Source organism: Emys orbicularis, chromosome 15 (assembly GCF_028017835.1).
Source record: "Emys orbicularis isolate rEmyOrb1 chromosome 15, rEmyOrb1.hap1, whole genome shotgun sequence".
In the NCBI taxonomy this organism is placed as follows: domain Eukaryota; kingdom Metazoa; phylum Chordata; order Testudines; family Emydidae; genus Emys; species Emys orbicularis.
The window spans coordinates 9209111-9351470 of NC_088697.1; the positions used below are offsets into that span (position 1 = coordinate 9209111).

General features: G+C 48.4%; 2 protein-coding genes and 10 non-coding genes across 12 annotated transcripts; 8 read left to right on the top strand and 4 right to left on the bottom strand.

Moving 5' to 3' along the window:
- Positions 1-6865: 6865 nt before the first annotated feature.
- Positions 6866-6937, bottom strand: TRNAW-CCA (transfer RNA tryptophan (anticodon CCA)). The gene has a single exon. It is a non-coding gene; the product is annotated as a tRNA-Trp (tRNA).
- A 15727-nt stretch (positions 6938-22664) lies between these two features.
- TRNAF-GAA (transfer RNA phenylalanine (anticodon GAA)) lies at positions 22665-22737 on the top strand. Its single transcript has one exon. It is a non-coding gene; the product is annotated as a tRNA-Phe (tRNA).
- A 381-nt stretch (positions 22738-23118) lies between these two features.
- Positions 23119-23189, top strand: TRNAV-AAC (transfer RNA valine (anticodon AAC)). The gene has a single exon. It is a non-coding gene; the product is annotated as a tRNA-Val (tRNA).
- Positions 23190-35072: 11883 nt separating this feature from the next.
- On the top strand, positions 35073-35145 carry TRNAM-CAU (transfer RNA methionine (anticodon CAU)). Its single transcript has one exon. It is a non-coding gene; the product is annotated as a tRNA-Met (tRNA).
- Positions 35146-38278: 3133 nt separating this feature from the next.
- On the top strand, positions 38279-38351 carry TRNAF-GAA (transfer RNA phenylalanine (anticodon GAA)). The gene has a single exon. It is a non-coding gene; the product is annotated as a tRNA-Phe (tRNA).
- A 9561-nt stretch (positions 38352-47912) lies between these two features.
- Positions 47913-87323, bottom strand: LOC135889542 (zinc finger protein 34-like). The gene is made up of 4 exons (XM_065417404.1): positions 87290-87323; positions 78938-79051; positions 75586-76602; positions 47913-47971 (listed from the first exon to the last, which is right to left on the bottom strand). The coding sequence occupies exons 1-4, from the start codon at positions 87321-87323 to the stop codon at positions 47913-47915; spliced, it is 1224 nt and encodes a 407-aa protein (XP_065273476.1).
- On the top strand, positions 52248-52319 carry TRNAE-CUC (transfer RNA glutamic acid (anticodon CUC)). The gene has a single exon. It is a non-coding gene; the product is annotated as a tRNA-Glu (tRNA).
- Positions 59950-60022, top strand: TRNAK-UUU (transfer RNA lysine (anticodon UUU)). The gene has a single exon. It is a non-coding gene; the product is annotated as a tRNA-Lys (tRNA).
- Positions 70720-70792, bottom strand: TRNAK-UUU (transfer RNA lysine (anticodon UUU)). Its single transcript has one exon. It is a non-coding gene; the product is annotated as a tRNA-Lys (tRNA).
- An 11178-nt stretch (positions 87324-98501) lies between the features above and the next one.
- LOC135889382 (zinc finger protein 3-like) lies at positions 98502-109965 on the top strand. The gene is made up of 5 exons (XM_065417251.1): positions 98502-98598; positions 101007-101095; positions 101815-101941; positions 108920-109405; positions 109742-109965. The coding sequence occupies exons 1-5, from the start codon at positions 98502-98504 to the stop codon at positions 109963-109965; spliced, it is 1023 nt and encodes a 340-aa protein (XP_065273323.1).
- A 19595-nt stretch (positions 109966-129560) lies between these two features.
- Positions 129561-129633, bottom strand: TRNAI-AAU (transfer RNA isoleucine (anticodon AAU)). Its single transcript has one exon. It is a non-coding gene; the product is annotated as a tRNA-Ile (tRNA).
- A 4947-nt stretch (positions 129634-134580) lies between these two features.
- On the top strand, positions 134581-134653 carry TRNAK-UUU (transfer RNA lysine (anticodon UUU)). The gene has a single exon. It is a non-coding gene; the product is annotated as a tRNA-Lys (tRNA).
- Positions 134654-142360: the final 7707 nt, after the last annotated feature.

Consider the following 142360-nt stretch of genomic DNA (forward strand, 5'->3'; position numbering starts at 1 on the left):
CTATTCTGGTCTAGCCCCATTTGACTCCTTCTGCCCGTCTTCTTCCTCCCCCACCCCCGCAGTCTCTTTCCTTCCCCATTGGGGCCATGCAGAGAGGAGCCCCAGTCAGTCTCTGTCACAGAGAGTCTGTATCCCATAAAAGGAGGGAGGGGTCACTCTAAAACATTGATAATGCGGGGGAGAGTGGTGTGCGTGGTTAGGGGGAGAAAGGATGGAGAACTAACAGTGGGGCCCAAAAAGATTCCCCCTGATTGGGGAGATCCTCTGCTGCCCACCATCAGCCAGTTGTGGGAAGAACAACTTGTGATTGCTTGGGGAAGCCACCTTTACAAATACAAGTGTAACATGCTAATTATATTTTAATAAGACCAAAGCCTCCTCAAACCCAGTGTCACAATCACTGGAATGACTTTGTCCTGATATTTTACTGGTCGCAGCCATAAAGCGAGTCAAATTACAATTTCCGTTCAGAGTCAGGGCACACACAAGAACCCGGAGACTTTTAATTCCTTAGGTTCTGCTGCCATTTCATTTCTATCCTGTTCCAAGATTTATTATTGTGCAAAGAAAAGTTAGGCCCTTGGAGTGTCCCGCCTGGTCCCACCTGCCGCCCCTGGGCAATTTAAAAGAGCTTGGGGACCCCCGCCACCACCAGCAGCAGCACAAGGCGGCTAAGGCAGTTTCCTGCCCGCCCTCACTCCGTGTGGCACACCACTCCCAGAAGTGGTTGCCACCTCCCTGCGTCCCCTGGGGTGGGGGGGGGTCTCCACGCACTGCCCCCGCCCTGAGTGCCAACTCAGCCAAGTGTGGCAATGGGAGCTGCAGGGGTGGAGTCTACGGGCAGCGGTGCACAGAGACGCCCCTTGCCCGCCCGCTTAGGGGCTGCTGCCAGAGGGGGGTGTGGGTCGCTTTCAGGAGATGCCCGAGATAAATGCTGCACCCCTCACCCTCTCCTGCACCTCCGACCCACTGCCCCAACCCAGTCCCCACACCGGCACCCAAACACCCTCCAAGAGCCTGCCCCCCGCACGTCCTCCTGCAACCCTAACCCCTGACTGAGCCCAGACCGTGCACCCATACTCTCTCCCAGAGCCCAATCCCTCTCCCTCCCACACCCAAACTCCCTCCCAGAGCCTTAGGCAGGTGTATGTGGGGGGTGGGGCAGGACTTGGTCCCATTCTGGGCACCACCAAAAATTATACAAACCTGCCACCCCTGTCCAGCCCAATCTTCTGCTGATGCACCTCAGCCCACACCTGTGCAGGGTCTGAAGCTTGCATTACTTAAATTCCAGGACACTGAGGGATTTCAGCTCCCCTTTGCCCAGAGGGAACCTTCACCCCACTCCCAACCAGATTCTTGTCCATGGGATCACTGTAGGGGGGCTGGGTCCCTCTGTGTCTTTTTTCTCTCTATGACAGGCCAGGCTGCAATAACTGGGGCATCTGAGCACCCAGGACCTTCTGTGGGGCTGCCATTCCCCTTCCCCTTCTATGGTCTCATCTGTCATTGACTCCAGCCTTTTTTCTATCCATCATCAGCATCATCCCAAGCAAGCTGCACTCACCTCAAAAAGACAGTGTCCCCTGTTGGGCGAAAATCACTGACCTCTCTCCTCTCTGAGCACTGACTGACCCTCTGTTTCCTTGCCTCTCAGTCAGTGCAGATAGAACCTGTCCCTCCAGTGCTGGAGGATTCGCCCTTCTTATCTACCATTGTCCTAAGCAGCAGAGCGGGTAGGAATCTTAAATGTACTGAGCTGACTTAGGAGCAGAAACCCCCACAGACCTTCCATGCAATTGCCACTTGTCCCTCACTGAGCAGGATTGAACTCGTGCAGGGAGACTGCTGGGCCACATCCCAGCTGGGCATGAGCAAAGCAGCAGGGTAAAAGGAAAACCTGGAGATTGAACCCAGGGCCTCATACATGCAAAGCATGTTCTCTACTACTGCGCTACATCCCCAGCTGTAGTGTGTTTGTTATGGGTTACATTCAGAGCCCTCCTATTTCCAGAGCATCCAGTGGCTTAAAAGCAGCATGGGGGACACATTCCCTGCTCTCAGGGCCAAACCTGAAGTCCTGGAGGTTGCTGGTTCTTAGGGGTCACTTTGCAGCAGGACCAGATTCTATGTGTGGGGCAGAGAGAGTATGTGCCCTGGACTCAGGGTGCAGAGATACACTTAGCCCTCTCCCCTGCATTGGGTGGGTGGTGCTGCAATCCCCTGCTGCAAGGTGCCACAAGTACTCCTGTTATTTTTATAGTGGTGGGGGACGCTGTGAGTAGCTCCACAGCTCACCCTGGTGGCAGAAGTGGTGTGGGAAGCTCCAGGTGTTTCTAGGATCTGTTATTTCCACCTGCCTGTAAAGTCCAGCTTTCCCCAGCACATTCACTGCAGTGCAGTTGGGTCACTGTTTCCATGGCTGAACAGCAAAGAATTACTCCCAGTTTCCCTTCTATCTGCAGCACGATTAGCCTGTGTCAGTGATTAATTAGGTGGATCTAGTTGTAGATTGTTATTCATTCCCCACCTTGAGAATTCAGACAATCCCTTTCCTACTCAAATCCTCAGCATCTCAGTGACCACGGTAGCAGAGGTTGGGTTTTCCTTGAGGCCCTGAGATTTTCAGGGTTCTTTTCCCCTCCACCTGGAGTGAACTCAGCTTTTTCCCCATCCCAGAAATTCCATGAAATAACAACAGGAGCATAAAGAAAGAGGGGAGGGAACATCTCATGGCCAGGGCTGGATGTCCCCAGGGCCCGCTGCTTGTCCATTGTTTCTATGGAATTTGGCACCCTGCTTTGCACAAGGGACAGAGAAAGACCTTGCTGTTCCTGGGTCTGTGCAAAGAAAATTATGCTTCTGTATGAAAGAGAGGCAGGAAATGGCCCCATGATGGGACAATATCCTCAGGATTAAGACCTAAGGACTCAGGCTGAGAACTGATTTAACTCCACTCATCTGGGATTTAACAAATTGTTATCCATGGAGACACTGGGAACTTGTGACATTGATCCAGAATCTGGGGGTTTGGGCTGCTTTAACTCTTGGTAAAAACATGATCTTGATTCCAAGAAGGGAGAGAGGAGAAGCCTGAAGCTGACTTTACACCCAGGCTGGGGTCTCCTGAGCAGTGGGAAACATCTTTTGCTGCTACCCAGGGACAGCAGGCTACTGGAGACATACCAGGGCTGGGATGAGAGGGGAATGTTGCATGGACTTTATCATACAGGGCCCATCCTGCTTCTCAGAGCCCACAGGTGATAATCTAGAGAAGGGAGAATCATTTCTCAGCTGCATTCTCAGGAGAAGCTGGTAGCCGTCCTTGACCAGACACCTAGGAGAGGAACCATGGCAGTTCTGCAGAGAGCTCTGGTTACCAGGGGATCCAGCTACGAGAGGGAGTGCTGGGGGATCTGCAGTTTTGCAGTGGTGAGAAGGGCCAGGCCAGTGGGGCTGTCTCAGGAGTCACAGGTGGCTTTGCCAGTGGGGAGGCTCTAAGTCACATGTTGGGGGGGTGGGGAAGTAGGGACTACAGGATGTGAGGCTGGTTAAAATGAAACTGCACAGAAAACCTCCCCCTTTGCTCCAGCTAAAGGCCCTACTTTGGCCTCTCCCCCTTTCATAAAAATCTCCATATCTACCCCGGCTCTCAGAAACCCCCTTTCTCCCATGGGTATTTTCACAGTTTCTTCCTTTTTTCATGGTCTTGTACAAATATTTTTGCCATCAAAATGAACAAGTACATTTAAAATGAGAAAAACAATTGAACAACACATCTGTATCTCCTTCACCAGGCATGGTGTTGTGTCTGAATTTTTCTACTGAAAAGTCTAGGCAGGCAGAGTCACCCCTACATTTACTTCACACCAGGGCCAGGACTTGGACCCAGCAGTTCTTGGGGCTGTGGGACAGAACTGAGCTTCACTGGCAGCAGCAAGGGAGGATGGTTGGGACTGAGCTGTCTGGGGAATATTTTAATCCTTATTTCTTTTTCAGAGGATTAAATCAATGCAGCTTCGACTTCTCTGTCTCTCCCAAGGAAATACCATTTCTGTGCAAAGTACCCAAACCTTTTAACAATAAGAAGTGAAATGAAATGGCCACACGATGGGCATCAGAACCTGAGAAATGAGAAGCTATGTTATTGTTTAATGTGCATTGAAGCTGAAAAGGGAGATGTTTTCTCTTTGACACCTAGGCTCCCAACTCTAATCCACTAGACACCCCTTTCCTCCCACAGCCAGGAATAGAACCCAGGAGTCATGACTACTAGTCCCCCTGACCTTTTTCCCTGGGACAAAGGAGAAGCTCTGAGACCCCTGTGCTGTCCCCTTGCTACCCTGCCTAGGCTAGACTTGAAACCCAATGGGGTTTCCTTGGGCAGTTCTGAATCTTCCTCCCAGGAAGGGTGTAATTTTAGGTGCAGGTTCCAAATAGTGCAATGAACCAGCCAGAAGGGGCAGCAGATATTGGTGTAGGAGCTATTGAAATAATCATAGCAAAGTACTTCAGGGAAACAGTTATTAATGAAGTGTCAATAGAAGGTCAGCATCTGATAGTGTCAGTGTCACAGTAGAGGACACTGTGATGGTTTTAAATTTGTCATCCAAACCTAGTCACCATCTAGCACATGTTTTAACCTCTTCTTCTCTTACCGTTGCTCATTATCAGAGAAGGAGAGAGAGAATGAGCAATAGAAACAGAGACCTGGTGACTGAAGCAAACATTTCTTTGCTTGGCTCTGTCAGTTATTTGGCTACAAACTCAACCACCACCCACTGTCTCTGCTGGGATCAATGGGCAGGAAGAGCTCAGCTGTCAGTGGGACTTGGGGAGCTTGGGACATTACTGTGAGCTGCTTGAACGTTTACGTGAAAATCACCTAAATATGGAAACAACGTCTAGACTGCTGTAACGCATCTTGCATCTGCGGCTGTTGAAGCTACAAGGCAGAGTACTAAGTACAACATTTAAACTTATGTTTGACCTCAGAGAATTAAAAAACTGTGTCTGTGAAAAGAGGGGAGTCGAGTTCAATCCCTTGTCACCATCAATGTGCAAACAAGGAACTTCTTGCTTTGCATTCCTGATGTTGCGTTGCCATCATGTGGCCATTCTGTCTCAGTCCCTTTAATTTAAAATTTTTTTTCATATAAACAATATTTTCCTCAGAGAGACACAGGAGCAGATTAATCTACAAAGGGAAGGTGATTCCAAGGCAGTTCTGGAGGAGAAGGGAATATTTTCAGCATCACTAAATTATTTTGTTGTGCCTCACAGAGAGAGAGAATAAACCTATTAATGTGAGCTACCAACACACTTCACAGCATGAAATACACAATTTCATGTTCAATGAGTTGTGTTCATTTACATAATATGAAAAATACGTTTTGGGCAATGCATGAAAACCTCACTGCATTGAACAACCCACTTGATATAGTTAATGTACTACAGAATATTTAAAAAAGTTAAGAAAGATGTGCTTATAAATTAATGTGTTGTGCCATTTACACACACACAAGACACAGAAGAAACTGAATTATTTGAGTTACTAAAATTTCCACTTTCTCACAGCATTTTAGTTCTGAAGGTTGTTTTAATATGCTTATTTTTGGGGGAACTATAAATGGGGAAAGGGTACATTGAAGTCAGTGGAATTACCGCAGTGAGGGATTAGTCTAATTATTTGTCACTAACCACAGCCTTTGTTAACATAGAGTTAACTTTGACTGTGAATATTTCTTACCTTCCAGAACATCGAGTTCAGTAAAACTCAAACTCTGGAAAAACAGGGAATACAGACTGATGGTACATGCCCAGATAACCTTAACTCTGCCCTCTAAAAGAGAATCCCTGATAGCATAGGAGAACAAAGAAAGGTTTGGGGACAAATTACATCTACTTCCCAAGAGTTTGTTTCTTCTGTAATTAATTGATCCTGGCCCCATCAATTGATCCTGGCCTGATGTCTGGCTGTGGAATTTACTATTTTTATCCCAGCATATTTAAAGATGAAAGTGCTTTACAAAAGCTCCTTTATTTTAGGTTATACAAACAGGTCACTTCCCCACCTATTTCAAGGAGATGGAATTTTCCTGACCCACAGGGAACTTAAAATAACATGCTCAAGATCACACATTCCTTAGGAGAAAATGAAGGGGGAAAAAACAAAAACCACCAAACCATTGCTGTTTCTACCCAAATGATCAATGAGACCAGAAAGTGAGACTGTGCAATTAACTACCTGGTACTACACTAACTCTGCAGTTACTTAGATGCAGACACAACCAGCTCTATGGTTGGTAAACTTACAGAGACTCTGCTCCTGATCATGAACTAGGAGCACATGACTTTTAAACAGCTGCCATTTGAATGCGTCTGAAAGTTATAAGGAACAACAATCTGTGTTAGAGGAAGGTTGACATTGATTAGAGCCCCAATTTATATTGTGTACACAAACAGAGGATTTAATGTGTAACAGGTAGTTTGGTAATTCTTGGTTCCTGTCCACCTCCAGTAGAATTTTCAGTCCCAATGGCAACTTACTTACCAAATGTAATACAAAGTAGTCCATTCCTCCCAAGTGGATGTGGTTCTTGTTCTTCTGCACATTGTAGCCCATGGAGGCCAAGGACCTGCAAATGTGTCTTCATGTGCCTTTGTTTAATTGATGAAAACATAAACGAGACAGTTAGAGGATTGGAACTGATTTCAGCTGAGGGACATGTTTGCTAGGTTTTTATGCTTATGCACAGGAAAACATTGAGTGTTTCCATTCATTTCAGGCAACCCTATTCAGTGGAACTCTTAAACATAATGGAAATGGATATGCAATTATTTTTGTTAAAGGAACAGGCTTGTAAGGGGGCACTCGGATTTAAACCAAAGCACACTTAATCTGGAGTCAAATACTCTACCACTGAGCTATACCCCCATGACATTTGTGCAGGTAAGTGAGTGATCTTAAGGATTTTGAAGGACTCAGAGAGCTCCTTTTCTATTCCCAGAACACAGTGGTTTTGAAAATGGGGTTTGATTAAACTTTATATATACATGTAGACACCACACCTTGCACACCCACCGACATAGCTTCCCCCAGTGCCATAGCTACCACCTCTTGGGGAGATGGATTAACTACACGGGTGGGACAGCTCTCTCCCATCCGCTTAGAGCATCTTCATTATTTATGAATAAGTAGGAAATAACCTACTGAATGGACAGTAATCAGTTTATCAAATATTGCTGTGTCTGCATTCAATATGGGTAACTGGTAATATGGGCTGGATTAGTAGGAGCATTGCAAGCAGATAAAGGGAAGTGATTATTCCCCTCTATTCGGCACTGGTGAGGCCACATCTGGAGCATTGTGTCCAGTTCCCCCCCCCCACAGAAACAATTTGGAGAGAGTCCAGGGGAGGGCAACAAAAATGATTAGGGGAAAGGGGACTTACAAGGAGAGGCTGAGGGAACTGGGATTATTTAGTCTGCAGAAGAGAAGAATGAGGGGGGATTTGATAGCTGCTTTCAACTACCTGAAAGGGGGTTCCAAAAGGATGGATCTAGACTGTTCTCAGTGGTACCAGCTGACAGAATAAGGAGTAATGGTCTCAAGTTGCAGTGGAGGAGGTCTGGGTTGGATACTAGAAAACACTATTTCTCTAGGAGGGTGGTGAAGAACTGGAATGGGTTACCTAGGGAGGTGGTGGAATCTCCATCCTTAGAGGTTTATAAGGCCCAGTTTGACAAAGCCCTGGCTGGGATGATTTAGTTGGTGTTGGTCCTGCTTTGAGCAGGGGGTAGGACTAGATGACATCCTGAGGTCTCTTCCAACCCTGATTGAGGGTTAGAATAACATTTCCCAAAAAGGGTTGGTTGAGCTAAGTGCAAATCCCTGTTAGAAAACCCCCCATCCAGTAGCCCTAGGGCATGTTCCAAGTGTTGGATTCGAGCTGCTGAGTCAGCTTCCTGCAACGAGTTTCAGCCTTCCCAGAGATAATTTGAGAGGGCTCACCATTTTCAGAGGTTCTTGTGTAATTCCCATCCATCCAATTCAAATGAGTTTGAAATTACTCATAGCAACATTCTTTCACCTACTTTGGTAAACTGAGAATAGTTAGCAAATGTTGTACTGAGATACCAGTCAGTGGGGAACAGAGTGATAGTCATTTGTAAACCAGTTGCATTAAGAACCACAGGTCTCTGGATGTGGGTAGACCACCATGGGGATGGGTGTGTCACAGACAATTTGTAAGGAGGTGGCGGAGTAGGGGGTGGAAGAGGTTTAATTAGGGTATATTTCCCCTTGGTCCCAAAAGAGGCAGCACAACATGTCCAATGAAAAGGGGGTGTCATGCCTGAAGAATTTACAATATCCACTAAAATAACAGTAATAACAAGACAAACAACACAGAACACAATTTTTTGTTGCGACAATGGACCCATGGTGTTCTGGGTTGTTCTTCCACTGGCGCCAGCTTCCCATAAAGTGTCTGAAAAACAAAATAAACATTTCCAGGTATTGAGTTGTGGGGAAAGAGGCCAAATCATGATGTCTCTTCCCCTCTTTCATAGTTTCTTCCAACTTGCTAGGAAGTTCCTTTGCTATGATGTGAGTGAAGCAGTGTCCATTGTCTTCATGCTATCTTGGAGAAGTCTGCATTATACACGGCTCCTGGGATAGTCTTTGGGAGTGTGGATACCTTTAATGGGCCAGCAGCGAGTCTGGCTTCTCCATTGTCACACCTGAAAGGCTGGTGGTGAGCATTTCCCAACCTCATAACATATTTCAGTAACGCACACAGAGCAAAACTTCATAACTTCCCAACCAATGCTAGCACACACAATCCAACAAGATATTAATGTTCAAGAGCTCAAGACTTTTGAAATGATACCTCACAAGGCAGACTTTGTACAAACCATATCATCATTATATGGCAGTGGTGAATATGGGGCTTCCAGGTGCTGCTTTGAGCACAGCATGCCACACACACATGCTTACATTGCAATGGAGACATACCATTAGAGTACATATCTCCTGGGATAAAGATTGCAGCATGGCTGGCCTGGGTCATCTGACTTGGGCTCATGGAGCTAAAGCTGTGGGGTTAAAAACTGGTGCAGATATTTGTGTTCGCGCTGAAGCCTGGGTTCAGAAACCCTCACCCCTCATGGGGGTCTCAGAGGCTGGGCTCAAGTCCATATGTCTGAACTGTAATTTTATAGTCTTGCAGCCCAAGCCCCATAAGCCTGAGTCAGCTGACCTAGGCTTTGAGACAGGTGCTGTGGGTGTTTTAATTGCAGCATAGACATAATGTTAGGATACGTCTACAGTGCAATGAAAAACCCATGGCTGGCCCATGTCAGATTAATCAGGGTCATGTGGCTTAGGCTGTAAAGTTGCAGTCTATGTGTCTTGGCTCAGGCTCAGTATCCTGCTCCTGGAGCCCAGAAGGTTGGGAAGGAGTTTAGCAAGTGGAAATGGTAAATCCTGGACTCAATGGCATTTCTCCATTGTTCTGTCTGCTTTGGGGCAGTGACAAAAACATGGCCTGCTGCTTTCGTTATTTCAAAGGGTGGTTTAGGATTTTCATTCTCAGACATGGTGCACAAAGCAGGACTCAACCCTCGGCATAAACTAAATGAGCCACCCACAGATTTTGGCAGCCACAATGAAGCATTTGGTGTGAGAGCTCAGACCTGCCCTTGTCCCAGAGGGAGGGGGTTGTCTGCAAGGGGACTGAACCACTGACCTATCAGCTCTTGCCACCTAAACTTTCAGTAACTCTATTATCAGTGCCTGTAAGGTTATTTAAACCATAAGAAAAGTCACACTGGGCTAGACCAAAGGTCCATCTAGCTCTGAATCTTGTTTTCTGAGAGTAGCCAATGCCAGGTGCCCCAAAAGCATCTCAACAAGGCACCACTGGGAGTTGAACCCAGGACCTTCTGTTTATGAAACAAGGGCTCTAAGCCATGGTGCCTACAGCTACTAAAGGGATTGTTTCTGCCCACATCTGACTCTCTGCCAACCTCCATCTGGGCCTGACATGCATTGCTTGTGTTTGGATTCTGTAAAGCAGAGGAGCAAGTGAAGTTTTGCTCCCAAGGTGTGTGACTGATTCTTTGGACAGGTCTACGCTACAAAATTACATTACTCAGGGGTATAAAAAAATTACCTCCCTAAGCAATGCAGATATATCAACCTAATCCTGGTGTAGATAGCACTGTGTCAACAGGAGGGCTTCTCCCATCAACGTCGCTTGGGGAGGTGCTGGGTTAGTGAAGACACAGAGAATAGGTGGCCCGTGACTCTTGCATTTGGGGAGGCTGGGTGTGAGCGCTGGAAGCTCCCTAGAAGTGTGTGTGGGGGGCATTGGTGCCCAGACGGTGGTGCTGCCCCCCCACTCCACCCCCTTCACTCATTCTTCTCCTTCTGAGGTCCCACCTCTGCTCCCCCCTCGCTCCTGTTTAGCCACTTCCCACCCCCCCTCTTCTTCTTTGGCTGAGGCCTGCTGGTCTACCTTTTGCTCGCTCCTCTCCTCCCCCACGGCCTCCTTGCCTGCTGCTCTTGCCTCTCCACCCCTTACCCCAAGGTCTGCCCGCCACCCACACCTCTCTGACCCGTCCCTGTGACCCACCCTACCCACTGCTCACACCTCTCTGCCCCCTCCCCTGAGACCCACCCTGCCCACTGCTCGCACCTCTCTGCCCCCTCCACTGAGACCCTCCCTGCCCACCACTCACACCTCTCTGCCCCTCCCCTGAGACCCGCCCTGCCCACTGCTCACACCTCTCTGCCCCCTCCCCCGAGACCCACCCTGCCCACTTCTCGCACCTCTCTGGCCCTTCCCTGAAACCCACCCTGCCCACCGCTCACACTTCTCTGCCCCCTCCCCAGAGACCCACACTACCCACTGCTCATGCCTCTCTGCCCCCTCCCCTGCCCTGCCCTGCCCACCACCCACACCTCTCTGACCTCTCCCCTGAGAACCGCCCTGCTCACCACCTCTACCTCTCTGCGCCCCCCCTGAGACCCACCCTGTCCACCTCTTTCTTCGGTCGTCTGTTGTTATTCCGTGAAACATCAAGGATGATATAAAAAGCTGAGTTTACTTCAGGGAGAGGAAAGAAAGGAGCCACCAACCACCTGGCAAAGCTCAGTGACCCAGAGAAAACCTGGCCCCTGCTATTGCAATCACTGATGTACTGAGGATATGACAGGAAATGGACTGTCTGAATTAACAAGGCAGGAAATGGACAATGATCTACAGATACATCATTGACCACAAACACACTCTCGTCATGCTCCAGCCAGAAGGGAAATGAGCAGGAATTCTTGCTGTTCAGCCATGGACACACTTACACAACGGCACAGCAGTAAGTGTGCTGTGGAAGCTGGTCTGAGGAAACAATTGGAATTGATCACTCTGACCTGGTCTACACTACGAGTTTAGGTCGACTTTAGACGCGTTAAATCGAATTAAGCCTGGACATGTTCAGGCTATGTCTACACTACAAAATTAGGTCGGATTTATAGAAGCCGGTTTTATAGAAACCGGTTGTATGCAGCCGATTGTGTGTGTCCCCACATAAAATGCTCTAAGTGCATGAAGTCGGCGGAACGCATCCACAGTACCGAGGCTAGCGTCGACTTCCGGCGCATTGCACTATGGGTACCTATCCCACAGTTCCCGCAGTCTCCGGCAGTCTCCGGCGCCCACTGGAATTATGGGTTGAGATCGCATTGCCCAAATGATGCAAAACAGTGCCGCGGGGGGTTCTGGGTACTTGCGTCACGCCCCTCCCCTGCCGTCACAGCAACGGCAGACAATAGATTCACGCCTTTTTACCTGGGTTACCTGTGCAGACAACATACCATGCCAAGCATGGAGCCCGCTCAGCTCAGCTCACCGTCACCATATGTCTTCCGGGTGCCGGCAAACGTGGGACTGCATTGCTAAACAGCAGCAGCAGCTTACTGCCTTTTGGCAGTAGATGGTGCAGCATGAGTGGTAGCCTTCATCGGCGATCGGGATGCTGGTAGCTGTGGGGCTGGCAGCCGTAGGGCTGCATTGCACCAGCCCCTTGCCTTTTGGCAGTAGATGGTTTATTACAACTGGTAACCGTCCTCGTCGGACAATCATGGATATCAGTCATAGTATATTATTTTCTACCAAGTATTGTCTGCTGAGCAGCCAGAAGGGGCCGAGGGCGATCTGGGTGCTCAGCAGATCTGAAAGAAGAGCTTTCCTCAGGTCTGAAAGCAAGTAAATTTACAGGTTGCCTGAAATGCTCATAGATTATTGTAGCCTGAGCGCCTTTACCGATCCTTCTGGCTACTGTACAGCAGATATTACTTGTGGGGCTACATTGCTACACAGCAGCAACCCCTTGCCTTTAACCGTCCTCGTTGGACAATAATGGCTACCAGTCATAGTATACTATTTTCTGCCAAGTATTGTCTGCTAAGCACCCAGAAAAAGCCGAGGGCGATCTGGGTGCTGGCAGAGATGTGGCTGGCACACGTAGGGTTACATTGCTACACAGCAGCAACCCCTTGCCTTTTGGCAATAAATAGTATATTATGATTGGTATCCATCATCGTCATACTGGTACGCGCCCAGTATTTGCTGCCAAGCACCCAGAAAATGCCGAGGGCTATCAGTCATGCTGCACTGTCGTCTTAAGATGTAAAAAATAGATTTGTTCTGTATTCAATTCCTTCCCCCCTCCCTCCGTCAAATCAACGGCCCGCTAAACCCAGGCTTAGGAGTTCAATCTCTGGGGGGGGGGGGCATTCTGTGTGACAGTTGTTTGTATTTCTCCCTGATGCACAGCCACCTTTCTTGATTTTAATTCCCTGTACCTGTACGCCATGTCGTCACTCGCCCCTCCCTCCCTCCCTTCTTCCCCTGGTCTTTAGATACTAGTTTTGTGCCTTTTTTCAGACCAGACGCCATAGCTATCACTGGGATCATGGATCCCGCTCAGATCACCGCGGCAATTATGAGCACTATGAACACCACGCACATTGTCCTGGAGTATATGCAGAGCCTGGACATGACAAAGCAAAACCAGGACCAGCTGAGGAGGAGGCGATTGCAGCGCGGCGACGATAGTGATGAGGAAATTGACATGGCCCTCTCACAAGGCACAGGCCCCAGCAATGTGGAAATCATGGTGTTACTGGGGCAGGTTCATGCCGTGGAACGCTGATTCTGGGCCCGGGAAACAAGCACAGACTAGTGGGACCGCATTGTGTTGCAGGTCTGGGACGATGCCCAGTGGCTGCGAAACTTTCGCATGCATAAGGGCACTTTCATGGAACTTTGTGACTTGCTTTCCCCTGCCCTGAAGCGATAGAATACCAGGATGAGAGCAGCCCTCACAGTTGAGAAGCGAGTGGCGATAGCCCTGTGGAAGCTTGCAACGCCAGACAGCTACCGGTCAGTCGGGAATCAATTTGGAGTGGGCAAATCTACTGTGGGGGCTGCTGTGATCCAAGTTGCCAGGGCAATGAGAGACCTGGTGATATCAAGGGTAGTGACTCTGGGAAACGTGCAGGACATAGTGGATGGCTTTGCTGCAATGGGATTCCCAAACTGTGGTGGAGCGATAGACGGAACCCATATCCCTATCTTGGCACCGGCGCACCAAGCCACCGAGTACATAAAACGCAAGGGGTACTTTTCAATGCTGCTGCAAGCCCTGGTGGATCACAAGGGACGTTTCACCGACATCAACGTGGGCTGGCCGGGAAGGGTACATGATGCTCGCGTCTTCAGGCACTCTGTTCTGTTTCGAAAGCTGGAGGAAGGGACTTTCTTCCAGGACCAGAAAATAACCATTGGGGATGTTGAAATGCCTATCGTTATCCTTGGGGACCCAGCCTACCCCTTAATGCCATGGCTCATGAAGCCGTACACAGGCAGCCTGGACAGGAGTTAGGACCTGTTCAACTACAGGCTGAGCAAGTGCCGAATGGTGGTGGAATGTGCATTTGGGCGTTTAAAAGCACGAGTTTTGTGAAAAAAGAAAGGGCTTCGTCGTGTAAACGTGTCCAGGCTTAATTCGGTTTAACGCGGCTAAAGTCGACCTAACCTCGTAGTGTAGACCAGGCCTCACATGACGAAGCCCTTTCTTTTGACTTAAAGGGCCCTTTAAACCGGTTTCTTTACTCCACCTCCGATGAGGGGATTAGCGATAAAATTGGCCTTAGTGGGTCGGAATTGGGTTAGTGTGGACGGAATTCGACGTTATTGGCCTCCCGGAGCTATCCCACAGTGCTTCATTGTGACCGCTCTGGACAGCACTCTCAACTCAGATGCACTGGCCAGGTAGACAGGAAAAGCCCCGTGAATGTTTGAATTTCATTTCCTGTTTGCTGAGCGTGGAAAGCACAGGTGACCACGCAGAGCTCATCAGCACAGGTAACCATGATGGAGTCCCAGGATCGCAAAAGAGCTCCAGCATGGACAGAACGGGAGGTACGGGATCTGCTCGCCATATGGGGAGATGAATCAGTGCTGGCTGAACTCCGAAGCAGTAAACGAAATGGCAAAATATTAGAAAAGGTCTCCAAGGCCATGAAGGACAGAGGCCATAACAGGGACGCACAGCAGTGCCGCGTGAAAATTAAGGAGCTAAGGCAAGCCTACCACAAAGCCAGAGAAGCAAACGGAAGGTCCAGGGCTGAGCCGCAAACATGCCGCTTCTACGCGGAGCTGCATGCCATTCTAGGGGGTGCAGCCACCACTACCCCAACCGTGTGCTATGAGTCCCTCACTGGAGAAACACACAGGGAAGCGGGTTCGGGGTACAAGGAAGATGAGGATGAAGATAATGTAAATAGCTCACAGCAGCAAGGAAGCGAAGAAACTGGTTTCCCCAACAGCCAGGATCTGTTTATCATCTTGGACGTGGAACCAGTAACCCCCGAACTCACCCAAGACCCTGTGGGCACACAGGGGACCTCTGGTGAGTGTACCTTTGTAAATATTACACATGGTTTAAAAGCAAGCGTGTTTAATGATTAATGATTAATTTGCCCTGGCAATCGCGGCCAGTACAGCTACTGGAAAAGTCTGTTAACGTGTATGGGGATGTAGCGGAAATCCTCCAGGGACATCTCCAGAAAGCTCTCCTTCATGTACTCCCAAAGCCTTTGCAAAAGGTTTCTGGGGAGGGCTGCCTTATCCCGTCCACCATGGTAGGACACTTTACCACGCCAGGCCAGTAGCACGTAGTCTGGAATCATTGCATAACAAAGCATGGCAGCGTATGGTCCCGGTGTTTGCTGGCATGCAGACAACATCCATTCCTTATCGCTCTTTGTTATCCTCAGGAGAGTGATATCATTCACGGTCACCTGGTTGAAATGGGGCAATTTTATTAAGGGGACATTCAGAGGTGCCCCTTCCTGCACTGTTGAACAGAAATATTCCCCGCTGTTAGCCACGCGGTGGGGGGGAGGGGTGAAGTGATCATCCCAGAGAATTGGGTGTGTGGGAGAGGGGAATTAGTTGGGTTTGTGCTGCATGTTAACCCTGAAACCGCAGCCCCTCCTTTTACATTGCAAACCAATTTTAAATGGCCAACCCAACGGGTGCTTGGTATGGTTAATGAGAGCAGTACTGTTTTAAACCATCCCCACATGTTAAGAAGGTTAAAAAAGCCAAAAGACTGTGTCTTACCATGGCTGCCTGCAAGCTGAAATCTGTGGCCTGGCACTGCGTGAGTTATCTCTCACACCAAACCGGCAGGCCCTCAATATAAGAGGAAAAATGCGACCTTGTAATGAAAGCACATGTGCTGTATAATGTGAACAGCAAAATTTAACGTGAAAGAGTGTACCCATTGTTCTCTAAAATGTGTCTTTTTTAACCACCTCTCCCTTCTCCTCCACCAGCTGCAAGTCTTTCTCCTTCACAGAGGCTAGTGAAGATTCGAAAGCGAAAGCGAAGGACGCGTGATGAAATGTTTACAGAACTACAGACTGCCTCCCACGCTGACAGAGCACAGCAGAATGCGTGGAGGCAGTCAATGACTGATTATAGAAAAGCCCAATATGAGCGAGAGGAGAGGTGGCGTGCTGAATCGCGGGCTGAAGGCCCATAGAAGGCAAGAGTCGATGCTCCGGCTGCTGGAGCATCAAACTGATATGCTCCAGCGTATGGTTGAGCTGCAGGAAAGGCAGCAGGAGCAGAGACCGCTGCTACAGCCCCTCTGTAACCAACAGCCCTCCTCCCCAAGTCCCATTGCCTCCTCACCCAGATGCCCAAGAACACGGTGGGGGGGCCTCCGGCCACCCAGTCACTCCACCCCCAGATGATTTCCCGAGCAATAAGTGTTAAAGTTTTAAAGTTTTAAACTGCAGTGTGTCCTTTTCCTTCCCTCCTCCCCCACCCATCCCGGGCTACCTTTGCAATTATCCCCCTAGTTGTGTGATGAATTAATAAAGAATGCATGAATGTGAAGTAACAATGACTTTATTGCCTCTGCAAGTGGTGCTTGAAGGGTGGAGGGTAGGGGAGGGTGGGGTGGTTGGTTTACAGGGAAGTAGAGTTAACCGGGTGGGTGGGGGGCAGAGATTTCATCAAGGAGAAACAAACAGAAGTTTCACACCGTAGCCTGGCCAGTCACAAAACTCGTTTTCAAAGCTTCTCTGATGCGCACCACGCCATGCTGTGCTCCTCTAACCGCCCTGGTGTCTGGTTGCGCGTAATCATTGGCCAGGCGATTTGCCTCAACCTCCCACCCCGCCATAAATGTCTCCCCCTTACTCTCACAGATATTGTGGAGCGCACAGCAAGCAGCAATAACAATGGGGATATTCTTTTCGCTAAGGTCTGAGCGAGTCAGTAAGCTGCGCCAGCGCGCTTTTAAACGTCCAAATGCACATTCTACCACCATTTGGCACTTGCTCAACCTGTAGTTGAACAGGTCCTGACTCCTGTCCAGGCTGCCTGTGTACGGCTTCATGAGCCATGGCATTAAGGGGTAGGCTGGGTCCCTAAGGATAACGATAGGCATTTCAACATCCCCAACGGTTATTTTCTGGTCCGGGAAGAAAGTCCCTTCCTCCAGCTTTCGAAACAGAACAGAGTGCCTGAAGACGTGAGCATCATGTACCCTTCCCGGCCAGCCCACGTTGATGTCGGTGAAACGTGCCTTGTGATCCACCAGGGCTTGCAGCAGCATTGAAAATTACCCCTTGCGGTTTATGTACTCAGTGGCTTGGTGCTCCGGTGCCAAGATAGGGATATGGGTTCCGTCTATCGCCCCACCACAGTTTGGGAATCCCATTGCAGCAAATCCATCCACTATGGCCTGCACGTTTCCCAGAGTCACTACCCTTGATATCACCAGGTCTCTCATTGCCCTGGCAACTTGGATCACAGCAGCCTCCACAGTAGATTTGCCCACTCCAAATTGATTCCCGACTGACCGGTAGCTGTCTGGCGTTGCAAGCTTCCACAGGGCTATCGCCACTCGCTTCTCAACTGTGAGGGCTGCTCTCATCCTGGTATTCTGGCGCTTCAGGGCAGGGGAAAGCAAGTCACAAAGTTCCATGAAAGTGCCCTTACGCATGTGAAAGTTTCGCAGCCACTGGGAATCGTCCCAGACCTGCAACACGATGCGGTCCCACCAGTCTGTGCTTGTTTCCCGGGCCCAGAATCGGCGTTCCACGGCATCAACCTGCCCCAGGAACACCATGATTTCCACATTGCTGGGGCCTGTGCCTTGTGAGAGGTCTAGGTCCATGTCAATTTCCTCATCACTCTCGTCGCCGCGCTGCAATCGCCTCCTCCTCGGCTGGTCCTGGTTTTGCTTTGGCATGTTCTGGCTCTGCATATACTCCAGGACAATGCGCGTGGTGTTCATAGTACTCATAATTGCCGCGGTGATCTGAGCGGGCTCCATGATCCCAGTGCTAGCTATGGCATCTGGTCTGAAAAAAGGCGCGAAACTAGTATCTGACGGACCAGGGGAAGGAGGGAGGGAGGGAGGGAGGGGCGAGTGACGACATGGCGTACAGGTACAGGGAATTAAAATCAAGAAAGGTGGCTGTGCATCAGGGAGAAACACAAACAACTGTCACACAGAATGCCCCCCCCTGAGATTTAACTCAAAAGCCTGGGTTTAGCAGGCCGTTGATTTGACGGAGGGAGGGGGGAAGGAAATGAATACAGAACAAATCTATTTTTTATATCTTAAGATGACGGTGCAGCATGACTGATAGCCTTTGGCATTTTCTGGGTGCTTGGCAGCAAATACTGGGCGCTTGGCAGTTAGCCTTCAGGCCTATTGCACGATCTGCTGCTCAGGGAAGACTCTGCTAACGTACGATGAGCCAGCAGGGCGCTTGGCAGAAAATGGCATACTACGACTGATAACCATCATCATCAAGACAGTTCCATAGGACTGAGCATGTCTGCCCAGGTGCCCATGATCGACAGCCACTGCTGTACGACGAGGACGGTTACCAGTCGTAATAAACCATCTACTGCCAAAAGGCTGGTGCAATGCAGCCCCACGGCTGCCGGCACCCAGATTGCCAATGAAGGCTACCAGTCATGCTGCACCGTCTACCACCAAAAGGCAGTTAGCTGCTGCTGCTGTGTAGCAATGCAGTCCCACGTCTGCCGGCACCCAGATGACATATGGTGATGGTGAGCTGAGATGAGCGGGCTCCATGCTTGCCGTGGTATGTTGTCTGCACAGGTAACCCAGGTAGAAAGGCGCAAATCTATTGTCTGCCGTTGCTCTGACAGAGGGGGAGGGGCCTGACGACATGTACCCAGAACCCCCCACGACACTGTTTTGCATCATTCGGGCACTGGGATCTCAACCCAGAATTCCAATGGGCGGCAGAGACTGCGGGAAAGCTACCCATAGTGCAATGCTCCGGAAGTCGACGCTAGCCTCGGTACTGTGGACGCGGTCCGCCGACTAGAGCACTTAGAGCATTTTATGTGGGGACACACAAAATCGGCTGTATACAACCGATTTCTATAAAACCGGCTTCTATAAATTCGATCTAATTTCGTAGTGTAGACATACCCTCAGTGAGAACAGAACTACAATGTAGTGAGAAAACTGTATAAAACAAGTAGTTGTGGCTGAGTGGTTAAGGTGATTGGACTAGAAATCTGGGGGGTTCTCACTGTGATGGTTCAAAGCCTGCCAACTACACAGGAAATTGTTGCTCTTTAGTTTCAAGAGAGCTGGGTCTTGTCTGACTCTCAGGCTATGTCTACACCACAGAGTTATGCCACTTTAGTTAAAGTGTTTTAATTAAACAGCGGTTGCAGGTCCACACTATCCCCCTTGTGTCACCAGAGCCCATCCACGCTAGCAGCTCTTGCATTACCACAGAGAGCAGTGCACTGTGGGTAGCTATCCCACTGTGCAACTGGCCAGAGGGTGCTTTGGGAAGGGTTTGCAATGCCTCATGGGCTGGTACAACATCACATGATGCAGGTTTCTCTATTCCATTGTTCTATGGGCATCCTACTAGATTGCCAGCTGCTTTTCAACTGCAATGTGTGTGGAGGGGTAGAGACTGTTGGTGTGTGGGGAGAGACAGTGTGTGTGTTGGGGGAGTGAGAGTGTTGGCACACTGTCTCTAAGTTCAGACAGCTGCTGGAATCAACCAGTCCTGAGGCAGGGGGAGGGGGACAGCTCCAACATCAGCCCCCCCTTCTCTCACTGGCTCAGCTCAGCACAGCAGTCTCTGTCACAAACACACAGACACACACTGCTGCCTGCTTAGCTCTGTGTCAGGGGTGCTGGAACAGGGGGTTTAGAGGGCCATGGGCCCACCACGCTTTACCGGCTGTTAGGACAAATGATGGAAGGGGGAGTCTTGGGGGTAAGAGACGTTCTGTGGGTGTTGCCTCAGGGGGAGAGGTGGTGTGAGTGTGGGTCCTTGGGGAAAGCGGCATCATATGGATTCCACAGTTTGGACAATGGTGGCCCCTCACTGTTAGGAATCTTCCGCTGCCCCTGCTCTGTGTTCGTAGTGTGGGAGAGAGCAGCATTCCACCATAGTGATTTGCGCTGTGGGGCTCGGGAGGCGATTTAAAGGGCCCCGGGCTCCAGCCAGTGCGTGGAGCCCTGGGCTCTTTAAATCACCAGCCTGGGGAAGCTGGTCTGGTCCGGCACGGCGTACCGGCTCCTGCTGGGAACACCGGACCGGACCAGCTTACTTTCACCTCTGGAAGGTCCTCATGTGGATCAATAACTGGTTAGAAGAGAGGAAACAAAGGGTAGGAATAAATGGTCAGTTTTCAGGATGCAAACAGGTAAATAGTGCTGTCTGTACTGGGACCAGTACTATTCAACATATTCACAAACAATCTGCTAAAAAGTGAGGTGACAAAATTTGCAGATGGTCCAAAACTACTGAGGATAGTTAAGTCCAAAGCAGACTGTGAGGAGTTAAAAAGAGACTTCACAAAACTGGGTGACTGGGCAACAAAATAGCAGATGAAATTCAATGTTGATAAATGCAAAGTGAGGCACATTGGAAAACATAATCCCAACTATACATATAAAATGATGGGATGTAAAATAGCTGTTGCAACTCAAGTGAGAGATCTTGGAATCATTATGGAAAGTTCTCTGAAAACATGCACTCAATGTGCACTGGCAGTCAAAAAAGTGAACAGAATGTTGGGAATCATTAGGAAAGGGATAGATAATAAGAGAGAAAATCTTATTGCCACTATATAAATCCATGGCACGCCCACATCTTGAATGCTGCATGCAACTATGGTCACCCCATCTTAAAAAAGATGTATTGGAATTGGAAAAGTTTCAGAAAAGGGGTATGGAGTGTCTACCATATGAGGAGAGAATAATAAGACTGGGACTTTTCAGCTTGGAAAAAAGATGACTAAGTGGGTATATGATAGCGGTCTAGAAAATCATGACTGGTGTGGAGAAAGTAAATAAGGAAGTGTTACTTATTCCTTCTCATAACACAAGGACCAGGAATCACCAAATGAAATTAATAGGCAGCACGTTTAAAACAAACAAAAGGAAGTATATTTTCACACAACGCACAGTCAACCTGTGGAACTCCTTGCCAGAGGAAGTTGTGAAGGCCAAGACTATAACAGGGTTCAAAAAAATGAGCTAAATCAATTCATGGATGATAGGCTCTGAACCAGGATGGATAGGGACAATGTCCCTAGCCTCTCTTTGCCAGGAGGTAGGAATGGGTGACAGGGGATAGATCACTTGATGATTACTTGTTCTGTTCATTCCTTCTGAAGCACCTGGCTTTGGCCACTATGGGAAGACAGGATACTGGGCTAGATGGACCCAGTCTGACCCAGTATGGCCGTTCTTATATCCTTATGCTCCTTTCATATAGATGCCTGGAATTCTGCCTCACAATGTGTCCCTGAGGTCTCAGCCAGAATGTCCCAGGCAGGCAAACACTCTGGGCTCCTGAAGCCTCTGCCACCCATGTAGTGCCCTATGGCTCATCCCGAACCCTTGATGCTGCTCCTTTCCATAGAATGTGAAAGGAGAGGAGGCAGTGCAGGAGCATTATGGGGATGCAGATCTGAGGCTTTGAGAGATACAGATTGTTTGAGAAATCAGATTGTTGTAAACCATGCAGCCACCCCCTAAATCAGGGACCTGTTCCAGCCCTAAGTCTGGGCTACCAATATCCCTTCCACAGAGCAGATTGCCACAGATTACAGCCTGAAAATAGGCTTGTGAAACTAACTCCTGTTCTCCCGGACAGGGTCTGCCTTAAACCAAATGGTACCCTAGGCAAGATGCGTCCTCGGTGCCTGCCCCCGATATGTTAAACTTTTGAATATCTTATTTTTCATTGCATTTGTAGCTCATTTCATGATTTTCATGCACAATTTGGATGTATGATTTTCTCTGTCATATAAAATGATACATTTGCATGCTAGGATCTGTAAACCTGTATTTATTCATGCCATATATAAGCAGATAAAACACATTCATTTCCTCTAAGCATATAGAAACTTTTTAATTTTAACAGTAACTGAAATGTACTAATATCTAGAAATCAAACTGTCACCAACACAGGGTGGACCAGTATTAAATAGTGTTACAGTAAGAGACAGCGTTAGAATGTTAACCATAGTCCTTTAGTTTTAAAGGTCGCTTTTCTCGCCTTTGCTCTCATGAACTGAAGCGCAGCATTAGAGAGATCCAAAGATTGGCCAATGGCATTTTCAAGTGCTAAAATAGCAAGCGATGTTGGTCTCTCATTGGCCATCATCAATTGAAGATATGGTTTAATGAGCCGGAGCTTCAAGGTGAGGGTGGCTCTGGCCACCGCCTTCCATTGTGCTGCTGGGCACCCAGTCCCTGGTGGCCAATATGTGAAGCTGGGAGAAGAAAGTGAGGTGGCAAGTGGCGGCAGGACTTTTGCCACCAGGGTCTAGCTGCCCAACTTCCTCCTCATACCACTGGGCCCCAGTCGCCTTCAGATAACCCAGGAACTAAGGCAGGAATAGGGCGAGGAAGCAAGTAAAGCTGAGCAGGGAAGGCAAAAGTTAATCTTGCCTTCATGGGCCGCTCGCAATGATGTCCTTTTTCTGTGCTACAGCTGACAAAAACATTCCAGACAGAAAAACAGTAGGCCAAAAAGCAGCCTAGCAGCTGCTGAAGTAGTTCAGTTGGGTGAGTGCTAGACTGAAAATCTACAGGTCCCTGGTTCAATCCCAGGCTTTGGCATGCTCTTTTATCCCCCTTTGTGCAGGGGTGGGATGTTTTCTGACAGTGCAGCAGTGCCTTTAACTGCCACGAGTCCCTCATTTTGGGCTATGCAGCTGGAAAAGACAGCATGGGCTTCTGCACCAAGTTGGCTCACCTGACTTTTCATTCTTCTCTTGCTCTTTGTCAGCAAGGGGAAGAAAAACAAGCTCTCCTTCAAGCAAGAACCACAAGGGCGATGTAAGGGTAACTTCCTGAACACTGGTTCCAGCCCTCTGGTCTACCAGCTGACCTATCGAAGAGCTGCCACCACTTTCTCTAGGTTTGCCCATTGGTGTGTGCCAGGGCGAGTGCCAGCGAAGTGGATGGAATTTGAAGGGAGGGGCAGAACACTATAAGAGGGTTTCTGTAGTGTAGTGGTTATCACGTTTGCCTAACATGCAAAAGGCCCCTGGTTCAACCAGGCAGAAACATGCGGGCTTCCTTTTCCCAGATCCCCTTGCTGTCCAGGAAGACGCTCTTCCTTCTGCTATTGGCCCATCCCTGGGATAACTCCAACCCCCGCATGACAGAAGGCGGTGACATCAGCGGAGAAAGCGCTTTGGCATCAGTCTGGAGAACCTAAAGCAGTTAGAAGTAACAGAGGGTCCTGTGGCACCTTTAAGACTAACAGAAGTATTGGAGCATAAGCTTTCGTGGGTGAATGCCCACTTCACTTCACTTGACGAAGTAGGCATTCACCCACGAAAGCTTATGCTCCAATACTTCTGTTAGTCTTAAAGGTGCCACAGGACCCTCTGTTGCTTTTTACAGATTCAGACTAACACGGCTACCCCTCTGATACTTAAAGCAGTTAGGCGTGTCACCTTTTAGGGTATGTCTACACTACAGGATTAATTTGAATTTATATAATTCGAATTTAGGAAACCGATTTTATAAATTCGAATGTATTCGGCCACACTAGGCACCATTAATTCGGTGGTTTGCGTCCAAGCTACCATAGTAGCATCGATTTCCAGAGCGTTGCATTGTGGGTAGCTTTTACATAGCTATCCCATAGTTCCCGCAGTCTCCACCCCCCTTGGAATTCTGGGTTGAGACCCCAGTGCATGATGGGGCAAAAAACATTGTCGCAGGTAGTTCTGGGTACAGCCTCCCCCTCCCTCCCTGAAAGCAACGGCAGACAACCATTTCGCGCCTTTTTTCCTGAGTGAACTCTGCAGACTCCATTCTGCATCAAGCATGGATCCCGTTGTGCTCCAGAACGCAGTCTTGAACATTATAAACACCTCGCGCTTTCTCGTGGAGTTTATGCTTACACAGGACCAGAAAAAAGAGGCGAGGAGGAGGAGGCGGCGATTGCAGCGCAGCGACCAGCGTGATGAGGACGTGGACACGGACACAGAATTCTCTGAGACCGCGGGCCCCGGTGCTTTGGAGATTATGATGTTAATGGGCCAGGTTATAGGCTTGGAACGCCGATTCTGGGCCCGGGAAACAAGCACAGACTGGTGGGACCGCATAGTGTTGCAGGTGTGGGACGATTCCCAGTGGCTGAGAAACTTTCGCATGCGTAAGGGCACTTTCATGGAACTTTGTGACTTGCTTTCCCCTGCCCTGAAGCGCCAGAATACCAAGATGAGAGCAGCCCTCACAGTTGAGAAGCGAGTGGCGATAGCCCTGTGGAAGCTTGCAACGCCAGACAGCTACCGGTCAGTCGGGAATCAATTTGGAGTGGGCAAATCTACTGTGGGGGCTGCTGTGATGCAAGTAGCCAAAGCAATCACGGAGGTGCTGCTACGAAAGGTAGTGACTCTGGGAAATGTGCAGGTCATAGTGGATGGCTTTGCTGCAATGGGATTCCCTAACTGTGGTGGGGCAATAGATGGAACCCATATTCCTATCTTGGCACCGGAGCACCAGGGTACCCAGTACATAAACCGCAAGGGGTACTTCTCAATGGTGCTGCAAGCACTTGTGGATCACAAGGGACGTTTCACCAACATCCATGTGGGCTGGCCGGGAAGGGTTCATGACGCTCGCGTCTTCAGGAACACCAATCTGTTTAAACGGCTGCAGCAAGGGACTTACTTTCCGGACCAGAAAATAACCGTGGGGGATGTTGAAATGCCAATTGTTATTCTTGGGGACCCAGCCTACCCCTTAATGCCATGGCTCATGAAGCCATACACAGGCAGCCTGGACAGGAGTCAGGAGTTGTTCAACTACAGGCTGAGCAAGTGCAGAATGGTGGTAGAATGTGCATTTGGCCGTTTAAAAGGTCGCTGGCGATCCTTATTGACTCGCTCAGACCTCAGCCAAACCAATATCCCCATTGTTATTACTGCTTGCTGTGTGCTTCACAATCTCTGTGAGAGCAAGGGGGAGACCTTTATGGCAGGGTGGGAGGCTGAGGCAAATTGCCTGGCTGCTGATTACTCGCAGCCAGACACCAGGGCGATTAGAAGAGCACACGATGAAGCGCTGCGCATTAGGGAAGCTTTGAAAACCAGTTTCATGACTGGCCAGGCTACAGTGTGAAATTTATGTTTGTTTATCCTTCCTGAAAACCCGCTCCCTTTATTGACTCATTCTCTGTAAGGAACCCACCCTCCCCCTTCCCCCAGCTTGCTTTCAAAGGAAATAAAGTCACCATTGTTTAAAAATCATTTATTCTTTATTAATTGATTATAAAAAGAGGGAGAGAACCTGAGTGGGGTTTGGGAGGAGGATCAGCGGGAAGGAAAAGCCCAGTAAAAAAAGGTTAAGAAAATGGCAGCCTTTTGCTTGGGCTGTCCACTGGGGTGGAATGGGAGGGTGTACGGAGCCTCCCCCCCGTGTTCTTACACATCTGGGTGTGGAGGCTATGGAACATGGTGAGGAGGTAGGGGGGTTATACAGGGGCTGTAGCGGCACAGAACCTGAGTGGGGTTTGGGAGGAGGATCTGCGGGAAGGAAAAGCCCAGTAAAAAAAGGTTAAAAAAATGGCAGCCTTTTGCTTGGGCTGTCCACTGGGGTGGAATGGGAGGGTGTACGGAGCCTCCCCCCCCGTGTTCTTACACGTCTGGGTGTGGAGGCTATGGGACATGGTGAGGAGGTAGGGGGGTTATACAGGGGCTGTAGCGGCACTCTGTTCTCCAGCAGCCGTTCCTGAAGCTCCACCAGACGCCGGAGCATGTCTGTTTGCTCACGCAGCAGCCCCAGCGTTGCTTCCCGACTCCTCTGATCTTCCTGCCGCCACCTCTCATCTCGAGCGTCTCTCCTCTCCTCACGTTGGTCCCTTCTGTCCTCACGTTGGTCCCTCATGTCCTCACGTTGGTCCCTCCTGTCCTCACGGTCACTGGCTTCTTTCCTATACTTGCAAACCGTCTCCTTCCACTCATTCAGATGAGCTCTTTCATTCCTGGTGGATTGCATGATTTCGGAAAACATCTCTTCTCTCGTCTTTTTTTTACGACGCCTTATCTGGGATAGCCTTCGGGAAGGAGGAGGGAGGCTTGAAACATTTGCACCTGCTGGAGGGAGTGAAAAAAGGAGAGAATTTTTTTAAAAGATACATTTTTCAGAACAATGCTTATACTCTTTCACGGTGTATACTATTCACATTACATAGCACATGTGATTTCTGTGCAAGGTCGCATTTTGCCTCTTAATATTGAGTGCCTGTGGCTTTGCTGCTAGAGATCACAGACGCAGGTCGGGGCAACAGAATTCACCTTGCATGCTGCCATGGTAAGCCACTGTCTTTAGGCTTCTGCGCCCTGCTTTCCCACATACCAAGCAAAGCCCGTTGTGCTGCAGTTTTCCTGTTAGCTTGTTTTCTGCTGCTGAAGGTTAACACCCCCCCCCCATCCAATTCTCTGGGATGAGTGCTTTCTCCCTCCCCCCACCGCGTGGCTGGTATCAGGGAAGATCCCTGCAGGAACCAAACTAACACCCCCCCCCCCACCCGCCATGAATTCTCTGGGATGAGTGCTTTCTCCCTCCCCCCACCGCGTGGCTGGTATCAGGGAAGATCCCTGCAGGAACCAAACTAACACCCCCCCCCCACCCGCCATGAATTCTCTGGGATGAGTGCTTTCTCCCTCCCCCCACCGCGTGGCTGGTATCAGGGAAGATCCCTGCAGGAACCAAACTAACACCCCCCCCCCACCCGCCATGAATTCTCTGGGATGAGTGCTTTCTCCCTCCCCCCACCGCGTGGCTGGTATCAGGGAAGATCCCTGCAGGAACCAAACTAACACCCCCCCCCCACCCGCCATGAATTCTCTGGGATGAGTGCTTTCTCCCTCCCCCCACCGCGTGGCTGGTATCAGGGAAGATCCCTGCTAGCAAAACGCGAAAAGCTCTGGGCCAATCCCCCCCCCCCTTTGCACTTGGCTAAATGCAGGGAAGGATTTCTTTTCAGCCACAGGCAAACAGCCCAGTAGGAACGGCCACCTCAGTCCCCTTAATTAAATTCCCTTATTTCAACCAGGTTACCCTAAGCGATATCACTCTCCTGAGGATTACACAGCAAGATAAAGAACGGATGTTGCTTGAATGCCAGCAAACACCGGGACCATACGCTGCCAGGCTCTGTCAGGCAATGATACCAGATTACTTGCTACTAGCATGGCGTGGTCAAGTGTCCTACCATGGAGGACGGAATAAGGCTGCACTGCCCAGAAACCTTGTGGCAAGGCTTTTGGAGTACCTCCAGGAGAGCTTCATGGAGATGTCCCTGGAGGATTTCCGCTCCATCCCCAGACATGTTAACAGAATTTTCCAGTAGCTGTACTGGCTGCGAATGCATCCCAAGTGCTCAGGGCAAATTAATCATTAAAAATGCTTGCTTTTAAACCATGTTTTCTATTTTAAAAGGTAAACTCACCTGAGGTCCCTTCCATGGGGTCATGGTCTTGGGTGCTGGCTTGGGAGGCTTGGGAGGGTACTTCAGTCAGGGTGAGAAACAGTTCCTGGCTGTTGGGGAGAACGGAGAGCTGGGTGCTCTCTGCCAGCTCGTCCTCCTCCTCCTCCTCCTCTTCCCCTTCCACGGAATCATCAGGTGTACCTGATGAGATTATCCCCAGCTCGGAATCCACAGTCAGAGGTGGGGTAGTGGTGGCGGCCCCCCCTAGAAATGCATTTAGCTCAGCGTAGAAGCGGCATGTCCGCGGCTCTGACCCGGAGCGACCGTTTGCCTCCTTTGCTTTTTGATAGGCTTGTCTGAGCTCCTTGACTTTCACGCGGCACTGATCTGTGTCCCTATTGTGGCCTCTCTCCATCATGCCCTTGGAAATTTTTTCATAAGTTTTGGCATTTCGTCTTTTCGAACGCAGTTCAGCTAGCACTGAATCCTCTCCCCATATAGAGATCAAATCCAGTACCTCCTGTACGGTCCATGCTGGTGCTCTTTTTCGATTATCAGCCTGCATGGTTACCTGTGCTGATGAGCTCTCTGTGGTCACCTGTGCTCTCCACGCTGTGCAAACAGGAAATGAAATTCAAATGTTCCCGGGGCTTTTCCTGTCCACCTGGCCAGTGCATGCGAGTTCAGATTGCTGGCCAGAGCGGTCACAATGGTGCACTGTGGGATAGCTCCTGGAGGCCAATAACATCGAATTGCGGCCACACTAACGCTAATTCGAATTGACAAATTCGATTTTGGCGCTACTCCGCTCGTCGGGGTGGAGTACAGAAATCGAATTAAAGGGCCCTTTAATTCGAATTAAATGGCTTCGTTGTGTGGACGGGTCAAGCGTTAATTCGAATTAAGGCAGCTAAATCCGAATTAAAGTCATAGTGTAGACCAGGCCTTGGAGGTTTGTGGCTTGGCCTCCTCTGCCCTTGGAAGTTGGCCTATAGAGGCCGTCACTTCCTGCTGGCTTCCTTTGCATGACTTGCAAAAGGAGGAAGTAAGACAGGAATGGGGCAATAGAGGAAAGTCAAGCTGAGGAAGTCAGGGAAGAATCTGTGCAACAAAATGGGGATAGTAGAGCATGACCATTCGTTCTGCCAAAGCCTGGGGAGGTGTGTTTGGCTTCTGGGAGGTAGAATCCTGTGCCTGCCTCTTGGCATCCTAGGGATGGCTATTTGCAGCCCAGGAGAAGAAGAGGGGTTCTGGGTGGAAGGAAGACAAGCAAAGCTGAGTCCTAGTGTGTGTAAGCGGGGGAATGGTCCTGCTATTGTGGGGAACTTTCCTGGCTTCTGCACTGCCCCGGTGAAGTGGGCTAGCAAAAGGATCTGAGTCCTCACTCCCACTCCCTTTACCCAGAGGCCTCCCTGCCCTCAGGGACTCCCCTTGCTCTCTCCTGTCTGGCAGAGTCCTTGTAACCCCAACAAGGCTGGGCCCAGGATTCCTGGGGGGCTCGACCCCCAACCCTGCTGTGGTCACCCAGGACAGGGGCTAGGGTGTCCCCACTCCGGGGTGCTCTCTCTGCACTGGGCACCTCCCTGACCCACTGATCATTTCATACAATTTAAAGCAAATACAAGTTGTTTAATTAACAATTAATTTAAAAAAAGAATAAGGAAAAATGGGAAGGGTTAAAGGAAAACACATCACCCCACTCTGTGGCAGGGAACATCACAAACAGTGTCTCTGGAATGTCAGAGCAGTTCACAGTCTGTTCCTTGTAGGTCCCAGGCTCCTTCTCAGGCCCTGCGGTGCAGAGACGCTGCAGGTTGGACACTTGCTCTGGCGTTGGCCACACGCTATCAGGCTCTAGGGGGCAGGTTATGATCCCCCCCAAGTCTGGCCTGCAGAGCCTCTTGGTTGAGGCATCTCCCTGTGCTGGGCCCACTGCCCAGAGTCCCCCTCACTCTCCCCAGCTTCTCACCGCACCCAGCTCCAGACTGCTCCAGCCCCAGCACGGCTGCTGCTGCTCTGCCTTCAGCTCCCTGGGCTGCTTCTCTGGCCTCTCTGGCTCTGGCTACTACAGCTCTGCTCCCAGGCCAGGTCTGCTCTGCAGGCTGCTTCTGTGACTCTGCTCCCAGCTCTGACCTGCTTCCTGGGCTGCTTGTCTGGCCCCTCTGGCTCTGGTTGCTGCAGCTCTCCTCCCAGGGCAGGTCTGCTCTCTCTGGGCTGTGCTCTGGCTTTTGGGCTGCAGCTCTGCTCCCAGCAACTTAGCTCGGGCCCCTGCTCTCTCCTTAGCTCGGCCCCACTCTGTCTGACTCAGGCAATTCCAGCTCACACACGGAGGACAGGACCCGCCTGGCCTCCTGACTCTCTGATTAGCCTGCCCGCCCTGTCAATCAGGCTGATCTGGAGCATTGGCCTCTCCCCATTGTTCCTGGGGACTGTCAGTTGCAGGCTCCTGATTTCCCATCGACCCTTCCCCTTTTAGTGCTGGGAGCTAGCCAACCAAAACACCCCCACTGAATGTTAGTAAGGGGGCAACAGTCCCCTTACATGTGCATGTGCCAGCGCTCTTTTCTGGCCAAGCTGGGTGTGCAATAATGGGCTTGAGAGGCTCCCTGCCACTCGTGGGGCAGCGAGAGCCACTTCTTCTTTGTGGCCAACCTGGGGACATGATTGATGGCTTTGGAGGCGGGGGTTGGGCTGGGTGTGAGCAATTGGGATCCAGGAAGCCCACACCTGCCCTTCCAAGGGATGAACACATGGAGGTGCGGTTGGCTGCTGGGAGGTAGAATCCTGTGCCTGCCTCTTGGCATCCCAGGGATGGCTACTGGAAGCTCAGAAGAAGAAGCGGGGTTCTGTGTGGAAGGAAAAGTAGCAATTGTGAGTCCTAGTGGGCTCCTTTCTGGCAAGATGGTTTTCCATTTTAGGCTTGGGAGGAGCCTGCGAGCTGTGGGTGGACTTGTTCCAGTGAGAACCGCTGCTCTTGTCCTGCAGACCTGGGGGCACCAGTGACAGCTTGTGAGGGGGCAGGTGCTGGCTTGAGTGAATGGGATATAGGAAACCCCAGCCTGCCCCTCCAGGACCAAGTCCACTGCTTGTCTTCTGCATTGTAACATCCAGATTTAAATCTTCCTAGCATGTGCTGCGGTTCGTGTATTAAGCCTTCCTGGTTTGGCCTGGTTGTTGCCAAAGTAGCTCAGTTGGGAGTGCATTAGATTAAAGATCTGAAAGTTTCTGGTTTGATGCTAGGCTTTAGCACACCCCTTCACCCTGGGCATGTCGTGCTGGGCTTTCTTCTGGGTGTGCAGCTGTGCCTTGAACTCACAGGTTTTCCTAATTTCAGAGGTAACACTTGCAGAAGGCGGTGTGTGGGGTCATGTGCCCCACCTGGGTTAGTTGTCCCTGCTACATCATGTGGTGCTACCAGGCTCCATCCCTGCACAGCAGCTGCTGGAGGGGTAAGTAGAGAGGGGCTGCCTTTGCTGCTTCCTCTCCCTGCATTGTTCACACCTGGGAGGGGCTGTTGATCATAAGGGGGTGGGGCTGAACCTTGAAATTGTGCCCCCCCTGTTTCAGGAGACACCAGTCATCTGTGTCTGGTTTCCAGCTCCTCAGCCAGAGGAAAGAGTGGTATTCTGCACCTGAGTGGCCAGTCCTTACTTTCTTTCTCATGAAGGGGAGGAAAAAAGAATCTCTTTTTCAAATCCCAGTCCTACCGTTGACCAAGGTGTGACTTTTTAAGTTCCTGCTACAGTGGAGGATTTAGAGTTAGTGGGGCACTCGACTCATAAAGTCCATGCAACAATCGCCTTTCATCCCAGCCCTGGTATGTCTCCAGTAGTTGCTGTCCCCTGCTAGCAGGGAAGGAAGTTTCCACCCATCTAGGAGACCCCAACCTGAGACTAAAGTCAGCTTCAGGCTTCTCCTCTCTCCCTTCTTAGAATCAAATTCATGTTTTCACCAAGAGTTAAAGCAGCCCGAACCCCCAGATTCTGGATCAATGTCACAAGTTCCCAGTGTCTCCATGGAAGACAATTGGTTAAATCCCAGATGAGTGGAGTTATATCAGTTCTCAGCCTGAATCCTTAGGTCTGAATCCTGAGAATATTGTCCCATCATGGGGCCATTTCCCGCCTCTCTTTCATACAGAAGCACAATTTTCTTTGCACAGACCCAGGAACAGCAAGATCTTTCTCTGTCCCTTGTGCAAAGCAGGGTGCCAAATTCCATGGAAACAATGGACAAGGAGGGGGCCCTGGGCACATCCAGCCCTGGCCATGAGATGTTCCCTCCCCTCTTTCTTTATGCTCCTGTTGTTATTTCATGGAATTTCTGGGATGGGGAAAAAGCTGAGTTCACTCCAGGTGGAGAGGAAAAGAACCCTGAAAATCTCAGAGCCTCAGGGAAAACCCAACCCCTGCTACCGGGTTCACTGAGATGCTGGGGATTTGAGTAGGAAAGGGACTGTCTGAATTCTCAAGGTGGGGAATGAATCTACAACTAGATCCACCTAATTAATCACTGACACAGGCTAATCATGCTGCAGATAGAAGGGAAACTGGGAGTAATTCTTTGCTGTTCAGCCATGGAAACAGTGACCCAACTGCACTGCAGTGAATGTGCTGGGGAAAGCTGGACTTTACAGGCAGGTGGAAATAACAGATCCTAGAAACACCTGGAGCTCCCCACACCACTTCTGCCACCAGGGTGAGCTGTGGAGCTACTCACAGCATCCCCCACCACTATGACCTTGCAGCAGGGGATTGCAGCACCACCCACCCAATGCAGGGGAGAGGGCTAAGTGTATCTCTGTACCCTGAGTCCAGGGCACACACTCTCTCTGCCCCACACATAGAATCTGGCCCTGCTGCAAAGTGACCCCTAAGAACCAGCAACCTCCAGGACTTCAGGTTTGCCCCTGAGAGCAGGGAATGTGTCCCCCATGCTGCTTTTAGGCCACTGGATGCTCTGGAAATAGGAGGGCTCTGAATGTAACCCATAGCAAACACAATGCAGCTGGAGATATAGCTCAGTGGTAGCGCCCATGCTTTGTATGTATGGGGCCCTGGGTTCAATCCTTTGCATCTCCAGGTTTTCCTTTTACCCTGCTGCTTTGCTCATGCCCAGCTGGGATGTGGCCCAACAGTCTCCCTGCACGATTGTCAATTCAGCTCAGTGAGGGACAAGTGGCAATTGCATGGAAGGTCTGGGGGGTTCTGCTCCTAAGTCATCTCAGTACATTTAAGATTCCTACCCGCTCTGCTGCTTAGGACAATGGTAGATGAGAAGGGCGAATCCTCCAGCACTGGAGGGACAGGTTCCATCTGCACTGACTGAGAGGCAAGGAAACAGAGGGTCAGTCAGTGCTCAGAGAGGAGAGAGGTCAGTGATTTTCGCCCAACAGGGGACACTGTCTTTTTGAGGTGAGTGCAGCTTGCTTGAGATGGTGCTGATGATGGATAGAAAAAAGGCTGGAGTCAATGACAGATGAGACCATAGAAGGGGAAGGGGAATGGCAGCCCCACAGAAGGTCCTGGGTGCTCAGATGCCCCAGTTATTGCAGCCTGGCCTGTCGTAGAGAGAGAAAAGACACAGTGGGACCCAGCCCTCCTACAGTGATCCCATGGACAAGAATCTGGTTGGGAGTGGGGTGAAGGTTCCCTCTGGGCAAAGGGGAGCTGAAACCCCTCAGTGTCCTGGAATTTAAGTGATGCAAGCTTCAAACCCTGCACGGGTGTGGGCTGAGGTGCATCAGCAGAAGATTGGGCTGGACAGGGGTGGCAGGTTTGTATAATTTTTGGTGGTGCCCAGAATGGGACCAAGTCCTGCCCCACTCCCCACATACACCTGCCTAAGGCTCTGGGAGGGAGTTTGGGTGTGGGCTCTGGGAGAGAGTTTGGGTGCACGGTCTGGGCTCAGTCAGGGGTTAGGGTTGCAGGAGGAGATGCGGGGGCAGGCTCTTGGAGGGTGTTTGGGTGCCGGTGTGGAGTCTGGGTTGGGGCAGTGGGTCGGAGGTGCAGGAGAGGGTGAGGGGTGCAGCATTTACCTCAGGCATCTCCTGAAAGCGACTCATACCCCCCTCTGGCAGCAGCCCCTAAGCGGGCAGGCCGGGGGCGTCTCTGTGCACTGCTGCCCACAGACTCCACCCCTGCAGTTCCCATTGCCACAGTTGGCAGAGTTGGCACTCAGGGCAGGGGCAGTGCGTGGAGACCCCCCCACCCCAGGGGCCGCAGGGAGGTGGCAACCACTTCTGGGAGTGGTGTGCCACCCGGAGTGAGGGCGGGCAGGAAACTGCCTTAGCCCCCTTGTGCTGCTGGTGGTGGTGGCGGGGGTCCCCAAGCTCTTTTAAATTGCCCAGGGGCGGCAGGTGGGAACAGGCGGGACACTCCCAAGGGCCTAACATTCCTTTGAACAACAATAAATCTTGGAACAGGCTAGAAGTGAAATGGCAGCAGAACCTAAGGAATTAAAAGCCTCCGGGTTCTTGTGTATGCCCTGACTCCTAACGGAAACTGTAATTTGACTCGCTTTATGGCTGCGACCAGTAAAATATCAGGACAAAGTCATTCCAGTGATTGTGACACTGGGTTTGAGGAGGCTTTGGTCTTATTAAAATATAATTAGCATGTTACACTTGTATTTTTAAAGGTGGCTTCCCCAAGCAATCCCAAGTTGTTCTTCCCACAGCTGGCTGATGGTGGGCAGCAGGGGATCTCCCCAATCAGGGGGAATCTTTTTGGGCCCCACTGTTAGTTCTCCATCCTTTCTCCCCCTAACCATGCACACCACTCCCCCCCGCATTATCAATGTTTTAGGGTGACCCCTCCCTCCTTTTATGGGATACAGACTCTCTGTGACAGAGACTGACTGGGGCTCCTCTCTGCATGGCCCCAATGGGGAAGGAAAGAGACTGCGGGGGTGGGGGAGGAAGAAGACGGGCAGAAGGAGTCAAATGGGGCTAGACCAGAATAGAGGAGATTTTCTTCCTGTTAAAATGTACTGGAGTCTCATTGCTGAAAAGCCGCATCTTGAGTTAGGTTTGATGCATCAGCCTTTCAATTACCAGGCAAAGGTGTGACCCACAGAGACTAATAACTGCCTGCTTCCCAATTTTGTCTAAGAAGAACCTGCAGTGGTGCAACTGGTTAGTGCAAATGGGAATACTGCTGGGGTTATAAATTCAATCCTTACCTGGAACACTGGTTTCTATTCTCCATGCAGCTTTCTGGATTTGCTTTGCCCAATTCATGTGGAAAGTGCCATACTAGGGAAAGAAGAGTAAAATGTGTAAGTGGGTACCTATCTTGGAAACATCAACCTTGTTTTGTTCTGCCATTAGTTCCAGTAGATTGTTCACTGGCAGGGTAAATTGATTTATTTGCTGCTGAGAAAGCTGCCAGGACAAGTCTCTTGGCACCAGATCTCCCTGCTTCTTCCAGCACACCCCTGGCTCCTTCCCTGCCCCAGTCACTGTTGTAGGAGGGTCCTGCACTGAGCTTAAATCTTTTTCCAAGCCTTCTTAGTGCAGTTGGCAGCGCGTCAGTCTCATAATCTGAAGGTCCTGAGTTCAAGCTTCAGAAAAGGCAATGGTTTTTGCTCCCTGCTTCAGATTTTCTAAAGGAAATCAGAGAAAAGAAACTATAGGAGAGTGGTTTCTCAACACCCTCCCACACATCTAACACACACACACACACTTTTCTAAGGCATTAACTTTTCCTTCTCTATGGAGTTTGTATTCTCCACAGAGCAAAATAAAACAAAAACATGCAAGTCTAAGCCTAATATAGTATGAAACTCAATGCAGATAAAATCTCACCCTCAGAGATCTTCCAATACGCTTCTTTTGCAGATGAGACTTATTTCTTGTCTGGGCCCAATCTTTTTGCCAGGTATAGTCCTTGTTCCAGCTCAGGTGGTAGCTGATGGATTTCTCATGACTGCAGCTACTTTTCTTCTGTTCCACCCCCTTATATAGCTTTGGTACAAGGCAAGAATCTTTTGTCTCTCTCCTGGGGAAAAGTCCCAGGTTTAAGATGGATTTCTGTACCAAGTGACATGGTCACATGTCCTGTGAGACCCCAACCCTTTATTCTTCCTTGCCTGACACAGATGGTGGAGAACAGAGCCATCTACAGTCAATTGTCCTGGTTAATGGGAGCCATCAAGATTCCAAACCACTATTAATGGCCCACACCTTGCATAATTACAACAGGACCTCAGAGTTATATTTCATATTTCTAGTTTCAGATACAAGAATGATAGGTTCATACAAATAGGATGAACACACACAGTAGATTATAAACTTTGTAATGATACCTTACAAGAGACCTTTTTCATGAAGCATATTCCAGTTACATTATATTCACTCTCATTAGCATATTTTCATAAAATCACATGGAGTGCAACGTCACAGCAGGGAAAGAGTTTTACTGCGGCACCTGGGAGCGGTGCAGTTTCATGTTCAGGCTGTGGTATGGGTTCCTCCAGGTTTCTCGTAAGCACACAAGGACCTTAGCGGTTGATCTCGATTCAGGAATGGCACAGATAGGATAAAGTGATGGGAATTGGATTTTCCTTTTTTATTTTTGTATTTCCAATGACATTTCTGTTTGTGATTTCATTTTGCTTTGTATAACTGTGTTTTGTCCTGGATTTGATATTTAACTAAAAAAAGAATAAGGCCTCAGGGCTCCAGATGGAGGAGCAGGTTGGGGCTAGGACTGCTAAGAGAGTGAGAGTAGGAGGTTTTCTGTATGGTTTCCTGCCCTCTTTTTCTTGACTAGTTTTTCTTCTGCATGAAATTTGCCCTTTTTATATGTGATCCTGGCTAGCTCAGTTGGTAGAGCATCAGCTTTTTTAATCTGAGGGTCCAGGGCTCAAGTCCCTGGTCAGGCAGACTGTCTCTCTGTGATATCCCCCAAGAACTTCAGTAGGACTCTCCTTGACTCCAGGTTTTTCCTTTTCAGGACTTGGCCTTTCCTAAGAAAGGCCCTTTACTGCCTGGGAATGAAGGTACTACTTCCTCACCTGTCCACTGGCCTCGCAGTCCAGAGGAAGAAAGGCTTCTGGGCGTGCAGCAAGCGCTGTGTGCTGACTTTTTGAGCAAATTCATTGCTAGTCAGAGAAGCATGTTCCCACTGGGTCCTCCCTGCCAGAAAAAATTGTTCCCATGTCAGAAGTCAACAGAGGTCATGGGCTCCCTTGCTGGTCCCATGGTGTAAGGGCCAGCAGTCTGGGCTTTGAATCCTGCAATCAAAGTTTAAGTTTCAGTGGGACCTTGGGGTCCTTTGGTTGCCAGCTAACCATCCTGGGATTTCCAAAGCTTCATCTTGCTCTCTCAAATGACTTGGTAGCCTGTCTTTTGCATGCTAGCTGTTGTGACTTGAGCGCAAGAGAGGACTTTTGATCCAGAAGGCTGGCCATGCCTGGAGTCCTGTAGGTAGGGATGCGAGCTCCATTTCCTCTGAATCCTGAAGCTGGGCTGCAGCCTGGCCTAGGAGGCAGCCCTATTGGTTGACCTACTGGTCCAAAGTCACTTGGGTGGTGTTGGTGTTCCCCAGGAATGCTGAAGAGCGGGCCTAAGGGAAGGAGGCTTAATATTCCTCCCTATCAGTCAGGGCAGAAGAGGAGGGCTGCAAGAATGGGCAGGTTGATGAGCTGGGCCTTCTAGCACTCGGTTGGGGATGAGGTGGGAAAAACGAAGTGGGAGAAGCAGTTTCTGGCCTGTAAGGAATGGCTGGGCAGGTGGCATGAGTGGACCTTGTCATTAGCCTACAAAGTTGTGATGCTCAAGACCTATCTTTTGGCTGTGGGGAATTTCCTCAGCCAAGTATTTCCCCCTGCTCCACGACTGCTGCTGAGACCGAACATGATGGCCTTCCACTTCTTGTGGGGCAATAGGATGTCCCTACAAAGTCAGGAGAATTGCGGCTTTTCTGCCATATTAGAAGGGGGATTGGGCCTGGTAGGCTTTGAAGCCTTTTATGGCACTACTTTTTTGTTTTTCAATTTTCAGTGGGTGGCTGAGCTGGAGCTCAGGTCAGGCCCGAGGGGAATGGCGGGACAACCACAAAGAACTTAACTGAGTCTTTGGATATGGCCGTATTCTTTTAGACCCCACTGGGTGCAGCACCAGGTATGGGATGGCCGATAGTGGTGGAAGGGGGAGGAGATGAGGAAGCCCCCTCCTTTAGTGTTCTTCTACTCCCACCTTACATCCTACAGGATTTTCAGTGGGTGGCTAGGTGGAAGGTGCTTGCAGGATGGCTTCATTCGTAACAGTGGCCGCCCTCACAGCAGGGGCGGCCACAGCAGTGAGGCCACCCCTTCGGCTCAGTCTGAACAGAGGTCAATGTACCACTGGGTGAGACAGGCCAATTTTTGGGAGCTTCCTCTGAAGATGAGCCACTGTCCCCAGAACTTACTGACAGGAGCTTTAAATAATTTGCAAATGTGCACGGCCGGCATGTGCAGAGCACAGGCTGCCCAGGGGCACTGTGTCAGGCTCTGGCACCACTTCAGACAATGGACCACCTTCAGCCACCAGGTAACCCAGGATCTAAGGCAGGAATGGGGTGAGGAAGCAAGTCAAGCTGAGCAAGGCAGGCAAAAATTCATTTTGCCTTCGTGGGTGCTCGCAATGTTGCCCTTTCTGTGTGCCATGGCTCACAAAAACATCCCGGAGAGAGAAGCAACAGGCCAAAAAAATGCCCTTCAGATGCTGGAGTAGCTCAGTTGGGTGAGCGTTAGACTGAAAATTTAGAGGTCCCTGTTTCAATCCCAGGCTTTGGCATACTCTTTGGTCCCTTTGTGTTCAGTGGTGGGCTGTTTTCTGGACGCGCAGCAGTGCCTTTACCTGCCACGAGTCCCTCATTTCGGGCTCCAAGCAAGAAAAGACAGCATGGACTTCTGCACTGAGTTGGCCCACCTGACCTTTCTTTCTTCTCTTGCTCTTTCAAGGGGAACAAAAAGAAGCTCTCCTTCAAGCTGGATTCAGAAGGGCGACGTAAGGATGACTTCCTGAGTGCCAGCTCCAGTCCTTTGTTCTACCAGCTGACCTATCGAAGGGCTGCCACCACTTTCTCCAGGTTTGCCCATCGATGTGTTCAGAATGGCGAGGGGTAACTAGTGGTGTTCCCCAATGGTCAGTCCTAGGACCAATCCTATTCAACTTATTCATAAATGATCTGGAGAACGGGGTAAACAGTGAGGTGGCAAAGTTTGCAGACGATACTAAACTGCTCAAGATAGTTAAGACCAATGCAGACTGTAAAGAACTTCAAAGAGATCTCACAAAACTAAGTGATTGGGCAACAAAATGGCAAATGAAATTTAATGTGGATAAATGTCAAGTAATGCAAATTGGAAAAAATAACCCCAACTATACATACAATATGATGGGGGCTAATTTAGCTACAACTAATCAGGAAAGAGATCTTGGAGTCATCATGGATAGTTTTCTGAAGATGTCTATGCAGTGTACAGTGCAGTCAAAAAAGCAAACGGAATGTTAGGAATCATTAAAAGAAGGATAGAGAATAAGATGGAGAATATCTTATTGCCCTTATATAAATCCATGATACACCCACATCTTGAATACTGCGTACAGATGTGGTCTCCTCATCTCAAAAAAGATATACTGGCATTAGAAAAGGTTCAGAGAAGGGCAACTAAAATGATTAGGGTTTGAACGGGTCCCATATGAGGAGAGATTAAAGAGATGAGGACTTTTCAGCTTGGAAAAGAGGAGACTAAGGGGGGATATGATAAAGGTCTATAAAATCATGAGTGGTGTGGAGAAAGTGAATAAGGAAAAGTTATTTACTTGTTCCCATAATATAAGAACTAGGGGCCACCAAATGAAATTAATGGGCAGCAGGTTTAAAACAAATAAAAGGAGGTTCTTCTTTACACAGCACACATTCAACATGTCGAACTCCTTGCCTGAGGAGGTTGTGAAGGCTAGGACTATAACAGGGTTTAAAAGAGAACTAGATAAATTAATAGGTTTCAGAGTGGTAGCTGTGTTAGTCTGTATCAGCAAAAAGAATGAGGAGTACTTGTGGCACCTTAGAGACTAACAAATATATTTGAGAAACAACTCTGACATCATAGTCAAAAAGGCTGACAAATGAGTTGCTGTCATCATCATGAATAGGTCGGAATATGAATGAGAGGCTGCTAGGCAGCTCTCTAACACCACATTCTACAAGCCATTACCCTCTGATTCCACTGAGGGTTACCAAAAGAAACTACACCATCTGCTCAAGAAACTCCCTGAAAAAGCACAAGAACAAATCTGCACAGAAACTCCTCTAGAATCTGACCAGGTGTATTCTATCTGCTACCCAAGATCCATAAACCTAGAAATCCTGGATGCCCCATTATCTCAGGCATTGGCACCCTGACAGCAGGATTGTCTGGCTATGTAGACTCCCTCCTCAGGCCCTACACTACCAGCACTCCTAGCTATCTTTGAGACACCACTGACTTCCTGAGGAAACTACAATCCATTGGTAATCTTCCAGAAAACACCATCCTGGCCACTATGGAGGTAGAAGCCTCTACACCAACATTCCACACAAAGATGGACTACAAGCCATCAGGAACAATATCCCCGATAATGTCACGGCAAACCTGGTGGCTGAAGTTTGTGACTTTGTCCTCACCCGCAACTATTTCAGATTTGGGGACAATGTATACCTTCAAGTCAGTGGCACTGCTATGGGTACTCGCATGGCCCCACAGTATGCCAACATTTTTATGGCTGACTTAGAACAACGCTTCCTCGGCTCTTGTCCCCTAACGCCCCATCTCTACTTGTGCTACACTGATGACATCTTCATCATCTGGACCCATGGAAAAGAAGCCCTTGAGGAATTCCACCATGATTTCAACAATTTCCATCCCACCATCAACCTCAGCCTGGACCAGTCCACACAAGAGATCCATTTCCTGGACACTACAGTGCTAATAAGCAATGGTCACATAAACACCACCCTATACTGGAAACCTACTGACCGCTATACTTACCTACATGCCTCCAGCTTTCACCAAGACCACACCACACATTCCATTGTCTACAGCCAAGCTCTACGATAGAATCGCATTTGCTCCAACCCCTCAGACAGAGACAAACACCGACAAGATCTCTATCAAGCATTCTTACAACTACAATACACACCTGCTGAAGTGAAGAAACAGATTGACAGAGCCAGAAGAGTACCCTGAAGTCACCTACTACAGGACAGGCCCAACAAAGAAAGTAACAGAACGCCACTAGCCATCACCTTCAGCCTCCAACTAAAACCTCTCCAGCGCATCGTCAAGGATCTACACCCTTTCCTGAAGGACAATCCCTCACTCTCACAGAGCTTGGGAGACAGGCCAGTCCTTGCTTACAGACAGCCCCCCAACCTGAAGCAAATACTTACCAGTAACCACACACCACATAACAAAAACACTAACCCAGGTACCTATCCTTGCAGAAAAGCCCATTGCCAACTCTGTCCACATATCTATTCAGGGGACACCATCATAGGATGTAATCACATCAGCCACACTATCAGAGGCTCGTTCACCTGCACATCTACTAATGTTATATATGCCATCATGTGCCAGCAATGCCCCTCTGCCACGTACATTGGCCAAACTGGACAGTCTCTATGTAAAAGAATAAATGGACACAAATCAGATGTCAAGAATTATAACATTCAAAAACCAGTCAGAGAACACTTCAATCTCCCTGGTCACTCGATTACAGACCTAAGAGTTGCAATATTACAACAAAAAAACTTCAAAACCAGACTCCAACAAGAGACTGCTGAATTGGAATTAATTTGCAAACTGGACACCATTAAATTAGGCCTGAGTAAAGACTGGGAGTGGATGGGTCATTACACAAAGTAAAACTATTTCCCCATGTTTATTTTCCCCCTACTGTTACTCACACCTTTTTGTCCACTGTTGGAAATGGGCCATCCTGATTATCACTACAAAAGGTTTTTTTTCTCCTGCTGATAATAGCTCACCTTAACTGATTGCTGTCATTATAGTTTGAGAATCCCTGTTATAGTGTGTATGGCAACACACATTTTTTCATGTTCTCTGTGTATATATATAGCTTCCTACTGTATTTTCCACTGCATGCATCTGATGAAGTGGGTTTTAGACCACGAAAGCTTATGCTCAAATAAATTTGTTAGTTTCTAAGGTTCCACAAGTACTCCTCGTTATTTTTGCAGATAAATTATTGGAGGTTAAGTCCATTAATGGCTATTAGCCAGGATGGGTAAGGAACGGTGTCCCTAACCTCTGTTTGTCAGAGGGTGGAGATGGATGGCAGGAGAGAGATCACTTGGTCATTACCTGTTAGGTTCACTCCCTCTGGGGCACCTGGCATTGGCCACTGTTGACAGACAGGATACTGGGCTGGATGGACCTTTGGTCTGACCCAGTAGGGCCGTTCTTATGAAGGGAGGGGCAGAACACTATGACAGAGTTTCTGAAGTGTAGTGGTTATCACATTTCCCTAACATGCAAAAGGTCCCTGGTTTGAAACCAGCCAGAAACATGATGGATTACTTTTCCCAGCTCCTACTGGCCTGTTCCTGCTGTTGTAGGAGCAGCAGTGATCTCTATGATCTGTTTGGCTATGCTATGTATAATCTGTATGCTCAAAAGGTCTGTTATACTTCCCCCCTCCCTCCTGCTTTTGTCTCCTCTCCCTCTCTGAATACCTGTGAAGTGGCTTTCCTCCTCCCCCTCCCTCCTGGAATGCTTGTGGGATGAATGGGCTGGTTGAACAGCTGGAAGATCAGAAGAGCTCCCAGGTAGACAAGGGGTCTGGGACTCTAATTAGGCAACACTCACACACCCAGAGCATGGACACTGCCCAAGGTGGAGTGTGACCAACCAGATGCAGCCAAGTCATCTCTAGTCGCAGGCCATGAGGTGCAGGTCCTTAAAAGGGGAAGGGCCCATGTGCTCAGGAGTGCACTCACAAACTTGTACCTCCAGTGAATGCCCTTCGCCCGGACCACCTGGCCAGTGGTTCGCTGCACTGCATTTCATTATGCCTCAGGAAGACTTACCTTCATCGCACCATCCATCGCTGCAATGTGGGACACTTACCTTGAAGAATCCTGACATCTCCAGTGCCGTGCCTGTCCTGGGAGCGTGGGTATGTGAGTGTGAGTGTGACCTCCCCCTTCTTTTGAGCTTAGCTATCAATATAATAAACGTGCTGCTTTCTGCCAAACTCTGGTGGGTCATTAGTCCTCCCTAAGCTTACTAGCTGGCCCAATTTCGGGTAACACCTGCGATAACCCCAACCCCTGCATGACAGAGGGTGGTGAAATGAGCTGAGAAAAAGCCTTGGCATCAGCGGGGGAAAGCTAGAGGATCTTGGCCAGTCAACTTTTGGAGCCTTGTGGCTTCGCCTCCTCTGCTCTGGGAGTTTGGCCTATGGAGGCCAGCTCTTCCTGCTGGCCTCCTTTGCGTGACTTGCCAAAGGAGGAAGTGAGGCAGGAATGGGGCAAAAGAGGAAAGTCATGCTGAGGAAGGCAGGGCAGAAGCTAAGCGCCTCAGTGTGGCTAAGTGGGGATAGTAGAGCACCACCATTTGTTCTGCAAAGCCTGGGGAGGTGCGATTGGCTGCTGGGAGGTAGAATCCTGTGCCTGCCTCTTGGCTTCCCAGGGATGGCTACTTGCAGCCCAGGAGAAGAAGGATGGTTCTGGGTGAAAGGAAGACAAGCAAAGCTATGGGAGGAAATTTGGGTGCGTGGTGCAGGTTCTGTGCTAGGGGAGGGAGTTGGGGTGCAGGAGGGGTGGCGCTCACCCCGGTCAGTGCAGCTCCCAAAGTGACCGGTACACACAACCCTTCGGCAGCAGCTCCTAGGTGGGCGGGGCCAGGAGGTCTCTGTGTGCTGCTGCCTGCAGGCGTTGCTCCCAGAGCTCCCATTGGCTGCAGCTCCTGGCCAATGGGAGTTGCAGAGTTGGTACGTGGGGCAGGGGCAGCGCATGGAGACACTCCCCCTGCCCCAGGGGATGCCATGACATGCCAGTCACTTCTGGGAGCGGCACGGAGGGATGGAGGTAGAGTGGCAGGGAGCCACCTTAGTGCTGCTGGCACATCTCTGCACACCCGATGGGGGAGGGGAGCAGAGGGCCTCCATGCGCTGCCTGGGGTAGGGGCAGTGCACAGAACTGACTCCTCCCCCGGGTCTATTACAGGAGTGGGTGGGGTCTTTTGGCCTGCAAGGTGCGGCAGGTCAGGCTAGATGATCACACTGGTCCCTTCTGACCTTAAAGGTCCTGAGTCTAAAAGGGAGAGGGAAGTAAAGGAAATTTTTTTTAAATATAAACCAAACATTGTAATACCAGGATAACTCCAACAGCTCACTGTATAATCCTTCCCCTTTCTTCCTCCACTGGGTGTTTAATGACCTGCTGTGATTTGGGACATTAATTCTCTCATTTCATTGATAAACTGATACAGTGTGACTGAAATTAAACCAATTCCCAGCAGAGAAAACATCACATCACTGCATTGGCTGGGAATCCAACCCAGGTCAACTGCTTGGAGAGCAGCTATGCACACCACTATACCACCAATGCATCTGGGAAAAGTGTTTCTCCTATGTGCCACTTATGCTTGCCAAATGACTCACTCCCACACAATACCTGATTTACAATGGTGCCACTGGCACTATGGCGCCGGGCCCATGGTCGAAAGGGGCCCCGGCGCGCTCTTCTCTGCCCCCGCTCTCTCCTGTGGGGTCAGAGAAGCTTGATGCTAATGCTGCTGGGGCTGCATGGCAGCCTCTGCCTGCAGCCTGTCTCCTGCCCCGCCCCTTTCCCCAGCGTGCTACGTTCCCTCCCCCCACCCCTGCCACCGATCAGCTGGATCAGCCTTGCCGGCAGGAGGGGGCAGCCGCAGCACGCCGCTCCGGGAGGAGAAGGAGAAGAGGCGTGGTGATACCTCTCCTTCACCTCTTTCCCCAGCGTGCTACGTTCCCTTCCCCCCACCCCCCGCGCCAGTAGCTGGATCAGCCTTGCTGGCAGGAGCAGGAAGGAGGGAGCTGCAGCATGCCGCTCCGGAGAGGAGGAGGAAAAGAGGCGGGGTGAGGCCTTGGGGAAGAGGCTGGAATTGGGGCATACCCCTTCCAGCCCCCTGCGTGAGCACCCTCATGACCCCAACTCACCCCCCAGCCCCTTGCACTGCCTCACATACCCCCAGCCCCCTGCCCTGACTCCTGCACCCCCACACACACCCAGCCCCCTGCACTGCCTCACACACATCCAGCCCCCTGTCCTGACCCCTGCACTCCCTTCACTCCCTTCACACCTCCCCAGCCCCCTGCCCTGACTCCTGCATCCCCCTCACACCTCCCCAGCCCCCTGCACCCCCTCTCACATCCTCACACCTCACCAGCCCCCAGCCCTGACTCCTGCACCCCCCTACACCCCGCTCACACACACCCAGCCCTTGCCCTGACTCCTTCACCCCCCTACACCACCCCCAGCCCCTGCCCTGAAACCTGCACCCCCTCACACACACCCAGCCCCCTGCCGTGACTTCTGCATCCCCCCACATCCCCACCCCCATCCTGAGAACCAAACAGGAGCTGCCCCAGGTAAGCGCTCCACACCCCAACCTCCTGCCCCAACCCTGAGCCCCCTCCCACGCCCTAGCTCCTGGCCAGACCCCATATCCGAACATTTTTTTACAATATTTGGAAAGATCATTAAGTGGTCCGTCGAGACCCTCTGTGATTTTCAAGTGGTCTGTGGAAAAATAAGTTAGACTACAAGAACAATCAAGGTACCTCACTTTATTTTCATTTACTTCCTATTACTTACAGGAGGAGGATGAAGAAAAAAAAGAATGAAAAATCAGGGTGGGGGGGAGATAAGAGAGAATGTTCTTCTTCTTGCCTGGGTCCCAAGGAGGGGCCCCAAAAATGAAGCTGAGCACAGGGCTGGGGGGCCCCACTAACTCTAAATCCACCACTGGCTGTCACGTCACCTGGGCTGGGGATCCTGTCAGGGCCAGTGTAACCAGTAGGCAAACTAGGCAACCGCCTAGGGCGCCAAGATTTGGGGGTGCCAAAAAGCAGTGCCCCAATTTTTTTTTTACACTACAGTGGAGTCACATCTTACACGAGGGTTAGGTTCTAAAGTGACCATGTAAAAGGAAAATCGCATATAGTGAAACTTACCATAAAGTACAGTATATACTAGAACAGGGGTCCTCAACCTACGGCACGCATGCCAAAGGTGGCATGCAAGCTGATTTTTTTTAATGGCAGGCTGTGAGTCCCGGCTGCCGCTGAGCCTGCTGCCAACGTGGGGTTCTATTTACACAGCTGGCAGCGGGCTGAGCAGGGCCAGCAGTGGGCCGGCTCCTGCCAGCCGGGGTCCCAGCCACCAGCCCCGCTCATCCCGCTCAGCCTGCTGGGGTCCCAGCCAGCTCCGCTCAGCCTGCTGCCGGCCTGGGTGAACGGTCTGGGGTTCAGTGAGTGGGGTAATTCACTAGCCTGATTATAGCCTGGAAGTAATTCTTCTGTTTTTCCTGCAATTAGCAAGGACATTTGTAAAAGGAATTGGTATGATTAAGCAATAATCTGTCCCTACCAGGGGGTGGAAATTGTTTCTTTTGTTTTTCAGACACTCTACAAGCATGCTGGCACCAGTGGAAGAATAACCCAGAATACCATGGATCTATGTTTTGTGTTGTTTGTCTGTGGTGTTTGTCTTGTTGCTAGCATGATGTGGGTGGGAGATGGCTTCAAAAGGCTGACCGGGGGGCAGGGGGAGATGTGTATGGGAATGCAAAATGCTCAACTAGGAGGCCAGCACCTGTGTAATAGCTACCACGGTGCCTGGAAATAGAACGGCAACTAAGGTGGGCCCCACAAGCCCTATGGAAATAATGACAAGGGGAGGAGCTCACTGAGAATCAATGGAGGGGTGTGTAAAATGGTGTAAATGGATGTTATGTTACAATGTGTTTACAATTGGTTAGTTAAATTTTAGTAAAATGATTGGTTAAGGTATAACTAAGCAGAACTCAGTTTTACTATATAGTCTGCAGTCAATCAGGAAGTAAGGGGGGAATGGGAACAGGGAATGGGGGTGGGGGAATTGGAATCATGTTTCACTAAGGGGGGGAATGGGAACAGGGACACAGGCAAGGCTCTGTGGTGTCAGAGCTGGGAAGGGGAACACTGAGGAAGGAAATTGGAATCATGCTTGCTGGAAGTTCACCCCAATAAACATCGAATTGTTTGCACCTTTGGACTTTGGGTATTGTTGCTCTCTGTTCATGCGAGAAGGCCTCGGGAAGTGAGTGGGTGAAGGAATAAGCCCCCTAACAGGGAGCTTGGGACATTACTGTGAGCTGGAACCCCAGATTCACTCCCCATTCAGCTCCACCCCATCCTGTGCCCCTGTGTCCCCCCTGTGTGATTCCTGCTGCAGCTCAAATTCCCCAAGACCTCCTTCCCACCACTTCTCCCTCTCCTACATTCCCCATCTGGACCCTCAGTGCCCCTCACACACTAAGAACAGAAGAATGGCCATCCTGGGTCAGACCAATTGGACTTGTAGGGGTCGGCTTATGGCCCAGGACTCCAGGTGGTAGGGGCAGGTACTCACAATGCCCAGTACTCTGGATGCTGAGGGCCATGCCTCTGGTGCTCTGGGGGCTGTGATGCCCGCCCGGCACCCAGGGTGTGGGGGCCGGTGCTCTGGGCACTGGAGCCACTTGGGGCCATAGAATCATAGAATCTCAGGGTTGGAAGGGACCTCAGGAGGTCATCTAGTCCAACCCCCTGCTCAAAGCAGGACCAATTCCCAACTAAATCATCCCAGCCCGGGATTTGTCAAGCCGGGCCTTAAAAACCTCCAAGGAAGGAGATTCCACCACCTCCCTAGGTAACACATTCCAGTGCTTCACCACCCTCCTAGTGAAATAGTGTTTCCTAATATCCAACCTAGACCTCCCCCACGGCAACTTGAGACCATTGCTCCTTGTTCTGTCATCTGCCACCACTGAGAACAGCCGAGCTCCATCCTCTTTGGAACCCCCCTTCAGGTAGTTGAAAGCAGCTATCAAATCCCCCCTCATTCTTCTCTTCTGGAGACTAAACAATCCCAGTTCCCTCAGCCTCTCCTCATAAGTCATGTGCTCCAGACCCCTAATCATTTTTGATTTGGCCATGCCACCTGCCTACCTGGCATTTCCTCTATTTGTGAGAGTGGATCTCAAATTGCTCATATTTGCATGCTTTTCTTTTTAATTATTAAATGCAGCTATCAAATTTCAGGTTTTGCTCTTTTCTGTATAATTATCATATACTGATTTTTTTAATCTTTTCAGGTTTGAGGTGTTCCCTGGGTTTTTTAATTGCAGCCCTTCTTTCCTGGAGGGAATCCACGCTAATTAGGCCTCAGCTGGAGTATTATGTCCTGTTCTGCACACCACATTTCAGGAAAGATGTGGACAAATTGGAGGAAGTCCAGAGAAGAGCAACAAAAATGTTTAGAAAACATGAGCTATGAGGAAAAATTGAAAAAAATTAGGTGTGTTTAGTCTGGAGGAGAGATGACTGAGAGGGGACATGGTCACAGTTTTCAAGAGCTTTCAAGCATAAAAGGTTGTTACAAGGAGGAAGGAGACAAATTATTCTTAATCTGAGGATAGGACAAGAAGCAATCGGCTTAAATTGCAGCAAGGGTGATTTAGGTTGGAAATTAGGAAAAAATTCCTAACTGTCAGGGTGGTTAAGCACTGGAGTAAATTTCCCAGAGAGGTTGTGGAATCTCCATCATTGGAGGATTTTAAGAGCAGGTTAGACAAACACCTGTCAGGGATGGTGTAGATTATATTTATGAGTACAGGGGGCTGGCTAGATGACCTCTCAAGATCCCTTACAGTTCTATGATTTTGCATATTGGAGGTTGTGGGGGCGTGGGTGTGAAAGTGAAATTCCTCACCACCACCACACCTCTTCTGATCAGATCCATGGTCCCATTAATCCTGTATTAACAGTGTGAGTGAGGGGAGAACCAGGCTCTGGGACTGAACACTGGGAGCTGATAGGTTGCATATTTGGGATTAAATATAACAGTTGTATTTGAGAAGCATTGCATGAGATTCCTTGTATAACATTTACATGGGATATGGCAGGAAGCCTACACAGTGATAGTTTACACAGACAGCGAGGCTGCCGCTAAGACAGGCGCCCTGCCTGCCCCGGCCCCATGCTGCTCCCGGAAGCCTGAGAGCACCACTCCCACAGCTCCCATTGGCCGGGATGGGGAGCGGTGGCCAATGGGAACTGCGGGGGGTGTGCTTGCAGAGAGGGGCAGCGCACAGAGCCACATGCCCCCACCCAGGGGCTAAAGGGGCATGTTGGCCCCTTCTGGGAGGGGTGTGGGGCCAGGTTAGGTAGGGAGCCTGTCTTGGCATCAGCCACGCTGTACCGCCAACCGGGAGCCACCAGAGGTAAGTGCCGCACCCCTTGCCCCAGCCCTGAGCCCCTACCTGGAGCCAGCACCCCAAACCCCCTCCTGCACTCCAAGCCCCATCCCTGATCCCCCTCCCAGAGCCAGCACCCAAACCAGCCCTGAACCCCTCCCAGAGCTAGTACCCCAAACTCCTCCTGCATCCCAAGACCCAGCCCTGACCCCCTCCCAGAGCCCACATTCTGCATCCCCTCCTGCACCCCAACACTCTGCCCCAGCCCGGAGCCCAGTCCTGCTCCCAAACTTGCTCCCAGAGCTTGCACCCCTCAACCCCTCCTGCACCCCAACCCCCTGCCCCAGGTTCATCCCAGAGCCCCCTACCACACTGCAAATCCCTCACCTGACCCTGAAGAGAGGTCAGGTGAGAAACATCTCCCATAGCAGGAACCGGGTAGGTGGTTATTAACTACAATACACCTGATATATGCAGCTCCTAACACTCAATAACTAGGAGTCTGGACTCAAAAATCCAGAGGGCAGCTTAAAAATTATGAGATGTTTAAATGTTTAAAAATGGTACCTTTGGGGGTAATGTTATTTCTTTCTTCTTTTTCCTCAGACTCTTGGGACATGTTTCCTGCCTTAACTCAAAGGTGATAAATGGCCTTTTAAAAACAAATAAATGAAAGGGGAGATTTTTTTGTATCATCATTGGGCTCCCAGATTATTGTGCTGGGCTCTGCAGAGACCCTGACCGACGATGGGGGCCCTGATTCTGCCAGGTGTTGTACAACTCATAGTGAGAAAGAGAATCCTTGCTGCCAACAGCTCACAGGCAAAATAGACGAAGTGTGGGAGGGTGGGTCCCATTTTACAGATGGGGAAACTGAGGCCCAAAGATGTGATGTAATTTGTCCATGTTTGCACAAAGAATAATGGGGACAAACTGGGAACTGAATCCAAATTTTATGAGTCACAACCTGGCCCTTAACCACAAGACAAGTTTTGACGATTGCATGACATAGGCCCCAATGGGAAGTTGCAGAATCTCCTTCATTGGAGGATTTTAAGGGGTTATGCAAACACCTGTCAGGTCTGGCCTAGGGATACTTGGTCCTGACTTGCTGTTTTGCATAGTGTCACTTTGCACTCTGATGCATTGTTTCGTGTTGTATCATTTTTGCACTGCCTTGTGTTGTGTTAGTTTGAGCTGAGCTCTTTTGCAGTGTGTCATTTTGCCCTATGGTGCGTTCATTTGCATTGTGCTGAATTGTAGGGCTTTGCACTCCTACGTATTGTCACTTTTTGCTGGGGAATGTCATTTCATGCTGAATTGTTAGATGTTATATTGTGGTGTTTTCACTTTTGTTGTTTTTTGTATTGTATTCCTATGGCATAGAATTATAGAGATATATGGCTGCAAGGGACCTAGAGAGGTCATCAAGTCCAGCCCTCTCTCCTGAGGCAGGGCCAAGCAAAGGTGATGCATCGGGGGGGCATGTGGGGTCAAGTGCGCTCAGCAGTCGGCCCAGGCACAGAGCACAAAGTGGGAGCCAGAGCCAGAGCAGATTGTCTATGGGACCAAGTATATGCAGACTATCCTTGACAGAAGTTTGTTCAACCTGTTCTTAAAAACCTCCAAGGACAGAGACTCCACAGACACCCTTGGGAGCCTATTCCAGAGCTTAACTACCCTTAGAGTTAGAAAGCTTTTCCCAATATCTAACGGGAATCTCCCCGGCTGCAGATTAAGCCCATTACTTCTTGTCCTACCATCAGTGGACATGGAGAACAATTGATCATTATCCTATTTATAATGACCGAATTTTTCTCTCTGCAATCATCCGTTAAATGGTTATTATCCCCTCTCTTGCCTGGGGTAGAATGGAAGAGGAGAAAATCCTCTTTCAACTCTCATTGGAGGATGCAAATGTCAGTTTGTTCTCTCTTCATGTTTTACTGAAGCTCAGAGAGAGGAAGAGACATTACCTGCCTAAGATCGTAGAGAGGACAGAGAGTTTATTTCATTTTGGGCTGTGACTGTAAGCAAAAGAGTGACACCTAAGGGCTGTCACTACCACCAAACATAGGGCTCAAACTCACAACTGTGGGATTAAGGGTATCATGCGCTTCCAGCTAAACTAGCCTGAGATTAAGCCATTCCACTGCCCCATCTCAGTGTAGAAGGACCCCTGAGGGTGTTTATTTGTGAGCTGAGGTTCCCTTTCTGACATTTGCCTTCTTTCCTGGTTCGTTATGTCTCCAGTGAGCAAACCAGAGCTGTTACAAAGCTGGTTAGATGCTGCTTTCTAGACCAGAGAGCTGGGGTTGATTTAGCATGCTGTCGCAATCTGCTGGTCAGAGTAACCAGTGTGGGAGGATGGAATTTAGGATTCTCCCACCAGGGGGAGGTGCTGTTGGACTCATCTAGTGGGGGAGAGTCAAAAAAAGCTTCTCAGGTCCCAGAGAGGGGGCAGACAGGTTGGTTCCCCACATGCCAAACATACATTTCCATAGGGAATCAGGTCCCCCTGGGGAAAAACTCAAAAGAAGCCCGGGCCCAAGAGCGTCAGAGAAGGGAATCACTGTTTGCCTTAAGAGGTGGATGAGGGAAACCTGCAGGTACTTAGATCCCTCCAGTGTCTGATATAACCATTTGTGTTGAAGGTCTGGGGAAGCCAAGGAGGACAAGAAGAGGGAAAAAGGGCTTATAGCTGTTGTGCAATCACCATGCTCCCAGCAGAAGAGTCCGGGGGGTTCAGCACTTTGGCTGCTTGCTGAGGACACAGAACTCACAAGATGGAAAAGCTCAGAGCCCTATTACACGGAGTCACAATGTGATCAGTTCACACCAAGGGGGAGCAACACCCCTCCCTTGGTCTCTATGCCAGACCTCCTATCAACTCAGTGTCCTTCCTGAAAGAGCTTCCAGGTCAGCTGCTGAGAGGGTTGCGATGGGGTAAATGAAGGCAGAGGAGGATTATTCCTCATGGGTTTTCTGTGTGTTGCTCTGTGATCCTGCTGGAGGAAGCTGAAGCATCATTTCAGTTTGTTTCAGTGGCTTGGGTTGGGCTCACATTGTAACCCTGAGCACAGGGGTTCCTGAACTCTCTGCTCTTAGCCCATCAGGGAATGGACAAAGGAGCAGCTTCAGAAATTGGACAGAAAGTAGCCTAAGAAAGTGTAGCATAAGTGAGAAGAAAAACAATGTCATTACCTCCCTGGTAGTCTAGTGGTTAGGATTTGGCACTCTCACTGCCACGGCCTGGGTTCAATTCCCAGTCAGGGAAAAGTGTCTTTATGTGAAAAAAACTTCAGTTATTCTTCACTTGCAATTTAATAAATCCATGTTTTTTTCCTGATTCACCCATCTTCTACATGATGTAGGAAAGGGCTTGGGAGACGATATAAATATCAGTTTCCCACTGACTAGTAGCAGAATGTGGGCATGTTTCCACTGTGCACCTCGAAGTCCAGGTTGCATGACCTTTTACACAAATAGACATGTGCAGATTATTTTACCCCTTGCTAGCTAGCCTAACCAACATTATAATAACAATAATAGATATTCTGGTTGACCCAAGATGAAAACTGGGCAAAAATTTAGGTGCCTAACTGGGAACTGAGTTCTTCTGAAAATCTGGCTCTAGTGGTGGGTATGAGATCTTCTGAAAATTCTGGCCTATTATGTGTCTGGAACCTCTAAGAACCATCTCAACTTTTAGCATTTGAAAGGACCTCATGAAAAAGCTTTCCTTCTGTTCAACTCAGTAGAGATTTTGTCCTTAATTTGAAATCACCAGGTTTCACCTTGATCCCAGGTTTAGGTTTCAACACAATTTATTTTGTTTTTATATGCAATGCAAAACAAATTCTCCTCTGTAGATATTTGAACAGGGGGCTATGCGTAGAGCTGCCACTAAACCATGTTGCCTTTCACCTTAAGCAAGATGGCTACCAGCGGTATACAGGTGGAAGGCTATGAAATCTGGTTCTCCCCAGAACCCTTCAGCAACTAGACTTCAGGAATGGAAGAGGCTAATGATCCTTCTCTCCAGATGGTTAATTCTGAAGACTAGTCTATAGAGCTGGGTGAATGTTTTTTGGATGAATATTTTATTTACTGAAATAATTTGGTGCCCAAAAATGATATATTTTTTTTAGTTTTGTTTCAACAAGAAAACTGAAAAGAATTCATCTTGGAGCAACCTGAACTATTATTATTATTATTAGATAGGTTAGGCTAGCTAGCAAGCGAGGAAATAAATGATTTGCCCAGCTCTACTTGCATGAAAGGTCCACAATGGGAACATACCTATGTTCTGTTATGAGGCTGTTTGATTTTCACATGGTCTCCAAAACCCATCTGAGCATGATGAAATATCAATTGAGGAGACAACAAGCGAAGCTATTTGTTGAAAAGCGTCTTTCCCTGACTGGAAATCAAATCCAGGTCGCGGTGGTGAAAGCGCCGAAACCTAATGAATAGACTAGACCACCAGAGAGGTAACAGTGGGTGTTTTTATCATCTGTACTAGGCTTTCTCTGTCTCTTCTGTCTAATTTTAGAACCTGGTCCATTCTCCATTGCCCTGAGGGGACAAGAACAGAGGGTGAAGGATCCCCTGTGCTCAGGGTCACAAACTGAGCCCAACCAAAGGCTTTGACACAAACTCAAATGAAGCCTCAGCTTCCTCGACAAGGATCACAAGAGTAACACAAACAAACCTGAGAGTGAGAGAGAATTTTCTCCTCTTCTATTCTAGCCTAGCTAAGAGAGGGGGAAATAACCCTTCAGGAGCTGACTGTCCCCCTTCAGTAATCTTTAGCTTCTCTACTTCTTCCTACATTGGCTCCAGTTCTGCATTGGGCATATAAATACTTCCGTGTCATATCCTTCCCAGCCTTCTTTATTGTCAAGGAGATTGTTTCAAGCTGCGGATGGAGTCAGCTCTCTGCCTATCGACTGGATCACACTGTATTCATTTCTTGTATATTTCTCTAACTCCTCGTTACTGCATTTGTGATGATTTATAAAAAGCAGCCTGAGAGTAAAAAAGATGGAAATAAAAATCAATATACTGCGCTAAAAATACCAATGGAACAGTAAGGAAATTTGTAGCTCAGAGCTTGCGCTAACATCGTTTGAAGACAAGCAAGATGATGAGAGTTCAAAAATATTATGGGAAAAAGGTTATTTAAAAAGGGGAATGTGATGTTGTAGGTTAAAAGGAGGGGGTTAGAGAGTTCCAATTATTATGTTCTGATTCCTCACACCCCCAACCCTGCCTAGCCAGGAAAGGAGGGGAAATGTGATCATCAGTCAATAGATTTCTCTGACATGAAAAGGATACACGAGGCTGTTTGTAGTTAGCTCAGCATAAAGAAAAGGGAGGGGGAAACTGCTGGCTGGGAGCTAAATACGCAGGACAAAGGGTTGGGATTCTTCTACGCTCAGATTTGTTATGTAGCTGGCAGTCTCCCAAATGATGGACTATTCCTTCCCTCAAAATGCAGGCTAACCCTCTGGCTTTTGAACTTAAAGTTCCATTAAAGGAAAAAACAATGAGGAAGAAAGCATAGAAGCTATGGATGTAGTTGAGAAAGGACTTGGAGTGATAAAAGACCAAAGCAGGAAAAGCAGCAGTGTTTCTGCCTGGCTTCACACCAGGGACCTTTTGCATGTGAGGTAAATGTGATAAACACTACACTACAGAAACCAACTATTGTCATTTGTGGGACCCTTTACTAAGGCTCTCTCAGGAGCCACTACAGTAGCTGATTCCCTTTGAAGAACAGGGAAACAAAGGGTACCAAGAACTTATGTTTTTTGGATGAGTCAAGAAAAGGGAGTAGCATTGTCCCCCTCGGGTAGCCCCTGTTCAATTCCAGGTCAGAAAGCAAAACTCTTCTGCAAACATATCAAAACAATGTTGTGTTTCACTTTACTTCATAAGTACAGTTGTGTGGCAATTAAAAGATGACCCTAAAGTTTCAAAGAAGCAAAGAACACAAAACAAAAAAGGGTGGGAAATATGGATGTATTTGAGAAAATGGCTTGGACTGAAGGAAGCCAAAAATTGATCAGTAGAGAGAAAAGGCAGTGTTTTCCCCTGGTTTGGAAATTCTCTCGCAACTACTGTAATAGAAATGCTAAGCGAATGGTGTTCTATTGTTGCAAAGGAGATTGAAGTGAGGCCATTTTCTCCAGATAGAAGAAAATGGTCATGTCAGGAGTGGGGTTTGAAACCATGTCTCTATGCAGAGACCAGAACACCCAAGAGATAGGAAAAAAGAGTCTTAAAACTGGGGCTTTAGACCAGTCCACCATTCTGATGCTACAAAAAATATAACTTATCAACCCTACTTTTCATTAATATTTGATTAACTCTTTAGGGAGGTCGAGATGGCACATCTCTTTCAACTTCTACGGACCTTCTACAGCACAGCTGATTTTTAGACACACTCACCCGGACCTAAAGTTACACGTTTCCTGGAGCTCCATGAGTTCTGAGGTGTTGTAATCTCCCTGCTCACATTTTAAGTGAATAAAAGATGGTTACTAGTATTCTGAGAAAGTAATGGTGAACCTCAAAATCCTGCCCTGTGGGCCAGATAGTTAAGCAACCAGCACCCACAACCTCTACCATGATAGCATCCTGTCTGGCAACAACTCACTTATCAATAGCTGGGGTGTGAAATTCTCATTTCTTGTTCCATCACTGTAGTCCCCACTTCCCTATTGTTTGTCAGTATAATCTCTATCTGGTTCTGTGATTGTTTCTGTCTGCTGTATAATTAATTTGTTGGGTGTAATTGGTTAGATAATCATGTTACAATATATTAGGATTGGTTAGTTAAATTTTAGTAAAATGATTGGTTAAGGTATAGCTAAGCAGAACTCAAGTTTTACTATATAGCCTGCAGTCAATCAGGAAGTGTGTGGGGGGAATTGGAATTATGTTTTGCTAAGGGGGGGGGAATGGGAACAGGGACACAGGCAAGGCTCTGTGGTGTCAGAGCTGGGAAGGGGGATACTGAGGAAGGAAATGGGAATCATTGCTTGCTGGAAGTTTACCCCAATAAACATTGAATTGTTTGCACCTTTGAACTTCGGGTATTGCTGCTCTCTGTTCATGCAAAAAGGACCAGGGAATGGGAGGGTGAAAAATCCACACACCCTGAACCAGTATAGTTAAGCTGACCTGAACCCTGGTTAGATAGTGCTAAATGAAAGGAAAGATTGTTCTGTCAATGTAGCTATTAGAGGGATGGAAAACCCCTCCACTCACTGTAGCAACAGTCTACTCCAAAGTGCTATAGCAGTGTCACAACAGTATTTTAAGTGTAGCCAGCCTAAGGGCTGGTCTACACTGGGGGGGGATCGATCTAAGATACACAACTTCAGGTACGTGAATAACGTAGCTGAAATCGAAGTATCTTAGATCGACTTACCTGGGGTCCACACGGTGCAGGATCAACGTCCGCGGCTCCCCCATCGACTCCGCTACCGCCGCTCGCTCACGTGGAGTTCCGGAGTCGACGGGGAGCCCGTTCGGGGATTGATATATCGCATCTTAATGAGACGCGATATACTGATCCCCGATAAATCGATCGCTACCCGCCGATATGGGTACAGGTAGTGAAGACGTACCCTAAGAGTGAGACCAGATCTGGCTCCGTGGATGCTCAGGCACTAAGACAACAGCAATAAGAATACACTAACATTTCCATAGTTGGCAGGATTTGAACCTGCGTGGCAAGACCACAATGGATTTCTCGTCCATCGCCTTAACCACGCAGCCACAACTACTTAATGTAAAGCTGCTTCACAACACAATCATTCTGTTCTCACTGAATTGTCACTTCAAATTGTTTGCTCAGACCAGCTCCCCCAGTACACTCACAGCTGTGCATTAGTGTAAGCGTGTGCACGGCTGAACAGGAAGAATTCCTGCCCATTTCCCCTCCGGCTGGAGCATGATTAGAGTGTGCTTGTGGATAACGACATTGCTATAGATTATTGTTCACTCCCCACTTTGACAATTCAGACAGTCTCTTTCCTATTCAAATCTCTAGCATATCATTCCAATAGCAGGGGTCAGGATTTCTCTGGGGCACTGACATTTTTCAGGGGGTTGGTGCATGAACTCAGCCTTGCATTCCATCCTTGATGTTTCATGGACTATAACAGCAGCAAAAAGAAAGAGCCGAGCCAATATCTCACTGTCAGAGGTGAAGGTGGCCACGTCCCCTCTGTCTGACTATTGCCATTGCAGGAGAGAAGGGTTCACTGGAATTGAATGCCCTGGCTCAGACAAGAGACACAGGGAGCTTTTGCTGTTCATGGATCTGTGCAAAGGAAATTGTGTCTCTGTGTGAAATTGAGGAGGGAAATGAAACGTCCACATGGTGGCCCAATGCCCTAACGAATGTGGGTGAAGGACTCGGGCTGGGAAATGATTTTACAGGGGTTTGTATCAATGTATTGCCCTGATTAAAAGCTATGGCTAAAAGGCAGCCACTGTTGTTAGTACTTGAAACTGCGTGGGGACACCCGAGTGCGTATCAAGTCCATTGCCTTAACCAGGGCTAGTCAATTATTTTATCAAGATCCACATTCCTTTGTCAAGGTATAGTCAATGTCTAGACTCCAGAGCAAATAATACACTGATGATAATAAGAAGAATATAGAAAGATTTAGCAGTCACTATGAGCATAACTATGATGATTGTTTCGTGTTTCACTCTTTATATCTGGCACCACCATCTTTCCCTTTAGTTTTGTGGTTTACAAGGTTAAAACTAAACATCTCTTTAGATACAAGGGAGTGTTTGTGTTCATTCCTGCTAGCTACACAGGGGTTTGATATAGCTGCTTTCAATCCTCCGGCTCTACTGGGATAAGTAACATTTCAGGCTGTCACTGAACTGAAGGAGGGAGATCATTTTTTGACACGTTACACGTCCTCTTAATGGTGTTTGTCTGGCTGGCAGCCCTGGTTCCCAGGTCTCTCCTGAGGGAAGAAAGTTTCTGTGCAAAATACCAAAACTTTTAACATAGAGGAGGGAAAGGCAATGGCCACATGATGGGGCCAGTATGTACCACAACATGGTTCTTTTATGTGGGATGACTCTGAACTCTGACTAATCTCCACTCCCTTGTATTTGAAGAGATGTTTAGTTTTGCACTTGGGAACCTATAAGGCTGAACCAATTTTATGGATGGTGACCCTACGATTGAAGGGTTATTTAATGTTGTAAAAATTGTTCAAAACACTTAGCTTAAACTTGAACTGCCTGTTATTAAAGGCTTGTTTCCCCACATCAGTTCCATAAGCTCTGTTAGAAACGCCCTGGGTTCTCTCATGCCTCGGTGGGAACTAAAGGGAATTGTCCCATGCTGCCCTTGGCTCCAGGCTGATTTTTCTGGGGAGGGGATGAGGAATTGATTTGTTTTCTGTTGAGAAGGGAGCCAGGCCAGTTCTCAGGGAACGAGACCTCCCAGCATCTTCCCAGCCCAACCCAGGCTGCTCCCTATCCCAGCCTCTGTTCCCCTGGGGGCCCTGCATGTTTGACTCTAGAGCATGCAGGGAGCAGCAGCTAAGGCAGAGGACAGCCTGGGCTGGGCAGCTGCTAGGAGCATAGCACCAGATGCCTATACTGGTTCCCTCCTCAGCAGAAAACAATCAGTCCCCACCTGCACCCCGGGACAGCAGCCTGGAGCCAAGGGCAGTGCCGGGTGGGGGTTTCTCTTTTTTCTCTGCCTGGGGTGAGCAGACACCTGGGGCTGTTTCTACCAGAGCCGTTGGAACTGAATTGGGGAACCAGCTTTTAATAACAGGCAGCTCAAGTTCAGACTAATTTTGTCACAATTTTCTTTATAATGTAAAATAATTCAAAAGTAAACGGGCAGAAATGATTGGAACTCTTTTCTCCTAGTGTTCCCGGCCATAGAAAGAAATGGCTTTTTGGCTTTTCATGATACAGGAGTCAGGTTCGTTCACTGTTCAGAATTAGTGTGCACAGAAGCCTGTTGTGTTTCATTTCTTAGGTTCTGCTGCCATCGTGTGACCATTTCCTTCCCCTCCTTTCTGTCCAAAGCGCAGAGCCCAATTCCTCCAGGGAGAGAAGGACATCTTTCTTCTTTCCTTCCTAAGCAGCCCCCTTCCTTGGATAGCCCTTTGCTGGGATCTGGGTGGGGAACAGCCGTTTCTGAGGATTAATTTAATACCATATTTGGTGTTGATATATAGATTTTACAGCCAGACTAGATCACTATGTACCTCTGCTCTGACCTGATTCATAACAGAATCCAGAGAATTTTACCCAGTGACTCCTGCATCCACCCCAAGATCTTCTGGCTGAACGAGGAGGGTTCATTCAGAAAGTCATCATGTTCGGATGTAAAGGTGTGAAATGATGGGAAAATTGACCCCTCTTTCAAGTTTAAATGTTGTAACTTCTACATTTAGACCGGGGTGGCCAACCTGAGCCTGAGAAGGAGCCAGAATTTACCAGTGTACACTGCCAAATGTACACCTTTGTATGTAACTACTTAGTCAATTGTGAACCTTCCTATCATTATCATTATCACTTTGAAATAATTATGATGATGTACACTTGGATTTATATTCCAGTGTGCCCTGGACTGCTACAGGTTGCATTAGCCAATCCAACCATTTGGCACTTGCAGATGGGTACCTCTGTATTGTGCCTGATTCTTGTACAGGTATAAAAGGCTGATAGATGCTGATATTTCCCCCCTCTTTTTAACCAGCACTAATACCAAGCCAGGCTAGGGCTAGGAAGAGAGAGAGAGAGAGAGAGAGAGAGAGAGCAGTAGGTTTCCCCTATTGTTTCCTACTCTCTTTTTCTTGACTAGTTTCTCCTCTGCAACAACTTGCTCTTTTTCTTTGTGAGCCTGGCTAGCTCAGTTGGTAGAGCATCAGACTTTTAATCTGAGGGTCCAGGGTTCAAGTTCCTGGTCATGTGATAAACTCCTCTCCAAAATCTTAAAAGTGTGTTTAGAGTTCTCTTTGCTGTTACTTTACCTCTTCAGGATTTTGCCTTTCCTAAGAAGGGCCTTTGTGTGTGGGAGATTAAAGGGGCAACTTTCTGACATCCCCTATGTCCTTGCAGGCTGGAGGAATAAAGGCCTCTGGGCATATAGCATGTTCCTCTCCTGCACACACACACACACAAACACACAGAATATCCCTAAGGAATTAGAATCACCTGCTGTCTTCCCCTGTCCTGCTGGATCCCCAAACGAGGATGCTCTTCAGCCTGAACCCATGTCCCCTCTATTCCCAGTGCCCCTGAGTCCCAACCCACAGGCCCTCCTATTCACACTGCTCCTCACCCACAGCCCCCTCCTTTTTACAGTGCTCCTAAATTCCAACGCAGCGCTCCCTCCTTCCCTCCAGCAGCACGTGCTTCAGACCCCCTCAGGAAGTTTTTCTTGCAAGGTTTCCTGTATGAGTCTGCATGTGGATTTTACAGTATGTTGGAAATATGTTGGCTTGCTTGCCGAAATGATCACTTTTGGCTGGTGTTGGATTCCCAGTCTCCTTGTTATTGGGGCAGGAGTAATAAAGGGTTGTTATCCTTGTTGTGTGAATTGAGGGCAGCAGAACTGTGCTCGGCAGACCCCGAATAAGGCACTCACCCTCAATTCAATAGCACTTGCTAGGCAGGGGACATGGGTTCCAAAGCCAAGTGGGCTGGGGCTTGGGTCCTAATACTAAAATTTAGGTGTTAGACCAACTTTAGGATAGGCTGGCTGTGGAGGGATGAGTGAGTCTTTAGACAACATAATGAGTATTGTGCCTTCTTATTTTCCCCCTTTTCTACCCAGGATGGAAGGTGAATTCTACAGATGCAACTCTGGGCTTGCGCTAAGGACAGCAACTGTGAGTGGGTTGCAGAGAGGGGATAGCTCATGTTAAAAGACTTTTGGTTGCTGGACTTAAGAACCTGAGGAAAAAGGACACTGCCCAGCTTATTTGGGAGTGGGTCTTTTCCTCGTGGTTTATGTTTATGTGTTGGGGCTGCTGACATGACTTCTACTAACCCTGGGCTTACATTGCAATGTAGCCATACCCTGAGAGTGCATCTATACTGTGATAAAAGCCCTGTGGCCCGGCTGGCCTGGATCTTCTGATTTGGGCTCCTGGGGTTCAGGTTGTGAGGCTAAAAACTGCAGTGTAGACATTTGGGCTCAGACTGGAGCCCAGGCTCGGAGACTGTCACCCTTCATGGGGTCTCAGAGGCTGGGCTCAAGCCCAAATGTCTACACTGTAATTTTATAACCCTGCACCACAAGCCCCACAAGCCTGAATCAACTGACCCATGGTTTGAGAATAGTGACTTCGGTGTTTTTATGACACTGTAGACATAATGTTAGGGTATGTCCACACTGCAATGAAACACCCAGGGCTGCCCCATGCCAGCTCAGGCTCCCGGGGCTTGGGCCATGGAGTGGTAAATTTGCAGTGTAGACATCTCATCTCATGCTCAATACCGGGCTTTGAGACCCCATAAAGTTGGGAGGGAGTTTAGCAAGCAAAAAAGGTAAAATGGCAGTGGAGTATTACCGTGGACTGAATGGCATTTCTCCATTGATTTGCCTGCTTTGGGGCAGGGACAATAACACATCCTGCTGCGTTTGTTATTTCAAAGGCTGATTTATGATTTTCAGTCTCATACACGGTGCACAAAGCAGGACTCAACCCTTGGTGTAAACTAAATGGCAGCCACAATGAGCCATTTGGTGTGAGAGTTCAGACCTGCCCCTGTCCCAGAGGGAGGGAGTCAGCCGCGAGGGGCCTGGAACACTGACCTATCAGCTCTTAACTCCCAAACTTTGAGAAACTCTATTATCAGTTCCTGTGAGTGTAATTTAAACCACGAGAACAGCCATACTGGGCTAGACCAAAGGCCCATCTAGCTCTGTATTTTGTCCTCTGACAGTAGCTAATACCAGGTGCCCCAAAAGCCAGTCAACAAGGCACCACTGGGAGTTGAACCCAGGCTCTCCTTTTTACAAAACAGGTGCTTTAGCCAACTAAAATGTGGTGCCTGCCTGTGGCTTAGGCATGGTATCTGCCTACACCTGACACCCTGCCAGACCCCACCTAGGCCTGACAAGCTTTGTTTGTGTTTGGATTCTGCAAAGCAGAGGAGCAGGTGAAGTTTTCCTTCCAAGCTGTGTGTGTGTGAATCTTTGGCCAGGTCTGAACTACAAAGTTATTTCAGCATAATCCAAGAGCTGCTAGCGTGGATGGGCTCTGGTGACACAAGCAGCCTAGTGTAGACATGCAACAGCGGTTTAATTAAAATGCTTTAACAAAAGCAGCATAACTCTGTAGTGTAGACATAGACTGAGAGAAAACCCTGGTCCCATTGGCACCAAGGATGCTCAGGGACTGAAACTAAATAACTACAACTTCTTCCATAGTTGGCAGGATTCAAACCTGCATAAGGTGACCCTAATGGATTGTTAGTCTATTGCCTTAACCACTCAACCACAACTATTTGCTTTATGTAGTTTTCTAACTACACTCTAGTTCTGTTCTCACAGAGCGATCATTTCCAATTGTTTCCTCAGACCAGCTTCCACAGCACACTCACTGCTGTGCCGTTGTGTAAGTGTGTCCATGGCTGAACAGCAAGAATTCCTGGAGCATGATGAGAGTGTGTTTGTGGCGGTTAATGACGTTGCTGTAGATTGTTGTCCATTTCCTGCCTTGATAATTCAGACAGTTCCTTTCCCATCGTATCCCCAGTACATCAGTGATTGCAATAGCAGGGGGCAGGTTTTCTCTGGGGCACTGAGCTTTGCCAGGGGGTTGGTGGCTCCTTTCTTTCCTCTCCCTGGAGTAAACTCAGCTTTTTTCCATCCTTGATGTTTCACGGAATAACAACAGCAGCATGAAGAAAGGTGGGCAGGGCGGGTCTCAGGGGAGGGGGCAGAGAGGTGTGGTCAGTGGGCAGGGTGGGTCTCAGGGGAGGGGGCAGAGAGGTGTGAGTGGTGGGCAGGGAGGGTCTCAGGGGAGGAGGCAGAGAGGTGTGGTCAGTGGGCAGGGCGGGTCTCAGGGGAGGGGGCAGAGAGGTGTGGGCAGGACATGTCTCATGGGAGGGGCAGAGAGGTACAAGTGATGGGCAGGGCTGGTCTCAGGGGAGGGGGCAGAGAGGTGGGGGCAGATAGATGGGGCAGTGGGCAGGGACGGTCTCAGGGGAGGGTGCAGAGAGGTGGGGACAGTGGGCTGGGAGGGTCTCAGGGTAGGGGCAGAGAGGTGGGGGCTGCAGCAGACCTTGGGGTAGAGGGTGGAGAGGCATGAGCAGCAGGTGAGGAGGCCTCAGGGGAGGAGAGGAGTGAGCTAAAGGCAGACCAGCAGGCCTCAGCGAAAGAGGCAGAGCAGAGGTGGGAAGTGGCCAAATGGGAGTGAGGGTGGAGTACAGGTGGGGCCTCAGAGGGAGGCAAATGAACAATGTGGGGTGGAGTGGGGGAGCAGTGCCAGGGTTTGGGCACCAATGGCTCCCCCACTTCTAAGGAGCTTCCAGCGGTTGCGCCCAGCCTCCCCTAATGCAAGAGTCATGGCCACCTATTCTCTGGGTCTTCACTAGCTAAGCATCTCCCCAAGCAATACTGATGGGAGAAGCCCTCCTGTTGACACAGCGCTATCTACACCAGGGTTAGGTTGATATAACTGAATTGCTCAGGGGGATAAATTTTTGACACCCTTAAGTAATGTAGTTACACTGACCTAATTTTGTAGTGTAGACCTGTAGAATCACACACACACCTTGGGAGGAAAACTTCACCTGTTCCCCTGGTTTACAGAATCCAAACACAAGCAACGCTTGTCAAGCCCCCATGGGGGTTGGTAGGGAGTCAGGTGTGGACAGACACCATCAATTAATCATAGGCAGCCACCATGGCTTTGCTGGCTAAAGCACCTGTTTTGTAACCAGGAGGTCATAAGAACATAAGAACATAAGAAAGGCCGTACTGGGTCAGACCAAAGGTCCATCTAGCCCAGTATCTGTCTACCAACAGTGGCCAATGCCAGGTGCCCCAGAGGGAGTGAACCTAACAGGCAATGATCAAGTGATCTCTCTCCTGCCATCCATCTCCATCCTCTGACGAACAGAGGCTAGGGACACCATTCTTACCCATCCTGGCTAATAGCCATTTATGGATTTAGCCACCATGAATTTATCCAGTCCCCTTTTAAACATTGTTATAGTCCTAGCCTTCACAACCTCCTCAGGTAAGGAGTTCCACAAGTTGACTGTGCGCTGCGTGAAGAAGAACTTCCTTTTATTTGTTTTAAACCTGCTGCCTATTAATTTCATTTGATGACCCCTAGTTCTTGTATTATGGGAATAAGTAAATAACTTTTCCTTATCCACTTTCTCAACATCACTCATGATTTTATATACCTCTATCATGTCCCCCCTTAGTCTTCTCTTTTCCAAACTGAAGAGTCCTAGCCTCTTTAATCTTTCCTCATATGGGACCCTCTCTAAACCCTTAATCATTTTAGTTGCTCTTTTCTGAACCTTTTCTAGTGCTAGAATATCTTTTTTGAGGTGAGGAGACCACATCTGTACACAGTATTCGAGATGTGGGCGTACCATGGATTTATATAAGGGCAATAATATATTCTCAGTCTTATTCTCTATCCCCTTTTTAATGATTCCTAACATCCTGTTTGCTTTTTTGACCGCCTCTGCACACTGCGTGGACATCTTTAGAGAACTATCCACGATGACGCCAAGATCTTTTTCCTGACTCGTTGTAGCTAAATTAGCCCCCATCATGTTGTATGTATAGTTGGGGTTATTTTTTCCAATGTGCATTACTTTACATTTATCCACATTAAATTTCATTTGCCATTTTGCTGCCCAATCACTTAGTTTTGTGAGATCTTTTTGAAGTTCTTCACAATCTGCTTTGGTCTTAACTGTCTTGAGTAGTTTAGTATCATCTGCAAACTTTGCCACCTCACTGTTTACCCCTTTCTCCAGATCATTTATGAATAAATTGAATAGGATTGGTCCTAGGACTGACCCTTGGGGAACACCACTAGTTACCCCTCTCCATTCTGAGAATTTACCATTAATTCCTACCCTTTGTTCCCTGTCCTTTAACCAGTTCTCAATCCATGAAAGGACCTTCCCTTTTATCCCATGACAGCTTAATTTACGTAAGAGCCTTTGGTGAGGGACCTTGTCAAAGGCTTTCTGGAAATCTAAGTACACTATGTCCACCGGATCCCCCTTGTCCACATGTTTGTTGACCCCTTCAAAGAACTCTAATAGATTAGTAAGACACGATTTCCCTTTGCAGAAACCATGTTGACTATTGCTCAAGAGTTTATGTTTTTCTATGTGTCTGACAATTTTGTTCTTTACTATTGTTTCAACTAATTTGCCCGGTACCGACGTTAGACTTACCGGTCTGTAATTGCCGGGATCACCCCTAGAGCCCTTTTTAAATATTGGCGTTACATTAGCTAACTTCCAGTCATTGGGTACCGAAGCCGATTTAAAGGACAGGTTACAAATCTTAGTTAATAGTTCCGCAACTTCACATTTGAGTTCTTTCAGAACTCTTGGGTGAATGCCATCTGGTCCCGGTGACTTGTTAATGTTGAGTTTATCAATTAATTCCAAAACCTCCTCTAGTGATACTTCAATCTGTGACAGTTCCTCAGATTTGTCACCTACAAAAGCCAGCTCAGGTTTGGGAATCTCCCTAACATCCTCAGCCGTGAAGACTGAAGCAAAGAATCCATTTAGTTTCTCCGCAATGACTTTATCATCTTTAAGCGCTCCTTTTGTATTTTCATCGTTAAGGGGCCCCACTGGTTGTTTAGCAGGCTTCCTGCTTCTGATGTACTTAAAAAACATTTTGTTATTACCTTTGGAGTTTTTGGCTAGGTCCTGAGTTCAACTCCCTGTGGTGCTTTGTTGTGTGCCTCTTGGGGCACCTGGTATTGACTACTGTCAGAAGACAAGATACAGAGCTAGATGGATCTTTGTTCTAGCCCAGTATGGCTGTTCTTATGGTTTAAACTACACTTACAGGCATTGATAATAGAGTTACTGAAAGTTTGGGTGTTAAGAGCTTATAGGTCAGTGTTCCAGTCCTCTCAAAGATGACCCCCTCCCTCTGGGACAGGGGCAGGTCGGAGCTCTCACACCAAATGGCTCATTGTGGCTGCCAGAATCTGTGGGCGGCTCATTTTGTTTATGTCGAGGGTTGAGTCCTACTTTGTGCACTGTGTGTGAGAATGAAAATCCTAAACCACCCTTTGAAATAACATATGCAGCAGGACGTGTTATTGTCCCTTCCCCAAAGCAGATAGACCAATGGAGAAAAGCCATTAAGTCCAGGATAATACTTCACTGCGGTTTTACCATTTCCACTTGCTAAACTCCCTCCCAACCTTCTGGGCTCCTAGAGCAGGGTACTGAGCCTGAGCTGAGACACGTACACTGCAACTTACAGCCCAAGCCACATGACCCTGATTAATCCGACACAAGCCAGCCATGGCTGTTTCATTGCACTGTAGACGTATCCTAATATAATTCAGAGATCAGAAGAGAATAATAATACATTCAAATGAAAGTCCCCAAACAGACTACTATTAGTTTTTCAGCCAAAAAAATTCAATTTGGGGGATTTTGTTTTCCCAGTCAGACCTTGCCAAGGGAAGCAGAAAGAAAATGTTTGAGTTTCTCCTTCAGAACAGCTTGGCCTAGACACTCTAGCTGTGGGTAACTGTTGTGGCCTTGCTGAGGTGGGGGGATTTTAATAATTTGGGGAGATTCCAGGGTGTTTGGGGGAGATTATGAGGATTTTACTTTTGGAGCTAAAAACCAAGAAATACAGAACTCTTTGAGAAATCTGGGATTTAGACATTTTATTTAAAGCAAGGAAGGTCTGAGATCCTAAGAGGGTTTCTGTTTGCAGGAAGAAACATGGTTTGGTCTCTCATTGTACCAAAGGGGGAGATGGTTGTTTGTAAAGGAGAGGAGAAAACTGAATGTGCACAATGAGGAGGGGATTTGAACCCACATATGCAGAGCACCATGGATTAGTAGTCTATCACTTTAACAACTTGGCCACCTCATCTGAACTATTAAAGAAGGGACTGGAGGAGAAATCTAAGGCCAGCAGAGATAGGGATAATAAGGAGTTTTTAAATACTAAGTGTAAGCAGGGTCTGAATGAGCTCCCCCTCACATCTCGTGATGAGCTGGGGAAAAGACTTCAGGAACAGACCATGTTTGCATAGACCCGCCTACTCCGCCTAGGTATGCAGCAAGTATCCTTTGTACAAAACAAAACAAAACAAAAATAAAGGTGATTCTACTGTTTTCCTGCAGTCAGCAAATAATTGTAAAAAGAAAGAGGTATTTTTAAGCAATAATCTGTACCCACCAAGGGGCTGGGAAATCTTTATTTTGTTTTTCAGACACTTTATGGGCAAGCTGGCGCCAGTGGAAGAACAACCCAGAACACCATGGGTCCACTGTCGCAACAAAAAGTTGTGTTCTGTGTTGTTTGTCTTGTTATTACCATTAAATTGGTGGATATTGTAAATTCCTCAGGTCTTTTTAATTGGATATGTTGTGCTGCCCATTTTGGGACCAAGGGAAAATATACCCTAATTAAACCTCTTCCACCCCCTACTCCGCCACTTCCTTCCAAATTGTCTGTGACACACCCATCCCCATGGTGGTCTACCCCCAACCAGAGACCTGTGGTTCTTAATGCAACTGGTTTACAAATGACTATCACTCTGTTCCCCACTGACTGGTATCTCAGTACAACATTTGCTAACTGTTCTGTTTACCGAAGTAGATGAAAGAATGTTGCTATGAGTAATTTCAAACTCATTTGAATTGGATGGATGGGAATTGCACAACAACATCCGAAAACAGCGAGCCCTCACAAATTACCTCTGGGAAGGTTGAAACTCGTTGCAGGAAGCTGACTCAGCAGCTCAAATTCAATGCTTGGAACATGCCCTGGGGCTACTGGATGGGGGGCATTATTACAGGTATTTGTGCTTAGCTCAACCGACCGTTTGTTGGGAAATGTTATTCTAACCCTCAAGAATATTACAGAATCCCTTATAAGTAAATTAGTGAACAGTATAAAGACTATTTTGTAGGGAGAAGCATGTGGCCAGGTTTAACAAACCCTCACCAGTCCTCTTGTATTCCTTTTGCAAAATGCCCACCAGGGCTTACGGCCATCTGGGTTGAAGGGGACCAATGTAGCAAATCAATTAAAGGTGTATTGGCCCTTTAGAACCACCTGGGAGACAATTTTGGAGGACTGTACAGTGAGCCGGTGTACCCTTACTGTTAGGGGCTGAAGGAAAATGGATCTCAGCCACCCTTTTACAGCCAGGGTTCGGGGGTAGGTGCAAATGGAAATGGTCCCAAGAACCCGTATGGCAAGTAGTAATAACAAATAATGACACACTGTTTCTAATGGGATCCAAGGTATACTACCCATACACGGGTCTTGTGTGGGTGGGACAGGGAAATACCTGGAAGGGATGGCCACAGGAACCGCCGCCCCTGCAGTGTTCAGAACCTGTACCCCCTACGCATTGGGTGGAACAGGGAAATAAAATTTGCTGGGAGGGATCAGCCATGCTTAATGGCCAGGTTTGGAGGGTGAAAGGCATGTGGAGTGGGTGGGATTTGGACCAGAAAACTTTTCCTTGCAGCTGGGAAACTCCACTTACCAAATTCATATATCAGCTATGCATCGGCTTAATGTAACTGGACACCCAACGATACCTACTAACTGGACAATGGTGGTACCGGAACCCACCTGAATGAACTGGGACCATGCGATACAGCTACTCTTGGAGCTCCAGGTTGAGCATCACCAAATGCTGATTTTGGAAGCCAAGGACCTTTGAAGAATGAATGCCTTCCAACTGGCTACTAAACTGCCTACTGATTGTGCATGGACTAATGTTGCCTGTGCCCTTTGAACAGGCCTAATGAACACTCATTCACTTCTTGGTCATCTTACTCATGTTGTAGGAATGTTATTCCTATTAATTGTAATATTGATCATATTCATGGGGTGTTTGAAATTATGTACTGCCTTAGCCTCTCCCCCGAAAGCCATATTTGTAAATTCAGTGGCTTACCCCTTTATGACCTGCCTTCTCTCTCTTCTCGTAGCATGATCAGTGGACCAATTTATCAGGCTAGCTGGAACCAGGGCCTCCAGCCTGAATGCCCCACCGTTCAGTGTGTGAGAAAGAGGGGCAACTGGGCCCTTCTTTGAAGAGAGTGGGGGGAGTGTTGGGATATATTAGGATTAACTAACAGATATGGGAAGCTGCTAATGTGTTGACATGGTATTAGCGCACAAAGGCATAAGTAGACTATAGTTCTTTGTGTAATAAATAAGTTGCCATGTTTTTCCCTTCCCTGTTGCTTGTAAAAAGTAATAAGAATGCAGATGCATAAGAAATGTAGATGTCAAATAATGCCCTTTGTGTGAAAGAAGGTAAAATGAATGTTATCTCCCCCTCTCTTCCTTTCCCAGCTACATAAACAAGCCCTGGTTTATGGCCCCTTCCTCCCTCCCCTGAGAATTGCTGACCAGGGAGATTTGTGGCTACAGATTGTTGCAAAGAACTGTATTTTCAAGGAAAAATGCCTGTATGACATGTGTATTGCTGTGAACAATAGATAGGGGTGGGTTTACTAACAGAATGGGTGTTTTATTACTTAATAAGGGTTTTGAGGGTGTTGTAACAGATGTAGGCATGTACATACTAACTTAGACAAAAAGAGTGTGCAGTAACTAATTCAGTGCTTATTTGACAATTGGGTCGAGGGGAACAAGTATCGCAATAAAGGATCCCATCTACTCAATCCGCCTCTGAGTCAACCTGCTCTTTTTTTAGCTAACATCAGGGAGGAGTATTAACTCTCCCTCCCTTAGGCCCGCCCTTCAGCATCCCAGGGGAACACCAACACCGCCCAAGTGACTTTGGGTGAGTAGGTCAACCAATAGGGCTGCTCCTAGGCCAGGCTGCAGCCCAGCTTCAGGACTCAGAGGAAATGGAGCTCGCATCCCTACCTTCAGGACTCCAAGCACAGCCAGCCTTCTGGATCAAACCTCCTCTCTTGTACTCAAGTCACAACAGCTAGCGGGCAAAGGACAGGCTCCCATGTCATTTGAAAGAGCAAGAGGAAGCCTTGGAACACCCAGTAATGTTAGGTGGCAAAAGAGCTGCCCCAAGATCCCACTGAGGTTTGAACTCTGATTGCAGAATTTAAAGCCCTGAGTGCTGGCCCATACACCATGGGACAGGCAGGGAACAGGTTGTGGTCTGCTGACTTCCAGTGTAGAAGAGCCTGGGCGGACAATTTTTTGCCTCCCTCGCTCAAGGCTTCTGGCCAGCCCTGCATTTGCTCAACAAGTCAGCATGCAGTGGTTTGCTGGAGGCCCAGAGGCCTTTCTTCCTCCAGACTGTGAGGCCAGTGGGTGTGTGAGGAAGTTGCCCCTTCAGTCCCAGGCACTAAATGGCCTTTCCTAGAAAAGCCCAAGTTCTGAAAAGAAAAAGTAATGTCAAGGAAGGTACTAAAGAGTTGCCTCCTGACATTCTTAGGGGATAGGATCCCTGCTTCACCTGACCAGGGGCTTGAACCCTGGACCCTCAGATTAAAAGTCTGATGCTCTGCCAACTGAGCTAGCCAGGCTCACATGAGAAAGGGGCAAGTTTGGTGCAGAAGAGAAACTAGTAAAGAAAAAGAGGACAGGAAACAATGCAGAAAACTTGCTACTCTCACTCTCTTAGCAGCCCTAGCCCCAGCCTGCTCCTCCATCCAGTGCCCTGAAACTTTCTTCTTTTTTTAGTTAAATAGCGGATTCAGGAGAAAACACGGTTATACAAAGCAAAATGAAATCACAGACAGAAATGCCATTGGATATTTTAAAAAAAGGAAAATGCAATCCCCATCACATTATGGTATCTGGGCCAATCCTGCATTGAGAACACCTGCTAATGTCCCTATGTGCTTATGAGAAACCTGGAGCAACTGATACCAATGCCTGAACAGAAAACACAACTGCTCCCACTTGCCGCAGTGAAACCTTTTCCCTACCCTCAATCAGAGACCAGCAGGATGGAATCAAGGCCCATCCAGGTCCCAGAGCCCCTTCCATGCCCGCCTCGGCTCTGCTGCTGACTCATGGTGTTTTTCCGCCATGGCCAGCCATTTAATGGCCACAAAAACCTGGTTAGGCCACTGCTACGGGGACCTGCCTTCGTTGCTCAAGATGCTCCTCGCAGCACCTCTGCCAAAGGGGATACAGTACTATGGCATTGATTAGGCGCAGTCTGTCCAGTGATCTGAAGAGTTGGTTGCATTCTTTGTGGTTGCCTCACCATTCCCCTCAGGCCTGCCCTGCCCTCCAGCTCAGCCACCTGCTGAAAACTGAAAAACACAAGAGTAGAGCCGTAAAAGGCTTCAAAGCCCACCGTGCCCAACCCCCACATCTCCGTACTTAAGGGGCACCCATGCCATTAGCAAATACTTTAAGGCTCTTGTCAGTAAGATCTGGGGACAGTTGCTCACCTTCAGAGGAACCTCTCTGAAATTGGCCTGTCTCACCCAGTGATACACTGTCCTCCATACGGACCGAGCCAAAGGGGGGCCTCGCTGCTGTGAGCATGGCCACTCTTTCAGCTCTTTCCAGGGAGAGCATTACTGGTGGACTTTGTGCTCTTTAGCACTTGTTATCGCTATATTAGTGTGTATGGTCCCCAGTTAAGGTGTGAAAGGAAAGATCTATGGAAGGAACTGGCTCCCTTCCTCTGGACCTCACGGTGTTTGGGGTGTGTGTGTGTGGATTTTAATAGTATCAGACAGCCTGAGGACTGCTGGTCCTGTTTTCCCGACTATCAGAGGAAACTCTTTTACAATGAGCACTACCTGGCGCAGGTCTGTAGCGAGGTCGGTTTAGAGGACATGTTTCTCTGTAGTGGAACCAGTGGAGGGCGGGCGGTAGCCTCCTATTCCTCTGATCCAAGCTCACACCAGCTGCAGATGGGGTACACCTTCCCGCAGGGACAGGCCAGGAGTTGCATTGACTGGATTTTTGTGAAAGAGCACGTCGACAGCCCAGTGCAGGGTAGTGCCAATGGACTGTTCCAATCACACAGCACTCACCATGTGTCTCAATGTGGGCAATTCCCTGGCCCATGGCAGAGGATATTGGAAGCTGAACATCCAGAGCTTGCAAGATAAAGGGGCAGGGGGCCAAGCCTGTTGGCAGAACAGGAAAGCATCAGAGGGTTCTATGTCAACCAGGGGGATTGGTGGGCGTCAGTGAAGGAGGAGTTGGTGACTTTGTTCCGGCAGCCAGGCAAACACTGCAACATTAAAGAATACCAACGGTGCCAAGTCCTGTAGCATCACCTGTGGGATTTCTATAAGACCATCCAGAGGGGAGGCAGTCAACGTGTGACTGTACGACCATATCAAGCGACATCTGGCCAGGTTCTGGGAGATGAGGCTGCAGTGGGCCCGATTTGAGCATGACCACCGAGTGAACGGAGGGATGGTCTCTCCAGACATTTTTGCAGCCTGCAGAGAACAGAGACAAAGCAGGAGGATGCGGGAACTCAGGGCAGGACCCGCAGATCCGGTAGTGCAGGACCACAGTCGAATGCTGGCCATCACGGAGGCCTATTATGGGGAGCTGTTCCAGGACCGGGACATTGCCCAGCAGGTGCAGGAGAACTTTCTCTCCTGAGCCAGGGACTGCTCACAGCTGCTGTCAGGAGACAACCGGGGGAGTTTGCTGGAGCCCAGAACTCTACTGGGAAGTGCTGGAGCCTCTGACACCAGTGTTGATGAATGTCTTCAACAGCTCCCTGCACCACTAGGCACTGGGTCCATCACAATACGATGCTATCCTGTTATTGCAGGCCAAGATGGGAGACCTGACTGACATTCGAAAATGGAGGCCCACTGCTCTGTTTAATACCGACAACAAGATCTTGGCCCGAGCACTCGAGAGGAGGCTGGGAGGGGTAGCAGACTGACTGGTGCATTGTAGCCCGTTCAATGCGGTGTGAGGTCGGACACTCACAGATTCCTGATGCAGCATGAGGGAGGTCTGTGAATGTGCACGCTGGGAGTAGTGGGAAGGTCACTTGTTGGCTCTGGATCAATCCAAGGCCTTTGACTGAGTCAACCTGAACTATTTCTGGTGAGCGCTTAAACACTGTGGCGTTCCGGGGGAACTTTATCAGATGGCTGCAGGTGCTGTACAAACAGGCCTCAGTCTGCCCGTTGGTGAACGACTGGCTAGGGAACAAAATCCCTGTGCACACAGGCATATAACAGGGCTGTCCCTTGAGCCCCTTCAGTACATGCTCTCTTTGGACCCTTTTCTCAGAGCACTCCACAGAAGCAGAGCAATGTGGGGCATGGTTTGCCCTGACCAGAGTCTGGGAGGACTGAGCGGGGGAGCTGTCGCATTGAAGGCGGTCGCCCATGCATATGACATGACCGTGACAGTGAGCTCCCTGGGCAACTGCCGCACTTTGGTGACACTATTGGAGGGGTACTCGGCTGCAGCCGGAGCCATGGTGAACCTAGAAAAGAGAAGGGCCCTGTGGGTGGGATCGGACCCTGGTGGGGGTTTTCCCTTACCCATCAGGGGTTTGCAATTCGTAAGTAGCCAAGACAGGAGCACCCCCAGGGTGGTGAACATCTTGAGGGTACTGTTTGGGGTCAGGAACGAGGTGGGGAATGTGAACTCAGAGAGGCAGTTACTGGCCTGTGAGGAAAGGCTCGGCTGGTGACATAACTGGACCTTTTCATTAGCCCAGAAGATTGTCATGCTGAAGACCTATCTTTTGGCTGCAGGAAATTTCCTCGGCCATGTATTTCCCCCAGTTCCACAAATGCTGCAGAGACTGAACATGATGGCCTTCCACTTCTTGTGAGGCAATAGGACATCCCTAGTCAGGAGAAGTGTGGCTTTCCTGCCGGTGACAGAGGGTGGGTTGGGCATAATGGGCTTTGAAGCATTTTAACAGCTCCACTTTCTTGTTTTTCAGTTTTCGCTGGGTGGCTGAGCTGGAGCGCAGGACAGAGGGGAATGGTGGGGCAACCACAGAGAATGCAACCAACTCTTCAGATCTGGCCTTTTTTTTTTTTTTTTTTTTTGAGCCCACTGGGTGCAGCAATGGGTTTGGGTTGGCCAATGGTGGCGGAAGGGGTAGGAGATTAGGCAGGCCCCTCACTCCCTCTCTAGTGTTCATCCATAGAATCATAGAATATCAGGGTTGGAAGGGACCTCAGGAGGTCATCTAGTCCAACCCCCTGCTCAAAGCAGGACCAACACCAACTAAATCATCCCAGCCAGGGCTTTTCATAGGGTGTCTAGGTGGAAGGTGCTCGCAGGATGGTTTAAGCCAGCGCAGTGGCCTCCCTCACAGCCAAAGTGGCCACAGCAGCAAGCCCTCCCTTTGGCCCTGTCCGCATGGAGATCAATGTACCACAGGGTGATGGAGGCCAATTTCAGGAAGGTTCCACTGAAGGTGAGCAACTGTCCCCAGAGCATACAGACGGGAGCCTTAAAGTATCTGCAAAGACATCCATGCACCATTCCCAAGCATGGACAGCCAAGAACACAACCTCACCGGACACTTTGGGAAGTGAAGGAATATGAAGGGGGTGAACTCTGCATGGCTCAGACACAAGGTAACAGTTCTGGTGTGATGGGGAAGGAGGGAATCTCTGAGTCACCGCACCTCCTCCCAGTGTCACAGAGCCTGAAATGACACTTATTTCCCTGACATTGCTCCAGCTCTTCATTACATTTAAATATATTTTAAATGAGAAAAATAGCAACAAAATAACTACTGTTCCGCATGATCCAGGGTAATGTGAGAACTGGGAATGAGACAATTTGTCCTCAGAGAGGAAGTTGATGACTTGAACAATAACTTTCCACTGGAGGAAGAATATAAATGTGAATCTCCAGGTCTGTTTAGACGAGGAAATGTGATGGTGGTTAGGTCAGATCAGGTGGAAATATGCTAGATAACCCCATCCACTTTCCATGGCCCATGTCTTTACTGCAAGAATAGCTGTCTTTTTACATCAGGAAAGTGAACTCAAGCTAGCTAATTCCATGGAAACCACAGTGCTGAGGCCCAGGTAGATTTTATCTCGATGTAGCTGGTTGAAGACACCCCCTATCTCCCCCACCTGGGGTGATGGACATTCCTGGTAGGAAGGACACACACTCCCATGACGCGCAGGACAATGGAGTTGATAGAAAGGACCACAGGATCCACCCCAAAGAAGGGCAGGCTTCAAAAGTGGGCAACTCATGTGTGGGAGCTGAGGGACTACAGTGTCCAAAAGATGCAAACAGCCTTAACAGTCACTACCTGGGAACTGTCAAAAGAATTAAAGAAAAAAAATCTTCTAACAGCTCTAGAGAAGGTTTTTATGAAGTTTATCTCCTCTATGGATTCTCTGATGATAGATAAGGCCTGAGCTCTGAGTGAAGCTTTTCCCACACTCACAGCATTCATAGGGTCTCTGTCGTGTATGGATTCTGTGATGTGTAATAAGGGTTGAGCTCTGAGAGAAGCTTTTCCCACACTCACAGCATTCATAGGGTTTCTCTCCCGTGTGGACTCTCTGATGAGAGATACGGGAGGAGATGTCAGTGAAACTTTTCCCGCACTCACTGCATTCATAGGGTCTCTCTCCTGTGTGGATCCTCTGATGCGTAGTAAGGTTTGAACTTCGAGTGAAGCTTTTCCCGCACTCGCAGCATTCATAGGGTCGCTCTCCTGTGTGGATTCTCTGATGAGAGATAAGGGCTGATCTCTGAGTGAAGCTTTTCCCGCACTCGCAGCATTTGTAGGGTCGCTCTCCTGTGTGGATTCTCTGATGAGAGAGAAGGGCTGAGCTATGGTTGAAGCTTTTCCCGCACTCACTGCATTCATAGGGTCTCTCCCCCGTATGGATTCTCTGATGGGTAGAAAGGTCTGAGCTCTGAGTGAAGCTTTTCCCGCACTCACAGCATTCATAGGGTCTGTCTCCTCTGTGTATTCGCTGATGTCTAATAAGAGCTGAGGTATGATTGAAGCTTTTCCCACACTCACAGCATTCATAGGGTCTCTCTTTCGTGTGGATTATCTCATGTCGAATAAGGGCTGAGCGGTAATTGAAGTTTTTCCCACACTCACTGCATATATACTCTCTCTTTTCCCTGAGGATTTTCTCCTGGGATGTAGTTTCCTTGAGGTCCTTGTGAGTTTCCTGATAATTAATGGGTTCATCCACTTTCTCCTCTGAGTGGTTTCCCTGCTCTCTCTCTGGTCTGTGGTAACTTCCACCAGCTTTTCCCGGCTCATGGTGCCTGGACACATTCCCTTTGGATCTTCGCAGTAATGCCCCATGCGGTTCTACTAGCTCAGCATCTTCCTGGTGAGGATTCTGCTCCTCGTTCTCCCTCACCACCCCATCACCTGCTAGAATGGAAGAGAAATCTCAGAATTAGGGATGGAAAAGCAGAGAGCAAACCCAAGTAAGTGCTGAGGAGACAGAAAATAAAAATCAGGGACTGAATTCCCCCAAACTCTTCCCCATACGGGACAGTGGACGGAATCAATTCTGCTCCACATCCAGGGCTGGCCTTTAGGGTGGGCCATACGGGTGGCCTGCCCAAGGGGGTGCCATGCACAGAGTTTGGATTCCCACCTGACCTGCTGATGAGAGGTTCGCTGGGCTGACGGAGGCGGCATGGCAGGAAGGCGAGCAGCAGCGTGGGGGAGGGGGAGAGACCCGAGCTGCAGGGGGCCATTGGATGACCAGATGTCAAAGCCAGGTGACTGCTCCGGAGCAGAGATGCCCCTCCTCCGCCCCGCTCCACGTGTGCAGCTGCTGCTGTTCCTGTCCCCCCACCATCCATTCATCCCTGGAGTCACCCAGGGCCACTCCAGATTGGGAGCATCCTCCTGACTGCTCTGCGGGGGGGGGGCTGATTGATGGTGGGGTGTCTCCCTCCCACCCACCCGTGTACCCGATTTCCACTACGCTGGGGTGCCGGGATGGGGGAATCTGTGTGTGCTGCTGCCTCTCTGGGGCCGGAGCTGCTGGCAGCTGCTTGTGTCTGAACAAGCCTAGTTCAGGCTCCTGACCCTGAGTGCTTTCTTAAAGAGACAGCGCACTCACTCACTCAGGCACACACACACTCCCCTTCATACCCTCCCCTCAACACACACACACACACACACTCCTTCACACACCCCCTTTAGGACACACACACACACACTCCTTCACACCATCCCCCCAACACACACACCAGGGCTCCCTGCATCCAGGTCACTTCCCCACCTGGGCTGTGCTGAGGCACCAGGAGCTGCTCCTCTCCTGCCCTCCCCTTACGCAGCCCACAGGGAAAGTGACCTGGATGTAGGAAGCACTGATATCGCTCCTTGCTCCCCTCTCCCAGCCCCCCAGGGCTGCGTGGGGCGGAGGAGCAGCATCCAGTGGGGGAGTGAGCAGCAACGCCAGCTGCTTTGTGCATCCAGGTCAGGTTCCCCACGTGAGTGCAGGAGGGGGATGCAGGGGTTGGTGTGAAGGGGCACAGTGCAGGGGTTAGGTGCTCAGGAGGGGGCAGGTGTTGGGATGCAGTAAGTGGACAGGGATTGGGATGAGGAGGCATGCACAGTGCAGGGGTTAGGGGCACAGGAGGGAGGTTCAGGGGGTAGCAGTGAAGGGTTGCATGGATTGAGGCACAGGAGGGAGGGACAGGGGTTGGGGTGAAGGGGCACAGTGCAGCAGTTAGGGGCACAGGAGGGGCAGGGGTTGGTGTGCAGGAGGGGTCAGAAGTTAGGAATAAAGGGGGTGTAGGGATTAGGGGTGCAGGAGGGGAGCAGGCATTTGGGGAGAAGTGGGCATAGTGCAGGGGCTAGGGGGGAAGGAAGGGTGGGGAGCCCATAGGGGCCAGGGGCAATGTGAGGCTAAAAACTGCAGTGTAGACATTTGGGCTCAGACTGGAGCCCAGGCTCGGAGACTGTGAGGAGTTCTCTTTGCTGTTACTTTACCTCTTCAGGATTTTGCCTTTCCTAAGAAGGGCCTTTGTGTGTGGGAGATTAAAGGGGCAACTTTCTGACATCCCCTATGTCCTTGCAGGCTGGAGGAATAAAGGCCTCTGGGCATATAGCATGTGCAGGGGTTAGGTGCTCAGGAGGGGGCAGGTGTTGGGATGCAGTAAGTGGACAGGGATTGGGATGAGGAGGCATGCACAGTGCAGGGGTTAGGGGCACAGGAGGGAGGTTCAGGGGGTAGCAGTGAAGGGTTGCATGGATTGAGGCACAGGAGGGAGGGGCAGGGGTGGGGTGAAGGGGCACAGTGCAGCGGTTAGGGGCACAGGAGGGGCAGGGGTTGGTGTGCAGTAGGGGGCAGAAGTTAGGAATAAAGGGGGTGTAGGGATTAGGGGTGCAGGAGGGGAGCAGGCATTTGGGGAGAAGTGGGCATAGTGCAGGGGCTAGGGGGGAAGGAAGGGTGGGGAGCCCATAGGGGCCAGGGGCAATGGGAGGGTGCCACACCCATGGGGGCCAGGGGCACCAAAATACAAGTTCACCCAGGGTGCCATTTTCCCAAAGGCCAGCCCTGTCCACATCCCATCCAAACACTCAGTAGGAAAGGAGGGAGCTCCTGCCAAGGTGTCAATCATAATCAGAAGGAAGCCAGGAGTGAGATCTGCTGGGGACTATCCTGAGCTCACAAAGTCTTTGTGGGGAATCCCAGCTGTTTCTCTCAGGCACTTACAGTTTCTGGGTTGGTTTAATGTTTCCTCACTTGTGCAGGGACTTCTCAGGATCTCACTTTCCTCTGAACCCTGGAGATCCAGGACCCACGGCTCTTCCCCTCCTTCCAGCTGGGAGATCACATAGGGTTTGGAAACTGGAAACCCTGCTCAAGGGAAAGAAAACAAGAGAGATCAGGGGAATTCATAGGCCATTTTTCATTAAAAAAAATTCTATTAGTTTAACCCCAGTCCATTTAAAACCAATAAAATCTCAGGGCCAGCTCCCCAGGTACTCAAAGGTGCAGAACACTCTGCTTATGAGGGATTTAACTATTCCCACCTTTGCTGGGAACACACACAGACAGACACTCATTATCAAAGAGGGTCCTAGAACACAGAGAATGGAACTGCGTGTCCCAGAAAGTGAAGATTCTAGACAGAGGGCAAGTCTCCCTGGCACTGCTTCTTGCTGACAGACAGGTCCAGAGACAATGAGAGAGTCCTGGGGAAGCTGGGAACAGTAAGTATGGGCTGGTGGGGTTCAGTGGAGTAAGGAACAGGAAGGGCAGGGATATCACTGAATGCAGGATCTCAACAGCATTAGATGTCAGGAAAGCACATACTGCGGCATTAGGGAATCTAGTGAGTCAGGTGTAAAGGGAGGGAGTATAAAAAACACTATGTGCGGAGAAAGCTGGCAAATTAGATGGTGTAGTTCAGGAGCCACAGACTACTTCTTCTGCCAACGGAGAATGTGAAAAATAAGAATCAGGCCATGTGACTTCGGGAGGGACAAATTCGAAGATCCAAAGAGCATGCAGGGAAGAGACTGCGGCTCTTGCAGGTGGGGATGGAAAAGGAAGAGACTCCATGATTCATGGAGCCAATTAGTTCATTTTATCATTCATTGATCATTGTTATGGTCATTTCATATGTTATTTCAAATGTAATCATTGTGTACTAAATAGATTTAAGTTGTAGGTATAGACAGAAGTAAGACAGATAGAGCCCTGCATGGGTACAAAATTTGTATCCTCATCCAATCCATGATCCACAAAAATGGTCCATGGATATCTGCAGATTTTCAGGGCTCTAGGTACAAAATTTGTACCCACAGCCGATCCGCAAAAATGGTCCACATTCTCCACCGGGAGACGTGATCAAAGCGAAGGGCTAAGGCAATGAATCATAAAATCTTCAAATATAGGGCTGGAAAGACCTCATGAGGTCGTCAACTCCATTCCCGTAGCCCTGCGGCAGGATCAGGTATAAGTATGCCATGAGTTCGTCTGACCTGTTCTTAAAACCCTCCTGTGACAAGGATTCCACAACCTCTCTTTGGCCTGGTCTACACTATGACTTTAATTCGGATTTAGCAGCGTTAAATCGAATTAACCCTGCACCCGTCCACACAACGAAGAAATTTATTTCAAAATAAAGGGCTCTTTAAATCGATTTCTGTACTCCACCCCGACGAGCGGAGTAGCGCCAAAATCGATATTGTCATTTCGAATTAGGGTTAGTGTGGCCACAATTCGATGGTATTGGCCTCCGGGAGCTATGCCACAGTGCACCATTGTGACCGCTCTGGACAGCAATCTGAACTCGGATGCACTGGCCAGGTAGACAGGAAAAGCCCCGCGAACATTTGAATTTCATTTCCTGTTTGCCCAGCGTGGAGAGCACAGGTGACCACAGAGAGCTCATCAGCACAGGTAACCATGCAGGCCGATAATCGAAAAAGAGCACCAGCATGGACCGTACAGGAGGTACTGGATCTGATCGCTATATGGGGAGAGGATTCAGTGCTAGCAGAACTTCGTTCGAAAAGACGAAATGCCAAAACTTTTGAAAAAATCTCCAAGGGCATGATGGAGAGAGGCCACAATAGGGACTCAGATCAGTGCCACGTGAAAGTCAAGGAGCTCAGACAAGCCTATCAAAAAACAAAGGAGGCAAACGGTCGCTCCGGGTCAGAGCCGCGGACATGCCGCTTCTACGTCGAGCTGCATGCAGTTCTAGGGGGGCCGCCACCACTACCCCACTTCTGACCGTGGATTCCGAGGCGGGGATAATCTCATCAGCTACATCTGAGGATTCTGCGGACGGGGAAGGGGACGAGGACGAGCTTGCGGAGAGCACCCAGCACTCCGTTCTCCCCAACAGCCAGGATCTTTTTCTCAGCCTGACTGAAGTACCCTCCCAACCCTCCCAAGCCAGTATCCAAGAACACGACACCATGGAAGGGACCTCAGGTGAGTTTACCTTTTAAAATATAAAACTTTTTTTAAAAGCAAGCGTTTTTTAATGATTACTTTGCCCTGAGGACTTGGGATGCATTCGCGGCCAGTACAGCTACTGGAAAAGTCTGTTAACGTGTCTGGGGATGGAGCAGAAATCCTCCAGGGACATCTCCATGAAGCTCTCCTGGAGGTACTCCAAAAGTCTTGCCACAAGGTTTCTGGGCAGTGCAGCCTTATTCCATCCTCCATGGTAGGACACTTGACCGCGCCATGCTTGCAGCAAGTAATCAGGTATCATTGCATGACAAAGCCTGGCAGCGTATGATCCCGGTGTTTGCTGCCATTCAAGCAACATCTGTTCTTTATCTCGCTGTGTAATCCTCAGGAGAGTGATATCGCTCATGGTAACCTGGTTGAAATACGGGAATTTAATTAAGGGGACAGAGGTGGCCGTTCCTACTGGGCTGTTTGCCTGTGGCTGAAAAGAAATCCTTCCCTGCAGTTAGCCAAGCGCGGGGGGGGGGGGGGGGATTGGCCCAGAGCTTTTCGCGTTTGGCTAGCAGGGATCTTCCCTGATACCAGCCACGTGGTGGGGGGAGGGATAAAGTGATCATCCAGAGAATTGGATGGGGGGGGTTAGTTTGTTTTCTGCTGCTGAAGGTTAACAGGAAAACCGCAGCACTCAATGGGCTTTGCTTGGTATGTGGGAAAGGAGGGCGCAGAAGCCGAAAGACAATGGCTTACCATGGCTGCATGCAAGCTGAATTCTGTTGCCCGGACCTGTGTCTGTGATCTCTAGCAGCAAAGCCACAGGCACTCAATATTAAGAGGCAAAATGCGACCTTGCACAGAAATCACATGTGCTATGTAATGTGAATAGTGTTGGTCACCGTGAAAGAGTATAAGCATTGTTCTGCAAAATGTATCTTTTTAAAAAATTCTCTCCTTTTTTCCCTCCCTCCAGCAGCTGCAAATTCTTCAAGCCTCCCTCCTCCGTCCCGAAGGCTATCTCAGATAAGGCATCGGAAAAAGAAGACACGAGACGATATTTTCGCGGAAATCATGGAATCCACCCGCAGTGAAAGAGCTCATCTGAATGAGTGGAAGGACACGGTTTCAAAGTATAAGAAAGAAGCCAGTGAACGTGAGGACATGAGGGACCAACGTGAGGACAGGAGGGACCAACGTGAGGAGAGGAGAGACGCTCGAGATGAGAGGTGGCGGCAGGAAGATCAGAGTAGGCAGGATGCAACGCTGGGGCTGCTGCGTGAGCAAACAGACATGCTCTGGTGTCTGGTGGAGCTTCAGGAATGGCTGCAGGATTATTGAGTGCCGCTACAGCCCCTGTATAACTCCCCTCCCCCCTCACCATGTTCCATAGCCTCCTCACCCAGACGTGTAAGAACGCGGGGGGGTGGGGAGGGAGGCTCCGTACACCCTCCCATTCCACCCCAGTGGACAGCCCAAGCAAAAGGCTGTCATTTTTTTAACCTTTTTTTAGTGGCCTTTTCCTTCCCGCCGATCCTCCTCCCAAACCCCACCCGGGTTCCCTCCCTCTTTTTATAATCAATTAATAAAGAATACATGATTTTTAAACGATAGTGACGTTGTTTCCTTTGAAAGCAAGCTGGGGGAAGGGGGAGGGTGGGTTCCTTACAGAGAATGAGTCAATAAAGGGGGCGGGTTTTCATGAAGGAGAAACAAACAGAAATTTCACACTGTAGCCTGGCCAGTCATGAAACTGGTTTTCAAAGCTTCTCTGATGCACAGCGCTTCCTGGTGTGCTCTTCTAATCGCCCTGGTGTCTGGCTGTGCGTAATCAGCAGCCAGGCGATTTGCCTCAGCCTCCCACCCCGCCATAAAGGTCTCCCCCTTACTTTCACAGAGATTGTGGAGCACACAGCAAGCAGAAATAACAATGGGGATATTGGTTTGGCTGAGGTCTGAGTGAGTCAGTAACGATCGCCAGCGACCTTTTAAACGGCCAAATGAACATTCTACCACCATTCTGCACTTGCTCAGCCTGTAGTTGAACAGCTCCTGACTCCTGTCCAGGCTGCCTGTGTATGGCTTCATGAGCCATGGCATTAAGGGGTAGGCTAGGTCCCCAAGAATAACTATTGGCATTTCAACATCCCCAATGGTTATTTTCAGGTCCGGGAAGTAAGTCCCTTGCTGCAGCCGTTTAAACAGAGTAGTGTTCCTGAAGACGCGAGCAGCATGAACCCTTCCTGGCCAGCCCACGTTGATGTTGGTGAAACGTCCCTTGTGATCCACAAGTGCTTGCAGCACCATTGAAAAGTACCCCTTGCGGTTTATGTACTGGGTACCCTGGTGCTCCGGTGCCAAGATAGGGATATGGGTTCCATCTATCGCCCCATCACAGTTAGGGAATCCCATTGCAGCAAAGCCATCCACTATGACCTGCACATTTCCCAGAGTCACTACCTTTCATAGCAGCACCTCAGTGATTGCTTTGGCTACTTGCATCACAGCAGCCCCCACAGTAGATTTGCCCACTCCAAATTGATTCCAGACTGACCGGTAGCTGTCTGGCGTTGAAAGCTTCCACAGGGCTATCGCCACTCGCTTCTCAACTGTGAGGGCTGCTCTCATCTTGGTATTCTGGCGTTTCAGGGCAGGGGACAGCAAGTCACAAAGTTCCATGAAAGTGCCCTTACACATGTGAAAGTTTCACAGCCACTGGGAATCGTCCCGCACCTGCAACACTATGCGGTCCCACCAGTCTGTGCTTGTTTCCCGGGCCCAGAATCGGCGTTCCATGGATAGAACCTGCCCCATTAACAACATGATCTCCAAAGCACCGGGGCCTGCGGTTTGAGAGAATTCACGGTCCATGTCCATGTCCTCATCACGCTTGTCGCTGCGCTGCCATTGCCGCCGCCTCCTCGCCTCGTTTTTCTGTTCCTGGCTCAGCATAAACTGCACAAGAATGCGCGAGGTGTTTACAATGTTCATGACTGCTGTCTTGAGCTGAGCGGGCTCCATGCTTGCCGTGGTATGGAGTCTGCAGTGTTCACCCAGGAAAAAAGGCGTGAAATGGTTGTCTGCCGTCCATTGCTTTCATGGAGGGAGGGGTGAGGCTGTACCCAGAACCACCTGCGACAATGTTTTTTGTCCCATCAGGCACTGGGATCTCAACCCAGAATTCCAATGGGCGGGGGAGACTGCGGGAATTATGGGATAGCTATGGGATAGCTACCCACAGTGCAACGCTCCAGAAATCGACGCTAGCCCCAGTACATGGACGCACACCGCCGAATTAATGTGCTTAGTGTGGCCGCATACATTCGACTTTATACAATCTGTTTCCCAAATTCGAATTATATAAATTCAGATTAATCCCGTAGTGTAGACATACCCTTTGTAATCTATTCCAGTACTTCTCTATCCTTATACCTGGAAAGTTTTTTGTATTACCCACCCTCAAACTCCCGTGCAGCAGATCAAGCCAATTACTTCTCCTCCTACCTTCAGTGGACATGACGAACAATTAATCACCGTCCTCTTATAATAACCTTTGACATATTTGAAGACTGTTCTTAGGTCCCCCCTCACTCTTTTCTCAAGACTAAACATACCAACTTCTTTCAACCTTCTCTCATAGGTCATGTTCGAGGACCAGGAGGTGGCTTTTTCCTTCTGAATGGAGATGTGCAAGGTGAGGTAAGAGAAAAGAATGTTGGAGCAACTGAGACAGGAGAGGATGACAAGAGCTCTAGCTGCGCGGATGGATAGGAAAGGCCAGATGTTAGGGAAGTTACGCAAAAAGAAAATGCAAGGTGTAGGCACAGCCTAGATAGGAGGCCCTAGAGTAGTGGTTCCCAAACTTTTTGGCATCACGCCCCCTTTTTAATTTTTGAGAAACCCTCACGCCCCCCCACCTGTCCTTTACCAACTCCCTCGATCCTTGTTCCCGACCGCCCCGTCCGGGACCCCACCCCCTATCCAACCCCCCCTGCTCCCTGTCTCCTGACTGCCCCGACCCCTATCCACACACCCTCCCCCTGACAGGCCCCCCCGGGACTCCCATGCCTATCCAACCCCCCTGCTTCCTGTCCCCCAACTGCCTCCCCAGGACCTCCTGCCCCATATCCAACTCCCCCTCCCCCTGCTCCCTTACCAGGCCACTCAGAGTGGCAGGACTGGCTTATTGGAAAGCCTGGGAGGTGGGCAGGCACAAGCTGCGCTGCTTGCGTGGCTGTGGGGGAGGATGGACAGGAGGAGAGGGGCTGGGGGCTAGCTTCCCCGGCTGGCAGCTCAAGGACCGGGCAGCTTTGCGCCCCCCTTGGAATTTCTTCATGCCCCCCAGTTTGGGAACCAGTGCCCTAGAGGGAGCTCCATGACAAAGGTATTGCACAGTTATGGGCCTCAGTGACAGGCAGGACAATGGTGCTGTTTGCGATGGTAGAGAAAGAAGGTGGGGGGAGGGTTTGGGGGAAATAGTAAGAGCTTTACTTCAGCTGTTGAGCTTTAGCTGATGGCTGGACATCAATAAGGAGATGAGAGAGAGAGGCTGAGATTTCAGTTGGGACAGAAGGAGACAGGTCAGGAGCAGAGAGGTAAAACTGTGAGTTAGGAGCATAGAGATGGTAGTTGAATGTGTGTGTGTGGATGAGATTACCCAGAAATAAGGTGCAGAGGAAGAAAAGAAGGGGACCAAGGACAGAGCTCTGTGGAACCCAAACAGAAGGTTGGAATGGGGGTGAGCCGGATCATTCTAAGGACACTCTAAGGCAGCGATTGGAGAAGGAGGAGGATGTGACTCATCATGGACCTCTTGATGCCACCTGGCAGAGGACACAGGGTGCCTAATGTTTTACTGGGATCCCACAGACCAGGTAGCACATATTAGTTCACCTAAAGGTGGCATGTCAGGTGCCTGTTGAGGAACTAGTTACGTAGGTCTAAGGTAGCTCTTAAAAGCTTTGCCAGTTCAGCTCTGTTGTTTAAGGCTGTGAAAAAGTGCACATACGCATGCGCACACACGTACACCATCCAACATAGCTCTGCTGGCAAAAGCTCAATTATAGACACAGCTAGAGTGGCAAAAGCATCCATTTTTTAAAATAGGAAACTAAATGCTCATAAGCTACATTAATGCAGAGTTAAGGTTGCCCAGTGCTGCCTCCTGCCTTGCACCGTATAGACAGTGACTAAACTTAAACCTCCACAAACCAGGAAATGAGAAGTTAATGTAAACGCCACCCCTCCAATGCAACCTTAACTTTGCCCCCAACCCTTAACCCTGCAGCTGGCAAGAACCACTGAGAATGGTTCTGTGTGGACGGTGCAAAGGTTAACAAACTGTCACAGGAATTCAGGTATTCAGCTCAATGCAACGGTAACGGGATGAATTCTATGGTCTGTGGTATAAAGGACATCAGAATAGATGACCTAATAGTCACATCTGGCCATAAAATCTATGATTCTACAATAGATATGAAGGACTAAGAACGTGCCATTGTTTGTGTTGTCTTCACAGATGGAAATACCAGCATTTATCGGCATGCCCTCCAGCTGTGTGCACTGGGTCAGCTGTAGCTGTAACTGGATGATGGAGGGATTGGTTGGAGCAGCTGGGCAGAGCAGTGACTGTGCTCTGAAGAGAGGTGCATGTGAAACTGAGAGGGCCAATTCTGCCTCATTTCCGTGCTGAGTGTTGTAGGCTTTGTCAGTAAAGGTGCCCAAGGGTGTGTTCTTGCCATGGGGATTGTCAGCACTCTGGTGGCGTATGTTCGAGTGATCTGTGAGGCTTAGTGAGGGGTAAGTGAAGGCAGTGACTGAAAAGGAAAACTCAGGTTGAGGGCAAAGGGGTGGTAACACTTTGCAAGTCTCAGATGGTCTGTGTGCAGGAGGTTCAGTACTGGAGTGCAGGCCGGAGGAGGAAGCTTCTGTTTGCTATGATGGAGATGAACCCGAATATTATCTTAGCAAAGAGAAGTTGTTAGACATTCTGCTGTACGGCTCTGTTCCCAGAGCGTTCTGTAACAGGGGAGGGGAGAGGGCTAGTATGTGTGTCACTGGCATGTCGGGATGATGCTGAAACAGGGCAGAGCAGAGGTGGCATTGTGGGGGTGGCATGAACCTTATCTCTTCATTTCCCCTTCCAAGAACTGAGGTGACAGGAATCCTTACCCAGCGAGGTCACATTCTGACAGTTCTCCTGCATGACGTCTCTGTAGAGAGCTCTCTGAGTGGGGTCCAGCAGAGCCCACTCTTCCCTGGTGAAATACACAGCCACCTCCTCCAAGGTCACCGGCCCCTGAAAGAGCAAGAGCCCCCCACTCAGAACCTGCTGCCCCAATCACAACCCCACTATTCATGGGCGAAAGGAGCTAATCAAATTGACACTCTGAGAGAGAGACAGTCAGCAAAGTCCTATCCCCACACTGCTGAGAGCAGCCAGGAGGCATCAGGGTAAGGGGACAAAGAGAGAGCCCCTTGTCTCTCCCAGAAGATCCATCACACACCTTCTACCCAGAGACTGATACAGGAGATGGAGCCCCCAGTAGGGTCCAGGCACAGCCCCATGGTAGGAATCAAAACACCCTCCCCACTGCCAGCAGCTGGATGTGAGGGGCAGGACATCTTCTCTACACCTCCCTGGTGGGTGCCCCCTTTCCATGTCACACCAGCCTCTGGCTAGCAGGCTGAGGGTTCAGCACTGGAAGTCTGGTCAGTTTTCCCCGCCCTGCCCAGAGAGTTGGTTTCTCTGTTTCCTGTTTCACAAATTAGGGAATTTTCTCCCCCAACAACCAAGCATTTGTTCCGTGGAGCTAGTTAAACAAGTCCCAGCAGGTTTGTCACACTCTGTCCCCCTCCCTTTCTTCACCCAGAGTATTCCCTGCCCCCTCCAGCCCTAACTCCCCAGAAGTTGCCACCTTGTCAGTATTTACTGCCCCTCTCCCTCCAGCAGGAACCCACCAGCAACCCCCCAATAACCCCTACCTGAGCTAGCTCCACTGTGACCGTTTCTCTTCCCTGTCCCATGGGAGGCTGGGATGAGCTGGAGCGAGACGTGGGCGTCATTCTGCAGCCTGGCAGGGCGAGAAAGGCAGTTGTGGAGGTTTCAGAACAGGCTTTAGTTCATTTCACATCACGATTCCCCCAGGCCCTTTCCCTGCAGAGACACATCCTAGATTCTGCCATGCTGGGAACATGCTCAGTCCCCATAGTGCAGCACAGACCTTGCCCTTGTCCTCTCCCCTCCACCCACCCCCACTCTGCCAACCAGGACTAAACCCATCAAGACATTTTCAAACCCTCCCACCAACAGACTGTGAATTAAACACTGGAATAGACCAGAACCAAAATAGCCCTTTTGGGGGGATTCCCCCTGACACTGTTCCCAAAGCAGCACACTCCTGCAGCAGGGGAACAGGGAGAGTCAGGGGCTGGTTTTTCCTCTCTCTGCTCCTCACCTTGTTCACAGGTGACTCTGCTCAGGGATGCTGCAGTGAGTTTGCCTGAGTGGGTTAGAGATCTGGAAATCTGTCACCGCCCCATTTGTCCTCCTCTTTCCTAGCACCCTACCCCCCTGGATGGGAACTGTGGTCACCATCCCATTCTTGGGGGCTTTCTCTTTTCCGTGACTGGCCCCGCTCTCCACGTGCGGGGAAGGGGGTACCAGTCAGGAAGACCTGCTTTATCCACACAAGTTACTGGACAGAATAGAGAGCCTGGGGAGAAATTGAAGGGTTTGGTGAAGCAGGTCAGCCTTGCTGACCATGATCCCTTCTGGCCTTTATGGCAGCAGCTCTGGGCTCTCGGACACCCCGGGAGCGGAGGGGGGGGAGGGCACTGTGCAGAGTCAGTTACCTGCCCAGCCCCAAGGTCTCAGTCACCTGGAGTCTCAGCTCGGGAGTTGCCGTCAGCAGAGTCCGGGGCGATTTCTAGCCGGAGAAGGTCCCCCCCGGCCGGGCACGGGGGGGTTAATGCCGGACTCTCCCCAGCACAGACCCCGCTGGGGGAGCAGCAGCTGCTCAGCTCCCAGGTCACGATGGAGGCAGCAGCGTCTGGTCTCTCAAGAGCTACCCGGGGTCTGATGCTCTCGGCTCTTTGTTCTCCAGGCTCCTGCCTCCTTCCTCCCGGCACCCACCGCTCCCAGCTGCTCCAGCCCCTTCCTGTGCCCTGCAAACCCCACCCGGGCTGCAGCGCTCGCCGGGGCTGTCTGCGGTGGCTGGGACTCGCCCCCCAGGACAGCCCCGGGCTCCGCTGAGCCGGCCCCCAGGGGATGGAGAGAGCGGGGGGAGGGAGCGCTGGGGGCGGGCAGGGAAGTGACTCTGACAAGCGGCCCCTCCTCAGCCCATCTTTGCTCCCCTGCATCTGTGGCGCCCGGCGCTGCTGGCCTCACCGACACCCCCGGCTCTGGCTCCCCGCAGGAGGGGCCGATCCAGCTCCAGGAGAGCACGTGCCCCCGGGGAACGGGACAGAGATCAAGCCAGAGGGGGAAGGGGGCAGCCTGGGGGTTACAGCCAGGGAGGCCTGCGAGGTTATTATGTGGGGGTCACAAGCCCCCAGCTCTGCAGGCAGCAGCAGCACAGAAGTGCGGGTGGTAATGGAGCGCAAAGTCTGCTGTGAAAAGTGATATTGACAAATGTCTTCACAGCTCCAGTATTAAACAGTATTTTTTTTTAAATCTGCTTGTAACAATAATTCAATCAAAGTGTATTTTAGGCTTAATTTAAAAATGGTGAGAAAAGTTAAATTAATTTTAAAGAACCGGGTTATAAATTAAGCATTTAAAATAATGTTAAATATAAAAAATGTGTTTTGAATTGATAAGGGGGGGTCACACTCGGACGTTTGCTTTGTGCAAGGGGTCACCAATTCAAAAAGTTTGAAAACCACTGGGTTAGACAGGGAAAGAAGAGAGAGAGACACTGAAAAAGGCCTGCAGGGGAAATACCTGGGGAGAGGGGTTCCCAACTCCCAAATCTGCCCCGCTCCATTTACTGCCCCATCCCTGGCCTGTATCTCCAGTGCCGAGGACATCACAGATCCCCCTCTTTGCCAAGGGGGCTTGCACAGGTATTTCCTTCCTGCCAGGCCCCTGCCTCACTGAATAGTTGCATAAATTCATTGGTGCTCCTCCCCTCCCCACTGCTTCTTTCTGTGATCCTTCGGCCACTTGGACTCGGCATCAACACGGGCCGGGTTCAATATCTCGGGTTCCTTTTCAACAACACAACACAGAACCCGCTGGAGCCCCCACCCAGTGACCTGGGACAATTCCACACCACCCCTGGGTGCCTCTAGAGGCAACACTTCCCCACTCGCAAGCACCGAGTCTGAGGCTGTGTCTACATTACCAATGCCAAAGACGGGTTCCGCTCGATAATGACCCACATCAGTGTGGACTGACGCATATTCATTTTCATCCTCTGAGTCAGGAAAACTACAAAAGCCTCTTCTTTTGTACTGGGACAGGCAAAAATGAGGCGACACTAAATTATTCTGATTGCTAAAAGCAGGTTTAGGGGGTTGTGTATTTCTGGGGAAAGAATGAATACTGATCCTTCTAACTAGCAGCGTGAGTTAAAAGAAAGAACACAGACAAACCTTGTCAGTAAAGGCTAATGTCCTAAATGGGAAATCAGCAGCGGTTTGTAGCTGGGGGAGTGTATAGTCTGAATGTGTATGACCCGACCCCAGCCCCGCATAGCAGTAGGGCTTGGCACTCTCTCTGGGCATTGGTGTGGTGGCTGAGTGGTTAACCAAGCAGTGACAATCCAAGAAGGTTCCTTGAGTAGGTTTCACTCCTGAGGAGATTCTGCATCCAGGAGTAAAGTTTGAATCTTGCAGATGGCTTGCAGAGTATGCATCAGGCTGCCTCTGCCCAGGAAATACCACACTGCTCTTCCAGGAAAGGATGCCCTGCTGCAGAAGAAACCATGTGACTGGAGTCATAGCTAAGGCTATGATTTAATCACGGGTATTTTTAGTAAATGTCATAGACAGCTCATGGACAAGAAACAAAAATCATGGCCCCCGACCTATACCATAAATACCCCTGATTGAATCTTGGGGGGGGGGGCGGAAGCCCAGGGGGCCCACAGCACCACTGCTGGGTGGGGAGGGGGAAAGTCCCAAAGGGCCCACTGTGCCACTGGGGAGGGGGAAGCCCCAGGGGCCCTGCTGCCACTCTGGCCACTGCAGGCAGGGGAAGCCCTGTGGGGCAGGGCTCTGCTGGGGGTTTATTCCTTCCTTTAATTGCTGTGGAAGCACAAACAGTGAAAGAATTTGCTCCTCTTTTCTATGCGGAACAAATAAAGGCAGGCGGAATTATTTCCAGGGCTGTAAGTAATAAAAGACAAGCTAGCAGAGGATGGTTGTGATCCATTGAACTCTAGGTTATGGGCCCAGCACACTTCCGCTGCACCACTTTGCTGTACAGGTAGATTCCTCCATGACTCATTCACAGTGCTGCTCTCCTTAGTTGGCTGAGCTCACAGGCTGTGCACTGGAGAGTTGTGCCCATGGGATTTAGACGCTTTAGAGGAAGGTGATTGTACGTGTTGTGTCACATCTCCAATGCTGAACTGAAATGTGGTCGCTGCATTCTCAGCCGGGGTCTCCTTAGTCTAATGATGCAGCAAAACCAGCCCCTTCCCCTGCTTTTCTCCTGGTAAGATCCAGCCAGTCTCCTGCCCCCCTCCAGGCGGAGGAGGGTTCCCCGATTCCCGAGTGTCACAAACCCCCTGCGAGGGGCCCGGCGGGGCAGGGCCAGGCCCGGGGAGGAGCCGCCCCTTCCTGCCCCCAGCCCGGGAAACCTTTGTTTTTGCAGGGGAGCCATGGCCGGGGCCGGGAGCGCAGCGCGGAGGCTGCTCCAGCCCTGCAGCCCGCGGGGCAGCGCGGTGAGTCCGGGGGCAGCACGGAGCGGGCAGGGCCCGGGTGGGCAGAGACACGCGTGGGGCGGACACGCTCCTGCCGGGAGGGGCCGGGCCCGGCTGCCTGGTTCGCCCCCTGCCCGGGTGGGTCCCCGAGCTCCCCGCGACCGGAGAGGGGCTGCCCGGGGCTGCGGGGGCGAGTGTCCCGGGCGGGGCGGAGGCGGACCGGAGCAGCCCCTGCTGCGGGGCCGGGGCGACGGAGCCCGGGAGCCGCAGGAGGGGCCCGGAGCGCGGCTCGGCTGCAGAGCTCGGAGCCCAGGCTGGGCCCGGGAGCGAGGGAATGGGGGAGCTGGGGGGTGGATCTGGGGTGTCAGAGCCGGGCTGTGGGGTGGGAGAAGTGGCTGGTGCTGGGGACTGGGGCTGCTGGGAGTTTCGGGTGTGCTGGGGGGTCAGGGCTGGGGATTGGGAATGTTTGGGGGGCTCCAAGTCCAGAACTGGCCCTGCGGGAGCTTTGGGGGCTGGAGCTGGGGAAAGTGGGGGACTGTCTGAAGTTGGCTGCTTGGGATGTGGCTGAGGCCTGGGGATGTGGGGAGCTGGGGGTTGGGCTGCACCCTTGTCACTGCAACTTGGGGCCCTGCGTTTTCTCTGGAAAAGCTGCTCCCTGTTTCACCCTCTCCTCTCAGTCTGAGTCCCAGCGACTCTGCACAGGAGTCTGCAGGACAGATGGGAGGCCCGTTTGCAGCAGTTTCTAACCCTCCCTCCCCTGCTTCTTCCAGGAGGTACCACAAAAGCATCTGGCCCCTCTGGGAAAAAAGAGTGAAGCAGCCAAAGCCGAGGAGGAGCAGCAAAGTGAGGAGCTGCTGGTAGGTGCCCAGAGCCCCCCACCACTTAGGTTTGCCTGGCATAAGAATGACATGGTGAATGCAGGGCCCACCCTGCCAGCCTCAGCCAGGGAACCATCCCCACTGGAGCCCAGGGAGAGGGCAGGGTTACGGGCGTAACATGATGCCCTTAGGATCCAGGAGGCTTCTGGGCAGGAGAGGGTCAGTCTGTGTTAGCCCAGAGACCTGCCCACGGGCTGTCTGGGGCCTGGTCCACACTAACCCCCCACTTCAAACTAAGATACGCAACTTCAGCTACGTTATTAACGTAGCTGAAGTCGAAGTACCTTAGTTCGAACTTACCGCGGGTCCAGACGTGGCAGGCAGGCTCCCCCGTCGACTCCGCGTACTCCTCTCACGGAGCAGGAGTACCGGCGTCGACGGCGAGCACTTCCGGGATCGATTTATCGCGTCTAGAGAAGACGCGATAAATCAATCCCAGAAGATCGATTGCTTACCGCCGGACCCGGAAGTAAGTATAGACGTACCCTTTATGTCACAGTGACCAGGGATCCTTTCTAGCTCCTAGGAGGATGGGGAGGAAGGAGATGAAATGTGGGCTGCAGAGATGGAGGATTTGGCTCAGTGCAAGTTGATGAGGTTTTGGGGAGAAGTGTCCCTCCTGTTGGTGATGTACAGCTCACCCCAGCCCTGAGCCCTCCTCCCTTCCCAGGATAAATGAACTTCCCATCACTCACCACAAGAGATCTTGTGTTCTGGTAAATAACTCTGCCACCTGCCCCGAGACGCATTTATGATTTTTCCCTGTTACTGAGCAGATGAATTTCAATGTTGATAAATGCAAAGTAATGCACATTGGAAAAGGTAATATCAAATACACATAAAATAATGGGGTCTAAATTAGCTGTTACCACTTGGAGTCACTGTGGATAGTTCTCTGGAAACATCCACTCAATGTGCAGCAGCAGTCAATAAAGTCAACAGAATGTTGGGAATCATTAAGAAAGGGATAGATAATAAGAGAGAAAATATCATATTGCCTCTGTTTAAATCCATGGTACGTCCACATCTTGAATACTGTATGCAGATCTGGTCACCCCATCTCAAAAAAGATACATTGGAATTGGAAAAGGTTCAGAAAATAGCAACAAAATGATGAAGGGTACGGAACACCTTCTGTGTGAGTAGAGATTAATAAGACTGAGGCTATGGCTACACTACATAGCTTTTAGCAACACGGCTGTGCCGCTACAGCCGTGCTGCTAAAAGGCGCGCAGTGTAGCTGCTGTTGGTTGGCAGGAGAGAGGTCTTCTGCCGACAAAAATCTTCCACCTCCCACAAGCAGCAGCAGCTTTGTTGGTACAAGAGCGCTCCTGCCGACAAAGCGCTGTTCACCCTGGCGCTTTTCATCGGTAAAAATTTGTTATTCGGGGGGGGGGGTGTTAACACTCCTGAATAACAAGTTTTGCTGACGAAGTGCCAGTGTAGACAAAGCCTGAGACTGTTCACCTTGGAAAAGAGACGACTAAGGGGGGGTATGGTAGAGGTCTATAAAATCATGACTGGTGAGGCGAAAGTAAATAAGGAAGTGTTATTTACGCCTCATAACACAAGAACTAGGGGTCACCCAGTGAAATGAATAAGCAGCAGGTTTAAAACAAACAGTATTTCTTCACACAACGGACAGTCAACCTGTGGACCTCTTTGCCAGAGGATGTTGTGAAGGCCAAGATACTAACTCGGTTAAAAAAAAAAACTAGAGAAGTGCATGGAGGACAGGTCCATCAATAGCCATTAGCCAGGATGGGCAGGGATGGTGTCCCTAGCCTCTGTTTGCCAGAAGCTGGGAATGGGCGACAGGGGATGGATCACTTGATCATTACCTGTTCTGTTCATTGCCTCTGGGGCACCTGGCATTGGCCACTGTCAGAAGACAGGGTACTGGGCTAGATGGACCATTGGTCTGACCCAGTGTGGCCGTTCTTATGTTCTATGTTCCCCTGTTACTGAGCCACCCTCTCCCTGTTGCAGAAACAGACGGCAGCCGAGAGGCAGAAGATCGTCTGGGAGTGGCAGGAGCTGCGAGGGTTTCTGGAGGAGCAGGAGCAGCGGCTGCTGGCCCGGCTGGAAGAGCTAGAGAGAGACATTGTCCAGAGAAGGGATGAGGGCATCTGCAGCCTGTCCCGGGAGATTTCCCTGCTCAGCGAGAGGGGAGGAGAGAAGGGACAGCAGCCGCCGAGCCAACCCCTGCAGGTCAGGCTGTCATTGCAATGATCATATGCAGCGTTTCTATAGGCGCTTCTGAGCCCTAGACCCCAAAGCACTTTACAAAGTGGGGTCAGGGGCATTATCCCTATGGGACAAATGGGGCGAGTGAGGCAGAGGGAGGGGCAGAGCCCTGGCCAAGGTCACACAGTGAGTCTGGCAGCGGCGCCAGGGATGGGTCCTGGGAGTCCTGGATGCTGCAGCCCCAAGACCTTGTCTCCTGGAAATGTCTGTCTGCATTTGCACTTGCAGGGTGAAATCCCCTCCCCCACCATGCTGAGGTCCCGAGCCAGGCCTAAGGCCCCTCTCACTGCAGGTTTAGTGGGGCCAGGGGCCTTCTGGGTCTCTCAGCACTGGGGGGAATTTGGTTCTCAATGCAGAGAAATATCTTCTGCCTGTAAAGTGCCTGGGGAGAAGGTTTCCGCAGTGGCGACCTGCACGCAGGGATTGCTGGGGCTGTGTAGGGGAAAGTCCCTGGTAGGGGGCGGCAGCTGCTCTGGGAATGAAAACCTGAAATTCCCCTGCTGCCCGAGGCTTCAATGGTGACTCCCCTGCAGAGCAGGAGGCCGCCCCACCCAGGGACACTCCCACTGACTGCCTCCTCTTTCTCTCCCTCTTTAGGGTGCTGGGAGCACTGGGGGCAGGTAAGTCCTGGGCTCCATTTCCCGCCCCCTCATGGGCCGTTAGGTTTGATAACTGCACTGAATAGGAAGCTGCTCCTTGCCCTTGGAGCGTGTGATTCTGTCTCCCCTAGTGGCTGACTCGGGTAGGAGAAGAGCCGTTTACTGTCTGATCACTAATGAGATCACAGCAGGGCTGCTAGACACTGGGCCGATGGGACAGACCTGGCCTGTCTCCTGGACTGATGTGGCCATGTCACATATTCAGAGGATGCAGAATCTCAGCTTTTGCATTTTTTAAAGTGAGTTGCTGGCCCTCAGCACCTCCGCAGTGTAAACGGAGACAGTGTTGCCTTGCTGGGGCTGGTAGCAGCCTGAAGCCGTAGCTTTGGGAGTATGAACTCTCCTGTCCCCTGTTAATGTCATCTGAGAGTCAACTGAAATGACGACACTTCGATGTCAACATTAAACGTTCTGTGGCTGATCACTTGAGCAGGTGGATTGGGGAGGGGGTGGGAGTGAAGCCTTTGTGGGGTGGGAATAGGGGGTTTCTGTGGGGAGGGAAGAACAGAGGAGAGACACAAGGACAAGGAAGGAAGAGAGAAATGGAGAAAGGAGGGTGGGAAAGGAAGGGAAACACAGGGAAGAACTAGCAGGGGCCCAACAGGGGTGTCCAGGAGGGGGCTGTTTTCCTCCTGAGTGACACTGAGTGTGACAGACAAAGACTTGGCAAAATAATAAGAACTAAAATTATATTTCAGATACGAAGGGCAGATTCTCCCCTTGTTCCTTGTACGTGGGTGTCCCATGGAGAGCAGTGGGTGTTCTGCTGTGAATGGAGTAGGGCACAGAGTCCTAAACTGATGCCCTGGGCCATTGACCATAACGGACAGTGCAATATGGCCCTCTCTGCCAAATGAGCTGGACGCCCCAGGTTTACTGCTTCAGCTGAAGGGCTTGAGGGTTTGGTGTTTAAGGGCCCACGTTCATTCCCTGCTAGAGACCTGGGCTCTGTCTGTGGCCACTGTCAGCATGTAGGACCTGCCCACTCTTTGGTCTGTGTCTCCTCCCTTTTTATATAATCCCAGTGCTGGTGCCTCTTGTTACTGCAGTAAACCAGTGTAGGAGGTGGCTCAGCACCCCACAGAACCAGAGCGTCCCTGAGAAAGCTACAGAACAATGTCTCCGTTCCTTGCTCTCTAGTGTCTCTCCACTTCCCATCTCTGGGGAGCACAGGGCCGAGATGACTCACCATGACAGAAGTGGGTTGTAGCCCACGAAAGCTTATGCTCTAATAAATTTGTTAGTCTCTAAGGTGCCACAAGTACTCCTGTTATTTTTTCACCATGACAATGACCATCTCAGGCTACAAAGCTCAGATCCAGGTTTCCTGGAGTTTGGGGGTTGCTGGGCTCAGGGTCGGGGGATCAGGCCTATTTCTCAGCCCTCCTTTCCCCAGCAGGGAGGACGGGATGTTTCAGAAGCCAGAACCGGCGTTTGCGGAGCTGGAGAAGAGACTCAGCGATTTCTCTCTGAAAAGTGCCATGCTGCAGGAGGTGCTGCTGGGATTCAAAGGTGAGTTGGAGTCTGGGGGTGGCATCTCCTCTGGTTAGAGCGACCCTCATCCTGGGGAGAGTCGGGGACTCTAGTGATGTCACTGATCCTCGGCTCCATCTCACAGCCCAGCTCAGCAAGTCGTCCTTCCCCATGAAGCAGCCCTGTGGGGCTGGCTCTGTCTGCAGCGGCTGCACTATCGGCCTCTGATCTCTGTCACCATCTCGTAGTTAACAGCAGTTACATTAATAAGCAATGGGGATTTCTCCACGAATGCGAGGGCCTGAATTCTCACCTCTCCCATCTTCTCCTTCCCCTAGAGACGCTGCGACGGGGGCTGGGGAGCGACACAGGTACGTGTCTGTCTCTGACTGGCCATGGGGAGATTTCAGACCAATAACCCTGTTAACGACAGGGGATCGCAGCCTCCAGCACCTGGAAGCTGTGTAACAATGTGAAGCGATGTTACTTTGTTCTTGCACCACTGTATTTTCAACGGACTTGTCTCTTAAATATTTTAGCTCATCAATATCACGTAAGCATTTAATGTGTTTTGCAGTTTTTTTAGTATTCATTAATTTTTTTGCCTTTATTTTCTTTAATTATTGCATTTTTTACTGACTACATTAATTTTAAGAATTTTATTTTGCAGTTTTAATTGCAGTAATATTAATAGTGTTTTTAATTAAGTTTACATAGTCTGATTTTAAAGCTCTTTTTTAAAGACCACTAAGGTCTTCGACACCTTTTCCTGTTTTTGAGTGGCTGCTCGATACTTTTTTTTAAAAAAATACAAAGGCTGAGCTTTTTTTTAAACATATTTATTTGAAAGTTTGTTAGTAAAGTTAGAGTTTTTTTGGCTTTTTAAATAAAATATAGAGACTTTTTTTGTTGTGACTTTTTAAATTGGTAATGAATTCAAATTTTTTAACTTATAATTATTTTAGTGCACTATTTACCTCTTGTGACGCAGGTTGTAGCTGATTTTTACACTTTAAATAAATAAAACAGCTATTAGCATCTAATTTTGTTAAAACAGCAATTCAATATTTCTTTTTTGCATAACCTGCACTTCTTTAAGAATGCAACGTTTGATTCTTTTAATTAACTTTTTGCTCTAAACTTTTTTTTTTGTGCTTACATTATGCCTTAAATTAATTTATATTTCTAGGAATGATTGTATTCATTTAAGATAGAATCTTAATTTTTTCCCCCCAATACATTCCTAGCCATCCTGATGATAATTAATTTCTGGGAAACATCCTCAGCAGAATTATTTGAAGGTGTTGCACCAGAGAGTAAAGGCACAGAGGCAGTGGCTTTTGGGAAACAGGGTAGGTTTCATTACTAATGCTGCTCTTAAAAAGAAGGGTCTTTTTAGAAAAATAGTTTAACTTACAAGCACAGAGAAACTTTAAGAAAGTCACTAATCACGGGAGCAATGGGTCTCTTTGGAACATATTTTAACTGACAAGCCCTTACAGCCTTTCTGAGAAACAGGATAGAACTATGGTCAACATTAAGTGCAAATTAATAATCATGCATCATGAGGAGAAAGAGGAGGGAATGCAAGTTAAAATATAATGAAAACAAAGCCTCTCAGAAAGGAAATATATCAGTTTAGTAGCAGTGTTGCCATATCAGGGGTGAGGTGGGAGATGATTTTCTCCCCCCCCCCCATCTCTTTTTAAAAGTCCGAAAAGGAATAAAAGTGGGTGGCATAGTTTATTTTTTATTATTTTGTTTACTAATTAAATCCATGTCCCTAAGACCAAATTTGGCATAGGTAACTTTGTTCCCACGTTTTCTTGTTCACCAAGCATAGATCTTAGTACTGTCCCTGAACTACATCATTAGCCCCCTTTTGTTTGGACTAATTAAATTTTCTTTAGTTGGTCTTCTTGCACCTGTGCATGGCATTCATGGATGAAAATAATTTAACCTACTTTTCATCAACTTGTTACTATAGGGTATTGTAAGATCTTATGAACTTTCGTCTTCCTTTTACAGTGAAGTAAGGCAGAGAGTTCAAAATGTGGGTGTTATTGGAATTAATAGTTCCCAGGGTTGGTCCATACATGCCATAGTACTTTGCTCATTCATGCTTTGTCCATATACAATGTAGCACTCTCTTCCCAAGCATAGTCAATGATGATACAAAATAATGATCTAGGCTGGTGTTTCTCAGCTGGTGGTTTGCGACCCCCGGGGGCTCAGGAAAGGCAGTCAGGAGCCTGTGAGATGTTGAGCGTTTCATTATGATCTAAAGCAAAGAAAATCTCACTCCCCCACTCCTGCACTCCCCTGTTCATTGTGGTCAAGTGTTCTCTGTCAGCCTCTAGAAATATACAAGTTATATATAGACTCAGCATGGATACATGTTTTATTCTTACTTTTTTAGTAAATGTTTGGGGGTCGGAAAAAATGTGGCTTCCAATAAGTGGTACTTGCTTACTTATTTCAGCTGTGAAATTAGGCAGTTTGCAGCTGTGCACAGTAACCCTTTCATTGCCTGTATCACAGCCAGCGAGACTGAAACCCCTGCGGTGGTTAGTAGAGATGGGGACGAGGCAGAAAGTTTGGATCCAAACCGGCATTTAGTGCTGTCAGCGATCACAGGAGAGTAAAGGAACCCAGGGATCGTTGGTCACTAAGTCTCCCAGGGAGAGGGAGGGGAGAGGGGGAAAGAGAAGACAGAAAATGAAGGAGAAATAAGTGAGGGGGGGCGGAGGTCACAAACTCCCAAACCTGCCCACAACCAGTCATAGAATCAATAAGTCTAAGGCCAGAAGGGACCACTGGATCATCTGTCCTGACCTCCTGTCTAGCACTGGCTGCCAACACCACCCAGCACCCGCCCACTAAACCCAACCGCTGGAGTGAGACCAAAGTCTTGCAGCCCACAGGAAACTGGACTATTATATGCCCCAGGCAGAAAATAGGAGGGACCGAGGTGCACCAGTGCCCCAGACTCCTGAGGTGGCATGGAAATGGTTAAGTGAGATATTTCTGGGGAATCCTAGTGAGTGCCCCACACTGCATAGGAAGATGAAAAACCCCCACTGACAAACCTGACCCGGGGTGAAAATTCCTTCCCCATCCCACCTATAGTGTCAGTTAGACCCTGAGCATGGGAGCAAGAACCAGCCAGCCAAGCCCCTGAGAGAGAGAGAGAGAGAGAGACACTGAGTGATCAGTGCCACCTCACAGCCCTGGTCCACCCTGCCCAATATCCTGTCTTCTTCTCTGGCCATTCTTGAAGCTTCAAGGAAGGAGATTAAATAAACCCTCTCAAAGTACATTGTGGTGGGAAAAATCCCTTCCTGACCCCTACCAGTGGTGGCTGAAACTCCTGAAGCATGAGAGTGAGGAACGTAATACATAAAATGGATGTGAGCCCCACTTAATGTTCCACTATTTGTCTTATTGAGAATGGCTTCCATCTTAATATCACCAGCAAACTTCATTTCATTTACTGCACCAGCACTGGGCAGACTTTGCCCTGTCCCTGCCTCCGCCTGGTCCCCATGGTGGGGGAGTTGCCCCCAGGGTTTTAAAACTAGCACAGTGGGTTTAGTGCTGGTGGGAGGGGCTGTGTCTGGGCTGTGATAAAGTGATGGAATGTTTTCCCAGCATGCGAGTCAGAAACATCTTGTGCAGGGAAAGGGCCGGGCAAATCATGATGTGACAGGAACTAAAGGCCCTTCTGAAATCTTCCCTGTCACCCTTCTCACCCTGACAGGCGGCAGAGTAACGCCCACCTTTGGCTCCAGATTGTCCCAGCTTCCCACGGGACAGGGAAGGGAACTGGCTGTAGTGGAGCCAGTCCAGGTAGGGATTATTGCGCGGTTGCTAGTGGGTTCCTGCTGGATGGAGAGGGGCAGGAAATACTGAGGGCCTCGGATCTTTGGGGAGTTCAGTCTGGAGGTGGGAGGGGGGCAGGAAATACCCAGGGTGGAGAAAGGGAGGGGAACAGCATGTGGCAAACCTGCTGGGAATTGTTTAACTGAAGTCCTGGATTCTGGGAACAGACCCATGGGGTTTGGGGGAGGAAATTACCCTATTTGTGGAATGGGGTTGTGTTGGGGGTGGGGAAACGCTGGACAGCCCTGGGAAAACGTATCAGATTCCCAGTGCAAGAACATAAACCTACTCGCCAAAGGCTGCTATGGGATATGAAGACGCGGAAGTGGGGCGTAGAGTAGATAACCCCTCCCCTTCCTTCCAGCTGCTGGCAATGGGAACCGTGTTGGGACTCCTACTGGGGAGCCAACCCTGGAGCCTGCTGGGGGCCCCATCCCCCACATCAGCCTCTGGCTTGTAGGTGTGTGATGAATGAGAAGACCCTTCCCCCTCTCTCTGCTGGGAGGGATGAGGGGATCTCTATCTCCCCTCCTGTTTTGCCTCCTGGCTGCTCTGAGCAGGGTGGGGGTGGGACTCTGCTGACTGAGCCTGCCAGAGCTTCCATTTGATTGACTCCTCTCCCTCCATGAATAGTGGGGCTGTGAGTGGGGCAGCAGGTACTGAGTGTTGGACACTTCCTCTTTCAGGGGCCGGTGACTTTCGAGGAGGTGGCTGTGTATTTCACCAGGGAAGAGTGGGCTCTGCTGGACCCCTGTCAAAGAGCCCTCTGCAGAGACGTCATGCAGGAGAACTATGAGAATGTGACCTCACTGGGTAAGGATTCCTGTCGCCTCGGTTCTTAGAAGGGGAAATGAAGAGTTAGGGTTCACGCCACCCCCACAGTGCCACCTCTGCTCTGCCCTGTTTTAGCAACAGCCCATTGAGTGCATTGAAATGGGGCAGACTAGGTCCCTCAGGGTTCACATGCACCTCCCTTCATATCACAGTCACAGCTCTGCCAAGCTGCTCCAACTACTCCCTCCACCATCCAGTTACAGCTACAGCTCACCCAGTGCACACAGCTGGAGGGCATGCCGATAAATGCTGGTATTCCCATCTGTGAACACAACACAAACAATGGCACGTTCTTAGTCCTTCATATCTATTGTAGAATCATAGATTTTATGGCCAGAAAGGGTTATTAGGTCATCTAGTCTGACCTCCTGTATAACACAGGTCATAGAATTTCATCCAGTTACTGCTGTATTGACCTGAATACCTTGTGTTGGACTAAATCCTCCCCCAGAAAGCCATCCACTCTGACTTGAAGACTTCAAGAAATGGAGAAACTGCCACTTCCTTTGTTAGTTTGTTAACCTTTGCACCAGCCTTACTGAGCCATTCCCAGTGGCTAGTGCCAGCTGCAGGGCTAGGGGCAGAGCTAAGGTTGCATTTTAGGGGTGGTGTGTTTATTAACTCTTCCTTTTCTGGTTTTCAGAGGTTTAAGTTTAGCCACCACCAACATAGTGGAACGGCATGAAACAGAACTGGGCAACCTGTACTCAGTATTTATGTAGGTTATGGGCATTTGATTTCCTTATTTTTTTAATAGACTGTTTTGGCACTCTGTGTCTGCATGAGAGATTTTGCCGGCATAATTCTGTCAATTAAGGATGTGCTTTTTCGCATCCCTAACAAACAGAGCTCTGCTGACAAAACTTTGCAGCTCAGAAGAGGCCAGAGTCTGCTAGTGGATTTTAAAACACTTTAAAATATTGCTCTCAGCCCTGAAATTTTGGAATCAGGGGGAAACTTCTAATAGGAACTCCTTCAGAATGCAACCAAAACACACAATACACGTAGCCTGAGTGTAGTGGGAGGAAAGGGATAGGTATGTGGAAGACTAGAGGGAATCAGGGAGGGATGGGTACCATGGAAGGAAGAGGAGGTGAGGAATCAGAGACAGAATCTCCTGGGAAGAGGTAGTGTGGTGGGTTGGGGGAGTTGGAGACTGGGAATGGAGAAAAGGGAGTGGAGGTCCCAGCATTTGTGCTGTTGGAGGGGGAGGATTGGGTAGGAGATCTGGGATACTTGGAAGTGGAAAGACTGAGGATAGTGGGAAGGGGATGGGGAGTGGTTGCTCCAAGGAGTGGGAAGGATCTGGTGGCAGTGGGAAGGGAAGGTTTCAGGGAGGCAGATATTTGGGGCCCTCCACTGAGAATATCCTTGCCAAAGTCTCTGAGTTCTCCATAAGCAAAGCTCAGAACCAGTACTCCATCCTTATTCTTCTTGACCTATCAGCCACCTTTAATACCACTGACCATGGTCGTCTTCTTGACATCTTGTCTTCTTCCTGACTCTCCTACCTCTGTAACCACTTCTTCAGTGTGTCCTTAGAAAGATCGTCCTCACCCCCACTCCAGTTTTCTGTGGGGGTTCTACAGGGCTCAGTCCTTGGTCACTTCCTCTTCACTTTGTCTCTGGGAAATCTCACCCCCAAACACAAATTCAGCTACTGTCGGTATGCTGATGAATCACAGATATACCGCTCTGCTGCAGACCTGTCTCCTTCTGTCCAAACTGAAATCTTAGCCTCCCTCTGACGACTCCTCGTGGATGGCTAGCCATCAACTCAAGCTCAACAGCTCAAATGTTGATAAGAGAGCTCTTAATCCCCCAAACCAGCTCCCCACTTCCTTTCTTGCTGTTCACTCCAGAATTAGCTGATGGAGTCTCAGGCAATATTTCAAACTCAGATGACAGGCGAGGTCCCAGAAGATTGGAGAAGGTTTAACATAGTGCCTATCTTTACAAAGGGGAAAAAGGAGGAGCTGGGGAACTATTGACTAATCAGCCTGACCTCAATACCAGGGAAGCTACTAGAGCAATGTATAAAACATTCAATTTGCAACTACCTGGACGATGAAGGGGTAATCGATAGCAGCCAGCATGGATTTACTAAGAACATAGCATGACAAACCAGCTTGATATCCTTCTTTGATAGGGTAACTGGTTTGGTGGATAAAATAGACCTGGACTTCAAAAAGGCTTTTGACACAGTCCCATGAGTAAGCTGGAGAAATGCAGGCTCAACGGAACTCCCATTAAGTGGATATATAATTGGTTACACAACCGCAAGCAAAGAGTAACTATGAACGGAATGATGTCAGATTGGAGGGATTTCTCAAATTGGGTTTCACAGGGATCTGTTATGGGTCCGGTGTTACAGTGGAGTTGCATCCTACGTGGGGGTTAGGTTCTAACGTCAGTGTGTAAGGCAAAAATCGCGTATAGTCAAAATTACCATTGAGTGTAATGGCGGGCAGAATCGCCCACACTACAGGTACAGTATTAAAATTGTTGTTTTTCTCTTTTTTTTATTTTTTTTGCTGAGCGCGTATAGTTAAAATCGTGTAAGTTGAATCCGCATATGATGTGACTCCCCTGTATTTAACATCTTCATTAATGACCTGGATGTAAGAATAGAGAGCATACTGATCACATTTGCAGATGACACAAAGCTGGGGGGGTTGTCAACACTTTGGAGGATAGAGCAAAACTTCAAAGGGATCAAATTGGCGAACTGGGCTATAGACAACAATGAAATTCAACAATGACAAGTGTAAGGTGCTACACTTTGGGAAGAAAAACCCAATGCACAAATACGGAATGGGGGATAACTGGCATGGCAACAGCACCGCTGAGAAGGATCTGGGAGTTGTGGTGGATCACAACCTCAACATGAAGTCAACAGTGTGATTCTGCTACAAAAAAGAAGCATAGCATGCAAATCACAGGTGGTGATAGTACTGCTCTACTCAGCACTGGTTAGGCCTCAGGGGGAGTCCTGGGTCCAGTTTTGGTCACCACTGACTAGACAGGATGTAGAGAAACTGGAAAGAATCCAGAGGCAAGTGACAAAGATGATCAAAGGGATGGAACGCAAACCAGTGAGCAAAGGCTGATGGAACTGGGTGTGTTTAGTTTGGAAAAAAGAGTTAATGGGGGGGATATGACAGCGATCTTCAAATACTCAAAAGGCTGTGTAAGCATGTGTGGCCATCCCTCCTGGTCTATCTCTGAGGGAGGCCACGCCTCCTCGCTGTCGTGCTCTTAGCACTGCAATCAATTAAGGGGGAATTAGCAGTCTTCAAAGCTCAGGCCACTTGATCCAGGCTGAGCAATAGTTAATCTATGGTGGCCGGCCCTCAGGCAGAGCTGGGCACCAGTAGTCAGCACTCTGGTCTGCAATCAGGACAGAGCTGCAAAGTCTCCAAGCCCAGGCCCTCAGGCAGGGTGGGGCAGCAAACAATTAGGGGCTTTGCCCAGGGCAAGCACCAAACAGTCTAGTGTCCTAGTTCGGTGGATGGTAGACCAACACAGGCCTCCTGGCCGAAGGTGGGGTGGCAGGAGGTAGGGGGACCCTGGCCCACCTGACTCCACCGGGTCCCAGCCCCGGGCCCAAACAGTGGCAGTGTAGTCTGCCACTGGATCAGTGAGGATCCGCCCACAACACCCTTACTTCGTGTCAGGCCAACACTCAGCCAGACGATGGTCTAGTTTCCCTGGGCTACTTCCTACAATCCCCAGGGTTTGGTATCTCTGCCTCCATTTCCCCGGGATCGGTGGTCTGTGGCAGCCCCATCAGCTCATTGGCACCTCGACTGGCTGGCGACCCTGAGAGCTTTGGCCAGTCCTATGGCGGCCGCCCCAGCAGGTCCTCGGTGTCCCGCTCCGGCAGCGGGTGATAAGCATCTGTCTCCTTCAGAAGCTCCAGCCCAACTGAGCTGCAGGGCCCTCCTTTTGTATTTCTGCTTCCTATCCCGCCCCTCAGCTTCCAAAGGGGTGGAGGTGGCTTTCCTGGCTCTGTAGCCCAACGGGTGGGTTGTGGTCCCTGCTGGTCTTCCCCGCTACAGGCTGCCATACGAAGGATGGAAAACAGTTCTTCTCTCTTGTCACAGAGGGCAGGACAAGAAGGAGTGGGTTCAAACTACAGCACAGCAGATTTAGATTAAATCTCAGGAAAAACTTCCTAACTGGAAGAACAGTAGGAGAATGGAACAGACGCCTAGGGCGGTGGTGGAAGGTTATTCAAAAGGAGGCTGGAGCCATCTGCCTTGGGTGGTTTAGTCACAGCAAATCCTGCACCTTGGCAGGGTGTTAGACTAGATGATCTTTGTGGTCCCTTTTAACTCTATGGTTCCATCTAAGGGGAACCAGGGTTCGCACTTGGAAAAAGCTAATACTAGCATGTCGCACATTAAGGGTATGTCTTCACTGCATCTAGAAGCTGCCTCCCAGCCAGAGTCCATGCTGACTCACTACAAATAACGGTGTAGGCGCTGTCGGTTGGGTTGTAGCTTGGGTTCTAAAGCCAGGAGTTGAGGGGGTGGGTGGGCTGGATGGTCTGAACTCCAAGCAGAGCCCTAACATCAAAGCAATGTCTCCACAGCCATTTTTAATGCACTAGCATGAGACTCAGCCTGGAAGGCGGCTGACTTCCTGATGCACTGTAGACATGCCCGAAAGAGGGCGGTCCCAAGGGAGACTGTATGAAGGTTGGGTCACCTAACTCCCTGTAAATACATGACCCAGCCCCCTCCCTTGGCACCCTGTCACTGTGCCTTAGTGGGTCACAACTGAGGATGCCAAATTCAGGACGAACTGCTGAGAAATAGGGCAAACACAACCCAAAACTGGTGATTATTCTTTTATAAGCTTCTGAGTAGCAGCCGTGTTAGTCTGTATCCACAAAAAGAACAGGAGTACTTGGCACCTTAGAGACTAACAAATTTATTTGAGCATAAGCATGCATCTGATAAAGTGGGCTGTAGCCCACGAAAGCTTATGCTCAAATAAATTTGTTAGTCTCTAAGGTGCCACAAATACTCCTATTCTTTTATAAGACAGACCAAACCAGCCACAAAAGTAAACTCCTGTTTCACCACACTGGCTAACAAGAAAACATAAAGGCAGTTTTCTCAGGCATTCCGGTTCTTATAACACCACCAAAAACACCGGATTCAGAGATGAGTAGTTTTCAACCAGTGTCATTAAATAATAGTTTCTTCTGATCCCAAAGGGCCAGCCACTCCCAGGTCAATATACAACTTAAATCTTACCCAAAAATCATTCTGGTGTCAATCCTTTAGTATCTAAAATCTAAAGTTTTATTCATAAAAAGAAAGAAAGGTGAGAGTTAAAATTGGCTAAGGAAATCAATTACATACATTAATGGCAATGTTCTTGGTTCAGACTTGTAGCAGTGATGGAATAAAATGTTGGCTTAAGTCAAGTCTCTGGAGTACATCTACAGCTTGAATGGGTCATTCAGTCCTTTGTTCAGAGCTTCAGTCTGTAGCAAAGTTCCTCCAGAGGTAAGAAGCAGGATTGAAGACAAAATGGAGGTGTTTCCAGGGCCTTTTATAGCTTTTGCCATGTGAAGAGCATCCCCTTGTTCTTACTGTGGAAAATTACAGCAACAAGATGGAGTTTGGAGTCACATGGGCAAGTCACATGTTCATGCCCAATTTCCCTCAGTCATTGCAGGAAGCCATTACCTAGATTCCAGACAGCACATTTACATTACAGTCCACTCAGTGTAGATGGGGTTCTCCCATGGTCCATTGTAAACCAAGTGTGTCTTGATGAACCACTTCATTTGAACAGTCCCTCCAAGATGTGCTAGCTAGCTACCTTGTGGGTGTTACCCTGTTATGCTCATAAGAAGCACACGGGATCTTTTTCAAGGGAAAAGGCAATATGCCGCATTTATTGAAGATACAACAATTAGCATATGCATTCAATCACACACCACACACACACACACTATCCCACCAGTCAATGTTATAGTTACCAGTCCAGAGTCCGGATCAACCTAGTGGCCAGCTAGGTTGATCATGGGTAGGAGGAGCCGGGTTCCGTTGGTCATGACACAATGCTCTGGGGAAGTCTTGGCAGGATGAACCCAAAGTTTCCTGGCAAGGCACCCTGTTTATATAGCGATTTCCCTTCATTGGGACCAATGAGTTTTGCACCATCATGCTGTAATCAATTGTTGTTTGACGAGTGCTTGTTTTCTTAAATTGTCCTTCTCATCCTTTATCTTGTTCTTTCATCAAGTTCCTCAGGGAGTTATCCCATGTTGGTTTTCATCACAGCTATCTTGTCCCCATTGATAGGTGCCTGTCTCATCTTTAGAGTCATCAATCAGCCCTCCTCTGACATTTCAATAGCGGCATGTTGCACCCTCCTGGCGCTCTTGCATCTGTCTCCAGTTCCTCCCTCATACATCTGGTTCAGCGATGGCCTTCACACTTTCCTCTTAACACGTACATTCCTCATTCACACACAGAACAGAATTAATTTACACAGAACATTTTGAACAGGAACATCAAATTGCAATGCAAAAGAAAACAATCATGACATTCTTTTACTTATTTTAAAATGCTAAACCTACAACAAATTGGTGACCCTCAAAGGTCTGTTACTGCCTTGAAATCAGTCCAGACACAGATTCTGGCTGATGTATCTCTACCCATTGGCCCATTTGTCCATTCCTTTCTGTTATTCAAAAAGGGTGTCTAGCAGGATGTGATCAGATCATACACCAATACACTTAATGCATGCTACATAATTATTCTTTATCCTTCATTCCAAATTATATAAAATACCAACATAAAATCCTACTACATTTGGGGGAAGAGTTTGCGGGAGTTCAGTTCCTAATTTTTATTTGACCTCTCTCCAGCACTTGCTTTGGTTTGGCCTTCCCCTTTCCATCCCTCTTTGAGGTTTCTGTCTCTGTCCCAGCAGGTGATGCAATGGTATGTGACAAAGAGGAGCAGAATTCTCAGAAGGAAAATGTTGAGCAAGTGGATAAACACAGAGCATTATCGCAAAGATCAAAAAGGAATGTGTCCAGGAGTCATGAGCAGGGAAACTCCTGTGAGATTCAGCGCAGACCAGAAAGAGAACAGGGAAACCATCCAGGGGAGAAAGTGGGTAAATGTATTTCCTGTCGGGGAACTCAGAAGGACCTCAATGAAACCACAACACAGCAGGAAATCCTCAGGGGAAAGAGAAAAAATACATGCACTGAGGATGGGAAAAATTTATGTGACTACTCAGTCGTTATAAAGCATCAGAGAATCCACACAGGAGAGAGGCCCTATGAATGCTGTGAGTGTGGGAAATGCTTCACTAAGAGCTCATCCCTTTCTGAACATCAGAGAATCCACACAGGGGAGAGACCCTATGAATGCAGTGAGTGTGGGAAAAACTTCACTCACAGATCAGGCTTTTTTCGCCATCAGAGAATCCACAGAGGGGAGAGGCCCTATGAATGCAGTGAGTGCGGGAAAAGCTTCAATCGCAGCTCGCACCTTATTAGGCATCAGATAATCCACACAAGAGAGAGGCCCTATAAATGCAGTGATTGTGGGAAAAGTTTCACTAAGAGCTCAGCCCTTTCTGAACATCAGAAAATCCACACAGGGGAGAGGCCCTACGAATGCAGTGACTGTGGGAAAACCTTCAATCGCAGCTCGCACCTTATAAGGCATCAGAGAATCCACACAGGGGAGAGGCCATATGAATGCAGTGAGTGTAGTAAAAACTACACTACCAGCTCAGCCCTCTCTGAACATCAGAGAATCCACACAGGGGAGAGGCCCTATGAATGCAGTGACTGTGGGAAAACCTTCAATCGCAGCTCAAACCTTTTTACCCACCAGAGAATCCACACAGGGGAAAGGCCCTATGAATGCAGTGAGTGTGGGAATACCTTCTCTTGGTACTCAGACCATTTTAGCCATCAGAGAATCTGCAAGGGAGATCAACACCATAAAAACCTCTAGGGCTATCAATACTTTCTTTTTCTTTAATAATTTTCCTGATTCCCACATAGTAACTTTTGAAGCTGTTTGAACTGTTTGCAGCACTGTTATCCCTCAACTTGACCAGATGAGTGGCCCAGTTTTGCCTTTTTGCAGTTTGCCCTGTATTTGAGGTGGACCCATTTGTCCTTTCTATCAACTCCATTGTCTCATGAGTAATGCAAGTGTGCCCTTCCTCTCAGGAACCAGGGAGCATCACATTTATACCATTCCTCCTATTGCAAAATTATTGTTAGAGTCACCAATGATTCAGATTATATCATTGCCAGTTATTCTCACATTGCTCTGGGTTGTGCTGAAGAGCAGTTATATTGGGAACTTTTCAAATTATATGTAAATGAAGAGGAGCAAGGGCAGGGAAAAAAGTGTCATTTCAGCCTCTGTGACACCAGAAGGATACGGGGTGACTCAGAGATTCCCTCCTTCCCCATCACCGCAGAACTGTTACCTTTTGCCTGAGCCATGTAGAGTTTATCTTCATCACATTGTATCCATCCACTTCTCAAAGTGTCATGTGATGAAGCATTCTCCGTTGTCTGTGCTTGGAGATGATGCTTTGACTTCTTTAATCCTATATCAGAGTCGCTATGAGTGGAGATGAAAGTGTCAAAGACCTGGAAGGGGAATTCAAATGGATCCCAAACACAGTTTGATCATTTAGAGTTTAAATCCCAGGTTCCATCTATTGGTAAAGCCACTTCTTACAAGGTAGCTATTTTGTCTCCCATTATGGCGATGCTAGGATACTAAAAATGTTGTAAATAACATAACTGACTATTGAAACAGTGGTGAGTGAAGCAGGTTTGAATGGATCAGAGGAGAATGTGATGGGAGAATGTCTTGTCCTGATTCTGAATAATCAGATGTAACCTGCTCTGGAATTTCACTTGACACTTCCATTGTCATATATTCTGTCTCTCTGTGGTATGGGTTTCTATCTTTCCTGAAGGCTCTTTGGTCATCCAGTTGGATATTAGTTCAGTTTGATAAGATGTAGCTCAGATTTATTGGAGAACTTAAGACATATGACCATTTGCTAAAGTCATTATTTCTCACTTCAGCTTTGCTTTTTCCCCATCCCTCCATGATGACATGGAGAAAGTTCAAGTGCAGATCTGTTAACAGGAGAGAACTCTCTAATTTACTGGACATGCTAACAAAGAAACAGCAGTGATTTAAAATCTCCACTCGGAAATGGTGAACAACAGCAGAACCCCAACTAACTGAAGGAAGTGCATATGATCACAGTGTAGTTCAATTGTTGAAGTCAATATCGTCTCAGATGATCTGGGGAGAGAATTCCACAGTAAGTGATTTTGAAGTAGGCAAAATGCCCATGTATTTGGTTGCCAAATCATGTGTAGCCCAGGCCCGACAAAAGATCTCTCCTAGCTAATCCTATGTTATGGGGAATGCTGCCCTTCATGACACAGATGTTGAGGAAATAGAAGTGGGTTTTTTGTTGAATTTATCCTTTGTAGGTGTTGAAAATGTGTATAAAATCAATGTTGGAAATCTAATAGCTGCAGAAAAATAGCTATTTTTGAGTAGAATCTCCAGCTCTGGTAACAAACAAAGATTATGATCCAGCCCTGTATCTAGTTCCTTGCCTGGAACTGTGCCACCTAATTAAAGAAAAGCTGGGCATGCTTCGGGAAGCCATTCCTCACTAACATGGCTGAGTTTTTGAGTGGTTTTGTAATGGATTCTACTTCAGAGAAGTGTAAATTTACCCTAACCAAGGCCAAGGATTTGGAAAGAACTGGGGTGGAAAGAATACACACTCAGTTCTTGGTTTCCACCCCAGTTAAGGAAGCTATGGTGACCAATGACCCAAGGAAAATTGTTTGTACAACTCCACTTCCTAGTTCAGTGTCACTGATTACAGTTCCAGAGTTTACCAGGGTTAGACTGAGAACAATCATCCTTCACCGTTTGGATGAAAAGAGAGAGTGCTTCATAGGACATTCCTTCCCCGTGAATCCCAAACTGGCTGCCTGATGGGGTAACAAGGACTTTCAGGCTGTAGAAATGATGGTAACCCAGGAGGCAACTAATGTGTCAGGCTCCAATTTCAGACTTCTGGATACACGCATGTTGATACCTGATTCTATGGTTTTGTGTCTGACGCTATGGTTACACAATAAAGCTGATGTTGGCACAGCTGCATAATGTAGCTGCGCTGCTGTAGCACTTCTATTACAGATGCTCTCAGCCAATGGGAGCGATCTCTCCCATCGGACTTTATTAGTGTAACCCCCACAAGTGGAGGTGGCTATGTTGGCAGGAGAAGCTCTCCTGCTGATGTATCACTATCTACACAGGGGGATTTTTCACACCTCTGAGCAATATAGTTATACCGAAAAATGTCTTTAGTGTAGACCAGACAGTTCTCTCTTGTGTTTTATGCATTTACATCACTTCTCCTCTATCTTCACCTACTTTGAAAGATTAAAAAGTGTGAAAAGAGAGGTATTTTTCCTCATGATGCACATGGGCCACATATTGCAGAAGATCCTGAGATATATATACTCACAGAAGTGGTTGGGACCTACGTTGAGACAAACCACAACTTGAGCCAGGGTTCAGTTGTTGGCAATGGGCATTAAAAGAAAACTAACATATATGATAAGAATTTGTGATCTTTGAATATGTTCTTGTTACCAATGAAAATGAAATTATAGGTGAAGTTATTGGTTAAAGAATAAGAGACTAATTGTATGATAATCTGAATTATTTTGGAAAAGTGATACTTGTCTTGTTTTTTTGTTTTGTTAGTCGTACAGGAAATGATGGCTAATCTTGAAAAGTTAATTTGATTTAATTTACCCCCTGTAGTGTAAGAAGATCCAGTAGAAAACCTCACTCCAATGGTTGGGATGGAAGAATGTGTGTGAGAAAGAGTGTATAAGAGAATATTGGTCCTGTATAGATTTTAACTTTTTGTGTTTCAAATAGAACTTTTTTTGCTTAGTTTCAAAGTCTATTTCTATTAAATATTCGAAAAGACTAGGTGTATAAGTTTTTACCCACTTAGACTGTAAGGGTTACTGACTTCCCCACTTCTCTAATTTGCAAAGGAAAGGCATGACATCTGTCACAGGATGTGTTCAACAGGTAGGAAAGCTGCAATCGTCAACCATCAATATGAAGGAAAAGTCTGAAGTCCATTACCTTTCAGGTCACTAAGACATCTAAAGGCTGGTCTATGCTGAAAAGCTATGTTGACATAGCCACATCTCTGAGGGGTGTGAAAAGTCCTCTCCACTGAGAGAAGTAGTTAATGTGACCTGAGCCCCACTGTAGACAGTGTTAGGTTGCCAGAAGAATATTTCCAGTGTTTGAAGTGTAGACATAGCCTTAGACAGATTGATCCCCTATGGGAAGCGAGTCATGACATCAATTCCAAATTTGACCCATCTCCCTATATGTGAGAAAGGTACTAGTATGGAGGGCTGAGCAAGCTGTCCTATTGCCTGGTTCCTCAACTGTAGCTACACCTCTTAGTGCCCATGAATGCAAAGACTGAGAGAAATGGAGAGTTCCAACCATTGTTATTTTAGTATCTTATTGTTCCTTTTTCTATTTTTTGTGCTGGCCTTTCTATTATATCAGGGTGTGACTGTATAGCTCAGTGCATGTGTGACAAAAGCTTATTGGTGCCAATTGGCAAAGGGGGTCATTGTTATTCACAAGCAACTCCTGTCTCAGACCTGACAAATTCGCCACAGCTTATACACTGCTTTTATTATATTTATCCAGGAAGCATAGCAGTGAGATCTCTACTGAAAGCTTGTAAATTATTGATACTCCTACGCACTACAAAAGGTGTGTATGAGTCATATTTAAGGAGTAATGTAAGTACATGGAAAATTATGCCCCTATGGTATTGTCGTGAAAGTGAGTCACCCCAGTCATAGGTCTTGGTGGGGACGGCCCATTCAAGTGGGAGGGAATTGTCTTCTGTCCCTTGCTGACCAGTTATGCGATGTATTGCTCAATTGTTAATCCTTGCACCAACCCAGAAAAACGAATGGAAAACCATCAAAGACAAACTATAGACATTGAATCCCCGTGAAAGTGAAAAGGACAATATCACAATGAGGAGATTGTCTTTTCTGTGAATAAAGAGAAAAGACTGATTCAGTTTATAACAGGGTGGAGAAAAACACTCTGGGTCCATTCACCAAGGAGATCCCTACTGACCAGTGGTTCTTTATGAAAGGCAAGGCCCTGGCTTCTAGGGACTAGCAATCATTGCAATAGACTGACGTGTGAGGTGAAAATCTACTTAGATAGGAAAGGTAACTATTAAAAAGTGTAGGTTGCATTTTGTGATTTTGTTTTGTTGGTAACAGTTGGTTTCCATCACTCACATTTGTTTCTGTTTAAATCTCTATCCCTTGTGAAATAAATTTCCATTTGTTCAGTAACTGTACACAAGTGCTGTGTGTGATACAGTAGCAGTGGTCTACAGTAAAACTGGTAACCTGGTATGTACCATCGCTTCGGGAAGAGAGGATCTGGGATTTCTCTGAGTATCTGGTGATCGGGGATGGACTCCAGAGGGGGACACATTGAAGGAACTCAGGGGTTCCTCTATTGTCAACTGTCAGGGCTGCTGCAGCTCAGAAGAGGGTGCTTGAATGTATGACAGGCTGGGTGAGTTTCATCGCTGACATCCAGCTGCCAAATGTAAAAGTCCCTCTTTCTAGTGGGAGATGGCAACAAGGAGACTCACAGCCCTCAGCACCCTGAGAAGGGTCACAATGTGCATCCACCTCTGAAATCCACACAGCAAAGGCACCCTCTGGCATAGATAACTGAATCAAAATAGCCCTAAAACTCTGCCCTACGAAATCATGGAACATGTGCTCTTAGCTCTGTGAAAGCATGTAAAGAATCCAAGCGCTGGAGGGTAGGGATAGGTGTGACAGTGTACCCCATAAGGCTTTATGGGGGGGGGTGCTTATAAATGTATGTATGACATAACTGGAATATGTTGTGCTGCCTGTGCCATGTAATGTATCTCCATAAAGGTTATGGTCTACTATATCTATTCATCCTATTTGTACACATATATCATTTTCTACTTGAGGTTAAGAATATGGGCTGTATACTTGCTTGGTTTCTAAGTAAGCTTTGTAAGGCATTTGGTCAGTTTCTTTAGGATGGATTCACAAGGTTAAGTACCTGATCAGGAAGCACTTGGGGAACAATGCATCTTGGAATGCTCCAATCCATATAAGAAGTCTTCCTGGAGACATACAAGACACCATGTGGACAATGGCTTCAGCCTGTAAAGATTGAGTCATGCAGGGACATGTGACTTGCCCAGGTGACTCCAGAACTCCATCTTGGAGCTGGACTTTGCATAGGAGTGAGGAGGGGGTTCTCCACCCACAAGAGAAAGTCTATTTAAACCCGTGGGAGACCCCTCCATTTTGTCTTCAGCTGGCTAAAGAAGGAGCCTCTCCACCCCCCCAGGATACGTGAAGGAAACTGGAACAAAGGACAGTAACTACAGGGGGTGTGAGTGATTGCTGGACCCAGGCTAAAAGGAGATTAGCCTGTAAAAGGGAGCATTCTGGAACTAGTGAGGATCTTATCTCTTTTTAGTTTGATTAGACATAGATTTGCGCATTTTATTTTATTTTGCTTGGTGACTTACTTTGTTCTGTCTGTCACTACTTGGAACCACTTACATCCTACTTTCTGTATTTAATAAAATCACTTTTTACTTAGTAATTAACTCAGACTATGTATTAATACCTGGCAGAGCAAACAACTGTGCATATCTCTCTATCAGTGTTATAGAGGACGAACAATTTATGAGTTTACTCTGCATAAGCTTTATGCAGGGTAAAACGGATTTATTTAGGTTTAGACCCCATTGGGAGTTGGGCATCTGAGTGCTAAAGACAAGCACACTTCTGTAAGCTGTTTTCAGGTAAATCTGCAGCTTTGGGGCAAGTAATTCAGACCCTGGGTCTGTGCTGGAGCAGATGGGAGTGTCTGGCTCAGCAAGACAGGGTGCTGGAGTCCTGAGCTGGCAGGGAAAACAGGGATAGTCTTGGTACATTGGGTGGCAGCTCCGAAGGAGGTTTCTGTGATCCAACCCGTCACAGTATAGGGTCCAAGCGACTTAGAAAAATTAGAGGATTGGGCCAAAAGAAATCTGAGGAGGTTCAACAAGGACAAGTGCAGAGTCCTGCACTTAGGACGGAAGAATCCCATGTACCGCTACAGGCTGGGGATTGACTGGCTAAGCGGCAGTTCTGCAGAAAAGGACCTGGGGATTACAGTGGATGAGAAGCTGGATATGAGTCAGCAGTGTGCCCTTGTTGCCAAGAAGGCTAACAGCATATCGGGCTGCATTAGTAGGAGCATTGCCAGCAGATCGAGGGAAGTGATTATTCCCCTCTATTCGGCACTGGTGAGGCCACATCTGGAGAACTGCATCCAGGTTTGGGCCTCCCACTACAGAAAGGATGTGAACAAATTGGAGAGAGTCCAGCGGAGGGCAACAAATGATCAGGGGGTTGGGGCACATGATTTATGAGGCGAGGCTGAGGGAACTGGTCTTATTGAGTCTGCAGAAGAGAAGAGTGAGGGTGATGGAATTGGGTCGAGTGACTGAAGCCCTGTTGCAGAGACTATAAGCAGCTCTACTTAGCAGGGCAAAGCAGAGTCTCATTCCTAGGAGCCTCTCTCAGCCTTCTGGCTTGGGCAGTCGGTTACAGGTAAATAACATCTCCCATAGCAGGAACTGGGCAGGTGGTTATTCACTACAATACACATGATTTATGCAGCTCCCAACACTCAATAACTAGGAGTCGGGACTCAAAAATCCAGAGGGCAGTTTAAAAATCATGAGATGTTTAAAAATGCTACCTATTGGGGGTAATGTTATTACTTTCTTGGTTTTTCTGAGACTCTTGGGCCATGTTTTCTGCCTGAACTTGAAGGCTAAAAATGGACTTTTTAAAATAAATAAATGAAAGGGGAGATTTTTGTATCCTCATTGGGCTCTTAGATTGGGGCCCCATTGTGTTGGGCAGTGCAGATACCCCGTCCAAGAGTGGGTGCCCCTGTTGTGCCAAGCACTGCAGAGACCCTGACCGAGGGTGGGGGCCCTGATTCTGCCAGGTGTTATACAACTCATAGTGAGAGAGAGTCCTTGCTGCCAACAGCTCACAGGCAAAATAGACAAAGTGTGGGAGGGTGGTTCCCATTTTACAGATGGGGAAACTGAGGCCTGAAGATGTGATGTAATTTGTCCATGTTTGCACAGAAAAGAATGGGGCCAAACTGGGAACTGAATCCAAATTTTCTGAGTCACAGCCTGGCCCTTAACCATAAGCCAAGCATTGTCCATTGCATGGCATAGGCCTCAATGGAAACTTTCAGAATCTCCTTCATTGGAGGATTTTAAGAAAAGGTTATACAAACACCTGTCAGGGATGGCCTAGGGATACTTGGTCCTGACTCTCAGGGTCCCTCACTGCCCTACCATTCTATATGATTCTACTGTATGGTTTTGTGCAGTGTCATTGTTCCATGCTGAGCTGTTTTGCATAGTGTCACTTTGCACTCTGATGCATTGTTAGGTGTTGTATCAGTTTTGCACTGCCTTGTGTTGCGTTGGTTTGAGCTGAGTTCTTTTGCAGTGTGTCATTTTGCCTTATGGTGCGTTCATTTGCATGGTGCTGAATTGTAGGGCTTTGTATTCCTACGTATTGTCACTTCGTGCTGTGGAATGTCATTTCATGCTGAATTGTTAGATGTTATATTGGGGTGTTTTCACTTTTGTTCGTTTTTATATTATATTGCTATGGCGTAGAATTATAGAGATGTATGGCTACAAGGGAACAGGAGAGGTCATGAAACCCAGCCCTCTCTGCTGAGGCAGGGCCAAGCGGAGACGATGCGTAGGGGGCATGTGGAGTCAAGTGCCCCCAGCAGCCGGCCCAGGCAGGGAGCGGAAGGACGGAGCCAGAAGCAGAGCAGAAGGGGTGGAGCCAGAGCCTCTTGCGGCCACACTGGTACGCTGCCCGGTGCAGTGCAGCAGCTGCCTGGAACAGCGCCTGGCTGCGGCAGTGGGGGGCTGCCTCCCACCCAGACTTTGCTTCCAGGGACAGTGGCCAAGCGAATCAGAGCCCCCCCATCCATCTGCCACGCTCAGCCCCTGTCCCCGGAAGCTGAACCTGGGCAGTGAATGGGCTGCTGCTGCTACCCCATCCCAGCTGGGCTCTCTCCCAAGCAGCTGGCTACACTGCATGGAGCAGCAACCGGGAGCGGCTCTGTCCCTCTCCCCACCTGGGCCTGGCGGGAGCAGCCAAATACGAGGAGCCAGCGCAGCGGGAGGACAGAGCACCTCTTCCCCCCACCACCACAGGTATCGTGGGGAGGGGCGAGAGTGGGCGCCCCAGGCTGCGGGCAGAGTGGGGAGGAGACACATGGGGAAGTCATATGTCCTCCCCTTTAGCTGCTGCCTCCCCAGTATGGGGAGGCACCATTTGTCTATGGGACCAAGTATATGCAGACTATCCTTGACAGAGGTTTGTTCAACCTGTTGTTAAAAACCTCCGAGGACAGAGACTCCACAGACACCCTTGGGAGCCTATTCTAGAGCTTAACTACCCTTATAGTTAGAAAGTTCTTCCCAACATCTAATGTGAATCTGCCTGGCTGCAGATTAAGCCCATTATTTCTTGTCCTACCTTCAGTGGACATGGAGAACAATTGATCATCGTCCTATTTATAATGAACAAACATTTCTCTCTGGAATTATCTGTTAAATGGTTATTATCCCCTCTCTTGCCTGGGGTACAATGGAAGAGGAGAAAATCCTCTCTCAATAGAGGATGCAAATGTCGGTTTCCTCTCTTTTCATGTTTTACTGAAGCTCAGAGAGAGGAAGCAACATTACCTGCCTAAGATGGTAGAGAGGACAGCGAGTTTATTTCATTTTGGGTTGAAATAAATAAGATGGTAGAGAGGACAGCGAGTTTATTTCATTTTGGGTTTATTTCATGTTGGGTGGTAGTGACAGCCACTCTTCCACTTAAGGAGTGGAAGAGTGGCTGTCACTACCACCCAACATGGGGCTTGAATAGACAACCATGGGATTTAAAGTGCTATGTGCTACCAACTGAGCTAGCCAGGTTTGAGTCTGTTCAGCTGCCCAGTCTCCATGTAGAAGGAGCTCTGAAAGCATTTATTTGCAAGCTGAGGTTCCCTTTCTGACATTTGCCTTCTTTCCTGGTTTGTTATGTGTCCAGCGAGCAAACCGGAGCTGTTACAAGGCTGGTTAGATGTTGCTTTCTAGTTCAGAGAGCTGGGGTTGATTTAGCATGTTGTGGCCATCAGCTGGTCAGAGAAACCAGGGAGGGAGGGTGGAATTTAGGATTCTCCCACCAGGGAGAGGTGCTGTTAGACTCATCTAGTGGGGGAGAGTCTGAAAAAGCTTCTCAGCTCCCAGAGAGGGGGCAGACAGGCTGGTTCCCCACATGTCACACACACATTTTCACAGGGAGTCAGGCCCCCCTTGGGAAAAACTCGAAAGAAGCCTGGCCCCAGGAGTGTCAGAGAAGGGAATCACTGTTTGTCTTAAGAGATGGGTGAGGGAAACCTGCAGGTCCTTAGATCCCTCAAGTGTCTGATGAAACCATTTGTGGAGAAGGACTGGGGAAGCCGAGGAGAGGGGAAAAGGGCTTGTAGCTGTTGTGCAATCACCATGCTCCCAGCAGAAGGGTCTGGGGGTTTCAGCACTTTGGCTGCTTGTTGAGGACACAGAACTCACAAGATGACAGAGCTCAAAGCCCCATTACATGGAGTCAGAATGCTATCAGCTCACACCGAGGGGGAGCAAACTCCCTCCCTTGGTCTCTATGCCAGAGCTCCTATCAGCTCAGTGTCCTTCCCGGAAGAGCATCCAGGTAGGCTGCTGAGAGGGTTGCAATGGGGTAAATGAAGGCAGAGAAGGATTGTTCCTCATGGGTTTTCTTTGTGTTGCTCTGTGATCCTGTTGGAGGAAGCTGAAGCATCATTTGAGTTTGTTTCATTACCTTGGGTTGGGCTCAGGTTGTGACCCTGAGCACAGGGGTTCCTGCACTCTCTGGTCTTAGCCCCTCTGGGAACGGACAATGGAGCAGCTTCAAAAATTGGACAGAAAGTAGCCTAAGAAAGTGTAGCATAAGTGAGAAGAAATGCAACATCATTGTCTCCCTGGAGGTCTAGGGGTTACGTTTTGGCACTCTCACTGCTGTGGTCTGGGTTTGATACCCAGTTAGGAAAAGGTGACTTTATATCAAAAAAACTTAATTTATTCTTCACTTGCAATTTAAACAAATAGATGTTTTTTTTCTGATTTCCCCATCTTCTACATAATCTTGGGAAGGGCTTTGGAGACCATCTAAAAATCAAAGCTTCCCACTGACTAGTAACTGAATGTGGGCATGTTTCCACTGTGCACCTCGAAGTCCTGGCTGCATGCACTTTTACACAAATGGACATATGCAAATTATTTTCCCCCCTTGCTAGCTAGCCTAACCAACCTTATAATAACAATAATAGACATTCAGGTTGACCCAAGATGAATATTTTTTCCAATTTTCTTGCTGAAACAAAACCAAAAAATCATTTTGGGTTAACCAAAATATTTCAGCAAATAAAATATTCATCCAAAAAACTTTCATCCCACTCTATATACAAGTCTTTGGAAGTAACCATCCCTGAGAAAGTGACCATTAGCCTCTTCCATTCCTGAGGTCTAGCTGCTGAAGTGTTCTAAGCATAGATGATGGGCCTTTCACCTGTTGGCCACTGGTTACTACCTTGCTCAGGTAGCTACTGATGAAAGGCAATGTGGTTTAGTGGCAGATCTACTTCTATCCCTCTACCCAACTAGGGGTGTTTGTTTCACATTGCATATAAAAATACAATAAATGCATTTTGTTGATACCTAAAATTGGGAAACATTGTGATTGTAAGTCAATGAGAAAATCTCTGCTGAATTCTGCGGAAGGAAGGTTTTCTCATCAGGTTCTAGCACATGATAAAAGTTCTGAAGGTTCTTAGAGCTTCCAGACACATGGGCTAGAACTTTCAGAAGGTCTCACACCCACCCCTAGAGCCAGATTTTCAGAACTCAGCTCCCACTTAGGCAACAAAAATTTTGGCCAGGTTTTCAGAAAGGCTCAACATACTGAAGGCTGAGCTATTTTGAAAACAAAAGGCGGTAGAAGTTGTGGGTGCTGGTTGCTTGGCCATCTGGCCCACAATGCAGGAGTTTGAGGTTCAACATTGCTTTCTCAGAATGCTAGCAACCATCTTTTATTCCCTTAAAAAGTGAGCAGGGAGACTACATATAAAAATCAGCTCTGCTTCAGAAGGTCTCTAGAAGTTGAAAGAGATGTGTCATCTCTGCCTCCCTGAAGAGTTCATAACAAGGTAAAGAAAACTAAGATTGATAAATCACTTAACTAACCACATCAGGCTGGCTGCGTGGTCTAACACATCAGCTACAAGGTTGTGTCTTTCTGTCATTTGTTGTTCTCGGCTCCATATGGAGGCATGCGTTCAAATCCCCCTCCTGACACAATCATTGTCTTCTACCTGAAGAAATAGCCTAATTTCAACCTCTCCTGTAACATTACAACACCAACTACTTAGCATTTCTATGAGAGAAGTTGGAGAGAATTCAAACACCTTCCAAAGCAGTGCATTCAGGGCACCTAGCTGGGTAAATTCCAAGCTCCTTATCCAGAAGAGTCTTGGCATGGCTTGAGGGGAGGCAGGCTTGGCAGTTCAATATACAGGTGGAGGGAGAAGGGTACAGTACATTGACAGTGTAGAATGTGAGACTCATAAGCTGTGGTTATGTGCTCTGAGAGTTATCCCCTTGCTTTCCATTTAAGGTCAGGGAGGGATATTATACCCAAGTGTTCTGGCAAAACTTTCCCCCCGGCCTGGTCAGTGAATCCTATGGTAAGAAATTTTCCATGTATTTCACTGCATTTCAGTTTCTTGTGTTGTTGGATGGGGCCTGAGGTGCTGGAAGGGAAATGTCCATGGAAAGCTTGGACATTGCTGTTCTCCGAAAAAAGGCAGGTATTAGTTAGACACTATTGCTTCTCGTATTCTTGTGGAATCCGAGTCAAACTGAAGAATTCCTGTCTATCCTAGAGAATCATTCCATTGTAAATACAAATGAAATGAGATCTGCAGGTCAAGTCAGCACCTTTTAAAAATATTTACTGAGAATATTCTTTGCCTTGTTGATAAGGACAAGAAGCCCTCTTTTCCTTTCAATTTCAAATGTGAAATGAATGGAGATTTTCATTGAAAAACTTCTATTTTCTAGGGGGAATTGAACCCAGGCCATGGCTGTTAAAACACCAGAACCTACTGCTTAAAGCACCAGGTAGGGCTGTTTTTTTTCTGACAGCCAGTGTTGTTTTTCTCAGCCTCCTACTTCACCAATGTCAGACGTTGGTCCATTCTCCATTGCCCTGAAGGGACAAGAACAGATAGTGAAGGATCTCCTGTGCTCAGTGTCACAAGCTGAGCCCCAAAAACGGATGGCATGGTATCACAAACTCAAATTATGCTTCGGGTTGCTCCATCAGCATCACAGGAGCAAAATAAAAAATCACCAGAGGAGCAATCCTCTCTGCTTCTTCTTCTGTTCATAATCTGGGGGCTCTGTCAGGGGAAAAATCATCGAGCTGACAGTATTTCTGGGACAGAAACCCAGAGAGGGGGGTTGATGTCACCTGATGGGATGCTGATTCATTATAACAGGTCCCTTGGCTTTAGCTGCCCCCAGTGTAGCTCTCATTTTGTCAGCTCTGCGCTCTCACGAAGCCGACAAAGTGCTGAACCCTGTTTCTCTCGGGCCACTGGGAGGATGGGGATTGCACACCAGCTGCAAGCCCTTCTGTCCTCTCCTTCTCCTCCTCGGCTACCCCGGACCCTTTCCCACAAATGGTTTCATCAGATGCTAGAGGGACCTAAGGACCTGCAGGTTTCCCTCACCCACCTCTTAAGGCAAACAGTGATTCCCTTCTCTGACACTCCTGGGGCCACATTTCCTTTGAGGAGCTTCTCCCCAGGTGGTCTGATATCCTGCAAAAATGTGTGTGTGGCTTGGGGGGAACCAGCTTATCTGTCCCATCTCTAAAAACTGAGAAGCTTTTTCTGACTCTCCCCCACTATATGAGTCAACAGCATCTCCCCCTGGTGGGAGAATATTAACTTCTACCCTCCCATGCTAGTTTCTCTGATAAGCTGGTAAATCAACCCCAGCTCTCGGGTCTAGAACCCAGCTTCTAACCAGCCTTCTAATAGCCCCTGTTTGCTAGCTGGAGAACGAAGGAACAAAGACAGAAGGCAAATGTCAGAAAAGGAATCTCAACTTGCAAAGAAGCAGCCTTAGGGCTGCTTCTACACTGTGATTGTGCCTTTGAAGAGGCATTAGAGACAGCCTGGCTAGCTCAGTCAGTAGAGTATGAGACTTTTAATCTCAGGGTTGTGGGTTTGAGCTCCACATTGGGCGCTTGATCTTGCTGCCTTAAGTGTGCTTTTTTGTGTATATGATGAGCCAAAAATGAAATGCACTCTCTTGCCTCTCAACGATCTTTCGCAGAAAAAGTCTCTTCCTGTTAGTTTAGATAGAACAGGAAGAGAGAACAAACTAACATTTTCCTCTATTCAAGGGACACCATCATAGGACCTAACCACACCAGCCACACCATCAGAGGCTCGTTCACCTGCACATCTACTAATGTGATATATGCCATCATGTGCCAGCAATGCCCCTCTGCCATATACATTGGACAAACCATACAGTCTCTATGCAAAAGAATAAATGGACACAAATCAGACATGGAGAACTGTAACATTCAAAAACCAGTAGGAGAGCACTTCAATCTCCCTAGACACTCAATAATAGACTTAAAAGTGGCCATTCTTCAACAACAAAACCTTCAAAAACAGACTTCAATAAGAAACTGCAGAACTGGAATTAATTTGCAAACTGGACACCATCAAATTAGGCCTGAATAAAGACTGGGATTGGATGGTTCACTACAAAAAATAATTTCCCCTCTGTCAACTGTTGGGAATGGGCCACATCCACCATGATTGAATTGGCCTCGTTAGCACTACAAAAAGTAATTTCCCCTCTGTTGCTATTTACCCCTTCTTGTCAACTGTTGGAAATGGGCCACATCCACCCTAATTGAATTGGCCTCATTAGCACTGTCCCCCCCACTCTGTAAGGCAACTTCCATCTTTTCATGTGCTGATTATTTGTACCTGCTTACTGTATTTTCCACTCCATACATCTGATAAAGTGGGTTTTAGTCCATGAAAGCTTATGCCCAAATAAATTTGTTAGTCTCTAAGGTGCCACAAGTACTCCTCGTTTTTTTAAGGAAATAATGTTATTTCAAAAGGGAAAAGTGGTGCTGTGTGTTGAAAGGCTGGCTTAGACATTTCTTATTGTTATTTTCTGATTCCTCATACCCAGACTCTGCCTAGACAGGAAAGGAGGGGAATGTGATCATCAGTCAATACTAGATTTATCTGACATGAAAAGGGGACCTGAGGCTGTTTGTAGTTAGCTCAAAAAAAAAAAAAAAAAAAGGCAAGGGGAAAACTGCTGTCTGGGAGCTAAATATGCAGGACAAAGGGTTGGGATTCTTCTATACTCAGATTTGTTAAGTAGCTGGTAATCTCCCAAATGATGGTCTGTTCCTTCCATCAAAATGCAGGCTAACCCCCTCCTTTAGATGTTAAAGTTTCATGAAAGGAAAAATAATGAGGAAGAAATCATAGAATGTATGGATGTATTTAAGAAAGGAAAGCAGATGGACTGAAAGAAGACAAAAGGATTCAGTAGGGAGCGAAAGCTTATTGGTCCAGTGTTCAGAAACCAGTGTCCTCTTACAGGTGAGGCAAACATGAGAACCACCACACTGCAGAAACCTAATACCTTTGGTCCTATTTAATAGAGCTTTCTTAGTAGCCAGTGCATCAGCTCAATCAGTTTTCCTTTGAAGAACAGGAAAAAAAAGTGCACCACACACTTCTTTTTTTAACTCAATAATCAGAAATGCTGCAAGAGCTCCTCCAATTTGCCCATCTCACAAGGAGACAAAACACAGCCAAATCTCCCAACCAACAAAGCTCACATCTGCTCCCCTTTTCCATGGACATTTCCCTGACAGCTCCCAGGGACCCATTCAACAAGACAGGAAATCCAAATGCAGTAAAGTCAAGGGAAAGTTTTTCACTGCAGGTTTCACTGACTGGGAAGGTTCATTTCAGACAGAAAAGTTTGGTCATTTAATGCCAGAATACTAGGCTACAATATCCTTCCCTCACCTTATGTGGAAAGCAAGGATATAGGTGTGAGAACAACCACTCCTAACCAAAGAAACAGGGAACCCAACACAGAGTTTTTTTAACCCAAAAGCAGGGGGCAAGGCTTTTCGAAGGCAACCTACCCCAGGAGTGTCAGAGAAGGGAATGACTGTTTGCCTTAGGAAGTGTGGGAGGGAAACCTGCAGGTACTTAGGTCACTCCAGTCCAGCTTCTGACAAAAGCTTTTGTGGGAAAGCGCCTGGGATAGCCTAGGAGGACAAGGAGAAGAAACAAGGCGGCCGGTGAGAAGGGGGGTACAGCAGTTTAGCTGCTTCCTAAGCACGCAGAGTTGATAAACCAGGAGCAGCACTAGGGGGCAGGCAAAGCTAAAGGGCCTGTCATTGTGAAACATACCAGCTCAAATGAGGTGGTGTCAAAACCCCTGGCTTGGGTTCTAGGACAGAATTGCTCTCTGCTCAGTGGGCTCTCCTGTAAGAGCCACTAGATAGGCAGAAGAAGCAGAGAGAGTTGTGCTGCGGTAAATGAAGGCACAGGAGGATTGTTCCTCTTGGGATTTGTGTTGCTCTTGTGATCCTGCTGGAGAAACCTGAAGTGTCATTTGAATTTATGTCAATGCATTGGCCTGGGCTCCAGTTGTGACAATGAGCACAGGGGGTGTCCTTCAGCCTCTTTTTCCAAAGCATAATTGTAAGTGGTTTTTGTGGTGTAGCGGTAATTATGTTGGTCTAATATGAAAAAGGTATCTGGTTCAAAATCAGCCAGGAGAATTGGTGTTTTTGGTTCTTTTAGTCCAAGTCCTTTCTCAAATACATCCATAATTTATGTGCTTTCTTCTTCATCAGTTTTTCCTTCAATTAATCTTTTAAGGGCAAAAGGAGGGGGTTAGCCTGCATGTTGAGGGAAGGAATAGATCATTATTTGGGAGATTACCAGCTACTTAAAAAATCTGAGCATAGAAACTTTAGGATCTTAATTTAATTTAATTTAATAAATCTAAATACATTTAAATGTAATAAATAAAAATGAATTAATTTAATTAATAAATACCTTAATAAATAAACTAATTAATAATTTAAGAACTTTAAATTGAACCTGGGTTAAAGAGGTACTGTCTCCAAGCCACTAGCTCTTCTAGGCTGTCTCAGGCTACTTTCTGTCCAACTTGGGAAACTGGCCCAATTTCCAGTTTCCTGTGGGAAGAAGAACAGAGCGTGAAGGAACCCCTGTACTCAGTGTCACAATCAACCCAATCAAAGGCATTGAAAAAAATTGAATTATGCATCCGATTCCTCCACCAGGATGCCAAGAGAAACACAAACAAATCTCAACAGGAACAACCCTCCACCTCGGCTTTCATTTACCCCATCGCAATCCTCTCACCTGATTCTTCTGCCTACCTAAAGGTTCTTCAAGGAAAAATAACTTGTTGAGCTGATAGTATTTCTGAGAGAAGGGTTTTGATACAGCCTTATAGGATGTTGGCACACTATAACAGGGCTCTTGGTTTTAGCTACCTTCTCTCTTTGCAACTATGTAGTCAAAGTAACTTTACAACAAAAAACCTTAGTTCATTCCTCACTTGCAATTCAAACAAATGTGTGATTTTTTCCTGACTCCCCCTTTTTCTAAATGATGCTGGTAAGGGCTTTGGAGACCATATGAAAATCAAAGCTTCCCACTGACTAATAGCAGAATGTGGGCATGTTTCCACTGTGCACCTCAAAGTCCAGGCTGCATGCCCTTTTACACAAATAGACATGTGCAAATTATTTCCCCCCTTCCTAGCTAGCCTAACCAACATTATAATAACAACAATAGACATTCAGGTTGACCCAAGATGAAAAACTGGGCAAAAATGTAGGTGCCTAACTGGGAGCTGAGTTCTTCTGAAAATTCTGGCTGATTATGTGCCTGGAACCTCTAAGAACCATCTCAACTTTTAGCATTTGAAAGGACCTGATGAAAAAGCCTTCCTTCTGTTCTTACTCAGTAGAGATTTTGTCCTGGATTTAAAATTGCCATGTTTCACCTTGATCCCAGGTTTAGGTTTCAACACAATTTATTTTATTTTTATATGCAATGCGAAATAAATACTCCTCTGTAGACATTTGAACAGAGGCCTATACGTAGATCTGCCACTAAATCACGTTGCCTTTCACCTTGAGCAAGATGGCAACCAGCGGTATACAGGTGGAAGGCTATGAAATCTGGTTCATCCTCAGAATCCTTCAGCAGCTAGACTTCAGGAATGGAAGAGGCTAATGATCCTTCTCTCCAGACAGTTAATTCCGAAGACTAGTCTATAGAGCTGAGTGAACGTTTTTTGGATGAATATTTAATTTACTGAAATATTTTGGTGGGACAAAAATGATTTTTTTTTTTTTTAGTTTTGTTTCAACAAGAAAACTGAAAAAAAAATCATCTTGGAGCAACCTGAACTATTATTATTATTATTATATAGGTTAGGCTAGCTAGCAAGTAAGGAAATAAATGATTTGACCAGCTCTACTTGTATGAAAGGTCCAAAATGGGAACATACCTATGCTCTGTTCTGAGGCAGTTTGATTTTCACATGGTCTCCAAAACCCATCTGAGCATGATGAAGTATCAATTGAGGAGACAACAAGTGAAGACGTGTTGAAAAGCTTCTTTCCCTGACTGGAAATCAAATCTGGGTTGTGGTGGTGAAAGCGCCAAAATGTAATGAATAGACTAGACCACTAGCGAAGTAACAGTGGGTGTTTTTTATCACCTGTACTAGGCTTTCTCTGGCTTCTCTATCTAATTTTAGAACCTGGTCCTTTCTCCATTGCCCTGAGGGGACAAGACCGGAGGGTGAATGATCCCCTGTGCTCAGGGTCACAAACTGAGCCCAACCAAAGGCTTTGACACAAACTCAAATGATGCCTCAGCTTCCTCCACAAGGATCACAAGAGTAACACAAACAAACCCCAAGAAGAAGAATCCTCTTCTGATTTCATTTAGGCCCATCGCAATCCTCTCTACTTCTTCTTCCTCCTACCTAGAGGCTCTTCCAGGAAAACACCTGGAGCCAATATTAGCTCTTTCCTAGAAGCCCAGGGAGGGGTTTTGATACCACCTCACATGAGCTGACAGGAGTTAGATTCCATGTAACGGGGCCCTTAGCTGTGCCTGCTCCCTAGCCTTGCTCTCTTGAGGCTCTTAGGCAGGAAATGTCTCTTCCTGTCTCTGAGCTTTAGTAGAAGAGGAAGAGAGGACAAATTGACATTTCCATCATCCTCTGAGAGTGAGAGAGAATTTTCTCCTCTTCTATTCTAGCCTAGCTAAGAGAGGGGAAAATAACCCTTCAGGAGCTGACTGTCCCCCTTCAGTAATCTTTAGCTTCTCTACTTCTTCCTACATTGGCTCCAGCTCTGCATTGGGCATATATAGGTACTTCCGTGTCATATCCTTCCCAGCCCTCTTTATTGTCATGGAGATTGTTTCAGGCTGCAGACGGAGTCAGCTCTCTGCCTATCGACTGGATCACATGGTATTCATTTCTTGTATATTTCTCTAACTCCTCGTTACTGCATTTGTGATGATTTATAAAAACCAGCCTGAGAGTAAAACAAGATGGCAATAAAAATCAATATATTGTGCTAAAAATACCAATGGAACAGTAAGGAAATTTGTAGCTCAGAGTTTGTGTTAACATCGTTTGAAGACATGCAAGATGATGAGTGTTCAAAAACATTATGGGAAAAACATTATTTAAAAAGAGGAATATGATGTTGTATGTTAAAAGGAGGGATTAGAGCGTTCCAATTATTATGTTCTCATTCCTCACACCCCCAACCCTGCCTAGCCAGGAAAGTAGCGGAAATGTAATAAGCAGTCAATAGATTTCTCTGACATGAAAAGGATACACTAGGCTGTTTGTAGTTAGCTCAACATAAATAAATGTGAGGGGGAAACTGCTGGCTGGGAGCTAAATATGCAGGACAAAGGGTTGGGATTCTTCTATGCTCAGATTTGTTATGTAGCTGGCAGTCTCCCAAATGATGTTCTATTCCTTCCCTCAAAATGCAGGCTTTTGAACTTAAAGTTCCATGAAAGGAAAACAATAACAAGGAAGAAAACATAGAAGCAGTTGAGAAAGGACTTGGTGTGATAGAAGACCAGAGAAGAGAAAGCAGCATTGTTTCTGCCTGGTTTTGAACTAGGGACCTTTTGTGTATTAGACAAATGTGATAACCACTACATTACAGAAACCAGCTTCTGTCACCTTTGGGTCCTTTTCTAAGGCTCTCTCAGGAGCCACTACAGTAGCTGATTCCCTTTGAAGAACAGGGAAACAAAGGGCACCAAGAACTTATGGTTTTTGGATGAGTCAAGGAAAGGGAATAGCATTGTCCCCCTCGGGTAGCCCCTATTCAATTCCAGGTCAGAAAGCAAAACTCTTCTGCAAAAATATCAAAAAAAAATTGTGTTTCGCTTTACTTCATAAGTACAGTTGTGTGGCAATTAAATGATGACCCTAAAGTTACATAAAAGCAAAGAACACTAATCAAAAAAGTGTGGGAAATATGGATGTATTTGAGAAAAAGGCTTGGAATGAAGGAAGACAAAAATTGATCGGTAGAGAGAAAAGGCAGTGTTTCCCCCTGGTTTGGAACTTCTCTCACAACTACTGTAATAGAAAAGCTAAGCAGATGGTGTTCTGTTGTTCCAAAGGAGATTGAAGTGAGGCCATTTTCTCCAGATAGAAGAAAATGGCCATGTCAGGAGTGGGATTTGAAACCATTTCTCTATGCAGATACCAGAACACCCAAGAGATAGGAAAAAAGAGTCATAAAACTGGGGCTTTAGACCAGTCCACCATCCCAATGCTGCAAAGAATGAGACTTATCAACCCTAGTTTTCATTAATATTTGATGAACTCTTTAGGGAGGTCAAAATGGCACATCTCTTTCAACTCTTAAAGACCTTCTATAGCACAGCTGATGTTAAGACACACTCACCCAGACCTAAAGTTACAGGTTTCCTGGAGCTCCATGAGTTCTGAGGTGTTGTAATCTCCCTGCTCAAATTTTAAGTGAACAAAAGATGGGTGCTAGCATTCTGAGAAAGTAATGGTGAACCTCAAAATCCTGCCCTGTGTGCCAGATCGTTAAGCAACCAGCACCCACAATCTCTACCATGATAGCATCCTGTCTGGCAAGAACTCACTTATCAATAGCTGGGGTGTGAAATCCTCATTTCTTTGTTGTTCTATCACTGTACTCCCCCCTTCCCTATTGTTTGTCTGTATAATCTCTGTCTGGTTCTGTGATTGTTTCTGTCTGCTGTATAATTAATGTGTTGGGTGTAAACCAATCAAGGTGGTGGGATATAATTGGTTAGATAATCATGTTACAATATGTTAGGATTGGTTAGTTAAATTTCAGTAAAATGATCGGTTAAGGTATAGCTAAGCAGAACTCAAGTTTTACTATATAGCCTGCAGTCAATCAGGAAGTGTGGGGGGAAATTGGAATTATGTTTTGCTAAGGGGGGGGGATGGGAACAGGGAATGGGAACAGGGACATAGGCAAGGCTCTGTGGTGTCTGAGCTGGGAAGGGGGATACTGAGGAAGGAAATTGAAATCATTGCTTGATGGAAGTTTACCCCAATAAACATCGAATTGTTTGCACCTTTGAACTTCGGGTATTGCTGCTCTCTGTTCATGCGAGAAGGACGAGGGAATGGGAGGGTGAAGGGATAAACCCTTTAATAAGAACGTCTTTCAGGGTGTGAAAAATCCACACACCCCAAAACAGTATAGTTAAACTGACCTAAACCATGGTTAGATAGTGCTAAATGAAAAGAAAGATTTTTCTGTCAATGTAGCTATTAGAGGCATGGAAAACTCCTCCACTCACTGTATACTCCAAAGTCCTATAGCAGTGTCACAACAGCATTTTAAGTATAGCCAGCCTAAGAGTGAGACCAGATCAGGCTCCAGTTTGGCACTGTGGATGCTCAGGCACTAAGACAACAGCAATGACAATACACTAACATTTCCATAGTTGGCAGGATTCAAACCTGCATGGGGAGACCCCAATAGATGTCGAGTCTAGGGCCTTAACCACTCAACCACAACTACTTCATGGGCAATACCTTCACTGCACAATGATTCTGTTCTCACAGAATTGTCACTTCAAATTGTTTGCTCAGACCAGCTCCCCCAGCACACTCACAGCTGTGCATTAGTGCAAGTGTGTCCATGGCTGAACAGCAAGAATTCCTGCCCATTTCTCTTCCGGCTGGAGCATGATTAGAGTGTGTTTCTGGTTAACGACATTGCTATAGATTATTGTTCACTCCCCACTTTGACAATTCAGACAGTCCCTTTCCTATTCAAATCTCTAGCATATCATTCCAATAGCAGGGGTCAGGATTTCTTTGGGGCACTGAAATTTTTCACGGGGTTGGTGCATGAACTCAGCCTTGCATTCAATCCTTGATGTTTCATGGACTATAACAGCAGCATAAAGAAAGAGCCGAGCCAATATCTCACTATCAGAGGTGAAGGTGGCCACGTCCCCTCTGTCTGACTATTGCCATTGCAGGAGAGAAGGTTTCAATAGAATTGAAAGCCCTGGCTCAGACAAGAGACAGAGGGAGGTTTTGCTGTTCATGGATCTGTGCAAATGAAATTGTGTCTCTTTATGAAATTGAGAAGGGAAATGAAATGTTCACATGGTGGCCCAGTGCCCTAATGAATGTGGTTGAAGGACTCGGGCTGGGAAATGATTTTACAGGAGTTCATATCAATGTATTGCCCTGATTAAAAGCTATGGCGAAAAGGCAGCCACTGTGGTTAGTACTTGAACCTGCATGGGGACACCCGAGTGGGTGTCAAGTCCATTGCCTTAACCAGGGGTAGTCAATTATTTTATCAAGATCCAAATTTCTTTTTCAAGATATAGTCAATGTCTAGACTCCAGAGAAAATAATACACTGATGATGATAATAAGAAGAATATAGAAAGATTTTGCAGTCACTATGGGCATAACTATGATGATTGTTTCGTGTTTCACTCTTTATTTCTGGGACCACTATCTTTCCCTTTAGTCTTGTAGTTTACCAAGGGTAAAACTAAACATCTCTTCAGATACAAGGGAGTGTTTGTGTTCATTCCTGTTAGCTACACAGGGGTTTGATGTAGCTCCTTTCAATCCTCCGGCTTTGCTGGGATAAGTAACATTTCAGGCTGTCACTGAACTGAAGGAGGGAGATCATTTTTTGACACATTACACGTCCTCTTAATGGTGTTTGTCTGGCTTGCAGCCCTGGTTCCCAGGTCTCTCCTGGGGGAAGAAAGTTTCTGTGCAAAATACCAAAACTTTTAACAGAGAGGAGGGAAATGCGATGACCACATAATGGGGACAGTATGTACCACAACATGGTTCTTTTATGTGGGATGACTCTGAACACTGACTGATCTCCGCTCCCTTGGATTTGAAGAGATGTTTAGTTTTGCACTTGGGAACCTTTAAGGCTGAAGCAATTTTATGGATGATGACCCTACGATTGAAGGGTTATTTAATGTTGTAAAAATTGTTAAAAACACTTGGGTTAAACTTGAACTGCCTGTTATTAAAGGCTGGTTTCCCCACGTCAGTTCCATAAGCTCTGCTAGAAACACCGTGGATTCTCTCATGCCTCGGTGGGAACTAAAGGGAATTGTCCCTTGCTGCCCTTGGCTCCAGGCTGATTTTTCTGGGGAGGGGATGAGGAATTGACTTGTTTGCTGTTGAGAAAGGAGCCAGGCCAGTTCTCAGGGAACGAGACCTCCCAGCATCTTCCCAGCCCAACCCAGGCTGCTGCCCTGTCCCAGCCTCTGTTCTCCTGGGGGCCCTGCAGGTTTCACTCTAGAGCATGCAGGGAGCAGCAGCTGAGGCAGAGGACAGCCTGGGCTGGGCAGATGCTAGGAGCATAGCACCAGAGGCCTCTACTGGTTCCCTCCTCAGCAGAAAACAATCAGTCCCCAGCTGCACCCCGGGACAGCAGCCTGGAGCCAAGGGCAGTGCCGAGTGGGGGCTTCTCTTTTTTCTCTGCCTGGGGTGAGCAGACACCTGGGGCTGTTTCTAACAGAGCAGTTGGAACTGAATTGGGAACCAGCTTTTAATAACAGGCAGCTCAAGTTCAGACGAATTTTGTTACAATTTTCTTTATAATGTAAATAATTCAAAAGTAAACGGGCAGGAATTATTGGAACTCTTTTCTCCTAGTGTTCCCAGCCATAGAGAGAAATGGCTTTTAGGCTTTTCATGATATGGGAGTGAGGTTCATTCACTGTTCAGAATCAATGTGCACAGAAGCCTGTTGTGTTTCATTTCTTAGGTTCTGCTGCCATCGTGTGACCATTTCCTTCCCCTCCTTTCTGTCCAAAGCACAGAGCCCAATTCCTCCAGGGAGAGAAGGACATCTTTCTTCTTTCCTTCCTAAGCAGCCCCCTTCCTTGGATAGCCCTTTGCTGGGATCTGGGTGGGAACAGCCATTTCTGAGGATTAATTTAACACCATTTTTGGTGTTGATATATAGATTTTACAGCCAGACTAGATCACTATGTACCTCTGCTCTGACCTGATTCATAACAGAGTCCAGAGAATTTTACCCAGTGACTCCTAAATCCATCCCAAGATCTTCTGGCTGAACGAGGAGGGCTCATTCAGGAAGTCATCGTGTTTGGATGTAAAGGTGTGAAATGATGGGAAAATTGGCCCCTCTTTCAAGTTTAAATTTTGTAACTTCTACATCTAGACCGGGGTGGCCAACCTGAGCCTGAGAAGGAACCAGAATTTACCAATGTACACTGCCAAATGTACATCTTTGTGTAACTAATTGTGAACCTTCCTATCATTATCACTTTGAAATAATGATGATGATGTACACTTGTCTCTATATCCCAGTGTTCCCTGGACTTCTACAGGTTGCATTAGCCAATCCAACCATTTGGCACTTGCAGATGGGTACCTCTGTATTGTGCCTGATTCTTGTACAGCTATAAAAGGCTTATAGATACCGATATTTTCTTCTCTTTTTAAGCAGCACTAATACCAAGCCAGGCTAGGGCTGGGAAGAGAGAGAGCAGCAGGTTTCCCCTATTGTTTCCTGCTCTCTTTTTCTTGACTAGTTTCTCCTCTGCAGCAACTTGTTCTTTTTCTTTGTGAGCCTGGCTAGCTCAGTTGGTAGAGCATCAGACTTTTAATCTGAGGATCCAGGGTTCAAGTCCCTGGTCAGGTGAAAAACTACTTACTAGGATCTTCAAAATCTGTCTTTCTGGAGTCCTCTTTGATGTTACTTTTTCTCTTCAGGATTTTGCCTTTCCTAAAAAGGGCCTTTGTGTGTGTGTGGGATTAAAGGGGCAACTTCCTGACATCCCCTATGTCCTTACATGCTGGAGGAATAAAGGCCTCTGGGCATATAGCTTGTTCCTCCCCTGCACACACACACACACACACAAACACACACAAACACACAGAATATCCCTAAGGAATTAGAATCACCTGCTGCCTTCCCCTGTCCTGCTGGATCCCCAAATGAGGATGCTCTTCAGCCCGAACCCATGTCCCCTGTATTCCCAGTGCCCCTGAGTCCCAATCCACAGGCCCTCCTGTGCACACTGCTCCTTACTCCCAATCAGAGCCTACTCCTCTTCACCCTTCTCCTCTGTCCCAACCTCACAGCCTCCTCCTATTCCCAGTGCCCCTCAATCCCAACCCACAGCCCCCTCCTTTTTACAGTGCTCCTCAATCCCAACCCACAGCTCCCTCCTTCCCTCCAACAGCAGGTGCTTCAGATCCCCTCAGGAAGTTTTTCTTGCAAGGTTTTGTGTATGAGTCTGCATGTGGATTTTACAGTATGTTGGAAATATGTTGGCTTGCTTGCCGAAATGATCACTTTTGGCTGGTGTTGGATTCCCCGTCTCCTTGTTATTCGGGCAGGAGAAATAAAGGGTTGCTATCCTTGTTGTGTAAATCTAGGGCAGCAGAACTATGCTTGGCAGACCCCGATTGAGACCTCAGTTCAATAGCACTTGCTAGGCAGGAGACATGGGTTCCAAATTCAAGGGGGCTGGGTCCTAATACTAAAATTTAGGTGTTAGACCAACTTTAGGACAGGCTGGCTGTGGAGGGATGAGTGAGTCCCTAGACAACATAGTGAGTACGGTGCCTTCTTATTTTCCCCCTTTTCCACCCAGGATGGGAGGTGAACTCTACAGATGCAACTCTGGGCTTGCACTGACTAAGGACAACAACTGTGAGTGGGGTGCAGAGAGGGGATGGCTCATGTTAAAGGATTTTTGGTTGCTGGACTTAAGAACCTGAGGGGAAAGGACATTGCCCAGCTTATTTGGGGGTGGGTCTTTTCCTCGTGGTTTATGTTTATGTGTTGGGGCTGCTGACATGACTTCTACTAACCCTGGGCTTACATTGCAATGTAGCCATACCCTGAGAGTGCATCTATACTGTGATAAAAGCCCTGTGGCCCGGCTGGCCTGGATCATCTGACTTGGGGTCCTGGGGCTCAAGTTGTGAGGCTAAAAACTGCAGTGTAGACATTTGGGCTCAGACTGGAGCCCAGGCTCAGAGACCCTCACCCCTCGTGGGGTCTCAGAGGCTGGGCTAAAACCCAAGTGTCTACACTGTAATTGTATAACCCTGCAGCACAAGCCCCACAAGCCTGAATCAACTGACCCAGGGTTTGAGAATTGTGACTTGGGTGTGTTAATGGCAGTGTAGACATAATGTTAGGCTATGGCCACACTGCAATGAAACACCCAGGGCTTCCCCATGCCAGCTCAGGCTCCCGGGGCTTGGGCTGTGGGGTGGTAAATTTGCAGTGTAGACATCTCGGCTCAGGCTCAATACCAGGCTCTGGGACCCCACAAGGTTGGGAGGGAGTTTAGCAAGCAAAAAAGGTAAAATGGCAGTGGAGTATTACCATGGACTCAATGGCATTTCTCCATTGATTTATCTGCTTTGGGGCAGGGACAATAACACGTCCTGCTGCCTTTGTTATTTCAAAGGGTGGTTTAGGTTTTTCATTCTCACACAGGGTGCACAAAGGAGGACTCAACACTGGGTGTAAACTAAATGAGCCACCCACAGATTCTTGCAGCATAATGAGCCATTTGGTGTGAGAGCCCAGACCTGCCCCTGTCCCAGGGGGAGGGGGCCATCCGCAAGGAGCTTGACCTATCAGCGCTTAACTTCCAAACTTTCAGTAACTCTATTATCAGTGCCTTTGAGTGTAATTTAAACCATAAAAACAGCCATACTGGGCTAGAACAAAGGTCCATCTAGCTCTGTATTTTGTCCTCTAACAGTACCAATACCAGGTGCCCCAAAAGCCAGTCAACAAGGCACCACTGGGAGTTGAACCCAGGATCTCCTGTTTTCAAAACACATGCATTAGCCAGCTAAGCCATGGTGCCTACCTCATGCTCAGGCATGCTGTCTGTCCACACCTGACTTCTTGCCCGACCCCACCCGGCCCTGACAAGCTTTGCTTGTGTTTGGATTCTGCAAAGCAGAGGAGTTGGTGAAGTTTTCCTTCCAAGCTGTGTGTGTGTGAATCTTTGGCCAGGTCTGCACTGCAAAGTTATTGCAGCATAATTATATTGCTCAGGTGTGTGAAAAACACACTACGGTCCCTCGGTTGCCAGCTTTTGGCTGGTGTACACACTGCAATGCAACGTCTGGTGACAAAACTGCCTTGTTTTGGTGACAAAATAAAACCACCTCGATGAGAGGCCTAGAGCTTTTTGGAGAAAACGTAAAGTGACAAAGCATCAGTGTAGATGCTGCTGGGCATTATATCACCATAACTGGCCTCTGCCAGTATCCCACAATGCCCACCATGAACTCACCTACAGAGGCTGAGCCCCTCCCCTTTCATAGCTCTGTGAAATTCTGACAGCTGAGCCTGCTGCTCTGCTCCGGCAGCCAGGAGGAAATCACGACAGTGGAATGCTGCTCTCTCCTGCACTATGAACACAAAGCAGGTAGCGGGAGCTTCCTCATAGTGTGTGTGTGGGGGCATCGGTGTCCGAACTGTGGTGTCCCCATGATGCCCCTTCCTCAAAGCCCCTCACTCACTCCGCCCCCTCTCCCTGAGACCCCACCCCACCTCTTCCCCCCAAGGCCATACCCACAGAACGCCTCTTCCCCCCAAGACTCTGCTCTGTCCCCCCCTCCATTGTTCATCCTTATGGCAGGTAAAAAGTGGTGGGGCCGTGGCCCTCTAAACCCCCTTGTTCCAGCGCCCCTGACACAGAGCTAGTCAGGCAGCAGTGTGTGTGTGTATATGTGTGAGAGAGAGAGAGACAGACTGCTGTGCTGTGCTGAGCCAGTGAGGGAAGTGGGGGCTGATGCCAGGTCTGTCCCCCTCCCTCTGACTCAGTACTGGGGTGTCCCCCTTCCCCTGACTCAGGACTGGTTGCTTCCCGCAGCTGTCTGAACTGAGGGTATGTCTACACTACGGGATTAATCCGAATTTATATAATTCAAATTTGTAAAACAGATTGTATAAAGTCGAATGTATGCAACCACACTAAGCACATTAATTCGGTGGTGTGCATCCATGTACCGGGGCTAGCGTCGATTTCTGGAGCGTTGCACTGTGGGTAGCTATCCCATAACTATCCCATAGTTCCCGCAGTCTCCTCCGCCCATTGGAATTCTGGGTTGAGATCCCAATGCCTGATGGGGCCAAAAACATTGTCGCGGGTGGTTCTGGGTATATCCTCCCCCCTCTCCAGGAAGCAATGGCAGACAACCGTTTCGCGCCTTTTTCCTGGGTGAACAGTGCAGACGCCATACCATGGCAAGCATGGAGCCCGCTCAGATCAAGACAGCAGTCATGAACATTGTAAATACCTCGCGCCTTATCGTGCAGTTTATGCTGAACAAGAACCTGGAAAACCAGGCGGCGAGGAGCAGGCTACAGCAGCACGGCGACGAGAGTGATGAAGATATGGACATGGAATTCTATCGAACCGCGGGACCCGGTGCTTTGGAGATCATGCTGTTAATGGGACAGGTTATAGCCATGGAACGCCGATTCTGGGCCCGGGAAACAAGCACAGACTGGTGGAACCGCATAGTGTTGCAGGTGTGGGACGATTCCCAGTGGCTGCGAAACTTTCGCATGCGTAAGGGCACTTTCTTGGAACTTTGTGACTTGCTTTCCCCTGCCCTGAAGCGCCAGAATACCAAGATGAGAGCAGCCCTCACAGTTGAGAAGCGAGTGGCAATAGCCCTGTGGAAGCTTGCAACGCCAGACAGCTACCGGTCAGTCGGGAATCAATTTGGAGTGGGCAAATCTACTGTGGGGGCTGCTGTGATGCAAGTAGCCAAAGCAATCACTGAGGTGCTGCTACAAAAGCTAGTGACTCTGGGAGATGTGCAGGTCATAGTGGATGGCTTTGCTGCAATGGGATTCCCTAACTGTGGTGGGGCGATAGATGGAACCCACATCCCTATCTTGGCACCGGAGCACCAGGGTACCCAGTACATAAACCGCAAGGGGTACTTTTCAATGGTGCTGCAAGGACTTGTGGATCACAAGGGACGTTTCACCAACATCAATGCGGGCTGGCCGGGAAGGGTTCATGATGCTCGCGTCTTCAGGAACACTACTCTGTTTAAAGGGCTGCAGCAAGGGACTTACTTCCCGGACCAGAAAATAACCGTTGGGGATGTTGAAATGCCAATAGTTATTCTTGGAGACCCAGCCTACCCCTTAATGCCATGGCTCATGAAGCCATACACAGGCAGCCTGGACAGGAGTCAGGAGCTGTTTAACTACAGGCTGAGCAACTGCAGAATGGTGGTAGAATGTGCATTTGGCCCTTTAAAAGGTCGCTGGCGATCGCTACTGACTCGCTCTGACCTCAGGCAAAGAAATCTCCCCATTGTTATTTCTGCTTGCTGTGTGCTCCACAATCTCTGTGAAAGTAAGGGGGAGACCTTTATGGCAGGGTGGGAGGCTGAGGCAAATCGCCTGGCTGCTGATTACGCACAGCCAGACACCAGGGCAATTAGAAGAGCACACCAGGAAGCGCTGTGCATCAGAGAAGCTTTGAAAACCAGTTTCATGACTGGCCAGGCTACAGTGTGAAATTTCTGTTTGTTTCTCCCTTCATGAAAACCCGCCCCCTTTATTGACTCATTCATTCTCTGTAAGGAACCCACCCTCCCCGTTCCCCCAGCTTTCTTTCAAAGGAAATAAAGTCACTATCATTTAAAAATCATGTATTCTTTATTAAGTGATTATAAACATAGGGAGAGAACCAAGAAGGTAATCTGGGTGAGGTTTGGGAGGAGGATAGGAGGGAAGTAAAAGGCCACTGAACAAATTCAATATAATGACAGCCTTTTGGTTGGGCTGTCCACTGGGGTGGAGTGGGAGGGTGCACGGAGCCTCCCCCCCCCCCCCCGCGTTCTTACACATCTGGGTGAGGAGGATATGGAACATGGTGAGGGGGGAGGGAGGTTATACAGCGGCTGCAGCGGCACACTGTCATCCTGCTGCCGTTCCTGAAGCTCCACCAGACGCCGGAACATGTCCGTTTGCTCACGCAGCAGCCCCAGCGTTGCAGCCTGCCACCTCTCATCTCGAGCGTTCCTCATGACCTCACGTTCACTGGCATCTTTCCTAAATTTAGATACAGTGTCCTTCCACTCATTCAAATGAGGTCTTTCATTGCGGGTGGATTCCATTATTTCTGTGAACATGTCGTCTCGCATCCTCTTTCTACGCCGCCTTATCTGAGATAGCCTTCGGGATGGAGGAGGGAGGCTTGAAAAATTTGCAGCTGCTGGAGGGAGGGTTGAAAAAAAGGAGAGAAGTTTTTAAAATGATACATTTTACAGAACAATGCTTATACTCTTTCATGGTGAAAAACACTATTCACATTACATAGCACATGTGATTTCAGTACAAGGTCGCATTTTCCATCTTAATATTGAGTGCCTGTGGCTTTGGTGTTAGAGATCACAGACGCAGGTCCGGGCAACAGAATTAAGCTTTCAGGCAGCCATGGTAAGCCATTGCCTTTCGGCTTCTGCGCCCTCCTTTCCCACATACCAAGCAAAGCCTGTTGACTGCTGCGGTTTTCCTGTTAACCTTCAGCAGCAGAAAACAAACTAACCCCCCCCCATCCAATTCTCTGGGATGATCGCTTTATCCCTCCCCCCACCGCGTGGCAGGTATCAGGGAAGATCCCTGCAGAAACCAAACTGACCCCCCCGCCCCTCCCTCCCACCATGAATTCTCTGGGATGATCAATGTACCCCTCCCCCGACCGCATGGCTGGTAACAGGGCAGATCCCTGCTAGCCAAACGCGAAAAGCTCAGGGCCAATTCCCCCCCCCCGCCCGGTGCTTGGCTAACTGCAGGGAAGGATTTCTTTTCAGCCATAGGCAAACAGCCCAGTAGGAACGGCCACCTCTGTCCCCTTAATTAAGTTCCCGTATTTCAACCAGGTTACCATGAGCGATATCACTCTCCTGAGGATTACACAGCAAGATAAAGAACGGATGTTGCTTGAATGCCAGCAAACACCGGGACCATACGCTGCCAGGCTTTGTCAGGCAATGATACCAGATTACTTGCTGCAAGCATGGCGTGGTCAAGTGTCCTACCATGGAGGATGGAATAAGGCTGCACTGCCCAGAAACCTTGTGGCAAGGCTTTTGGAGTACCTCCAGGAGATCTTCATGGAGATGTCCCTGGAGGATTTCCGCTCCATACCCAGACACGTTAACAGACTTTTCCAGTAGCTGTACTGGCCGTGAATGCATCCCAAGTCCTCAGGGCAAAGTAATCATTTAAAAACGCTTGCTTTTAAAAAAAGTTTTATATTTTAAAAGGTAAAGTCACCTGAGGTCCCTTCCATGGAGTCATGGTCTTGGATACTGGCTTGGGAGGGTTGGGAGGGTACTTCAGTCAGGCTGAGAAAAAGATCCTGGCTGTTGGGGAGAACAGAGTGCTGGGTGCTCTCTGCAAGCTCGTCGTCCTCTTCCTCCTCCTCCTCCTCTTCCCCATCCGCAGAATCCTCAGGTGTAGCTGATGAGACTATCCCCGACCCGGAATCCACGGTCACAGGTGGGGTAGTGGTGGCGGGCCCCCCCTAGAATTGCATGCAGCTCGGCGTAGAAGCGGCATGTCCGCGGCTCTGACGCGGAGCGACCGTTTGCCTCCTTTGTTTTTTGATAGGCTTGTCTGAGCTCCTTGACTTTCACGCGGCACTGATCTGAGTCCCTATTGTGGCCTCTCTCCATCATGCCCTTGGAGATTTTTTCAAAAGTTTTGGCATTTCGTCTTTTCGAACGAAGTTCTGCTAGCACTGAATCCTCTCCCCATATAGCGATCAGATCCAGTAGCTCCCGTACGGTCCATGCTGGTGCTCTTTTTCGATTATCGGCCTGCATGGTTACCTGTGCTGATGAGCTGAGCTCTCTGTGGTCACCTGTGCTCTCCACGCTGGGCAAACAGGAAATGAAATTCAAATTTTCCTGGGGCTTTTCCTGTCTACCTGGCCAGTGCATGTGAGTTCAGATTGCTGTCCAGAGCGGTCACAATGGTGCACTCTGGGACAGCTCCCGGAGGCCAATACCATCGAATTGCGGCCACACTAACCCTAATTTGAAATGACAAAATCGATTTTGGCGCTACTCCGCTCGTCGGGGTGGAGTACAGAAATCGATTTTAAGAGCCCTTTATTTTGAACTAAATGGCTCCGTTGTGTGGATGGGTGCAGGGTTAATTCGATTTAACGCTGCTAAATCTGAATTAAAGTCATAGTGTAGACCAGGCCTTAGAGCCAGTGTGCCCACACACACTCTTCCACAACACACACACTCCCCCAACACACACACTGTCTCTCCCCCACACATACACGCTCTCTGTCTCACACTCTCTGCCCGCCATGCACACTGCAGT

Bases quoted from the DNA above. Each gene is read 5' to 3' on its own strand.
- LOC135889382 (XM_065417251.1), top strand. From the start codon at position 98,502: ATGATAATTAATTTCTGGGAAACATCCTCAGCAGAATTATTTGAAGGT. The intron at 101,942-108,919 runs GTAAGGATTCCT...TCTCTGTCCCAG, and splicing joins TGAGAATGTGACCTCACTGG to CAGGTGATGCAATGGTATGT. The intron at 109,406-109,741 runs GCTTTTTTCGCC...CTACCAGCTCAG, and splicing joins AAACTTCACTCACAGATCAG to CCCTCTCTGAACATCAGAGA.
- LOC135889542 (XM_065417404.1), bottom strand. From the start codon at position 87,323: ATGCAGGAGAACTGTCAGAATGTGACCTCGCTGG. The intron at 76,603-78,937 runs GTGAGGAAACAT...CTTCCATTCTAG, and splicing joins CCTGAGAAGTCCCTGCACAA to CAGGTGATGGGGTGGTGAGG. The intron at 47,972-75,585 runs GAGGAGATAAAC...AAAGAAGGGCTG, and splicing joins CTATCATCAGAGAATCCATA to CAATTAAAAAACCCAGGGAA.